The sequence below is a fragment of the Rana temporaria genome, chromosome 3 (assembly GCF_905171775.1).
Source record: "Rana temporaria chromosome 3, aRanTem1.1, whole genome shotgun sequence".
NCBI classification, from domain to species: domain Eukaryota; kingdom Metazoa; phylum Chordata; class Amphibia; order Anura; family Ranidae; genus Rana; species Rana temporaria.
In genome coordinates, this window is record NC_053491.1 from 146,158,606 (window position 1) to 146,302,784 (window position 144,179).

The 144,179-nt window shown below is 44.1% G+C and overlaps 2 protein-coding genes across 4 annotated transcripts; both read left to right on the forward strand.

The window, feature by feature from the left end:
- The first annotated feature begins 12,730 nt into the window (after positions 1–12,730).
- On the forward strand, positions 12,731–60,773 carry GTSE1 (G2 and S-phase expressed 1). Of its 3 annotated transcripts, none has more exons than XM_040343627.1 (12): positions 12,731–12,907; positions 18,280–18,327; positions 19,935–19,992; positions 22,706–23,336; positions 29,729–29,896; positions 31,902–32,040; positions 32,698–33,069; positions 33,186–33,258; positions 36,265–36,501; positions 42,205–42,373; positions 52,018–52,170; positions 59,974–60,773. In XM_040343627.1, the coding sequence occupies exons 2-12, from the start codon at positions 18,315–18,317 to the stop codon at positions 60,055–60,057; spliced, it is 2,097 nt and encodes a 698-aa protein (XP_040199561.1). In that variant the 5' UTR covers positions 12,731–12,907; positions 18,280–18,314; the 3' UTR covers positions 60,058–60,773. The 3 variants fall into 3 exon arrangements, with proteins under 3 accessions (XP_040199561.1, XP_040199563.1, XP_040199564.1); XM_040343629.1 differs by having other exon boundaries at positions 42,205–42,358; XM_040343630.1 differs by lacking the exon at positions 29,729–29,896.
- A 9,585-nt stretch (positions 60,774–70,358) lies between these two features.
- TRMU (tRNA mitochondrial 2-thiouridylase) lies at positions 70,359–124,695 on the forward strand. Its single transcript, XM_040343631.1, has 11 exons — positions 70,359–70,611; positions 76,229–76,394; positions 76,532–76,638; positions 80,895–81,017; positions 86,912–87,084; positions 87,223–87,276; positions 87,368–87,434; positions 94,325–94,425; positions 109,118–109,262; positions 115,250–115,332; positions 124,232–124,695. The coding sequence occupies exons 1-11, from the start codon at positions 70,530–70,532 to the stop codon at positions 124,388–124,390; spliced, it is 1,260 nt and encodes a 419-aa protein (XP_040199565.1). The 5' UTR covers positions 70,359–70,529; the 3' UTR covers positions 124,391–124,695.
- The last annotated feature ends 19,484 nt before the right edge of the window (positions 124,696–144,179 follow it).

The window sequence follows — 144,179 nt, forward strand, 5'->3', positions numbered from 1 at the left end:
TACCTTACAAAGCTATTTAATTTCATTCAAAATAACTTAATCTGTATTACCACACTTTTCATCACTTGACAAAAAAAGCATTTCATAAATGAGTGATAGAAAATCACTGTAAACATTCACTGGTCACTAAGTTGTGACATAATAAATAATCATTTATTCAAGTTTTCCTTCCTCTTCATTTAGATAACCTTCAAATATAACTCTGAAGGCCGATAGGTCCATTATTCTTCTTCGGTATCACCAATGATGCAGCTTTCAGTGCTTCATTATTTCCAGTAGAAAGATCATTTCACACTGTGCCATAGATCTGTTACATATAGAAATCCTTTTTTGCCCATGCCGCCAGTAGTGCAATTACAATAATCATGGTGATCAGCAAGTAAGTGGCCAGTTCATCAATACACCATTGTTCTGAGCAGATGCAGGACTGGGTTTGCCAGCCATCAACATACGTTACTGGAATCCTTTGTCTATGAGCCCGGAGGGATTGTATTCTAGGAAAGGGAAACAAACATCAGTTTATTTGTATATGAAAAAAGGACAAATTTACATGCATGGCCATTTAGTCCATATAGTCCAGAAGGTACATGTAATGATTTTTGTCCGTTGTCTCTATCAAAAAGTATGGAACTAGAAGAGGCTACTCAATAAAGTGATTCTCTGTACTAAGTCTTAGATTGTAAGCTCCAAGGAGCAGGGCCCTCTGATTCCTACTGTATTAAAGTGTATTGTATTTGTACTGTCTACCCTCAAGTTGTAAAGCGTTGCATAAAACTGTTGGCGCTATATAAATCCTGTATAACAATAATAATAAACAATCAATGCTCATCTTCCTGTAAGCAGCACCTTTTGTCACCCAGTTGAATTGCTGGATGATGGAGATCGCAGGGTTGATTTACGAAAGATGAATAGACAATTGAAATTGCATTGAAATTTTTACATTGCAAAGAAATGTTACCTTAGATTAGTGACTGAGGTAAAGCTCTGCTGCCTTCCATCATCCAATCATGTTCAAGCAAAAATATATTTTTTTATTTTCTTTGTACATGATTGGGTATTTTTTGCAACATGAATTTTCACCACATTCACCAAGCTGAGCTGAAGCCTCGTACACACGACCAAGGAACTCGACGGGCGAAACACATTGTTTTCCTCGTCTAGTTCCTTGTTAGGCTGTCGAGGAACTCGACAAGCCAATTTTCTCCATTCCCGTCAAGGAAATAGAGAACATGCTCTCTTTTTGGCTCGTCGAGTTTCTCGACAGTTTCCTCGACGAAAATGTACACAGGACCGGTTTCCTCGGCAAAAAAATATCTCCCAGCAAGTTTCTTGCTAGTTTTTGCAAAGAAACTCGGTCGTGTGTACGAGGCCTTAGGGAAAATTCCCTTGAAAAGTGAAAACACTGAACAGCCTATTTTATTTTAGTAAATCCACCCGCATAACTATCCCTGATCTACTTCAAGACAAGCATGCTTATTTACTAAACAATAAAATTTGCAAAGTGCGTTAACCTATAAAAAAACTGGATCAGATTCCACTTCAGGACAGGATCTGATTTATTTTGCACTGTTTTGCAGTAAAATCTGTGGATATTGTCTTAGATGATAAAACAAATTGTAGATTATTCTTCACTAGTTTATTATTGGTTGCTTTTTTTCCCCCACAATAAAGGTTTATTGTAGAATTGAAAATAAACAATATAAAGGTAATAATAAAGGTGTTGTATGAACAATACAATATATTAGATATACAAAATGTATCCATAGTTTTATTTACATCATGAAACAATGGTATATGGTTGGTAATGATTCATTGTACTTCTTTTTAAGCTAGACAGTTATAATAATTCTAATGGTTAAGATAATTCGTAGGTGTTGGGAAGGGAAAAAGAAAATACTTTTATGTTAGGGTAGGCTGCTAACTACAAACCAGGTATATTGCTAGTAGATTGAAATAAAAAAGAATGGGTTGGAGTATTCACATTAGCAAAGTCACATGCAGACAGCAGACACACACCAAAAAAAAAATTAATATAAAAAGTGTACTCCAAACTCTCTTTTTATAAATTGCCCTGTTAGTACAATTACAGTATCATAAGATGACTCTCAAAATTGGTAAATGACTATTTCAACATGTTGGCATAACAACAAAACTTCACAAAATTGATTAAAATGCCAGTTGTTGCATTCTATCACAACATTAATATTTAGTAAAATTAAAGGGAAATTAAAGTTCCACTTTCTGGAAGTTAAATACATTAGAAAAATATTTCACTTGCTATGTTAAAGATAGCAAAAGAGTCTAAACAGACTATTGCAAATCAATATATATTTTTCTAACAATACCTGAAAATGTATTAGACTGTAAGCTCTTCTGAGCAGGACCCTCTTAATCCTCTTGTATTGTTTGTATTATAACTGTATTGTCTCCCTTTTATATTGTAAAGCACTGCGTAAACTGTTGGCGCTATAAAAATCCTGTATAATAATAATAATAATAATTGATTATCAATTTACATAAATCATTAAAAATGGTTATTAAGACTCTTTACTAATTAACCTTATTTTCAACAGACTAGTCCTCACTTTCATATGCTAACATTTAGGATACAGTACTGTATCCTTTAAATGTTAGCATATGAAAGTGAGGACTAGTCTGTCAAAAATAAGGGTAATTGGTAAAGAGTCTTAATAGCCATTTTTAATGATTTATGTAAATTGACAATCCATTATTATTATAAACTTTTCTGATTATTTTTTCAAGCAAAGTTATCAATAAATACCATTTATTTTGTTTATTTGCTGTTTCCTTGATGTTTTTACTGTGTCCAATCAAGAAGGTTCAAAACATACTTGTCATGTGTTGTCATGTGTTAACTTTCTAAACTTTTAAACTTTCAAAAGAATAAAAAAATCTGTCCATGAAAATTTGTTAGCTGTAGACAGATGTAGACTAATGACGAAAAGCAACTGTTAAATATTTTCAATGAGAGCAATGATATTTAGACCTACTGTAAAATGAACTAGCTAAGGAATACCATTCAGAGCAGATATTAATCACTATCATGCTTTACAATTTGTGGAATAGCATATTGATGTAATGACATTCACTTGCTTGACTTTCATTTCTTTATGACTGTTTTTAAATACAACCATCTCTTGTTAAAAATATAATAATAATTTCATATGCATAAAAATCATAAATGATAAATGATAAAATAGCTCATAAAAAAAGTTTTCCTGCTAAAAAAAACAAATAAAAATTTACAAATGTGACACAGTTATGGCTGCAGGAATAATCACTGCAACCACACAGTGCTTGTCAATCATTTTTAGAATGAACAGCTAATAAAATGAATTTCATAAGTGAAAAGCTCTATCTGCGCACATCTTTTTACTCTGCTGTTTACATCTATAATTAAACAGTATCCAAATCAGACTAAAGGATAACTAAATCTCGTATTCTGTTTCTTACCTTCTTGCAGTATTCATGTTTATTGTATCCAGGGTTTTTATTCACTTCTTTAAGGGCCAGCTTCTGATTATTTCAGCAGTTGCTTAGTGTGTGCTATTGAGTTTAGGTCCATTCCTATGAGCATTTTCATGTGTTGGGAATTCTCAGGATCCAGCTTGACTCTCTCTACTTTCCTTGCTTTCTTCAGTTTTATCTGATCCAGCAGTTAGCAGGGAGGCAGCCCCCTGTTATAGCAGAAACTCCTCCTAGCTGTAATCAGTTCTTAGGAAGACATGACTGATGCTGTCATATGTTACTGTTGCAGCTGCTGCCAAAAAATGTTTCCATGTTGAGCTAAAGTATGATATCATCTCAGGTTCATCAGATCTGCCACTTTCCTTTTATTACTGTTAAGTGTCAATATATTTCCCTTTTTGGAAATCATATCATACATGAGTTCTAAAACATTTGTGTCTAGTTTGGATTTTGCTCACAAGAATGCGTTTTCAAGTATTGTGAAGTATACTATTGTCCTGCAAGTGACCCAGGCTGATAGCAACAGTGGATGCATAACAATATACGGTAACTGAACTTAGCATTAGATATTTTTATTGCTATGTGCATGCATGTTGAGTAATGTGGAAGTGTAACATAGCTCCCAAATGTCCCTAATTTTGAAGGGACTGTCCCTGATTTGGAACAAAATCCCTCTGTCCCTATTTCCTCCTCATGTGTCCCTCATTTTGGTCTGATACCTGTACATAAAATGCACTATTTCTTTTTCAAAAAGTGTTTCTCAGTGCTAAACCTTTTATCCAATTTCTAAATTGCTGCATTTGTAAATTTCAAAAGCCAGTATAAAGTAATAACAATGGTTAAAAAAAAGCCCTTGTGGGTTTAAAGTGTTACTAAAGTCTCAGGGCCAGATCCACAAAGAGCCCCTGTAACGTAAAAATTCCAATTTAAGTTACACTGCCGTAAAATTTCTACCTAAGTGCCCGATCCACAAAGCACTTACCTAGAAATTTTCGGCTGTGTAACTTAAATCCGTTAAATTAAAGTCCCTTACACATGTCGGATCTTCTGCCTATCTTTTGGAAACTGATTCTGTGGATCAGTTCCAAAGATAGAAACAGGGATACGACGGCGTATCAGTAGATACGCCGTCGTATCCCTTTTGTGGATCTGGCCCTCAGTTTTAAAAAAAAAAAACATGTTATACTTACCTGCTCTGTGCAGTGTTTTTGCACAGAGCAGCCCCAATCCTTCTCTTCTCATATCCCTATTTGGTGCTCCTGGTCCCTCCTGTTGAGTGCCCCCACAGCAAGCAGCTTGCTATGGGGGCACTGGACTCGAGACGCAGATCTGTGTGCCATTCAGACACGAAGCTGCAGTTTGGCCCCACCCCCTCCTCCCTCTCCTCATTGGCTTACTGGCTTTGATTGATAGAAGTGGGCGCCAATGTACAGTAATTGAAATACTTTGCGACTAAGGACTTCTGCCATACTGATTTCTGCCATTAGATGGTGGCTACTAAGTTACTTATAAGAAAGGGGTGGACTTGCTTTGTATTTAAAATGTGGAAGAAAGTTTCACTTCCCTGGGAGTGAGGCTTTGCTCCCAGTTGATCAGTGAAGCTGTTATGTGTTTCTATGTGTGTAACCTTGTTCTTTTTCAGGTAACAAAGATTGTATATCAAACTGCTAGAGTGGGGACAGTTAGATAGATAGTGAGGTTCCTTTAACATGTTTGATGTGAATATACTGTTGATTGATGTTTGAAACTGTAAGCTTCTTCTCTTACTGCCTTACCCTTCCCATCTCCCACCCAAGTTTTTTTTGGGGGTTCAGATACATACTCTCAGGCTTGAGAGTTATTTTCTTTCCTTACAGACGCTGAGGACAATGTCTCCTTTAGTGGTGGGAGTGTGTAGCCCCCTGTTCCTAAAATTGGGGCTATAGTGTAAATTTATTTTTGGCTGAGCTGTAAACAGCTCAGATGTGATTGTATAGTTTATATGGTTCTGCTCTAGACTTAACTGAGTTGTGCATTTCTCACTGTTGCCAGTCGGTGTCACTGGTACCACAGGCCAGTATGAGAATTACAACTAGGTTGAGCTACAGTATGTAGTGAATATTCTTTTTCCAGAACAGCCCAGTAGAAAGTTCCTGGCCGCTGTGCATTCTGGGAAAGGGTATTTATTGGGCAGAGCCATGTGCTCTCTATTATGCCCCTGGACAATGTCAGATTAGTGACGAAATGCGCTGGGAGGAGCGACGTGCTGATATCACAGCATTATATGTCTATACATCTATACTGTCTTATCCATTTTTAAATTTAAATAAAATCTGGTTTTACCTATGGCGATTTTTTCTGCTCTTTTTCTTTGAGCTAATATCGCCTCAACACTGGTTGAACTGTGTATGGGTCCACAAGCTGCACCATCTATCTTGTCCCTGACTGGACGGTTTATTACACCTGCTGACCATATCAACATCTGAAGTCTTGGGAGGAAAAGGCTCTCGCCTGGTATATGCCACAAGTGTCTAAACTTGTGGAGCTGGTAAGCGTGCACTTTGGGTGGTGGTGGATTCACTATATCTACATTTAACAAATCTCGAGAATTTCATTGAACTTTTTCCTGTTGATTTGCCCCTCTTTGAAGAGAGCATTGGAATCCCTAAAGCCGTGTACACACGATCGGTTTGTCCGATGAAAACAGACCGATGAACTGTTTTCATTTGACAAACCGATCGTGTGTGGGCCCCATCGGTCTCTTTTCCATCGGTGAAAAAAAATAGAACATGTTTTAAATTTTACCTATGGATACAAAACCAATAGAAAAATCTGATCGTCTGTGTGGAACTCCATCGGAGAAAAATCCATGCATGCTCAGAATCAAGTCGACGCATGCTCGGAAGCATTGAACTTAATTTTTTTCGGCTCGTCATAGTGTTGTCCGTCACCGCGTTTTAGCACAGTCATATTTTTGACTGATGGTGTGTAGGCAAGACTGGAGAAAGTCAGCTTCATCGGATATCCGATGAAAAAATCCATCGGATTAGATTCCATCAGATATCCGATCGTGTGTACAGGGCTTTAGAGTTACTGAAGGATTTTGCTTAAACCGCAGATTTCACAGTTGGGACTTCCTTAAATATTTTTGCATTTTTTTGTACTTTTTAATTATTATTATTTTTTTATTCACTTATGGTTTATGCTCATTTATTTGCTCGCATGTCACTTTAACAGCGCAGCTTATATTTTTTCCATTACTCTCTATTATTACCACGAGGCCCTCCTGGCCTGAGGATGTGTTGCTGCAAGTTCTGCAAGTAGGTCCAGAAGCCTGTCTAGGGCCTACTAATCCTGTGGTGGTCCTTAGGCTGTCTTGCCTGTGTGGAAGAAGCAGAGCCAAGCTGAGGAGATCCAGTGGAGAACCCTTGCTGCTGCCGGTGACTTGTTTGGAGGACGCACCCATATCTAAACTACTCTTACAGTGATGCCAGGTGGCTTAAAGGTTCTGACACTGTGAAGCTGAATCCTACTCTACAATCTAAACCGTGGTAACTAGCTCCTGGCTGCTAAGTCTGTCAGAGAGGCTTATCCAGGAGTTCTACTAACTGCTAAGTCTGAGAGAGAGGCTAGTCCAGAAATTCTACCAGCTGCTAGGTCTGTGTGAGAGGCCTATCCAGGTAGTCAAGATCTGCTAAAAGAGAAAGCTGTTTTACCTTTTGATTCAAGGAGTCTCTAAGTGATCTGCAAATGGTATCTGAAACCTCCCCTAACCATTTCTCCTACTACTTATTTCAAGTTCCTTATTAAAGCATTGCAAATATATAAAGAGACTGGCGTCCAAATTCTGTTCTAACTTCCCATTATAGCCATGGACTCAGACCTGGGGTGAATGTAAGCTTACCCCTATCTCTGGAGGCATCTCCTTGCTCTCAGTAGACCCAGGGGGGTGCTACAAAAGTGTTTGGGGACCCGGGTCCTGCCTCAGGGGACATGTATCAATGTAAAGAAAAGTTTTAAAAAACACAGGGCCAGATTCAGGTACAAATACGTTACGCTGCGGCGGCGTAACGTATCCAATTTGCGTTACACCGCCGCAGGTTTACAGCGTAAGTGCCTGATTCACAAAGCTCTTACCTGTAAACTTGCGGCGGTGTAACGTAAATCCGCTCGGCGCAAGCCCGCCTAATTCAAATGGGGCGGGCACCATTTAAATTAGGCGCGTTCCCACGCCGAATGTACTGCGCATGCTCCGTCCGTCAAATTACCCGACGTGCATTGCGCTAAATTACATTGCAAGGACGTCATTGGTTTCGACGTTAACGTAAATGGCGTCCATCGCCATTCACGGACGACTTACGCAAACGACGTGAATTTTAACATTTTGACGCGGGAACGACAGCCATACTTAACATGGGCTAGGCCACCTAGAGGGCAGCCTTAGTTTTACGTGGCGTATCTAGACGGAAACAACGTAAATTTAGAGCGACGGGTAAAGCGTACGATCGTGAAGCACCGTAAATAGTCATTTGCATATTCTACGCCGACCGCAATGGAATCGCCACCTAGCGGCCGGCCTAGAATTGTATCCTAAGATCGTATCTCTTTTGTGAATCTGGCCCAATGTTTTTTCGAGAGCAGTGATTTTAATAATACTTAAAGCGGTAGTTCACCCACAATCCCATGATGTTACCATCGAGACAGGCATTGTAGCGCGAGCTACAGTATGCCTGTCCCGATTTTTTTAACCCCGTACTCACCTCGTAGTCGTCCATCGTAGATTCCGGCTCCCGCGGGGAATGGGCGTGCCTATGGAGAGGGAGGATGATTGACGGCCGGCCCTGGCACGTCACTCTCCCCGAAGACAGCCGGAGTAGGTCTCGGCTCTTCACGGCGCGTGCGCACAGGCTATGCGCACGCGTCGTGAAGACCAAGCCTATTTCGGCTATTTCCGGAGAAGCGTGACGCGCCAGAGCCGGCCGTCAATCATCCTCCGTCTCCAGAGGCACGCCCATTCCCCGGTATCTTCGATGGACGACTACAAGGTGAGTATGGGGGGAAAAAATTCGGGACAGGCATACTGTAGCTCGCGCTACAGTGCCTGATTTAAAGGTAAAAGAAAAATTTTTTTTTTTTTTTTACTGTCGATAGGGTGAACCCCCGCTTTAAAGTGAAACAATAAAAATGAAATATTGGGCCTTGGGTGGTGATGGTGGTGCCACAACACTGTAACCCCTCACAGATACTCTTGTTGGGAGCAGGAACTGGGCCTGCTGTGAAATATTAGATCAAAAATTGTAATTACATGCCCCTGTTAAACAGGGGCAGAAAAATTGGGCCTTGGGTGGTTGTGGTGCCACAACACTGTAATCCCTCACAGATACACTTGTTGGGCGCAGGAACGGGCCCTGCTGTGAAGTATTAGATTAAAAAAATTAATTGGGTGGTGGTGCCCTAAACCAAAAATATTGTTGGAGGCTAGCATCATCAAGATTGATAAGGATTCGGAATAGGATAGTCAGCATAGTCTTCAAGGGATCCCACATCCATAGCAAATTCAATCACTTACATCAGCATCAGGTTCTTGATAGCTGCTGATCCAAGACTGATTATTTTTTTATGAATGTGAGCCTACCAACAGAGTCTGTGGACGGGCGCATTCTATGATCCGCTACAAACCCTCCATCAGTACCGAATGTGCGTTCAGAAAGCAGGCTTGATTCAGGACAGGCCAGTAGCTCAATTGCATATTGAGCAAGTTCTGGACAGTGGTCCATCCTCAAGACCCAGTAACCCAGTGGATGCTCTGTTAGAAAGGTCTCCAAGTCTGCTCTTGCCCCTAGATATTCCTGCACCATGTAATGCAGATGCTGGCAATGGTTGCTTGAACTGATAAGACCTTGGCACTGAGGATTGAAAAATAGTTTAAAGGCATTGGTCAGCCGGCCACCTTCTCCACCGGTCTTCCTCGGACTGAACGAAGCCTCAGCAACATGTTGTCCAGCACCAGGAAACTGTAACCTCCCAGGGTCTGAAAATGCATTGCACAAACCTTTCTTCAAGGCCTCTTGAAGATGTTTCATCCTCTGCTCCCTCTGTAAAGACAGGATGAGTTCTGCAACCTTACCCTTGTAACATGGATCAAGAAGGGTTGCCAGCCAATTATGATCCCTCTCCTTGATACCACAAATCCTAGAGCCTTTCGCAGGCTTTGCAGAATCAGGGAGGCAATGCAGCGTAAGTTTGCAGAGGAATTTGATTCTGAGTCCTCTGGGTCACCAAGGATCACATGATTCGTAACTACCTCCTCCCAGCCACGTACAACTTGGGTTTCTGGGAACTGAAAACCATCCCTTGAAGACTGCTGCTGAATATTATCCTCTACATCCATGCTGACACATTCCTCCTCCTCCTCTTCTTCTTGTGCGTTTGGCGGGCCCCCAGTAATTCTATCTGGATAAAGGGGGCCTTGAGAGGTAAGGAAGTCCTCCTCTTCCTCCCGCCTCAAGTGCCCTGTGCATGATTCCATAAAGCGTGTGCTCCAACAGGAACACTAGAAGGACAGTGTGACTGATGCATGCATTGTCGCTGCTCACCATCTTTGTGGCCTCCTCAAATGGTGACAGGACAGTGCATGCATTATTGATCAGTAGCCACTGGCATGGCAAAAAGAAGCCAAGCTCCCCTGACCCTGTCCTGGTGCCATACTCGCCCTCTGCTGTGTGTGCAGCCACTGCAGCATTGCCAATGTTGAGTTCCACTTGGTGGGCATGTCACAAATGAGGCGGTTGGTGGGCAGGTTGCATTCCCTTTGAATGTCAGCCAGCTGAGCACTAGACATGTGCACACTGAAATATTTTTTTTCGAAATTTTGTTTTTGTCCGAAAAATAAATTGATTTAGTTACTCCCGAAATTCATTTTTATTTATTTTGTTTTTCATTAAAAAAATGCATTCGTCCAAAAATCCAAATTATTAAGGTCGAATCTGTCATTGAAGGCTTATGGTGTATGTCGAATGTTCTAAGAAGATTCGACGGAATCTTAAAAAAAAAAAAAAAAGGAGAAGATTTGACGGAATCTTAAAAAAAAAAAAAGATTCGACAGAATCTTAAAAAAAAAAAAAGATTTGACGGAGCAACGAAACTGTACGATGCCGCAATCGTACATTTACGGTCGAATGTTCCACCTACAAGCTATAGAAGAATTCTAGTCAACCTAGTTACTAGTGAACCAACATTAGAATTCTTCTATAGCCTATGGGCAGAGCATTTCACCATAAATGTCCGCTTGCTGCGATCGTATGTTTTTAGCTACTTCGTCGAATCTTCATGTCTCTCTATGTCGAATCTTTTCTCTCTATGTCAAATCTTTTCTCTCTATGTCGACTCTTCTTCATGTCTCTATAATGTTGAATCTTTTCTCTCAATGTCGAATCTTTTCTCTCTATGTCGACTCTTCTTCATGTCTCTATAATGTTGAATCTTTTCTCTCAATGTCGAATCTTTTCTCTTTATGTAGAATAATATTGGACTAATAGAACTAAGGTTAGGCACATTCGACCGCAACGAAAATGAAAATAAAGCATTTGTTTATGTTAGATCTTTCGGTTTTCGGTTTCTGTGCTTTCGTTATCGTTTATTAAAATGATAACGAAAATACCTGAAATTCGAACGAAAATGCATTTGCCTCAGGGGATCCTGTACGCCTGGGTTCCTGCTCAAGAACCGCTGCACCACCAAATTCAATACGTGTGCCAAACATGGAACATGGGTCAAGTGTCCCTGTCGGAGGGCTGAGAGAAGGTTGGTGCCATTTTTGCATACAACCATTCATGGCTGAAGCTGGCATGGCATCAACCACCTCTGAGTATACAAAGAAACACCCGCATGAAGCGCTACACCATAAGGACGGTAAACCACAGTGTTGTCAGTGGTTAAAGAAGTTTCACTAAAACACAATCCGTGCAGCTGTCAACCACTAAGGAGACATGGGCAAAAAGCAAAAAAACAAAAACATACAGCGCACAAGGGTTAAGTGAATGTCACTTTATAGTCTGTAATGTGTGGAAAAACATATATGCATGAAAAATTGAAAAGTTTAAAAAATTGAAAAAATTTAAGTAGCCACAAATAGCACACAGGAAAATAGCACATTAAAATTTTTAAATGCTTTTATTGAGGTATTGTTTTACCTCTGCATACAAGTGTATGCACACTACCTGGATTCATTCTTAACACCTCCCCCGAAGTGTATGTGTTTTCACTCTACCATCTCCACGTGAACTGCTGCTTATGTTATGCGGACTATTGTTATTAGTTTTTTTAAAAAAAAATTAAAAATTTTAATGTGCTATTTTCCTGTGTGCTATTTGTGGCTACTTCAATTTTTTCAATTTTTTCAACTTTTCAATTTTTCATGCATATATGTTTTTCAACCACCTCTGAGCCTGCAGAGCTGACAGAATCCCTGCCCCAGTTTGGCAGCAAATTTCCTGCCTGCACGCCATCCCATTCCGCCAGCTCCACTCTCCATTCCACTGTGGGGCTAATTGCCGCCCGACCGCTCATCCCGTTCCGCTCTCCGCTCCACTGTGGGGTTAATTGCATGAATAGAGCCATAACAGGTCCTTTTTATACTCCTATATACATGTATAGAGCCATGATAGGTCCACTTTAGTTATCATGATATAAAATAATGGATGTGGTGGCCGTAATTTTTTTTGGGGGGGGGGGGGCAGCATTTCATTCTTGGTACCAGGCAGCACAATGTCTTGGGCCGGCACTGGCCACTTGCATAAAGTGTACCAAACCCGGGAACCAGAGTCTTAACCACTTTGATACTGGCCACATTTACCCCCCTTTTCCCAGGTCAATTTTCAGCTTTCAGCGCTGTCACTCTTGTACTGCACACACTACTTTATTATTTTCATGTCACACTATAACTCAGCGATGTGACAGCAGAGGTATTGTGGTGGTATGGTGGAACTGTGCTGGAATAGCCACTCAATGCAGTGTGGATGAACCCTTAGATCTGAGGTAAGAATTGTAATAGTGAGAACATTCATATATTCATTCAGGTCTCTTGTACTCAAGCAGTTTATGAAGGGGAACCTGCAAATACGAGGACACGTGACACTGCGGCAGCGCAATAGAGGCTAGGAATACCGGAGCAAGGGAACAGACTACATTTCCCAGAATGCCTTGCTTTACCACGTCGGAACGTTCAGCGCGTAATCACGGGTCTTTAAAGCAACCAATGAGAGGTTTGCATTCTTTGTCACATGTCCTGTTCCGAGGTCAGAGGGAAGTTTGAATCGTAGGCCGTTTGTGTATCTGTGTTGGACGGTGGAGAAATCTAGTGAGTGCAGGAAGAGCCCCTCTCACCGCCTCCTGCTCTACACCCGGCTATCGTGTGCCTGGCCGCCGTCCGCTTACTGAGGTATACAGGAGGGGCTATGGGAGACGCGACCATTGCTGGCATCTAATACCAGGATTATATGACATGACTGGCCCCTCTCTACAACGTGTGTGTTCACCTTGCCTTTGTGTCACTAAATCTCCTGATATGGATAGAGGGGAGTTCTATTGAAGTCTCTTTAGCCTTCGTTCACATTGAAGCAGCTTGCTTGTCATGTGATTTTATAGGTCAAATCATGTAACATGCTATTGTCAGCAATGGTCATGTTTATATCTGCGCTACTTTTGGTGATTTTTAGGTGCGACTTGCATGGACATCTGTGCATGAAGCCGCAGAGATGTCTTCAGTCACGCCTCAAGTCGCACTGACATGTGCCTTCGAAATCGTGCAATTTCAGATAAGGCGACACAATTTCAAAGCTGCGTTCAATGTGACCGAGTGCTTATTTGTCCTCAGTCTCCTCCGTATTCTTTAAAGGGGTTGTTAAGGCTCGTGGGTGTGTGGGGGTTTTTTTTCTCACCTTAAAACACCTGGCAATAAGCCCCCCCCCCCTGTTTTACTTACCTGAGCCTTTTCACCTGCTCTGTGAGTCCAAGGTGTCCTCTTCTCCACGGCGTCTCCGCATTGATTGGATAGACTGATAGCAGCACAGCCATTGGCTCCTGCTGTTAATCAAATCCAATGACTCAGCTGCTGGGGGGCGGGGCTGAGTCATACACTCAGCGGCTATGGACTCCAAGTGTATGACACAGGAGCGCGCCCACAAGATAACCCCCTCGGGAGAGAGCTTCCCAGAGGGGTAAGGATGAGCTCTGGCGTGTTGGCATAGAACACGTGCAAAGCCCGCCAGGAAGTGTGCACGGCGCTGTGCTAATCGCAGCCAGGGAGACATTGTCCCGATGCTCGGCTGCAGGGATCGTGAAATGTCTCTCTGGCTGTTATTAGCGCAACGCTGTGCACAGTTACTGGCGGGCTCTGCACGTGTTCTATGTGATCACACCAGAGCTCATCCTTACAGAGGGGGTTAGCTATTAAGGGCAGGAGCGGAGAGCCGTCGTGGGACCCCAGAAGTCAAGGATCGAGGCCACTCTGTGCAAAACTAACTGCACAGTGGAGGTAAGTATCACTGTGTGTGTGTGTATATGTGTGTGTGTGTGTATATATATATATATATATATATATATATATATATATATATATATATATATATATATATAAATTTATTCATTCATATATATAATTTATTCATTCATATATATAATTTATTCATTCATATATATAATTTATTCATTCATATATATAATTTATTCATTCATTCTTTACAAGCATGTTATACTTGTCTGCTTTTGTGTAGTGGTTTTGCACAGAGCAAATTCGATCTCCCCCTCCCCCAGCTTGCTATGGGGGCACCCAAGCAGGCTCGCTGCTGCTCCGTTTGTCCATTCACACATGGAATGGGGCTTGGCCCCGCCCCTGCGCTCTCCTTATTGACTGGCTGTCTCAGCCAATGAGGAGCGAGAGACCTGGCAGAGCCGAGGTTCTTGTGCACATCTCCGGAATGAGATGGGGTGCTGCTGCACACAGGTGGCATGACTGTAAAAAAACCTTGAGTCTTTACAGCCACTTAAAAGCGTAACTTGACCAAAAAAGTGGAAGTTCCACTTTTCTGCTCCACACCCTCCTCTAAAACTTGACACTTTAAATTTTTTTACATTTTTTGGGGAGCGGCTACCTAGTTTTAACCACTTGCCAACCAGGCCATTCCCGAATGCCTGCTACAGCACGATCGGTTAGTTCTGGGAGGGTGTACTATGACGTTCACCCAAATCGCGCTTCCCGCGCACCCACGGAAGTGTCCATGATCGCAGTAAAGGGCTGATGACAGCGGCCCTTTACCACATGATCCCTTCGTCCAATGACAGAGCGGTCGCTTGTCAACAGACCGTCACATGTCTGATTCAGCTCTTTCCTCTCACATGATCGGTACAGCATGCGAGGAGGGAGCCGGTGCAGCAGCGTGGGTGTGCCACATCAGTGCTTATTCTGATGGTGCACCATACCTGTTGGGCCTCTGTATGTGGCCAGGCTGTGAAAGTCTCAAATGGTATCACCATACTCGGGAGTAGTAGCAGAGTGTGTTTTGGGGTGTAGTTGCAAGTATGCAATTTGAGAGAGAAACAACCAGTTAATGACAATTTTTGTGAGGGGTGGGGGGGGGGCGGCGCGTCGGCAGTAAAGGGCTGCTAGTTCTCATTCTACCGGCACTTTGCAGGCGCTTCGGTGATGCTGCCCATTGATTTCAATGGGCAGGGGTGCTTTAGGAGCAATGCTCCTAAAGCGTCTCAAAGAAGCTGCTTGCAGGACTTTTTTTGATGTCCTGCCAGCGCACAAGCACTCAGGCTTTCACACTGGGATTGCCAATGAGGCGTTTTACAGGTGCTATTCTAAGCGCTAAAGCACCGGGAAAAACTCCTAATGTGAAAGGAGTTTTGGTGTGTCAAGAAATAGGCTGTCACTATATCAGGTGTGATCAATTTTAAATGATTGGCATCATAGTTTGTAGGCTCAAACTTTCGCAGTGACCAAATATACACTGATTTTTGGTTACTTTTATCAAAGATCTGTAGCCGTATACATTTTGGCCAAAAATCACGAAGAAGGGGGTGTAAGTGGTTAATGGGTATCCACACCACTTCTGCTTGGATCTCTTGGGCGGTCCCCTTCCTAGCTCACTGGACTGTGGAGGGGCCAGAGGCTGGTTCAGGCTCTTGGCAGATCGCTGCCTATCTAGGTGGGTCCTGACCATTTGGATGGGATCCTTTAAGAGCCTGGATAAGCTCTGTGATGTCAGCTGAAAACGGATCACGGCAGTGCAGAACGATTTGCGCTCCTGTGATCCATAGAAGTACAGCCAAAAATAGCTTTGTCTGTTTTTTTTTTTTTTTTTATTGTCTTTTAGCCACACTGCCTAACTTAAGGTATGTTCGTTCCACCTGTGCCTTCCAGGAGCCAAGGAGTCCCTCTGGAGTCTCTGCTTCATGCATGCTTCTGTTTAGAACTACAGGCTTGCATGTAGCCAATCCCAGCATCACGGTAATGGGCAGCCCGAGACACCTAGAACCAAAGCCTCTCTGCCAAAGTGTCGATTGACAGCCTCTCTTGAACTTTGGCTCTGTGTACCTCCAAGGTGTTTAACACAAGCTGCTTTTTCAAAGTGGGAGCATGCACAAAGTGGGGACTCCATAAGTCCCTGCCAGGAACACGGGGGGCACCCCCATACCTGCAATCAGGCAGTGCGGCTGGGGAGTAGTACAAAGAAGCAAAATTCAGAAAACGCATGTAAATCCTGTTTAACGCTTCTCTGTCCTCATGTATGTGCACATATGAACGTGCAAGTGATGGTTGCACCTCTATAGGAAAATGATTATGCTAGACATTTATAGGTAGATTCAGTAAGAGTTAGGCCGACTTATTAGTAGATAAGTCAACCTAACTCAGAATCTACGCTGACCTATGTTTAAGCGTATGCTCAAGCAGAGATACGCCTAAACATATCTAAGATAAGACGGCTTGCGCTGTCCTATCTTGGGTTGTAATTTTTCGGATGGCCGCTAGGTGGCGCTTCCACTGCGGTCGGCGTAGATTATGCAAATGAGTTGATTCACAAACGTACACCCGGCCGCCTCAGTCGATTTACGCCGTTTCCGTAAGTCTTTGACAGGCCTAAAGTTATTCCATCTATTAGGTGGAATAACAATGTTAAAGTATGGCCGCCGTTCCCGCCGCAAGATTCAAATTTTTTACGTTGTTTGCGTAAGTCGTCCGCGAATCGGGATTTACGTCGTTTACGTCCACGTCGAAATCAAAAGCCTGTGCGGCGTACTTAGCCGCAAAGCACACTGGGAAATGTAGGCGCCCGGCGCATGCGCAGTAAAAGGAGTCAAACGTGAGGTCAAGCCTCATTGCCATAAAACACGCCCCCCTCCAACACATTTGAATTGGGCGCCCTTACGCCCGCCGCATTTACGCTACGCCGCCCTAAGTAAGGAGGCAAGTACTTTGAGAACACAGTACTTGCCTCTCTCACTTAAGGCGACGTAGCGTAAACACGCTAGGCTACGCCGCTTTACATTTGCGCGGCCGTACCTGAATCTACCCATTAGTATTACCATGCACACCATTGTGGGTGCAATCATTTTAGGGCCTTTATGTGAACTCTAAACTGATGACCTGTAAATGCTTTAAAAGCATCACCTATGGACAATTTTTTATGGGTACTGTAGTTTTTGAAAATTTAAAGTGGGTCCCTCAATTATGTCGCAAGTAGGATGGTGTAGTGGGACTGAGCAGTGTTTGTTGACAGGATGTCAGCGGGACAATACTGGATCTGATGGCTGGTGAGTATCTGAACTATGCCTACAACACCACCCGGTAGGCAGGGGTGTATATATAAAAAAAAATTGGGGGGGGGGGTGGTTGAAGGTCTTTGAGTGTAGGTTGCATCGAACAAATACCTACCAATCTTTCATATTTTACCAAATCAATTGTGTGTGTGTGTCCCTTTTACAGATGCGCGCGCGCGCGCGCGCGCGCACACAAAAAATAAAACATTTGCTGAGAATAAATGGGCAAATATCATGCGACCTATAAAATTGTAACTGCCTCCATTTTATTCCATAGGGCCTTTGCTTTTAGCAGGTATATCATTTGGGGAATTTAGGTAACATTTTTTTTGTTTGAAGATTTTAATCTGTAAAATTACCCCGGTTACAAGTTGTTAAAGCAAACCCTGTCTGGAAGCTGAATCTACAAAAGGCTATCCCTGCAGAAGATTGGTATATCCCTTCTGAGCATACTCCATTGAAAAGAAATTTGTCTCAAGTCTGCTGAGAAACAAACGCTCACTTCCAGAAGTGTGGATCTCCTCACTTTGGAGGGATTTCCTTTTATATCTTCCCCAGAAGAAACAGGGAGTCTCCAAAAAAGGGGATACATCATTCAGAAACTGACCAATGATTTAAACATTGAAACCATTCACTAACTAAAAAAAACAGTGTTTGATTTAGAGACACTTGAAATGTGTTCAGAATGTCTCCTTCTGCTGGCATACAACTACTAATGTGAAAATGTAGAGCAGCCGATTGCTAGGTCAGCCCATTTCTCAATGCAAGAGACGTTTGTGTTACTGAGTTATAATGGCTCTTATTTGGTAAAGATAAATAAAGAGCAAAGATGTGGGTGAGCCATTGGGGTATGTTGGTAAAAGGAAAAGCCTGCTTTGGTTATTCATAAGATGTTGGCTGGCCTTATAAATTTTGATAAGTTGCATAGTTTTCAGTTGGTCTTTAGTGCCATCTAATGTTGTTTTTTAATGTCCCTCTATACTTGTCTAGGTGGCTTAGTTAAAAGCAGCAAGCCCCTTTCCAAAATGGATGCTGGCAGTAAGTATAAACACTTTCAAACCTTTAATTTTAAAGAAGACATTTAGCCCCAAACTGGACATATAATTTTTGTCATTCTAATCCCTTTTTATAATGTCTTATGTGCCCCCTGCACTAAAAATGGGTATAGTAGTCAACCTTACTTTTTTTACTTTTATACAATGGCTTTATTTGTCAGCAAAACAATATTAACTGTATGTTCATTGCTGGGCACAGCTTCTTCTCAACCATGGGGCTTAGAGCGCCACCTACATGAGTAGGACACCAGGCAGAAAAAACACAAACCCGCCTCTGTTACCCTCTACCTTGGCTAGACCGGTAAGTAGTCACCCAACCCCTTTCCCTCATGCACAGTGGTGGGCTTCTAGAGGTGATGGACCCTGCTTGGGGCTCCTCCTCCCCTCCAGACCTGAGTTTGCGGGCCCCATGCACCCCTCCTTCCATGCTGCAAGCAGTAATTTTATGGTGCAGTAAATGCTGGGCGCTCCCACACATAAAAGCTGGGCCATATCCTCTGGGACAGCCATCGAGGGATGCAGTGCAATTATGGGTATGCACAGTGCTATGGAAGTGTTTATCGGGTACTTGTTTAACTTGTCCAGCATTTGTTCCCGAATAGGTATGCAGCCTGTGCTACTGGGGAAGGTCTCTGGATCCTGGGTAGCTCTACACACGTGGACCCTCCTTCCCAGGTCTTTGATGGAGTGTGTGTTTTTTTTTTTTTCTCTCCATCTACCCTAGATCCACACCCTTTGCATCCTAAAGAGGTTGCATTGCACTCCTTGGGTGTGGTCTGGGTGGTTCATACATGTCTGCTACAGCTTACTCCTAGAGGCCTTTTTTTTTTTTTTGTGTGATTGCGGGTGCCCACAAACAGGCCTGGCGGTCTCCATCTACCACTGTTTTCTTGATGAATCTAGCAGGCGGTGGCTCAGGTTTATGCCATTAGGGGATTGTGTTCCTTTTCTGCAACTTTGATGTGTTTGCATCTGATACCTGTTTTGGCTGCAAGGTTGTGCGGGTGACTGTTTTTTGAGATTCTATGTTTCTCTCCTGGGAGGGTTTCTCAGGTGGTTGCATGTTTATCTATTACTCCCATTTCCCACCCTATGTTGAGGCACTACTTTGGGGTGTCCCTGTGGTTGAGAATAAGCTGTGACTGTCCATAAACATAAGAGGGAAAAACTCTTTTTTGTGACTGACCTGTCTGTGGGGGGGGGGGGGGGGGGTTATATACCAGCTAGCACTGCACACTGTTTCTACAGTGTGAAAGCCTTCACACTGGAGCGGTGCGCTAGCAGGACCGTTCCAAAAGTCCTGCTAGCTGCATCTTTGGAGTGGTGAAGGAGCAGTTTGTTTACCGCTTCTTCCCATTGAACGCAATGGGAAACTGCAGCTATACCGCTGGCAGTGCGCCTCTGCACTTTTTTCAACCGCTAGCGGCTGAATACTGCCACAATTCCGACGGTAAATCGCCGCTAAAAATGGCAGCGCTTTACTGGGGCCTAAACTTTTTTTTTTTTTTTTTTTTTTTTCTATAGCTGTTTGCAATGCAAGTTGATTTTTAATCTTCTCTTTTTTTTTTTTTTTTTTTTTTTTTTTTTTAGATTTCACATTTCTGGAGGATGAGAAGTTTGACTTTGATGTTTCCCTATCTCCTTCAAGGTAACCTATTAACAGTTTGACAAAGGGCAGTTGCTGTAAAGTTCAGTAAACGTAAGTGCACTGCCATGCACATTCTGAGAGCTATAGGAAGTTTAAGGGAAAACTGCCCTCTGAGAGCAGAGAGGGTGCTTTTGTAAACCCTGGCACTGCTAATTTATTTTTTTACTCCTTACAAACGCTCCTAAACAAGTGTAATGTACTCGGCATGCATTTCTGTCCCTCATTGTCTGAGGGCAGGGAGCAGAGTGATGGGTTGGCATTCTGCTGCTTCCACTGACTTTGCTAATTTTACTTCAAGGAGACCAGTATAGTGTCCTTATGCTGTAGGCAGAAACAGAAGTATAGTTGACATCTTCTGACACAACCAGCTTGCAGCCTGCCTGTGTGACATGAGGATCTCCATATAGGAAAATGAGAGCATAGTGTGGATTACAGACACATCAAATAAAAAAAAAATGTTCAATCAAAAAATATAGTCCATAAGTGGATGCTATACACCCGTGCTCTGTGCCAAAATCCAACTTCTGGTGATAAATCCTCCACCAATCAATAAAGTAGCTTTTTACTGACTCGCCATGATCCCTTATGACAGGGGATCGTTTACAGCGTATGATTAAGGATGTCACTCCAGCCACGCAGTTCAAACAAATTTGGTCTTTAAAGCAATGGGTCTCGTTCAATGGTAATTGCAGATCACCAGCATAAATGCCCACCATGTAAAACACTGCTGTGGATCCTGTCTGCAAGAGGCTAGGGACTTATCTTTTTCTTTTTTTTTGACTGCGACATTATGGCGGACACATCGGACAATTTTGACAAATTTTTGGTACCATTGTCATTTTCTCAGCAAAAATGCTATGAAAATGCATTCATTACTGTGAAAATTACAATTGCAGTTTGGGAGTTAACCACTAGGGGGCACTGTAGGGGTTATGTGTGACCTCATATGTTTTTCTAACTGTAGGGGGGCGGGGCTGGACGTGTGACATTATTGATCGTGTTTCCCTATATTAGGGAACACACGATAAATGAAGCTGCCACTGTGAAGAACGGGGAAGCTGTGTTTACACACAGCTCTCCCCGTTCTTCAGCTCCGGGGACCGATCGCGGGACTCCGGCGGCGATCGGGTCACGGTGCTTCGTACCGGCTCGCGGGCCCACGGCTGAGCACTTAGAAGACGTAAAGGTACGTGCTTGTGCCATTCTGCCGACGTATATCTGCAGGAGGCGGTCCTTACGTGGTTAAGTGGCAACTGATCCCCTCTTTCTGACATATTAGTGATACCACACTATATGCCACCTTTCACAATTTATTTCACTTATTTTGTTTATTTTTTGGTAAATGTAACTTTCTGTGATTCTTTTAATTAAGTTTTTTACATGGTTAAGGGGTAGCGCGATTTATTTATTTTTTTTATTTCGTTTTTTTGTACTAATTGTTTACATGATAATCGCAGCTCTCAAATTGATCAGACTGTAATTGCATTACAGCTGTTTCCCTTTTCTTTTTTTGCATTTAGCGCAGTTTCTTTCCCTTTTTTTTTTTTTTTTTTTTTTTTTTTTTTTTTTCCCACATTCTAGAGAGGTGCATAGGCAGAGTGTTGCCATCCCCATAAGTGAGGTATAATGTCCAGGTATTATCTTAAAGTGTAACTTTAAAAAAAATAAAACATGTTTAATGTATTGAACCATCTTTAAAGCTGACCGTTACTCACATTTTTTATTTTTTTTTGTCTGTTTTATTGAGAAGTTTTCAATACACGTATACTTGTAGGACCATACACATAAGCAACATCTAGTGGAGTGGTCAGTAACACATTTGACATTCTCTAAAGCTCTATCTGACCAGTTATGTGTCCTCTCACAAGGTAGCGGATAGTTCGTACTGAGTCGGTTAAGTGCAAGGTACGAGATAAACATTTCAGTGCAACATTGTACTAGTGAACAATCTCGACTCATCCGTGGGCTCACGGGTTACTCACATTTTAAAGTTTCTTTTGCTCTTAATTTCCCTCTCCCATAACATTAAGAGCTGCACTAGATTTTGCACTTTCCTATTTTAGTAAATCAACACGTGTGACATGCTTGCCCTTTAAAAAACAAAAGGCACATGATAAGCAAAGACCTTCTAATCGATTGTGTTTTTTTTTTTTTATATCTACAAAAAACATTCTCAGTTTGTTTTTTTGTTTTTTTTTAAATATGCCTTTTTATTAGTAATTATTTCTTTCTAGACAAGAATGACACATCCTGCAGACTCCTGGGATATAAACACCATGGGATTGATTTACTAAAGGTAAATCCTCTTTGCACTACAAGTGCACTTGGAAGTGCAGTCGGCTTAGATCACTGTAGATCTGAGGGGGTAACGCTGCTGATTTTATCATCCAATCATGTACAAGCAAAATGCTATATTCCTGTCCCCCTCAGATCTACAGCGACTGCACTTTCAAGTGCACTTGCAGTGCAAAGTGGATTTGCCTTTAGTAAATATCCCCCATGAATTCTAGGAGTCTTTGAGACTTTTTTTTTGCAAAGGCTTTGATCACCTTACTGCGCTAACATCCTTGGATGTGCAAAGTTTACAAATACAGCATGGGAGAGTATCGGCTTGTGTTGCCCATGTTATGGCAACTTGTAAACTATAGGGTTGATGTGCTGAACATGCAGGCAGATACTTAACTAATCTTTGCTTGCTGCCCTTTTCCATTAGTGCTAAAGACACTGAAGATTGTGAAGATGAAGTGTTCATTGGGCCAGTTAAACACAAAGAAAAATGTGTTAGTGCATCTATACAGTTGCATGAATCGGATAAAGCGCCTCTTCCCGATGATCAAGGTGTCTGGAGTCCTCTAAGTGGTGATAAATTTGTCGAAATCTTCAAAGAAGCTCACTTACTGGCACTACAGCTGGAATGTTCTGCAAGTGATGACAAAAAAGAGCCACTGCAGACTGTCCCAAACCCAGTTGTGGAAAAATTTGTACAGGAATCCAAGTCGAAACTAAAACTTTTTGATACACTTAATGGAGTCAATAAAACACCAATTGCCATTAAAAGAGAGACTTATTGTATACAAGATAGCCCACTCCACCAACTTCCGCCATCGGTCCAACAGCAGATTGTCGGGCCTAATACGGATGCTCAAAGGTCTCAAAGCCTGACAAGCCCCAAAGCAGCAAAAGTAGTGAAATGTTTGTTGGTCTCTCCTCTTGCACAGAAAGCAAAGGCTCCTCAGGTGAAAAGTACGGTTTCATCGCTAGGCATCGGTAAAATGGTTAGCAGACTGCAACCTATAAAGGCAAATTCTGCACAATCAAACAAGAACAGTCTAACTGTGGAAAAGGTATGTATTGGTTTGCTGAATTGCTGTGGCAAGTGAGTAAAGGCTGCAGGTATAAAGTGACTGTCGCCACAGGGCCAAATCTCTCCACCTTAAAGTAGGGGTGTGTGTGTATAGGCCATAGCCTAAGAATTACCATGGTCACCAGAATTGGTGTCCCCTTTGGAAGACTCTCTTCCTGTTCTGTTGGAAACCCAAATTGGGGATTTTCCTTTCGTTTTCTGCAAGAATAGTAAACCTGGACATAAAAGGTGAATCTCCCTATTGGGGACAGATTAGCGATAAAGCAAAAGAACAGCAGAGGGGGCATAAAGTTCAGTCAAACGGTTCACTTTTTTTGATGAACTTTATTGGCAATTCACATTTGAGTAAAGTGCCTGTCATCTGAACTTTATTCACTGGGGACTAACATCCTGACCACAACGGCACATGGCAAAGGTAGTCCAGAAACGGTGCTTCCAATGGCTATGTGAGTCAGACAGCAATCAAAGTCATGTGATATCAGGCTCTGGTCAGCATGGAGGAGGTATGGCTGCATGTTTCAAGGTCACTCTGCCTCTTTCGCCATTCTCGCTGGTAAAGGAATGATCTTTATATACTCAATGGATGGGATTGCCGGGTGGGACCTTAACCACTTGCCGTCGCTGCACCGCCGAAATACGTCCACAAGGTGGCTCTCCTAGGCGAGACCACGTAAATGGACGTCCTGCCTATTAGCCGCCACTAGGGGCGCACGCGCGCCGCCGGAGGCGCGGGCGCGCGCCCCCCGCTCGCCCCCGACTCCCGTGCGTGTGCCCGGCGGGCGCGATCGCCGCCGGGCACACGCGATCGCTCGGTACAGAGCGGGGAACGGGAGCTGTGTGTGTAAACACACAGCTCTCGTTCCTGTCAGCAGGGGAAATGCTGATTTTCTGTTCATACAATGTATGAACAGAAAATCAGTGTTTCCCCTAGTGAGGCCACCCCCCCCCCCCCACAGTAAGAACACACCCAGGCATACTTAACCCCTTCCCCGCCCCCTAGTGTTAACCCCTTCACTGCCAGTGGCATTTTTATAGTAATCTAATGCATTTTTATAGCACTGATCGCTATAAAAATGCCAATGGTCCCAAAAATGTGTCAAAAATGTCCGAAGTGTCCGCCATAATGTCGCAATACCGAAAAAAAAATCGCTGATCGCCGCCATTACTAGTAAAAAAAATATTAATAAAAATGCCATAAAAATACCCCCTATTTTGTAAACGCTATAACTTTTGCGCAAACCAATCAATAAACGCTTATTGCGATTTTTTTTTTTTACGAAAAATATGTAGAAGAATACGTATCGGCCTAAACTGAGGAAAAAAAATGTTTTTCTATATATTTTTGGGGGATATTTATTACAGCAAAAAGTAAAAAATATTAATTTTTTTCAAAATTGTCGTTCTATTTTTGTTTATAGCGCAAAAAATAAACGCAGAGGTGATCAAATACCACCAAAAGAAAGCTCTATTTGTGGGAAAAAAAGGACGCCAATTTTGTTTGGGAGCCACGTCGCACGACCGCGCAATTGTCTGTTAAAGCGACGCAGTCCCGAATCGCAAAAAGTACTCTGGTCTTTGGGCAGCAATATGGTCCGGGGGGTAAGTGGTTAAAGCACAGCAAGAAGTAACTAAAATAAAACTGAAACGATAAACCTGAAATTAAAAGCTAAAATGAGACTGATGCAACAGCATATGCAAATTCAAAATAATACATAAGATAAGGAACTAAAATGCATGTGTACATAAACTACAGAAGCATGATTAAAGCAGTGCAAAAAAAATGTATTATTGCAACTTGTCTTCATATGAATGAGACAAACCGCTTAAAGGGGTTGTAAAGGTTTGTGTTTTTATTTTCTAAATGGGGTTCTTTAACCACTTAACCCCCGGACCATATTGCTGGTCAAAGACCAGAGCACTTTTTGCGATTCGGCACTGTCGCTTTAACTGACCATTGTGCGACGTGGCTCCCAAACAAAATTGGAGTTTTTTTGTTTTTTTTTTCACAAATAGAGCTTTCTTTTGGTGGTATTTGATCACCTTTTTTAGTTTTTGCGCTATAAACAAAAATAGAGTGACAATTTTGAAAAAAAATATTTACTTTTTTGCTATATATATATATATATATATATATATATATATATATATATATATATATATATATATATATATATATATATAATTTTAAAAAATTTCCTCAGTTTAGGCCAATACGTATTCTTATTTTTAAGAAAAAAAAATTGCAATAAACGTTTGGTTTGCGCAAAAGTTATAGCATTTACAAAATGGGGGGATAGTTTTATGGCTTTTTTTTTTCGGTACTGCGACATTATGGCGCACACTTTGACACATTTTTGGGACCATTGGCATTTTTATAGCGATCAGTGCTATAAAATGCATTGGATTACTATAAAAATGCCACTGGCAGGGAAGGGGTTAAGTATGTTCCTTGGGTGTGTTCTACCTGTAGGGGGCGGTGGACTGACATGGGGAAATGACTGATCGCTGTTCAGGCATTTTTCCCCCTGACAGGACTGGGAGCTGTGTGTTCATACACACAGCTCTCGGTCCTCTCTGTAACGAGCGATCGCGGGTGCCCGGCGGTGATCGCACGCGCGTTGGGATCAGGCCCGCGCCCCCTAGTGGCCGCTTCGCGAGGTGACATAATGCTATGTCGGCTCACGCGCAGGGGAGCCAACCTGCCGCCGTATAACTGCGGTGGCTGGTCGGCAAGTAGTTAAGTTGGTGCATTGTTTTACTTTTTTTCCTTCAATTTCCCTTCTAAATGTTTCTTTGAATTTCTCACTTCCTGTTCCTCCTCGGTAAGCTTGCCCCCATCATCCAAGCCGTTCTGGCTGGGGGTTAGTCAAAGTGTTCACCCCTTCCCTTGGTACTACATCCCTGCGGGGAGACGCTCACAGGTACAAAATGCGGAAGAGGGCTCCAAAGGAGAAAACCATGATCCTGCCTGCTAACTAGGATTAACGGAGTGGTTTAGGAGAGAAACATATTGGATTTACAACTTTAAGTGATTCTATTCTAAAGGACATTATTTTTTTAAATTATAACCATGTTATATTTGCCAGCCACTTGCTATGTGGATACTTTTGTAAGCTCTTGAGCCAGTTCTGTGTCCCACACGGCTCAGCCCCACCTCCCTAGTCACTGGCTGTGATTGACAGTTGCTGCCTTTCTGTCCAGTGAGGAAGGAAAGAGCAGCTTGTGTACAGCGCTGGATCATGATTGGACTCGGGTAAGTTTTATAGAAAAGGTGTGAGTTTGCCGGCTGCGTGAGAAAAACAAAGGGTATTTGGGTCATCGGGCATATGTTATACAGTTGAAACTCAAAATTGTAATATTGCGCAAAAGTTCATTTCACTAATGCAACTTAAAAGGTGAAACTAATATGAGACTCATTAGATGCAAAGCAAGATGGTTCAAGCCATGGTTTTTCATAACTGTGTTGATTATGCCTTACAGCTCATGAGAACCTCAAATCCACAATCTCATACAATTAGAATATTGTGAAAAGGTGCAATATTCTTGGCTCAAAGTGTCCCATTCTAATAAGCTAATTAAGCCGTAACACCTGCAAAAGGGTTCCTGAGCCTTTAAATGGTCTCTGTCTGGTTCAGTAGGAATCACAATCATGGGAAAGACTGCTGACAGTTGTGCAGATGCTTGAAGTCCAGTGTGAAGTTTCCACAGTATGTGTTAATTTGGGAGCCATGTCATCTGCTGTCTACCAGGAGACTTTGCAGCACTTCCTTCCGCAGACTAGCTCTATGGGGATGCTGACTTCATTTTCCAGCAGGACTTGGCACCTGCCCACACTGCCAAAATCACCAAAACCTGGTTCAATGACCATGGGATTACTGTGCTTGATTGGCCAGCAAACTTGCCTGACCTGAACCCCATAGAGAATCTATGGGGCAGTGCCAAGAGGAAGATGACATGAGACCAAACAGTGCAGAAGAGCTGAAGGTCACTATTGAAGAATCCTGGTCTTCCATAACACCTCAGCAGTGCCACAGGCTGATGGCTTCCATGCCGCATTGATGCAGTAATTGCTGCAAAAGGGGCCCAAACTGAGTACATATGCATGCTTATACTTTTTAAAGGTCTGATATTGTTCCATGTACAATCCTTGTTTTATTGATTGCATGTAATATTCAAATTTTCTGAGATTGTGGATTTGGGGTTTTCATGAGCTGTAAGCCATAATCATCACAATTATGACAAATCACGGCTTGAACTATATTGCTTTGCAGGCAATGAGTCCATCTCATATTAGTTGCATTAGTGAAATTAACTTTTGCACGATATTCACATTTTTCAAGTTTCACCTGTACTGTCAAGCTATTCTTTGTGTGCATGTATATGGGGTTTGTGTCAAGATTTGGTATCTTTAATCATTTTTGTGTGTGTGTGTGTGTGTGTGTGTGTGTGTTATTTTTATCACTTATTAGGAGTGCTGTGCCTTGGTCCCATCTGGCATTGTCCCATCCATTGAGTATATAAAGATCGATTGCCCCTTTACCAGTGAGATGGGCTTGAGAAAGAGGCGGAGCGGCCTTGAAACAAGTAGCCATACTTTCTCCAGTTGTCTTGCTAGCATGGCTCGCCAAGTATTTTCTTGGCCCGTTGGAAGTGCAAAGTTTCTGGACTGGCCTACCTCTGCTATTCACTGTTGTGGTCTGGATGATGGCCCTAAGGCTGCATTCACACCTAGGCGACAAGTAACGCGCCGCGTACGCGGCGTATTTTGCCGCGATTCGTTTAACTTTTTTTATTTATTTTTTTAACAAATCATTTCCATTGCTGTCTATGGCCGAACGCCAATGCCGCCTGAAAAAAAGGGTCCGGGACTTGTTTGCAGGCGTACAGCATTTCGGCGTGAGATGTGAACCATCTCATAGACAGCAATGGAAATTTGCCCCTCCAGCGTGTTGGGCATTTTGTCGCCTAGGTGTGACTGGAGCCTGAGTGGATAAGGTGTGTGTGTGTGTGTGTGTGTGTGTGTGTGTGTGTTAATGTGAGTTGCCAATTGTGGTTGTTGGGTGGAGGGTTTCTATCGAATAGCAGAACGTCACTCCAGGCGTTTTCCTTATCAGCTGTTGTGACGGCATGAAGACGCATGCGCAGATTGTAGGAGACAGTATTCGACGATCTGCTTAGCGCCCAGTGAGAATGTAATTGTCAGATTCTTCCTTGCTTTTGCAGGGTGTGTTTTAAACCTGCCTTGGACACAGCCGAAACGTGCCCTTTATCACATTGTACCCACCATGCAGCAGACAGAAAACATAGCGTTGGATGTGCCGCATGCGCTGTGACGTCCCTCCAGCTGATCAACCTGTCAGCTTGAGTCATTTTTTACTGCACATGTGCAGACCCATCTGAGACAATTTTCGACAGGGGGCATTTCTCGATAAAACACAGCAGTACTTATTGTGTTTTCTGGCAGGGAAGGCTACCTGCCAGAAGAACATAATGGCAACAGGGCAATCTAGCGATTTGCCGCAAGGTTTTGCTGTAAGTGCCAAAGGATTTAATCCAGAACTGAGACTTGCATGGTTCTGCTACACAAAACGGCTTGTCTGACAGGGGACCTGATTTTTGCATCACATTTGATTGGCTCCTGTGAGTGTGCTTCCTCTCAATCTGAGCTTTTCTGTACAGGGAATGCAAGATGCCAATTCATATTTTGGCCTAGGTTCACATTCTTGGAGCGCATGTAAATCTTACGTGTTCCTGTGCTTTGAGCTAAAACGCACTGCTTTTTAGCAGATGTTTGGGCTGCCATTAAAGTGGTTGTAACCCTAAAAAAAAAAAAAAACTCCTGATCCCTTTGTGGAGATTAAACCGCACAGTGCGGTCTAATCTGCCCAACCCCCTTCTAAGCTTTAAAGAAACTTGGTTGTTCTTGTGGTCTTGCTCCCTGTAGCCGACACTCAAGAAGGGAGGGACCCAAGAAGAGGAGGATCCAGACTGCTCTGTGCAAATCCAACTGCAGGAGTATAACGTGTTCTTAAATTTAAAACTTTTTGCAATCACTTTAATTCTGAAAATGCAACACATTTTTGGGGGTGTGTAACGACATGGTGCCTTGGCACCCTGTGGTTACCTGGTGGTGTCTTTTTTGTAAACATTTTTAGGAATTTTTTTATTTCCTGTAAGTACAGCGGCCCATTCAAATGGATAGGCTGCTGTGCCAAGGCACCTGCACAGAGCCACAATGCAAATCTAGCCTAGGGTGCTTACTTTTAAACTGTACAGTATCTCTGGGCAACGTTTTTGGAACAAAGTTTTAACTTTTGCAAAAGTGTAATGCCGCATTTTCTTTCAAAACTTGCAATTTTCTTTTCTTTTTAGCCAAAAGCTGTTAAAAAACCAAGTCCAGTGGGAAGGAAAAATCTGAGCAGCATGGGTTCTATAGAAGACTTGGTTTCTGGAAATTCTAGCATTGCATCTGATATCAGTGACTCTTCTTTCAACAGCTCTGCAGGGCAGAGCAAAAGGACTCTGACTTATCAGAACAAGGTAATGTGCAGCCCTTGACTCTCTCATTCTATACTTTTTATTTTTATTTTTTTGTATCTAAAACACCACACACCTGATTAATACTGCACATTCTGTGATTCAAGGCACACAATAGTGGCATTCATTTTGCATTGGACCAAGTAGTGAGTTTTTAAAAGGTAAGATTTTTATCTATTGGACTGCATAGCCAAAGCAGAAAAATTAGGGGAAATCTTTGCCCTCACTTGGTTGAGAATTACCAAGATTACTATTTTACTATTGGACAACCCTTCATCAGTAGGGTAAAACTAACCTGTCTCACGACGGTCTAATCCCAGCTCATGTTCCCTATTAGTGGGTGAAATGTAGGATAATCATCCCAAGGGGTTACAGATGGCAAAACTTAAAGTGGCTGTAAACCCAATTAATGAAATTTTGAGCTGGGCACATATTTCTGCAGTATTTTGTTCTCTTCAAAGAGCCAAGTCCCGTAGCTCTGTCCTGAACAGTTCCTCTGTTATCAGCCTGATAACTCCTAACAAATTCTCGGACACATCAGATCAAAGCAGCTTGAAATTTCTGTCCAGGGAGGTTGCTAAAATAGATTAGCAGGGAGGTGGCCCTGTTACAAAACACCTCCTGAGAGTCTCAGCCAATGTGGAGAGGGGGTTGTGTGCCTTTCCTCCAATCACCTGTTTTAGCTATCTTGGCTGTAGGCCCAGACATCACTGTAAACGGGAAGAGAAAATTTAAACTTGCTAAACAGTATATAAATGTGAAGACGGCAGACATGGATGTGAAACTTATGCATCATCTGAGGCTGTTCACTTCACTGGGTGTGGGGAGGGTTTACATCCACTTTAAACTAGTACTAAGGTGGTGGTAGAGCTGCACCATTATGGCTAAAATTAGATTTTTTTTCTTTAGAATAACCACTTGCCCACTGGGCACTTAAACCCCCCTTCCTAAACGGATACATTTTCAGCTTTCAGTGCCCTAACATTTTGAATGACAACTACTCAGTCATGCAACAGTCATGACGACTGCTGTAGCCGTCATTCGGCTATGGCGCGGTCGTTAAGTGGATAAAGATCATGATTTATGTGGCGTAACATCTTTCACATTATAAAAAGTGTCAAAGTTTAGTCTTTAAGTGGCTAAAGGGGGTTGTAAAGGTAAAAAAAAAAACAATTCTCCCCACCATCCCCCTAAATGGCTTCCTTTACCTTAGTGCAGTCCTTCACTTAACCTCATCTTTCGAATTTTTTTTTTTTTTTTTATGTTTCTTCTGAGAAATCTTCACTTCCTGTTCTTCTGTCTGTAACTCCACACAGTAATGCAAGGCTTTCTCCCTGGTGTGGAGTGTTGTGCTCGCCCCCTCCCTTGGACTACAGGAGAGTCCAGACGCTCTCTACGTTGCAGATAAAGGAGCTGTGTTAGTGGGTGTCCTGACTCTCCTGTACCCCAAGGGAGGGGTGAGCACGACACTCCACACCAGGGAGAAAGCCTTGCATTAATGTGTGGAGTTACAGACAGAGAACAGGCAGTGAGGATTTCTCCGAAGAAATAAGGACATATAAAAGCAAATTGGAAGGATGAGTTAAGTGAAGGAGGACTGCACTAAGGTAAAGGAAGCTATTTAGGAAAAAAAATTGTACCTTTCACAACCCCTTTTTAAGCTTCATCTTTTTCATTTATATGCTCGTATGAGAGCACGGCTTGCACATATGCTGCAAGAGCACTACATAGTTTTTTTTTTTTAAAGTTCACTTGTGGGTAAAAAAATATATGCTTGCATTCCTCTGGGTTTGAACATCATCCCAAGGGACAGTCATCGGACTTTCAGTCTGTCCAAGAAGCTGTTCGGACACTGAAGTTTGTTTGGATCCTGAGCCTTGGGAGGAGTTGCCGTTGGACCTTGCGCGTCCCACCCCCCCTCCCCCCCCCCCCCCCAGTGGGCAGTTTCTAGATGTCATTGTTGATGCCAGTCAGTCTTTTCTATTAATATATTTTTTTCTTTTCTTAGCTTCCTTTAGGCAAAACACAGTTTAAAACCCCATCAGCTGCTCCAAGTCTCAGGAAGAATACCTCATCTTCATCATCTTCCCATTCCAGTGTAAACACTAGCTTGAATTCCAGTTCGTCCTCTCCACCTGCTGCCAGTGGTAAGCTACAAATCCCTGCTTGTTGTGTGCACACCTGTTGGCTTACCCACAATTTGTACTGCTATTTTCTCAGATGCTGCATGATAGATATAGATGTATAAATAAAATATACTGTTTCCTGGCGTATAAGACCTTTTACACTTAAAAAAAAACTGGCCAAAAAGCAGGGGTCGTCTTATACGCCAGGTCAGCTGCTCGGATGCCTGCTGGGTGTGCGGTAATACTGTATGTAGCTTCGGCTACATACAGTATATACTGCTTGGCCAATCCTGGTAAATCATTTATTCAAATGAATACAGAGCCTGCTTGGATTGGAGTAACAACCTCTACCAATCCGAACAGGCTACATACAGCAGCCTGCTCGGATTGGCTTTGAGAGTCCGAGAGGCGTGGGCTGATGTTACATCCTCTGCCAATCCAAGCAGGCATTGTTTTCATTAATAGAATACATCGCTCGCTGTGATTGGCTCCAGCAAGAATGAAGAACATGGCTCCAGAAGGAAGAAGCTTTGGAAGGGTGTCTTATACAGTGAGTACAGGCAAAAAAAAATTTAAAACTGTAAAATTAGGGGGTCGTCTTATACGCCCGATCGCCTTATACACCGGCAAATACGGTATATTAACATCCAACCTTTTTTTAAATTTTTGTCCTTTCAGCTAAACGAAATGCATCTCTTAACACATCCCTGAGCACCTCAATAAACGGCTCAAGACTGAAGCCAAATATGAACAAACTTGTACGTCCTCTTGGTGGGATAGGATCTACATTAAAGATGGCCAGTTCAGATGTAAACAACCGTCTTAAACCAAATGCAGTGGCAAAAACAAATGGTAACAAACCCGCATCAGTGTCTATGGCCCAGCCACACACTCCAGCTGGCAAATTTCAAAGGCAGACTTCTGCACCTAATCTACTTAGACTGCTTCCTCCTGCTAAACCTGAAAGTGGTGTAAAAATGTCCACAAAGCCGCAGGCAAGAATAATGCCTACCCCAACAAGCAGACTAAAGCCACCACAAAAGTCAGAGGGTAAGAGTCAATTTAATGACTGCAATACAAACGCACACTTTGAATTTTGAATTTTTTTTGAGCCTTCTATTGTCTGCTACTAATTGCTAATCCAGTTTTTTTTTTTGGTGATACAGGGCTGTCGCCTGAAGGCACAACAAGACGATCTCTAAAGCCAACACGATTACTTTCATGTGGGGAAATTGGAAGGTAACATGGCTATGTTGTGTTGAAGACTTTTCTATTCTCTTTCATCAACAAAATTGAAAGAATCCGGGAAAGCATCATGCAAAACAATACCCCCCTCAACCCCACCGTCAATCAACCACAAAACACCCACAGAAACGCTCTACAATCAACAAAGTTCACTCTGGAACCGATCTCCATCGATACCACAAAAAATATCATTGGTGCTTTGCGGAACAGCACATCGCCCAATGATATCATCCCCACCAAACTGCTGAAGGAATGTGCCGACATCCTGGCACCACCCATCACACAGCTTATAAACCAGTCATTTAAGGAAGGCACAGTGCCATCCCTGTTGAAAGAGGGCACAATCCAGCCCATCTTGAAAAAACCTAACCTGGATCCCAAGGACCCAACTCACCGCCGTCCCATAACAGGCCTAAATGTTCTCTCCAAGATAATGGAGAAAGTAGTGGTACAACAGCTGCAACAGCATCTAGATATCCACAATCTACTGGATCCATTACAATCAGGCTTCCGTCCCGGACACGGGACAGAAACGGCCTTACTCAAAATATGGGACGATGCCCTCGAGGCCGCAGACGAAGGAGAATCTTGTCTCCTGATTCTGCTGGACCTAAGCGCAGCCTTTGACACGGTAGACCACAAACTGTTACTGATGCGACTAGCCAAGGTAGCAGAAGTCGCAGAAGGTGATTTACCATGGTTTTCTTCCTTTCTTGAAAACCGATCACAAACAGTTAAATTGGGTTGTTTCACATCGGAAAAGCGCACGGTGTCATGTGGAGTCCCCCAAGGATCCCCCCTGTCACCGGTGCTTTTCAACATCTATCTTCGCCCTCTCTTTGATATTATCAGTAGCCAAGAACTACTCTATCACTCTTATGCAGACGATACGCAACTGTATTTTCGCATCTGCAACAAAAAGGATCATCATCTCAGTTTAGAGAAATGTCTCTCTTTGATAGAAAACTGGATGACTAAGAGTTATCTTAAACTCAACAGTTCAAAAACAGAACTCCTTATGTTTCACGCCAGCCGAAAGAGTCAACTGGCAACAACCTGGACACCCCCGCCCATTCTGGGCCAAATCATCACCCCTAGCTCCAAAGTCAAAAGTCTCGGGGTCATCTTCGACACCTTCATGACAATGGACGCACAAATAGGGTCAGTAGTCAGCGGAGCGCACCATCTGTTGCGCCTACTACGCAGACTTATTCCATTTATCCCCAAAGAAGACGTAGCAGTCGTGGTGGGAACAATCGTGAATTCCAGACTGGACTATGCAAATGCCCTTTACCTCGGACTCCCAAAGTACCAAATCTCTCGTCTGCAAGTCGTACAGAATACGGCCGCCAGACTTGTGACTGGGAAAAAAAAATGGGAATCAATCTCACCTTCGTTGAGAACCCTTCACTGGCTGCCAGTAAAAGACAGAATTGCATTTAAAGCACTCTGCCTGACACATAAGTGCATCCATGGGAAGGCTCCGCAATATCTTTGCGACAAGATAGAACCTCACAATTTCGAATCGCGTTCTGCGATCCACCGACCAAAATCTGGTCAGGGTACCAAAAACCAAATACAAGTCCAAAGGAGAAAGAAGGTTTGCTTTTCAGGGTCCTAGACTATGGAACGCTTTACCAACCAGCATTCGGTTGGAGGAAAACCACCTGACTTTCAGAAGACAGATCAAAACTCTGCTCTTTTGATGTCATGAGACACGAACAACTAGCGCCCAGAAGCGATTCAGTTCGCATGCGCCGCGCTTTATAAATTTTTTTTTTTTTTTTTCATTTCTCCTCCTCCCCCCCTGAGCAGAGGGACTTCCAGTGAGGGGGCTGTTGTTCCTCTCCCTCTGACTTTGATAACTGGTTTCAGTTTTATCTCCTCAGCATCAGGAGGGAAGCAGAAGTTGCAGGGGATTAGTATTAGTTCCACACACACTACAGCAATGAGAGGGGGAGATGCACTCACCCTAATACACAACAGGTTGTCGGAGGGAGGTAAACTAACCACGCTATTAACAATCGGCATTCAACGATTAGTGTGGTTAGTTTAGATGGAACAGGCAGGATCAGCTAGGTATTTTAAAACCTTAAAAGGATATCATGCCTTGAAATGATGTGTGGTGTGTGTATGCCACTCAATGACATGCCTACAACCCCCTCTGCTATATTTAATATCGTTTGTTTTATATTATATATGCTGCGGCATACCTCACTTTATAGTGCCGCCCACTGATGCCAGCCAAGAGGAGACCGGCGTTCATGTGAACAGTGCTTTGAAATAAGTTACACAGCGGCATTTAAAAAAAAAAACGCACTGTGGACATTATTTAATATAGCAGAGGGGTTTGTAGGAATGTCGTGAAGTTGTGAGTGATTTGCAAGAGGGGAGCAGATCGGCTCTGACACAGCTGATGAACAGCAAGGGAGGGAGAGGACAGAAGATCTGCGGATGATGGCGAGCAGGGTCTGCAGATGGAGAGCAGGATCAGCCAGGTATTCTAGGTCAGGGTTTCTCAACTTCAGTCCTCAAGGCGCCCCAACAGGTCATGTTTTCAGGATTTCCATTATTTTGCACAGATGATTTGATCCGTTTCACTGCCTTAGTAATTACCACAGCTGTTTAATCTGAGGGAAATCCTGAAAACATGACCTGTTGGGGTGCCTTGAGGACTGGAGTTGAGAAACACTGTTCTAGGTGATGGGGCCAAAATTACACAGCACAAGCACTGTGCTGTATAACATGTTTAAAGGAACCAGATCCCTTTGTAAAAAAATAACTATATTCTGAAAATTCACTGATTTATGCATGTCTCCATGCTATATTGAGAAATCACTCCAGATTTAATCCAGGTTTCTCTGAACAAATCAACTGACATAGAGCAGGTAAGTAGAACATGTAAAGCCTTTTGTAGGGGGGGGGGGAAAAAACGCTTTAATACTTGAGTTTTTCATATGCAGGTCCCATAAGTAAGCACTGGTTTGTTTTTATTTTTAGTGCCATTGTACAAAGCACTCCTATGGGAGCTGCTAAAGGAATGAACTCCAGTTTCATAGGAAGATGTATTTCAGCAACTCCCAGTTCAAAACGTACATCTGCTTTGCCTACACCAGTTAGTCGCAGAACATCAGGAATTTTAACAACTCCAAGGACTGTCCCAAGAGCTATTCCATCTTTCCGACCTACACCAGCTTTTCAGACTTCTAGCAAGTCATCCAAGAAGTTAATTGTTGGGTAAGAAAATTTCATTTGTGTTGCATTAAATACGCCCAAAAACTTGTAGTGCTTTTTATGCAATCTTTGTGAGGTTTAAAAATTGTTTAGGATTACTAGTGCTGTACGTCTTAATTGGTACTTGTTTATATGTCTGAAGCCAGTTAAAGCCCCTTCTCCTGCTGTACATAGGCAGGTTAAAAAATGGGATTTTTGTACTCGCCGTAAAATCCTTTTCTCTGCGTTCATGGACGGACACAGCATCTTATTCTTGACATTGGGGTATTGGCCTTCTATTGGAGGACTAGGCAGAAAAGCGTGTTAAACATACATCTAAACTGTACAGTACTGCCCTGGGCGCGGTCCCTCTAGGTACAACCTCTCTCCCTGCATCCTGCAGCTTCAGTTTGTCAAAAAGCAGTACAAACATATAAAAGGAGGGGTGGGTGCTGTCTGTCCATGAACTCAGAGAAAAGGATTTTACAGTGAGTAAAAAAATGCAATTTTCTCTTCCGTTCATGAACGGACACAGCATCTTCTTGACATTAAGGACGCCCCCAAGCAGTGTCAGAAAACAAGGGGTGGGAACGGCAATTAAAACATCACCCCAAACGGCTCAACCGAGGAGTTGCAACCTTAAACAGCCACCTGCAAACCTTTGCGGCCGAAGCAGGCAGACGCATGCTGGTCAACCTAGTAAAACTAAGTGAAATTGTGAATGGACGACCAGGACGCCACCGTACACACGAGAGACCGACGCGTGATGTCGGAAAACTCAGGAGGCACCTACTGCCCTGGGTGAATGCGCCCGCCCTAAGGGCATAGCCTGATTACAATCTGTCTGATCCACCGAGGCACGGTGGCTGACACCGCCAGGTCTTTCTATGGACCAGTCACCGACAAATGGTGAGTCCGACCTCCGAAATTCGGTGTCGTATCAGACATACACTCGCAGAGCTTGTACCAAGTCCAAGGAAAGCAAGCAACCTCTTGGAATGCAACGGCCGAGGACACAAGGATGAAGCACAATGTCCACATTTTGATAGAAAGACCGAAACAAACATCAGGTGGAGACCAAGGCTGCAAATGCAGCACTGCCTTATCCTTTAGGAAGAGTAAGTAGGGAGACTTGCAAGACAAGGCTGCCACTCAAAGACCCCCCTGGTAGAGGTAACATCCACCCGAAAGCTACTTATCAAGAGTGCCACCAGGGGAATCTCTCAATGTACCTTAAAGGTGGTTACTGAAAACACCCAGGGTACCAGATTCCATCCACAAAGGCAGCAGTGATTGAACCGGAGGGGCTACATGTTGAACCCCATGTACCCACCAGTGAATGAGTCGCCAAAGGTCGTGGAAGAACCCAGCCAAGGCTGACATCTGCCCCTTAATGGAGCGAAAAGCAAGTCTTTCAACCACTCCACGCTGTAAAAACCATCAGGATCCTGGAAGCCGAATGTACGTGAACGCCACTCCATCTCCACACCTAAAGATGTAGTCCGAAAGATGACTTCCGTGCCCTCAGCACGGTGAAAGCACCTAAACGACGGGCAATGGTCACTTAGGACTGTTGACAGTCGGATACTGTCGTGAAGGCCAACTGCAAGCAGGATGAAATGTATGACCTTGCGATAAAAGGTCCTATCGCATTGGCCGCTGCCAAGGAACATCCGCCACCAATCGCGGCATACCAGGGAATGCCGGAATCAAACTGGGGCAAGTAGAGTACTCTGATCCCCCTCGGCCACTACTCTGAGCAGACAAGAGTATTTTCAGGAGGTAGACATGCATAGCCGAGACTGTCCCCACAGGACCACAAAATGCGTCTGACGTGTCCTCCCAGGAACCTTTTGATCCTGGCCACAACCTCAAAACCTTCTGATTGGGTCGAAGCCAGGCAATCCCCCCCCCCCCCCCCCTCTCCGGTAGAGGAGTCGAAACGCCTCTGGGTGTAGACCATGGCCCAGCAACTGCCTGCTAGAGTTCTACGCCCAGACTGTATGCGGGACGTGAGCCGCAGCAGCCGAGCGACTTGTTCCTCCCCCCCCGATGGGTGACATATGCCACCACCGTGGCGTTGTCCAACTGGATCCTGACTGGACGTTCCTGCAGCCTCCGTGACCAAGTGGAGGAAAACTGCCTGATCGGCAGGTGGGGTTCTTCCTGCGTCCAGACTAGCCGGCTTACCCAGCTTTGACAATCCAGGGACAATGGAGCCGAGTTCCATTTCGACAGGATCTCCGTTCTGCAAGACTTGCGTGGAATTAAACACATAGGACCACCTCGAAGGTGGCTACTGGGAAAAAAACAGGACACGCATGTAAAAGCGCAGTGACCACCGCCAGCGTGATGCCCCCTGCTGTACCGCAGCCTGATGAGACTGCAACTTGCGAAGGGCAAGAGGGGGGGAAAAAACAAAACTCTCACCTTTGAGGAGTCCCGATCGAACCCAGGTATTCCATACATGAAGTTGGCACTGACTTCTGGGGGTTCAGTACCCAAGCAAAAACTCCCAAAGAGTCAGACTGGCAAACGCCACATCCACCCCGAATTCCGAGACGGAATTTACACTGACGGAGATCGACCAAAAAGCCCATGATTGTGATCCCTCAGCAAGGCCAGGATTGGGGCAAGCACCATGAAGAAACTCCCGGTGCCAACAGCAGGTCAAAAGGGGGGCGCTACCATTTAGCAGTGCTCATCCCAGACTGCAAACCGCAGAAAACTCTGATGCCTTGACGCAATTGGGGGCTGCAATAAAAAGCGTCCTTTATGTCCAAGGAAGGCAGCAAAAAAATACCCCGGATGTAGTGCTGTGACAACTGCCATCCTGGATGTAGTGCTGTGACAACTGCCATCCTGAACATTTGTGCCATCACAAAGCTGTTGGTCTTGAGATCCAGGACCGGACCGACCTCTCCCCTCTCTGGAACTACAAACAGATAGTAGATTCTTCTGAAAAAAAAACCTGTCCGGCACTATCCCCTGCACATGAGCAGGTCCTGCATTGCCCCAAACAAGGCAGCCCAGCAAGCCAGAAGGGGATGAAGGTTGGAAGGATTTTTTATTTATTTTTTTATATAGAGAAGAAAAAACTCCATCTTGTACCCAGAAGAAACCACTTCACAGTTGTGAGCGGAAAAAGGAGGGCCCTGGCCTACAACGTGGCTCCTTATGTTTTTCTGAGTCTGTGAGAGCACCGTCCTCTCACCCCAAACAAAATGTTTTAATGTTATCCAGCAAGGCTCCAAAAACCTCTAACCCCTGCAGAGCGACTCCACCAGAGCCAACTTTGTCTGGTCCGAAGACCAGCATCCCATTTAAACCACACGGCGTAGCCCCACCGTAGATACTGATGGTACTTGACAGCCAGGAAGCTTTATCTAAGACCGCATTGCAGACATATGTAATGCCATGCACCACCTGGTCCACTATCAAGCAGACCGGGGAAGCCACTTGCAATCCAAATCACGGTGCAGCAAATCTTGTCCATTAAGGACGTATCAGTGACCCCAGGGTCGTGGCCGCCATGCTGACCCCATACCCTGAACAAGGGCTGGGCCTTGGATACCAGGGGGCCACAAAGGGACAACGGACAGCCATGCAGTCGTTCCCATTTTGAGCATGTAAACTTATCTAATAAGCATGTAGGGAAAACCTCCCAGCGGTGTGGGCCAGCTTGTAGGACTAAGAAGGGACTGACACTATAATGGATGCATTCGCCGTAACCCCCATTTTATTGGGGAGCCCGCACGCGGTAATAAGGGCTCCACCGAGTGCCTTCTAGCGCTGACATGGAAGCAAGCACGCAGTTCCGCACTGTCCCAAGGTCCTGGGTTGCATCCTCTGACAGGTCAGAGCAGGGGACATCTGTCACAGCAAGGCCCAAGTCTGAATCAGAACTTTTACCCCAAAGATGGTGGGGGCGTTTTTACCCCCTTGCATCCGCACACCGCTTCTACACTGGTAATAAGGGGACTCCAGGACCACCGACAAGGCGTCCATACGCACCCCAGGTACAGGGCACCGGTTGCCACCACAGGGATGTCAGGGAAAGAATACTCCAGCTTCTGACGTGCAACCGGCGCTTGCCTGACACCCATAGGGACCAGGCAAGACGGCAAAAACAAAATCCACCCCCTAGCTGCTCAGAGTGAGGGACCCCAGGGGACTCACCGCTCTGATCCAGGTGCTGCCAGCGCCGATGTGTGCTCTCCCCATATGCCTCCTAACAGGCATGACCGCAGTGTATTCTAGTGCCTAAGGTGTTCTGCGTTGTTCGCCACTCCGAAAGGACATTTTCACTGCTTAAGGCAAAAGCCAAGCCGGGACTACAAGAAAATGGCCGCCAGCCGCCTCTATACAAAGAATGCGGTACTACAAGAAAATGGCGCCGGATGCTGCCAAAATGGCCACCCGAACACCCCCCACAGAGCGGACCTTGGGCACCCTGCACAGCCCCCAGCCAGGACACGGAGTCCAGCTCCACAGAGCAGGGGGGGGGGGGGGACACAGAGAAAAAAGGGTGGGAACCCCATAATTGACCTGCCCCCCCCCCCCCCCCCCCCCCCGGAATGCCCAGCTGCACCACCCTGCCAGAGCAGGGGATCTGCTACTTACCCATCCTGTGACGACCGGCTGATGTATCCCAGACAGAACCAACGTCCGCAGTTACGGCATGGCTCTCGGCCCGGCACACTGTGACACGGACATAGAGCCCGGTCATGTGTGTCCTGGAGCATATAGCTCACCGGCCACCCCTGGAGCAACAGGGCATGTCGTGACGGCCCAGCGCGTAGCTTAAAGGCCGGCACATGCTCGATGGCCGAACTGGGTGGACTACGAGGATCCAGCCTGTCATCCAGTTGGCAGTCGATAGTAGATCACAGGATCCGAAGTGCAATAAAAATGTAATCTTTAAAAATCCCCAGGCCACATGGGCCCAAAGGGAGCCATGTCATTCTACTATGCTAGGCAGAAAAAAACCTGAGGCTGCATGATGCAAGGAGAGGGGTTGTACCTAGAGGAACCGCCCTCAGGGCGATACTGTACAGTTTAGATGTATGTTTAACACTTAACATGCTTTTCTGCCTAGTCCTCTCCTAATAGAAGGCTAATACCCCAATGTCAAGATGCTGTGTCCGTCCATGAACGGAAGGGAAATTATTACAGCGCTGAAGCCCAAAATTGGCCTGGGGGGTAACATTGACATTCTCAAGTGTGTGTGTGTGTGTGTGTGTGTGTGTAATGGAAGCAACATCCTAGGTGGTTTCTAATGGAACATCTCAGTACCTGAAAGATTAAGGTAAAACTACAGAATTTTTGTTCCATTATACAATACTGTAATACAGTGGATTATACAACCACTTTAACTTGGTTCAGTTGCAGGGATGGAGAGGGGGAGAGAAGACAGGGCACAGGAACGGGATACACATTACATGATAAAACCTACCCTGAAAATAAGCCCTACTGTGTCTTCTGTTGCCAAAATTAAAGACCTGGTCTTTTATTTAGAGGGGCACATGCACGGAGACGGTACCTATAATCCCAAGAACTTTTGAATACTGTACACAGCCAAACCATGTTTGATGTACTCAAGTCTAAGCAAAAGCTATTCCTAATGCAGCTTTTTTTTTTTTTTTCCCCCCATCTTGTAATGTCATTACTTGAAGACGTGTTCATGTAAAACATTTTCCTTTTTATGTTTTGCATAACATCTTGTAGATCGGAGTGTGAGCAAACCAAGCCCAAGCTCTCTTGCAGTCCAATTTCTCCTACTGAAGACCATATTGCTGCAGAAATTTGTTGTTCCTTAAACTTCTCTCCTGAAAATAAATCTGAGAAGCAACAAGCTGTGACAATCCCACAGCGCACCGAGGTAATGCATTTTCAGGTACTTCTATGGTTTACAATGTACCCACCTTTCAGTAGTCAGAATAAACTGATTTTGTATGCAGGTTTATATACACTGTAAAAATATCTATGGCTGCTTGGACTTGTTCGTTCTTTTATTGTGGTCCAAATATTTACTAAAAAATATTGTCATGATATTTGCACAGCCATATTGTCATATTTACACAGCCAGGTTATCGCAGGAATTCCAACATTTACTGGTCTATAGATGACCTTTTTTAGGACTATTTATTTTGTCCGTTGAAGGACACAGGATTTCTTGCACTCACGTTGCGCTGCCATCTGTGGGATGTTGACACACTAGCAAACTGTAGATGTTGTAAACCTAAGACATGAAATATGAACAAAGCATATCCCTCTATAGTGTGTACTTGGAGCATGAGGTGTAACTTGCCTGCTGCTTTGTTTCTCTGCCATCAGCATGAATCACGTCTGACACGTTTTCCTAACAACGCCAAGAGAAATAAGGTGATGGGAGGGAGATCTAACTGACGGCTTCGCTCTGTTCTGTGTGCGAAGTGAAAGGGGTGTGTCCGTTTCTACAATCTACTCTCAGAACTCTCTTTACTGAGCTCTGTAGACTTCTGGCGAGGTCTATAGGCGAGTAGTTCTGGTGGTCCGTCAGATTAGATGACTGGTCAAATTTTGTAGTGGAAGTGATGTACCGTCACGGCCATCTTAATACACTCTGCAGTTACCCACAAAGGATACAGTGAGAAGCCGACAAGTGGACATCTCTTTAGGCTGGATTCACACCTATGCATTTAGTGCATTTTGCAGATTTGCACTAAAGCCCATTTAACATGGTTTCCTATGGAACATATTCTCTAGTACAAATCTGCAAAAAGCGCAAAAAATACATAGGTGTGAAGCCAGCCTTGCACCCACTGGAGTCTGCCATTTCACTTGCAATCTCTCTCATAAGCGAGTACACCCTTCACATTTTTGTAAATATTTTGTTTTCATGTGACAACACTGAAGAAATGACACTTTGCTACAATGTAAAGTAGTGAGTGTAAAGCTTGTATAACAGTGTAGATGTGCCGTCCCCTCAATGACTCAACAGCCATTAATGTTTAAACCGCTGGCAACAAAAGTACACCCCTAAGTGAAAATGTCCAAATTTGGCCCAAAGTGTGTTTTTTTTTTTTTTTTTTTTGGCCATCATTTTCCAGCACTGCTTTAACCTTTTGGGCATGGAGTTTGCCAGAGCTTCACAGGTTGCCACTGGAGTCCTCTTCCACACCTCCATGACAACATCACGGAGCTGTTGGATGTTGGCGACCTTGCACTTCTCCACCTTCCATTTAAGGATGCCCCACAGATGCTCAATAGGGTTTACGTCTGGGGACATGTTTGGTCAGTCCATTACCTTTACCCTTAGCTTCTTTAGCAAGGCAGTGGTCATCTTGGAGGTGTGTTTGGGGTGGTTATGTTGGAATACTGCCCTGCAGGCCCAGTCTCTGAAGGGAGGGGGGATCATGCTCTGCTTCAGTATGTCACAGTACATGTTGGCATTTGTTGAAGAAACCATGAACTGTAGCTCCCCATTTACGGCAGCACTCATGCAGCCCCAGACCATGACACTCCCACACCATGTTTGACTGTAGACAAGACACACTTGTCTTTGTACTCCTCACTTGGTTACCGCCACATGCTTGACACCATCTGAACCAAATAAAATGTTATCTTGGTCTCATCAGACTTCCTCCTGGAGTGACATCCATTCAGACCAATTGCTGGCAGCACTCGTACGTCTATTTCCCAAAGACAACCTCTGCATATGACGCTGTGGTCTGGCATGGCCTGTTCTGAGCGGATCCTGTCCTATTTAAACTGCTGTGTGATCTTGGCCACAAGGTGCCATGTTGAACTTCCAGTGACCAGTAAGGGGGTGAGAGCGATAACACCAAATACACCTGCTCCCCATTCACACCTGAGACCTTGTAACACTAACGAGTCGCATGACATGGGGAGGGAAAATGGCTGATTGGGCCCAATTTGAACATTTTCACTTGGGAGTGTACTGGCTTTTGTTGCCAGTGGTTTAGCCATTAATGGCTGTTATTTTGAGTGGACAGCAAATGTACACTGCTGTACAAGATGCACACACTACTTCACATTGTAGCAGTGTCATATTGCACTGAAGAAATAATAAAATATTTACAAAAATGTGAGCGGTGTCCCCACTTTTGTGAGATACTGTATTTTACCAGTAAACTGAGCTTGTATAGTGAAACGCAGTATTTTGAAATCCGTCTAACTTTTGATGCATATTAAAAGCAGCGGTGTTCTGTCAGATCAGCATACATGTGAGATAATCGGGCTTGCCGCTACTTTTAAAATTCAACATCAAAACGGTGACTGATTTCAAAATACTGTAGTTCACCAAATAAGCTGTTTACTGGTAAAAATAGGGAAATGCTAGACTTGGTGGGTGTACAAAGTAGAGGTCGACCGATATGGGTTTTTCTCTGGCCGATGCCGATATTTAGAAATCGGGGCAGCCGATGGCCGATATATGAGGCCGATTTTTGCGGCCGATATTTTGGGCCGATTTTTGGATTGGGATGCATTGTAGAGGATGGATGGTGCTGGGCGTGGGTGGGAGATGCGTTGTGGAGGGGGAAAGATGGTGCTGGCTGTGCCTGGGGGATACGTTGTGGAGGGGGATGGATGGTGCTGGGCGTGGGTGGGCGATGCGTTGTGGAGGGGGGAAAGATGATGCTGGCCGTGGGTGGGGGATGTATTGTGAAGGGGGATGGATGCAGCTGGCCGTGGGTGGGGGATGTATTGTGAAGCTGGATGGATGGAGCTGGCCGTGGGTGGGGGATGCATTGAGAAGGGGGATGGATGGAGCTGGCCGTGGGTGGGGGATGCATTGTGAAGGGATGGATGGAGCTGGCCGTGGGTGGGGGATGCATTGTGAAGGGGGATGGATGGATGCAGCTGGCCATGGGTGGGGATGGATATATATATAAAATGAGTGTGTATACAGGAGAGGGGTGTGCTCTAACATGTACACACTGTTCCCTCCAGCACTGCCCATTGGATGACATCTGTGAGCTCCCACGTGAGTTGGAGTACTATGTACAATCACTAGAGAGCCGAGGCACCTATCAGAGATGATAGGAATACTGTACATTGCCCCAGTCTCCAGCAGCACGAGAAATGAATCCTTCAGCCACGCTGCTAGTAGCCTGCGCGCCAAGCCCCCCCCCCCCCACCTCGGCGGGCTGTAGCAGAAGGCAAACTTGTCACAAGCCCGAGCAGCTGCAGTAGTTGTCTGCGCGAAGAGATCACAAAAGCTTCCTGCATGCTGGGACGGTGGCGGGATTACTGAACATGGGCTCTAGGCTACGGCTGGAGCCTAGAGCCCATGTTCAGTAATCTCGCCACCGTCCCAGCATGCAGGAAGCTTTAGTGATCTCTTTGCGCAGACAACTTGTACTGCAGCTGCTCGGGCTTGTGACAAGTTTGCTTTCTGCTACAGCCCGCCGAGGTGGGGGGGAGGGGCGGGGCCGGCGCTCAGGCTACCAGCAGCGTGGCTGAAGGATTCATTTCTCGTGCTGCTGTAGGTGGAGCGGGGTTTAGCGCGGCAGCCGAAAATCGGCTTTTTTTTTTTTTTTTTACATCGGCCGATGCCGATTTTCTTAAACGGCCAAATATCGGCCGATATATGTCGGTCGACCTCTAGTACAAAGATGTCTGCTGCCATCTCACTGTAGCCTTACTGTGGGCGACTGACTGAATTTGATGGGTTGCCTAATCTGACGGAACATCAGTTTCTTCAGGGAGAAGGTGACCCTCCTGGAAGAACCCACTAAAACTCCTGGCCCAAGGCATTCTGCAGGTCTTGCATTGCGGGACTTGTGAAGGAAGAGTCCACCCAAGAGTGCAAGGAACTCTCCTCAGTAAGGAAGGAACTTGTGGAAACTTTAGGCACAGTGCGCTCCCTTTTTGAAGACGGTCAGGGGTCCGGCCAGCGCTCCCATTCCAATTCTCTGCCCTCTACTTCAAAACCGGTGGAATGTGAGTCAGAGTATTCCCCCCCCCCCCCCCATTGGATTTGGAGGAGGATGGAGATGAGGGCCTCCCATTCCAAACTTTGGAGGAGGTGGGTGACCTGTTGAAGGCAGTTTATACCAACCTGGACACACAAAGGGAGACCGCACTTATTGTTGCATGATAAGATGGACTAGGAGACCACACATATGGTGTTCCTGGTCCATAAAGTACTGACTGAGATGGTAAAGGAGTGGAAAGACCCAGAAAAGGGCTTTTTTTTTTTTTTTTTTTTTTTTTTTTTTTTTCCAGATCCCAAAGGAAGTTTTATTTTTGAGGAAAAGGGGTGTGTGTTTTGTTCCAAACAAGAGACCAAAAATTGATGCCGCCTTTAAGTCTCAAGGCGTATTGATTTTGGCATTTGAAGACTGAATCTGAAATTGGCAATAGCGCCTACTGTATCGAGGAACCTCACGTGCTGGGTAGAGCTAAAAGGACATGTGGAAGCAGGAACCTCCTATACAAGATTTGCTAGAATCCTTTCCTACACTCTTGAAGGTGGTTAAGTGCATGGCTGATTCCTCAGCAGAGTCCTTTTAGGATGTTGGTGAGACCCTCTGCCCTTATCAACTTGGCTAGATGGACCATATGGCTCAACCTGGTCAGGGGACTTGGCTTCAAATGTGAAACTTTGCGGGATCCCATTTACACAGTACTTGCGGTATGGGCTGGAACCAGAGACTGTGTTGGACAGAATGGCGGACGAAAATAAGGCCTTTCCACCTAAGAAACGAGTACCACCAAGGGAAATTTTACCACCTCTTCATTCAAACCATCAGAAAATTCCACCTGATCTTACATTTTTGAGAATTCTGAACGGGTCCATAAGATGCAAGAGATTCTGGATGGACACTTTTCGGTAAGTCTGCTCACCCCCAATTGTTTTATGTCATCAATCGAGTTAAGGGACGTGTACCTGCACATTCCAATTGCAAATTTGTCTCAGAGGTTTCTGCGTCTGACAGTCAACCTGGGAGGGGAGATGTGTAATCTCCAGTTCAGAGCTCTGCCCTTCGGCCTTTCCTCCTCACCCAGAGTGTTTACAAAAGTTTTTGCAGCAGCCTTGGAGCCCCTGAGGCTTGAGGGGGTCGCTGTAGTGCTCTCCATTGACAACTTGCTACTTTTTGTGGAGTCCAGGGAACAAGTAGCAGCCAACCTGAAAGTAACCCAAAAGCACCTGATCAGTTTGAGCTGGCTGCTGAATCAACAAGTCAACTCTTATCCCGGCTCAGCGAGTGAGATTCCTAGGGTACGAGAAATTCTACAGAGAATTTCTCCCAGGAGAAAAGGGATAGTTTTAGTTAACCGCAAAGTGGAAGTAAACTCGTCTTTAATGAAATAGAGCTGGGCACATGTATATCTGTCCTGTAGCTGTCTGTTCTTCGGTTATCAGCCTGACTCCGACAACATGTTCTGTCGCATATGATAAAAGCGGCCAGAGTTTTGTGTTGGGGGAGGTTGCTATAAATTGGCACAGAGCTTTAACAATTTGACAAATGGAGCTGAAAGTCTCTACCTAATGAGCTAGTGTCTTTCCTCCAATCGGCTCTCTTGGCTGTATGCCCAGGCTTCACTGTAGTGCTAACCAGGAAGAACATCTCCTAACGCGATGTGCACTTTTTAAACTGTATATAAAGATGAAGACAGCAGATATGCATGTAAAGCTTATGTAGAAAGATTTCCAGTATGTGAGGGTTTACATCCACTTTAAAATTGGTTCAGCCCAACCTGGGAGTATCCATAGGGAAGGCCATGTTGGTACTGGGGCTATTCACAGCAGAAATTCCAGCAGGACAGTGGGCCCGGATACAAGCTCGTCTCTTTTGGTGGGACATGCTCCAGAGGTGGTCACATCAGGAGTCCCTAGAAAAAGGTATCTTAGGTGAGGGCGAAAAGGTTCCTATGGTGGTGGAAGGATCAAAGTAACCTCTCGGTGGGCCTCCCTTGAGTCTTTTTTTCACTAACCAAGTGTTAACAGCCCCGTGCGCATTGACCTCAGAACAAACCGCACAAGGCCAATGGTCCAAGGTGGCGGCCAGGAGATCCTCCAACTGGAGGGAACTAAAAGCGATTTCACCCGAGTCTGCTGGTCTTCCAGCAGTCCTTGGGAAATCGGCATGTGCAAGTTGTCCTGCCGTCCTGTCTCTCAAAACTGGGAGGAATGAGGAGCAGAGCGCTAATGGAGCTGGTGCCATCAGATCCTATCTTGGGCTGAATCAAATCTAGCTTCACTTTCAGAAATTCACCTGAAGGGTACGCAAAATGTTCTAGCAGACTTCCTCACCAGAAAGTAAGGGAGTACGAATGGTCAACGAATCAGGATATTGTTTTGATTAGAGTTGGACTGCCCCAGGTGGATTTATTTGCAAACCAGGAGAACGCAAAGACTTGTCTGAAAAGCTCATCCACACCCTTCTGTCAAGTCGAAAAAAGGCGACCAGGTCAATCTCTTTCGAAGAGTTATAACTAAAATTTACATTTCAGTAGTAACTTCCATTCTAGAGTTTCTCAATTATGGCATGGAGAAAGACCTAGCGGCAAGCACCTTCAAGGCGTAGGTGGCAGCGCTGTCAATGTTTATAGAGAGCCGTTAATTGGGTTGCCTGGGATTAGGCCTGTGCCTGTTAAGTTATTCCCGTGTGTGTGTGTGTGTGTGTGTGTGTGTGTGTGCCTTCCAGACACAATTAAGACAGATCCAGGTTTTCTTCCATGTTCCCCCACACAAGATTATGCTACCTACATTCTGTCCAGCGCCCTGGGAGAGGAGGCCTTGGATGTCAGAAGGTGTCTGAGGTAACCGGAATGTAACAAAAGACCTCTGGAAATATTCCCTGTTCCTCCTGCCAGCAGGAGCACACACAGGAGGGAAAGCGTCCAAGAGTACCTTGGGAAGATGGTTGAAGTGGGCTATAAAAGAAGCCTACTTTGCATTAAGGTAACCTCCCGGTGGGGGTAGAGCCCCATTCCACACATGCAGTGGCAACTTCCTGGGCAGAGAGGGCTGGTGCATCGCTGGAAAACATCTCTAAGGCAGCCACGTGATCCTGCTTCTCCACAATTATAAGACACAACAGGTTGGACCTGCTGTCAGCCTCGGACCGGTCCTTTGTCAGGAAGGTCTTACAAGCTGTGGTCGCACCCTGAAGTAAGTTCTCGGTTATCTCCAAGGTGCTGAATGAGTGAGAAACTTTTATATAGCGCAACACATGCGAACTGAATCCCCTCTGGGCGCTTGGTATCCATTCCCTGGGCCCTCAGAGATGGGTCTTGATCTTTCTCCTGAAGGCCAGGTGGTTTACCTCCAGTCAGATGGTGGTTGGTAGAGCGTTCCATTGTCTGGGTCCTTGGACCGCAAATCTTCATTCTCCTTTGGACTTGTATCTGGAGTAGATTTTGGTTGGTGGATCGCAGAATGCGATTGGTGTTGTGAGCTTTTAGTTTCTCGCATAGATATTGGGGGGCATTTCCCAGAATACACTTATGCGTTAGACAGAGTGCTCTGAAAGTGATTCTGTCTTTTACGGGCAACCAATGAAGGGATCTCAACGAAGGTGAGTGATTCCCATGTTTTTTTTTTCCCCCAGTCACGAGTCGAGCGGCCGTATTTTAACGACTTGCAGACGAGTGATTTGGTATTTTGGGAGTCCAAGATAGAGGGCATTTGCATAGTCAAGTCTGGAGTTGATAAGTGTCCCCACCACGACTGCTGTGGTTTTTTTTTTTTTTTTTTTTTTTTTTTTTGGGATAAAGGGAGTGAGTCTGCGTAAAAAGCGCAGCAGATGGTGCGATCCGCTGACTACTGACCCTATTTGTGCATCCATTGTCATGTAGGTGTCGAAGATGACTCTGAGACTTTTGCCTTTGGTGCTGGGGGTGATGGATTGACCCAGAATGGGCGGGGGCATCCATGTTGCGGGATGAATCTTCTGGTTGGCCTGAAACAGGAGAAGTTCTGTTTTTGAGCCATTGAGTTTAAGGTAACTTTGTCCACTTTTCTATCAAAGAAAGGCATTTCTCTAGTCCGATAATGATCCTTTTTGTTGCAAATGCGAAAATATAGTTGTCATCTGCATAAGAGTGGGAGAGTAACTTCTGGTTGCTGATGATTTCAAAAAGAGGGCGGAGATAGATATTGAAAAGAACAGGCGACAGAGGGGATCCCTGGGGACTCCGCATAACACCGTGCATTTTTCAGAAGTGAAAGGGCCCAATTTCACTATTTTTGTGATCTGTTTTCCAAGAAGAACCACGATAAATCACATTCCGTCACTAGGGCTACTTCGACTAGCCGTGTCAGCAATAATTTGTGGTCTACTGTATCAAAAGCTGCGCTTAGGTCCAGCAGTACTAGAAGACAAGATTCTCCCCCGTCTGCGGTCTCTAGAGCGTCATCCCATATTTTGAGCAGCGCCGTTTCTGTCCCGTGACCCGGATGGAAACCGGACTGGAATGGGTCAAGTAATTTATGGGTGTCTAAGTGATGTTGTAGCTGTTGTACAACTTCTTTCTCCATTACCTTGGAGAAGACATTCAGTTATGGGGCGACGGTGGTTAGGGTCTTTGGGGTCGGGTGTGTGTTTTTTTTTTTTTTTTTTTTTTTTTTTTAGAATTGGTTTGATTATACCTTGTTTTTCAGCAGGGGTGGCACCACGCCCTCCCCTTGAATGACTGGTTTATGAGCTGCATGATAGCTGGAGCCAAAATATCAGCACATTCTTTCAGCAGTTTGGTGGGGATGATATCATTGGGCGCTGTGCTATTTGGCAGAGTCCTGATATTTTTAGTGGCATCGCTGGAAATGGGTTTTGGAGTGAAGTTAGGTGATTGTGGCGGAATTATGTGGGTATTAGGTTTGTGATTTAGGGGGGGGGGGTAGATGGAGGTTGTATTTTGCTAAATACTTTCACGGATTCTTTCAATTTTGTTGATGAAATAATCCAATAATTTGTTGCAAAATTCTTGTGAATCAGAATTAGGGGCTTCTAGACAGACGGGGTTCATGTCCTGAAAGGCGAAGAAGCCTTTCAGGACGGCATCTACTTTTCTAATTGGTGTATTTTTATATATTATGTTGCTTATTCCAGCATATCGGAGGCATGCTCAATGCTTGTCTACGACTGACGGCATGGTGGAAGCAGCTGCATTTAAAAGGGCATGGTCACGGCAAGGGGTGGAGCTCTCCAGAAAGACTTGTGGAAATAATGAGTGTCGTTCGATGGTTGGTGATCCCTCACTTTGCTGAATTATAACCATCGCTCCTTCAGGAAGCGGTTTACAATTTGCAGTAATTGCCTGCTTGGTGTTTTAGACCAGATCCTTGGTACCCTCCCTTTGGTCATTGCCGTTCCCATGTTGGTTTATTCCTTTTTCGATGCCCTTTGTAGTATCTTCACATTCAAACCATTCCCAAATTCCTGTGTCCCTCGATGTATCCTAAACAAAACTAAGATTATATTAAAGTTACAAAATTAAAATTAACAAATTTCTTGACATTCATTGCGAAATTTAGTACAAAATTATTTAACGCTGGTACATGTTTAATTTTTCTTTTTTTAATAGGTTTTATTAATTGATATTGAGGTGGAAAAAGCTAATACTAAAATACGGAAGCAAGTGTCGATTGAAAATGACAGTCAACCTCTAATTGATCTTTCAAATACCCCTGACCAGAACAAGCAACCTATCCTACTGAAACCAACACATGTTACCCAGGTACGTTGTTTTTGTTAGAAATACTCTGATGTACAATGAGAAAAGGTTTGTATATTTTTTTTCTGGTGACCAATGCATTGTCAGGGGGATATTACAAACTGCCATCAGATTTGAAAGGAAATGTGACATGCTTACAGGGGTCAGAACAAATGTCCCCTAGGCGTTTTTAATCTCCCTGCATAGCTTTTACACCAGGCCAGCTTAGTTCTCAACTGCCTTTTTTATTTGTAACTTAGCACCTATTAATTTGTATGTCTAAGTCCAAGTATTGTCAATCATGCTGTAATATATGTACAGCAATTAGTTTCCAAAGGCAAAAAACGAATGCAGCCATAATATATCTAAGGAATGGTAAACTCGAAAGTATTTTTTTGTTTTTGTTTTTTTTGGTTTCCTTCTTCTGAGAGCTTCTTCAAGCTCAGTTAGAGGTGGATGTGTATCACCTGCCAGACCCCCTGGGAATTCGGTTGGCTGCTAAATTTTCAGAAGTCGGTGTTGGTACCGTCTCAATGCCTGGAATACATGGGGTGGTCCTGGATTCCTCAGAGGCAAGAGTTTTTTTCTTCCCATGGAAAAACTACAGACACTGCGGGCTGCGGTGCAGCGGTTGGCAACCCAAAAGTGGTCATCTTTTGCTTTAGAGTTTTGGGCCTCCTTTAAGGCGGTCCCGTATGCTCAATTTCACATTTGAGTGTTACAGATGGAAATTCTGTTGCTTTGGGACAAGCACCCTTCGTCTCTGGATTCCCAAATCCAGGTGAGCCGCCTGGTCAGATCCTCCCTGTTGTGGTGGCTGACGTCTCCGTTTCTTTCGGCTGGGAAGTCGTTTCTCCCGTGTCATTGGACGGTGGTCACAATGGACACCAGTCTCTCCGGCTGGGCTATTCAGTCGGCCCAGGGGCGCTTGACTCAGGAAGAATCCAGACTGCTGATCAATGTCCTGGTACTACAGGCGATCAGGCTGTGCCTCTCCAAGTGGTCTCTAAGACTACGGGGGCACCCGGTCAGGATTCAGTCAGACAACACCACGGCTGTGGCTTCTGTCAATCATCAGGGGGGCACCGAAGCTCGGCTGCAGCGGTGGAAGTCGCTCACATCCTCCGGTTGGCCGAACAGAACGTTCTGGCTGTCGGCCGTGTACATTCCGGGTGTACAGAACTGGCAGTCGGACTACCTAAGTCGCCAAGAGCTAGACCAAGGAGAATGGTCGTTACACCCGCACATGTTTCAGAGTCTGTGTCTAAAATTGGGCATGCCAGACGTGGGTCTCCTGGCATTGCGACTCAATCGAAAGGTGTTGAGGTTCGTGGCCAGGTCAAAAGACCCGTGGGCAGACGCGTTGGTGGTGCCACTATCGCCTAATCTATGCCTTTCCTCCTCTGAAGCTTCTTCCTTGTCTGCTCCACAGAGTGGAAGCCGAGGAGATACAGACAATTCTAATTGCTCCAGATTGGCCTCGCCTTCCCTGGTACGCAGATCTGGTGCGTCTGGTGGCAGATGTTCCTTGGCGCCTGCCACTGCAAGAGGATCTTCGGTCACAGGGTCCTATCTTTTATCTTGCTTTAGTCGTTGGCTTTGACAGCATGGCTATTGAAAGCCAGGTGCTGAGGGACCGAGGTCTGTCGGACTTGGTGATCTCTACCATGCTGCGGGCGCGGTAGTCTACTTCCCAGAAGATTTACCATTGTACGTGGAAGGCCTACATCTCTGTGGAGATAAATTGCCACCCACGTGCATATGTGATGTTCTGGATTATGCTGTTATTACAGCGTGGAGTGGACCAGGCACTCGCCTTGAGTACGATTTAAGAGGCAGATTTCAGCCTTGGCTGTTTTTTCTTTCAGCGACCCTTGGCGACGCACTCTGGTGCGCACGTTTGTGCAGGGGGTTCGGCATGTGGCCCCTCGGGTGCATCCTCCACTGCCTCTGTGGCACTTGAATTTAGTCCTCTTGGTTCTTCAGAAGTCCCGGTTTGAGAACATTAGGGAGATTCTCTTGTTGACGCTTTCCCAGAATGTTTTTTTTTTTTTTTTTTTTTTCTGGTGGCAATTACATCGGTCAGGTGGGTTTCTGAATTGGCGGCCTTGTCTTGCAAGGCTCCCTATTTGGGCATCCACAAGGATAAGGTTGTGCTGTGTCCGCAGCCATCATTCCTGCCTAAGGTTGTTTCGGCCTTTCACCTTAATGAGGACATTGTACTTCCTTCCTTGTGTCCTTGGCCGGCGAATCCAAAAGAGGCTGCGTTGCTTTCCCTGGACGTAGTTCGAGCCCTGCGGGTGTACCAGTCTGCTACGGCTCCATTTTCGGAGGTCGGATTCACTGTTCGTGTCGGTGACTGGTCCTAAGAAGGGTCTGGCGGTCTTGTCGGCCACCATTTCTAGGTGGATCAGGCAGGTTGTGCTTCAGGCCTATGCTCTTAAGGGGCGGGCGCCTCCCTTCCCGGTTACGGCGCATTCTACCAGGGCAATTGGTGCCTCCTGGGCTTTCTGCCATCAAGCGTCTGTTTCGCAGGTGTGTAATGCGGCGACCTGGTCGTCAGTCCACACCTTCTTAAAGTTTTACAAGGTTGATGCGAGTGCATCTTCGGATGCTTCTTTCAGCCGCAAGGTTTTGCAGGCGGCTGTTTAAGGTTGTAGTTCTTCCGTTGAGGAGCTCTGGTCTGTTTGGGGTGTAGTTTTTTTTTGTTTTTTTTTTTTTTTTTTTTCCACCCCTCGTTCTTTTGACACTGCTTGGGGACGTCCCTAAGGTCAAGATGCTGCTGTCTGTCCATGAACGGAAGAGAAAATAGGATTTTTGTACTCACCGTAAAATCCTTTTCTCTGAGTTCATGGACAGACACAGCACCCACCCCTCCTTTGTACCGCTTGTTGACGAACTGAGGCTGCAGATGCAGAGAAGGGATGTACCCAGGGAACCGCCCCTGGGAGGTACTGTACTGTGTGATAACACTTAACATGCTGGTTTTTCTGCCTAGTCACCTAGAAGGATAATACCCTAAGGTCAAGATGTTGCTGTGTCCATCCATTAACTCAGAAATTGATTTTACGGTGAGTACAAAAATCCTATTTTCTCTTCCGTTCATGGACGGACACAGCAGCCTTTGACTGTAGGGTTATATCCGCTTCCTTCCAGGAGAGTTAGGCAAAAATACAGCACTTAAAGTGTTAACAACTTTTCTTCAGTGCAGCTCCTCCCAGGGGGTGTGGTTCCCCGGGTATAACCCACACCCTGCTCTAGCAGCCTGTTTTTTTCTCTGCCCAACGTCAGAGGACAGGCACTCTGGAGTCCTGTACTCTGGAGATTTTTTTTTTTTATTGGTTTTTGTTCCTGCATTTTTGGATCCTGAGATTCTTCTATCAACTGCCGACTGGGTGACAGGCTGGGTCTTGACTCTTGTCCCCCCCATGTCCAGCCATCGAGTGTGTGCCAGCCCTCAGCTCTGGGTCGTCCACGACAGGCCCCTTTGCTCCAGGGGCGGCCGGGGAACATCTTGTTCTAGGGCACACATATGACCGGTCTTTATGGCTTTGTCACAGTGTGTCTGGCCGACGGCCATGCCGTTTAGCGGACGTTGGTTCTGTCTGGGATACCTCCCAGCTGGTGGTCGCAGGACGGGTTAAGTAGTGGCCCCTTGCTCAGGTAAGGTGGTATGGCTGGAATTTTCCCCTGGGAGGTCGACTGATGGTTTGCTCTCTTTAATTCCTCTCCCTCCTTTCCCATTTGGGTAGCGGCTGTGAGGGGGGGGCTTTCCGGGGTCTCTTTATTACACCGGGGCCTGTGTGTATAGCGGGGGCTGTGTGTGTTCACTTGCTGGTCTTTTGTGTGCTGCGCTGGGTGCTGTGTCACTTTGGGTGTTTTAAAATGCGCAACGGTCGCCATTTTGCCGTGGTCGCGATTTATATGGCTCGGGGGCCATTTTCCTGTGGTGCTTTTTTCACATACGGCGGCCATCTTGGATTTCGTTTGGCCTTGTGCGACCGTTTTAGCGCTGCAAAAAGACGGCGAATCTCTGAGGTGACAGACGTAGCGCAGCCGGCTACAGTGCACACCTTAGACTTGTCTCAGCTTGCGCTGCACCGGGTGGGGTGGTGAGTTCCCTGGGGGCCTCTACCTCTGTTGTAACAGCCAGGAGGTGACCGGTGGGTGTTTCTGCCTTGCAGTTTAGGGTGACACAGCGGTGGGGCATTATGGAGCCTGAACCAAGTACTACTTCCCCAGCAATGCCTGAGTTAACCCTTGATGCCCCTCCCCCTGCCACATCTGTTGAGGCAATGTCAGCTGTCCTGGAGGCTTTTCTTGCCAGGTTTGAAGCAGCTAGTGCCCAGAAGGGGGGTAAAAAGCGCCTGCTTCTGGGGATGTCTCTGACACAGAATCGGGCCCTGCTATTGTTTCTGCCTCTGGTTCTGGCGTGTCAGAGGATGCAGGCTTAACCCACGCGGACAGTGAGGATGACTCTGCTTCAGGGTCAGTTGCTGATAAGGAATTTGTTGGAGCTCTTATTTCTGCGGTGCGTGATACTCAAACTTGAGGTTTTGGCGGAGGCACCAGCTGTGCCAGTCCCTTTTGGGTTCTGCAAACCGCCGTGCACCACAAAGGTGTTTCTTTGTGTTCCTTATTTGGGCAACTTATTGTACAAGGAATGGGATACACCGCAGAAAGTTTTTGCTGTACCAAAGTACTTTGCAACCAGTTATCCCTTTTGAGGGGTCTCTCCTCTGTCTGTGGACCCTCCCGTGTCCAGATTGAGCAAAGCCACCACGTTGCCCGTGGAAGGGGCTTCTGCCTTTAAGGACCCTGCTGATAGAGTGCGGCCCGCTCCCTCTTCACTGTAGTGGGTTCGGCTGTGAGGCCGGTTTTGGCTGGTGTCAGACTCTGACCGAAAGGGCAAAGCTCCTGCTGCAAGAGCTGGAGGAACGGGATGCTTCCGAGACCTGTAAGGACCTGGCTGAACCATTGGTTCAGGGTCTGATGTTCGTCTGTGAGTCGGTCCTGGATACGCTCCCCTTGCTTTCCAGGGCTTCCGCCTATGCGGTGGTATTGCGCCACCTTGTGTGGCTGAAATGCTGGTCTGCCGACCAGTCCTCAAAAAAGGCCTTGGTTGATTTGCCCTTTAAGGGTGAGCGGCTTTTTGGGGCACCTGGATGACATCATTAAGGATGCCACTGGTGGTAAGAGCACATTGCTCCCACAGTCTGGAAAGGGCAAGGAGCCTCACGGTAAGCTTTACTGCTCCCAAGCATTTTTTTCGTGCGCCCAGCGCGGCGGGATAAGGTCCAAGGTGCTAAGGCCCCTGCTGCGGGGGAGAAGCGCACCTGGTACAGCAAGCCCAACAAGCCTGCGGACAAGCCTGCTTCCGCATGAAGGTCTGCCCCCGCCCGGGTCTCCTGGCGGGGGCAGACCTTCCCCTGGCGTCTACCCCTGAGAGTAGATCTTCTGTTGCAGGGACCGTTCTTCCACCCTGCTTTACAGTCGCTGGCTTTAACGGCGTGGCTGTTGAAAGGCCCCGGTCCTTCAACACCTGGCTATCGGGCTTGGTGGTTTCTACCATGCTGCGTGCACGGAAGTCTACTTCTAGGAGAATTTACCATCGTACGTGGAAGGCCTACATCTCTGTGTGAGTAGATGGAAGTGGCACCCCCGTACATACGTGGTGTCCCGGATTCTGCTGTTTCTACAGTGGAACAGGCTCTCGCCTTGAGGTACGGTCAAGAGTCAGATTTCTGCTCTGGCTGTTTACTTTCAGCGTCCCTTGGCAGCGCACTCCTTGATACGCACATTTGTGCAGGGGGTCCGGCATGTGTCCCCTCCGGTGCGCCCTCCACTGCCTCCATGGGACTTTAATTTGGTCCTCTGTGCTTCAACAAGCTCCCTTTTTAAGGACATTCGGAAGATCACCTTGACTGTCACAGAAGGTGGTTTTTCTGGTAGCGATTACCTCGATCAGACGAGTATCTGAACTGGCGGCCTTGTCCTGCAAGGCCCCCTACTTGGTCATCCATAAGGAGAAGGTGGTGCTGCGTCCGCAGCTGCCTTTTCTCCCGAAGGTTGTTTCGGCTTTTCACATTAATGAGGACATTGTTCTTTCAGCCTTATGTCCTCAGCCAAAAAAACAGGAGGCCACTTTACATTCCCTAGATGTGGTTCGGGCCCTCCGAGTGTACTTATCGGCGACGGCTCTGTTCCGGAAGTCGGACTCAATGTTCGTGTCGGTGACTGGTCCTAGAAAGGGCCTGGCAGCCTCATCGGCCACCATTTCTAGGTGGAACCGACAGGTTGTGCTTCAGGCCTATGCCCTAAAGGGGTGGGCGCCTCCTTTTCGGGTCACGGCGCATTCGACCAGGGCGATCGGTGCTTTCCGATATCAAGCCTCTGTTGCAGGTGTGTAAGGCAGCGACCTGGTTGTCGGTCCACACTTTTTCAAAGTTTTACAAGGTGGATGTGAGTGCATCTTCTGATGCCTCCTTCGGCCGCAGGGTGTTACAGGCGGCAATTTAAGGTTGGAGTTCCTCCGTTGAGTAACTCTGGTTTTGTTTGGGGTGAAGCTTGGTTTGCTGTGTTTTTCCCACCCCTCTAATTTTTTGACACTGCTTGGGGACGTCCCTACAGTCAAAGGCATTGTGTCCGTCCATGAACGGAAGACAAAATAGGATTTTTGTACTCGCCAAAAAGTCCATTTCATGGACGGACACAGACACCCACCCACCCCTTCTTTGTTTGTACTGCTTGGTACAAACTGAGGCTGCTAGAGCAGGGTGTGGGTTATACCCGGGGAACCACGCCCCCTGGGAGGAGCTGCACTGAAGAAAAGTTGTTGACACTTTAAGTGCTGTATTTCTGCCTAACTCTCCTGGAAGAAAGCGGATATAACCCTACAGTCAAAGGCTGCTGTGTCCGTCCATGAACTTGGAGAAATTGATTTTTTACACAATGCAGATTACCGTATTTATCGGCCTATACCGTGCACGCCGATACCCGCGCCGAGTTTGAATACTGCGCCGACATATACCAAGCGCAGTACACGTGTATTGTCGGGCAGTCTCGGCTCCTCCCGCGCTGACGTACAGGACGTCGGCGCGAGTGTAGCCGAGCATTGCCGACAATACACGAGTGTGCTGCGCTCTGTATATGTCGGCGCAGTATTCAAACTCGGCGCGGGAAATGAGCGGGGAGGACGCTGCAGAAGGATGCCGCACCCGACGAAGAGAACACCCGAAGCAGCACCCGGCCGCCGATGGACGCCGCGCAAGACACCAAAAATATAAGTACAAAACTTTTTTCCACAGGATTCGGGGCAACTTTAGGGGTGCGCGGTATACGCGGGAGCGCGCTATACCGCGATAAATACGGTAACCTCTTGGTTTCCACAGTGAGTGTAACAAGCATGCTTTACTGCATATACAGACTGATTTTTACTGTTGTGAGTTTAGTAACCCTTTAAAAATATAGCTGTTGATGGGTTAGATCCAGGTAGTGATAATGTTTCAGGATTAAACTCTTGCGTTGAACATGTACTGCTTATACCGTGTCTATTGCACTCTCATAAAGCACAGATAAAATATGAATACCATGGCAAGTAGTTGGAGTCAAGTGAATTTTTTTAAAATGTGCTGTGCTTTCCAGGAAATTATGCTTCTTACAGAAACAATACTTTCAGAGGTGTGTGTGTGTGTGTGTGTGTGTCTCTATCTATCTCAGAAAATATTTGGTGAACCAATAGTATTCAAAAATTTTGTGTCAATTTTGTATGGTGTTTTTTCTCTTCAATAATGCTATTCTTTATTTTTTTTATTCTCGCCTATTCAGTTAATTGACTTCGGCTCTCCTCTTATAAAGCTGAGCCCCGCAGCCAACAAAGAAAACATGGACTCTCCCCTCCTGAAATTTTGAATATTAAAAATATGACTTGAGAATTATGGATCATTACGCACAATAACGAATTTGCTTTGTACAGCTCTGCACTACTTGAAAGTAATCTACAAAAATGTGCACAATATGCACTCCGTTCGTTTTTTCCGTAAACATGGAGTCTGAACCTTTGTGGTACTGACAAACTGATTTTGGAGACCTCTGTGCAACCTCTACGGTTCTGCTCTCTGGATCACCTAGGCCACAGATACTTAATTTTTAACGCTACTGGCAGTGTTGGGAGCTATCCACATGCCGGCTACATGTTTCTACAGGGCGACTATGATGAGTGACTCTTGCATGTAACAGGAGCCCAAAATTTGGGGGCACTATGGAGATTGAGGAAATATAATGGTATTTCTAGAATATGAACATTACTGTTATGGCTTTACTTTAACCTGTGATAACCTAAATGATTGACATTCATTCAGTGCTGGATGTTTTCTCATCTCTCATAAACCACAACTTGTCAATGTGTTGTAATATTGGTCTGTATTAAATAACATGGCCATCTGAAAATGATGCTTAAATGTATTGTCACCTTTTTTAAATAAGGTACTGGATGTGTGTATGTTTAAGTAAATGTGAAAAGAGCTATAAAAATATTGAGTGATCAATATTTGATTTTATGTTGTACATTTTCACTTTGAATTGTGTATAATTGAAAAATTAAAAGATATTTGGTAAGTTTCTCTGTATTTTTGGCTAGGTTTTTATTCTGTTTGTGGCCACCTTCCCTTTTTGTGAACAAGTCGGTACAAATGAAACTGATATTTCTGAGACTTGCACCTGATCGCACACTGTAGCCAGGTGCATGATGTCCCCTTTCTGTAACTGGCTTCCCGAGCAGGATGAACACCTATTTGTAATGGGTTCCCTTTAAAGCAGTGGTTCTCAACCTGGGGGTCGGGACCCCCTTGGGGGTCAAATGACAATTTGCCAGGGGTCACCAAATCCTGGGCTGTTCCTGAAGCCTGCAGCACTCTCAGCCTTTTCCCAGCCATCCAGCAGGGCTGTCCCTGGAGCCTGTGGCCGCCCAGCTGGGCTGCTCCTGGAGCCCTTGCCTGCCCATTCAGTTCACAGCATTGCTGTGGGGCAGAGACTAGAGGTCAGCTGACTGGTGAGAAATGTGAAGTGGGAAGGGCTGGAGGAGACCCTATCTCCTGATTTTGGCATAGGTGTCACTGCTGCAAGACACCACAGAGCTGGCGACACATTGAGTAACACTACCTGTGTATAGGGTTGCCATTTAAAATCCCCCACTACAGTTCTCAGATCAGCAGATGATCTTGATCAAGAGCATCTAAGCTGGCTGATCAGAACTCCCCCCAGCACAGCCAGCACCCCCCCCCCCCTTCTGATCAAGAGAATCTAAACTGGCTGATTAGAACTCCCTGCCAGCACTGCCACACCCCCCCCAAGGAGTAAGAGAAGGAATAAAAGTAGAGACTACATGGAAGGGAGAGGAAAAGAGGGAGAGGAACAAAGAAAAAAGGAAGAGAAAGAATAAGAGAGAGAACAGGAAAGATGACTAGAGAGAGGGATGGGGGGGACAAGAAATTTAGATAGAGAGATAAAAGTGAAAGAAAGGAGAACATAGAGAGAGTGGTACATCCTAAAATGTACCAGAAGGGGTTTTAATACTGTACGAGTGTAAGGGACTTGGGGTTCCCTAAATGTCCGTGGGCTAGGGGTGCAAATTACTTGTCTGGCCTTGGGTGCTGAAAACCCACACTACAAAAATTCTACTGTTAAGGGTCCCCACAATTTGGGAAATTTTATCAAGGGGTCACGGCACTAGTAGGTTGAGAACCACTGCTTTAAAGAGAGCCCACTGCATAAACAACCAAGCTGTATAGGGTGTTATATTTCATGTACTTTGACCGTCATAATCCCCATGCCTGGTGGTATGGCTGTAACAATGGTAACAGATACTTGCCTGCTAGTTGCATGCTCCTTTTTCAGGTATTGTTGCTGGCATTCAGCCTCACTGCCCTAGAACCAGAATTTTGACCAACTATTGTGTACGTTGCCTGTATTTGCATAGAGCAGGCTGGTATTGTAGCCTGTTACAACCATCTGGCACAAACATCCTACCAGGCACGGGGGATTATGGACAAAGTAATGGTTTACTGAAAAAAAAAAAAAAAAATAGTTTTTTTTTTTAACCACTTAAGGACCGCCTAACGCCGATATACGTCGGCAGAATGGCACGGCTGGGCACAGGCACATACAGGTACGTTGCCCTTTAAGTGTCCAGCCGTGGGTCGCACTCACGACCTGGTCCGAAGCTGCGGGACCAGATCGCCGCCGGTGTCCCGCAATCGGTCACAGGAGCTGAACGGGGAGAGGTGTGTGTGTGTGTGTGTGTGTGTGTGTGTGTGTGTGTGTGTGTGTTTATATATAATAAAACAATCACACCTTCCCCGTTCTTTGTGGCAGTGACACCGATCTGCTCCCTGTTATAGGGAATGACAATAGTGACGTTGCACGTCCAGCCATGACCCCTACAGTAAATCACTCCTATAGGGCACACTTAACCCTTAGCGCCCCCTAGTGATTAACCCCTTCACTGCCATTGTCATTTTCACAGTAATCGGTGCATTTTTATAGCACTTTTCGCTATGACAATGGTCCCAAAAATGTGTCAAAAGTGTCCGTTATAATGTCGCAGTCATGAAAAAAATCTATCATCGCTGCCATTACTAGTTAAAAAAAAAATGTATTAATAAAAATGCCATAAATTTATCCTATTTTGTAAACGCTATAACTTTTGCGCAAACCAAACGCTTGACCAAAAATAAGTCGAATAATACGTATCTGCCTAAACTGAGGAATTTTTTATATATATATATATATATATACATTTTTTGGGGGGGGGATATTTATTATAGCAAAAAGTTAAATATTGCTTTTTTTTTTTTCAAAATTGTCGCTCTATTTTTGTTTTATAGTGCAAAAAATAAACCGCAGAGGTGATCAAATACCACCAAAAGAAAGCTCCATTTGTGGGAAAAACGCCAATTTTGTTTATCGGTTAAAGCTAAGCAGTGCAGAATCTCAAAAAGGGGACAGGTTCTTTACCTGCATAATGGTCCGGGTCTTAAGTGGTTAAAGTGGTACTTAACTGTTCTGTCCTTCACAGCCCAGGAAGCTGCCATCTTAATCTGCAGTTGTCATGGTGCTGCACATGTGATCCATTATGAGACCAGCCATTTTATGGATTGAGAGCTCAAGCAACTGTGACAGTTGTCATTAATGACCTGCCTTGGCTCTTAAGACAGGGGTCTAACTGGTGGCGCTCCAGCTGTTGCAAAACTACAAGTCCCATCATGTCTCTGCCTGTGGGAATCACGCTTGTAACTCTCAGCCTTGCAATGCCTCGCGGGACTTGTAGTTTTGCAACAGCTTGAGGGCTGCCAGTTTGAGACCCCTGTCTTAAGGTCTTGTTTACACTAATGTTGCTTTCTGAAGAGTATTACTCTTCAGAGAGCATTTGTAAGCCAGCAAAGGTGTTTCTGATCATCACCACACCGGTCACAGCAACACTGTTCTGATTAGTAGTCCAGTGTCAGCAGAACCAGTCAAGCCACACATTATCTTGATCACTGGTCACATCAGTGTCACCGGAGCCAGTCAAGCCAGCAACAGTGTTTTGAGTGCTGCCAGACCAGTAGTGTCGTCAGAGCTAGCAGGTACAGTAATTTGATAGCCAGCCAGAACCAGTGACCTTGTGGCAGGTGCAATTTGGCCTCTGTTCAGTAGGTGCCACTAATACAATGGAGTGGTATCTTTTAGAGTAAGACTATTCCTTTAAATTGGTTGTAAACCCTTACAATCCACTCTTTACTACAGGTAGGGCTTACCTGTAGCTATCCCGGATATATCCTAAAACTGCATGGTTTAGGACAGTGATGGTGAACCTTGGCACCCCAGATGTTTTGGAACTACATTTCCCATGATGTTCGTGCATTCTGTAGTGTAGTTGAGCATCATGGGAAATGTAGTTTGAAAACACCTGGAGTGCCAAGGTTCACCATCACTGGTTTAGGAGAGAGCCACTGTATTGGCTTCGGCTAGTGTGCTTTTACTGGTGGCACCCGTGTGACATCAGCATGGCTCCAGACAATCACAGCCAACGATACCCGGAAGTAACTTCCGGAGCGATGACACTGGAGGGGGGGGTTTTTTTTTTTTTTCCTTCTCTCTCTCCAATGACTTGTCTGTATTGCGGGACCCGACAATTCATTACAGACGCGAGTAGTTTTAAATTACTTTTTTTTTTTTTTTTTTCTTCTTTTAGAAATGTAATTTTGCTGCAGGGACTGTTCTAAACATTTGAAAAATTTTCCACTTTACAGGCAGACGATAGACACCCACCAGGAATGAAATTTAAAGGAATATTTCACTTTTATTGTTACACTTTAAGCATTAAAACCACTGTTCCCAAAAAAAACTTAGGTTTTTTTTTTTTTTTTTCATTGATGCAGGTCCCCAAACACTTTTTATGACAATGCCATGCATATGAGCCTTTAAAATTGGCACCTTTTGATTTCTCCCATAGTTTTAACCACTTCCATACCGGGCCTATGTTGTCGCTTCTCTCCTACATGCAAAAATCTTTTTTTTTTTTTTTTTTTTTTGCTAGAAAATTTAGAACCCCCAAACACTAAGTGTTTTTTTTTTTTTTTTTTATTAAGCAGACATCCTAAGGATTAAAATGGCAGTCATTGCAACTTTTTATCTCGCACTGTATTTGCGCAATAATTTTTCAAACGCATTTTTTTGGGGGGGAAAAAATAGTTTCATGAATTAAATAACAAAACGGTAAAGTTGGCACAATTTTTTTTTTTTTTTTTTTTTTTGTATAATGTGAAAGATGAAGTTGCGCTGAGTAAATAGATACCTAACCTGTCACGCTTTAAAATTGCGCACACTCATGGAATGGTGCCAAACGTCAGTACTTAAAAATCACCATAGGCGTCACTTTTTTTTTAACAGATTACCAGTTTAGAGTTAGAGGAGGTCTAGTACTAGAATTGTTGCTGGCGCTCTAACGCATGCGGCGATACCTCACGTGTGGTTTGAACGTCGTTTACATATGTGGGCGGGACTTGCGTGTGTGTTTCGCTTCTGAGCGCGAGCTACTGGGGATAGGGGCGTTTTAAAAAAAAAAAAAAAAATGTTATTTTTTTTTTTATTTTACTTCATTTATTTTAATTTTACACTTTTTTTTATCACTTTTATTCCTATTACAAGGAATGGTTCATGACAGGTACTCTTTATAGAGAGATGCGGGGTCAATAAGACACCACATCTCTCCAGGCTGGAAAGCATGCGATCGTAAAAAAAATTCACAGATCTCATGCTTTTAGCCGCGATTGCGGCTTTGTTTACTTTCCAGTACCCGGGCGTAACGTCATAACATTGGGCCTCCGACGATCATAGAGATGACTGGTGACCATCTGGTCACCAGTCATCTCTATGCCTCCCATCCGACGCCGACAGATCGTTTCTCCGGGTCTCCGATGGCACGCGAGAGCCCGGAGAAGCACCGGATGGCAGCGGGGGGACAGCCCCTCCCGTCACCTATAAGAATGATCAAGCGGTGGAACTGCCGCTATGATCATTATGGTGCACAGGATCGCCAGGTGAAGAGATGGATATCTAAATGATGCCTGTAGCTGCATGCATCTTTCAGATATCCCCACTTAAAGTCCAGGATGTCCTTGGGCGGGAAGTGGTTAAAGGGTGTTTCGGGGGTTACGAATTTGCTAACACCCCAAATTGTTTGCTATTTGGCGAACACCCAATGTTTGAGTCGAACTTACGTTTGACTCGAACATTGGGTTCATCCCTTCTGCTGACCAGCAATGTAGGGGACTCTGACACATACTGTTGACCATCAATCAGGTGTGTGCACCCCATTGCATTAGGGTGTGCACCCCAAAGCCCAAACACACATGCCTTTCTCTGCAGCCTGAGCTGCACTGGACAGTGAATAAATGGGAAGTGTGCTGTGCTGAATGGCTTCCAGTTTATTTACCATCTGAAGCATAATAAACAGTTTACTATGCTTCAATTATGAATTAGACACAGTGAGTCTGTTTACTGTGTTCATTTAGAAATGGAAGGGGCTGGTAAACAACATATTAACTGCCCCCCCCCCCCCCCCCCCCTCCTGAAACATACCCTGCAGTAGCCGGGGGCAGAGGAGAGGAGGGAAACCAGCAGCACTGTGGGGTGAAGGGCCAACAAGGGGGAGTGAAGCTTGGGCAGTAGGGGGAACCTACTATGACCCATAATGAATATCAGCAACATTGGGAACACTATGACGTATACTGATTATCAGCAATATAGGAGACAGTATGACTAAAGGGGTAGCGGTGGACATGGTATACTTAGATTTTGCAACTAACTATATACTGCTGACCAGATCAGTTATGAAACCTTTGACAGTTTGGTTAAAAACGCAAGCAAATGTGACAGCAATCTCTGCATTACCAAAATTATTGGGACGCCTGTCTTTACACGTACATGAACTTTAATGGCATCCCAGTCTTAGTCTGTAGGGTTCAATATTGAGTTGGCCCACCCTTTGCAGCTTCAATTCTTCTGGGAAGGCTGACCACAAGGTTTGAGAGTATGTCTATGGAAATGTTTGACCATCATTCCTGAAGTGCATTTGTGAGGTAAGACATTGATGTGGATGAGAAGGCCTCGCTCGCAGTCTCCGCTCTAATTCATCCCAAAGGTGTTCCATCGGGTAGAGGTCGACCGATATATCGGCCGATATTTGGCCATTTTGGAGACATCTGCATCAGTCGATTATTATCCAAATTAGGCCGATATAACACTAACGCACCTCTGCCAGCAGAGTGTGGAGAATCCTCCTCCCTTCTCCACACTGTTGGCAGAGCAGCGCTGAGGTGTGTGAAACTGTATAGAGAGAGAGAGGAGCTATCAAAATTGAGGCTGAATGTTGGGGTGGGCGGGACCCAGCTATCCTACACCTGCCAATGGGATTGGATCTGGGTGGGCTGATATGTGGCCCTGCCCCTTTCTTAAACAGCCCAAACATTGGCTGAATAACTTCTGGGTCCCGCCCACCTCTGACATCACGCTGAATTTGTCAGTCTCTCTCTCTTTCCCTCAACACTGCGGTGCTGCAGAGAGCATTCAGTTTAACAGTTACACTATTGGCTGTGAAACCTGCCATTGCCATCCAGTGCCACCTGCCAATGTCAACCAGTGCCAATCAGTGCCACCTGCCCAAAAAAATCAGGCTAATATATGGGCCACAAAAATTGGCATCATATATAGGCCATTGACCGCCCCGATTTTTAAATATCGGCATTACCATCGGCCAGAGAAAAACTCATATCGGTCGACTTCTAGTCAGGACTTTATGCAGGCCAGTCAAGTTCCTCCACCCCAAACTCCCTCATCCATGTCTTTATGGACCTTGCTTTGTGCACTGATCCAAATCATTGGGTGGAGGGGGGATTATGGTATGGGGTTGTTTTTCAGGGGTTGGCTTGGCCTCTTAATTCCAGTGAAGGGAACTCTTAAAGCGGAGCTCCACCCTATAGTGGAACATCTGCTCATCGGAACCCTTCCCCCCTCCGGTGTCACATTTGACACCTTTCAAGGGCGAGGGGGGTGCAGATACCTGTCAAAGACAGGTATTTGCACCCACTTCCGGGAGTCCTCTCTGCGGGGACTCTGCGGGTAGTACGTCACTTCCCGCCCCCACCCGTTGTGTTCTGGGAAACATTCGGCTCCCAGAACACAACGGAAACCAGTGAGTATGGCGCTGCACGACTCGCGCATGCGCCGTAGGAAATCGGGCAGTGAAGCCGGCAGATCGACACCACTAAAAATATCATCGGTAGCCTGCGAGACAGTACATCGCCTAATGACATCATTCCCACAAAATTGCTGAAAGAATGTGCCGATATCTTGGCACCCGCGATCACGCACTTTATAAACCAATCATTTAAGGAAGGCATGGTGCCGACCTCCCTAAAACAAGGCATAATAAAACCCATTCTAAAGAAAAACAACCTTGACACTAAAGACCCAAACAACCGTCGACCTATAACCGGCCTCAACGCCTTCTCCAAGGTTATTGAGAAAGCGGTAGTACAACAGCTACAGGACCATTTAGACACCCACAAACTACTCAACCCACTACAATCGGGTTTCCGTCCTGGTCACGGGACAGAAACAGCACTCCTCAAAATATGGGATGATGCTCTAGAAGCAGCAGACGAAGGAGAATCATGTCTTCTGATTCTGCTGGACCTTGGTGCCGCTTTTGACACAGTAGACCACAAATTGTTGCTTACTCGCCTCGCAGAAGTAGCTAGAGTGGCAGACTCGGATCTGCCCTGGTTTTCATAATTTCTGGAAAACCGATCCCAGACAGTGAAACTAGGACCCTTCACTTATGAAGCACGTACCGTGGCATGCGGAGTCCCTCAAGGGTCACCCCTACTATTCAATATTTATCTTCGCGCACTCCTCAACATTATCAGTAACCAGGACCTACTCTACCATTCCTAAGCTGATGACACTCAACTCTACCTTCGTATAGGCAACTAAAAGGACCAATACCTCGGACTAGAAAAATGCCTCACTTTGATAGACAACTTCTGTGCCTGCTGCGAAGACTCGTTCCCTTTATCTCGAAAGAAGACACCACGGTAGTGGTGGGAACAATAATCAACTCCAGGCTCGATTATGCAAACTCCCTTTACCTCGGACTCCCAAAATACCAGATTGCCCATCTACAAGTCGTCCAAAACACGGCGGCACGACTGGTAACTGAAAAAAAAAAAACCTGGGAATCAATCACTCCATCCCTGAGGTCCCTCCACTGGCTGGCCGTAAAGGACCGAGTCACATTCAAGGCCCTCTGCCTGACGCACAAATGTGCACAAGGCATAGCCCCCCAATATTTATGTGAGAAAATAAAAAAAACACAATCCCAATCGCGTTCTCCGATCAACTAACCAAAATCTACTACAAATCCCCAAGGCCTGCTACAAGACAAAAGGAGAACGAAGATTTGCAGTCCAAGGACCCCGACTGTGGAACGCACTACCAACTAATATACGAACGGAAGTGAATCACCAGGCCTTTAGGAAAAAACTCAAGACCCACCTATTCTGAAGGCCAAATTAGAAGGAAACGGATACCAAGCGCCTTGAGGCGATTCAGTTCACATTTGTAGCGCTATAAAAGTTATTCACTCACTTACCGAGGATGGCGGTGGGGGCAGCAGAGTGACGAGCGATCGCTTGTCCTCTGCTACCGACGTCGCTGGACTCCAGGACAGGGAAGTGCGGCACTTCCCTGTCCTGGGGTCCAGCGACGTCGGTAGCAGAGGACAAGCGATCGCTCGTCCCTCTGCTGCCCCCACCGCCATCCTCGGTGAGTGAGTGAATAACTTTTATAGCGCTACAAATGCTTCAAGTGCCCTAATATTAAAAGTCAGCAGCTGCAGTATTTGTAGCTGCTGGCTTTTAATATTTTTTTTCCAGCGGAGATACGCTTTAAGGCATCAGCATACCAAGACATTTTGGACAATTTAATGCTCCCAACTTTGTGGGAACAGTTTGGGGATGTCCCCTTCCTGTTCCAACATGACTGCGCACCAGTGCACAAATCAAGGTCCATAAAGACATGGATGAGCGAATTTGGGGTGGAGGAGCTTGACTGGTCTGCACAGAGTCCTAACCTCTGGAAGAATGGTCAAACATTCCCATTAAGGATGAGCTCAGGCATGTTCGCAACACCACGTGCCTGTGCGCGCCAGGAAGCTGACACTCTGCAGTGATATTCACAGGCAGTTAGACATTTCCCATACTGCGGCTGCACAGGTAGGGAAAATGTCTCACTACAGAGTGTTTCCTGGTGGGTGTGGGCATGTGGAGTTGCAAACACGCCTGAGCTCATCCTTTATTCCCATAGACACACTCCCAAACCTTGTGGACAGCCTTCCCAGAGGAGTTGGAGCTGTTATAGCTGCAAAGGGTGGGCCAACTCAATTTTGAATCCTACAGACCAAGACTGGGATGCCATTAAAGTTCATGTGCGGGTAAAAGCAGGCGTCACAATACATGCAATAAACAGGCTTTGCTGTGACAGTTTGGTGGTTTGTAGTATATTACTTCCTGTGCATGAGAGTCCCACCCACCACATCTAAGCTCCTCCCCCAATGCTGACTGACACTGACGGATCATTATATCACCCAGAGACCACGCGGGTCACCTCCGTATTTTCCAGGACAGCTCTGACACCTAGCGGCCGTTCATGACATTACTATAAAGGACGTGGGAACGCGCGTTCGCGGTGGAAGTTTCTAGCCGGTGATTTGTGTGTCTTGCACGCACCGCCTATGAATTGTGCCGGTTGTCCTTGAAGGGGTGGCAGTGTGTGTGAGGAGCATGCAGGCGTTACGGCGGGTGGTGTGTGCCATGTCCGGAGGGGTGGACAGTGCTGTGGCGGCTCTGCTGCTGAAGAGTAGAGGTGAGGAGGACAGGCAGCACACGGCGCCATTCATTCCTATTAGGAGGTGTACACAGGGGTCAGGGCTTCTCCTCTTCCCACACCGTACAGCTAGGGGGAGCTCCTCACCTAGGCTGTGTATGGAGGGCGGTGTGCAGGAACCATAGGAGTCCTCCCACATGGGCAGTGTATGGGGACCCCCCATATGAGGACTGGGGGGGCATCCATTAAACAGTGTAAGCCATCATCAGATCTGTAATCACTGCACCCCATAGCGCACCTCTCCTACACATCACATATCTTACATTATCACATCTCATCCCTTCTAATGGGGCTCTCCCTGATCTGAAACGGCTAAAGCACATTTGTCACACAAGGCAAAAGCCACAAATATAGCCCCTGTCACCTAGTTTTGTAGCAAAACTTTTCTGCCACCTCCAGCTATCACCCTCCCCCGCTGTCAAGCCTTCTGTCTTTACAACAGACAACTTTGGTTTCATTGGCTTCTGGATGTCGCACATCCCACAGAATGGGGATAGCTCTCCTGAATTTGAAAGTGAGAACAATCTTCCCGGCAGGCACCAATACCTACACAGGGAGGTATAACCGAGCCAAATACATGGGTAGTAGGGAGAGGTCACAGTGATAAGAGATGCAACAAAGATTTGGGAGGTGGCACATTGTGCCTAGCGCAGCCCCCGACCCCCTGCGGTCTGTATGGGGCGCAGCCCCACCCCCTGCGGTCTGTACGTGGCGCAGCCCCCCCTGTGGTCTGTACGGGGCGCAGCCCCCCCTGCGGTCTGTAGGGGGCGCAGCCCCCCCCTCCACCCCCTGTGGCCTGTATGGGGCGCAGCCCCCCCCTCCACCCCCTGCGGTCTGTACGGGGCGCAGCCCCCCCCTCCACCCCCTGCAGTCTGTACGGGGCGCAGCCCCCCCCTCCACCCCCTGCGGTCTGTACGGGGCGCAGCCCCCCCCCCACCCCCTGCGGTCTGTATGGGACGCAGCCCCCCCCCCCACCCCCTGCGGTCTGTACGGGGCGCAGCCCCCCCACCCCCTGCGGTCTGTATGGGGCGCAGCTTACCCGGCTCTGCTTGCCCGGTGTCTTGTCGAGATGGTTCCTACATCGACGGCGCAGTAGGAGGCCACGGAAATCTCTGAGGTTCAACAGCTGATTGTCAGCTTAGACGCGCTCGCTCCCGATGCCTGCTTATACACGCCGCTCTATAGTACACGCCGCTCTACACATCAAGGGGCGGATGTGATATTGAGCAGTGCTTTTTTGATTGGTTATCTGCGGCGTGGATAACCAATCAAAAAAACACTGGTCAATATCACATCCGCCCCTTGCTGTGTAGAGCGTCGTGTACTATAGAGTGTATAATCGGGAGCGAGCGCGTCTACAGCTGACGAACAGCTGTTCCCGCTCTGAGTTTTCCGTTGGCTCGGAACCATATCGATGGTAGGAACCAGCTCGTTAGAACACCGGGACAGTCATGACAGGTGCAAGCGAGTAGAGGGATAGGAGAAGAGTGGATACACATCTGCTCTTCTTGCATTGACCCGGAAAGCGATGTCTCTGATGTCACTTCCGGGTCACATTCTCGGTGTCACCGGCTCGCTTTGCCAGTGTAGGATGTTTGCAATGCGATCTGCATTGCAAAACATTCAGTGTAGTACAGGGGAGACAATGCAAGGCCGTTAGACCCTGCATATATCAATAAAGAGAAGGAAAAAAAACTGTCACTGCCCCTTCCTATGACTGGTAGTGGTATATCGTTAAAGAGAGCCTGTCACCAAAAAATCATCACATGGGGACTCTTTGTCCCCTATGTGATGGGGGGGGGGGGGAGTTAAGTAATAAAATAAAGTTACACCCAAGCACATAAAATCCCCCCCCCAGATTTTTTTTGAGGGTCCCCCACATATACACGTAAACGCATACGTCGGGGTGCCTACACGTGAAAACGTAGATTGCGATACACATACGCCCGAATGAGAGCAATAATTCTAGCACCGGAACTCCTCTAACACTAAACTGATGCATATAGGAGGAGGCCCTTTGAAGCGTCGCCTATAGAAAATATAGGGTACTGAAGTTTGACGTAATTTCTTCAGTGCAAAAAATATTCAAGGTTTGGCGTGTTGGGTATCGGGGATGATCAATGTATAGAGACCCTGTGGTTGTACAGAAGTCTCTCCATCTACAGTGACACCTCGGTTCACAAACTTTAATTCGTGAAACGACTTTGGTCGCAAACCAAATTGGTCATGAACCGAGTCAGAGGCAAATTTTCCCATAGGGTTAATCTGTTCTGAACTGTTGTGTTTTTTTTGTTTTTTTTTAACCACAAAAATACGAAACAAAGTACAGTATGAAGAGAAGGAGAACACTAATCTTGCTTGAGAAGACTTCTGGCGTGGAGGAAGGCAGGTGGGAGGCGGTTATTTTTCGGAGGGAAGGTCCCCTCCATAAGGACATTGGGGAGATCTCCTTCAGGGGTTTCCTCTTCTTTTTTTATTTTTTTTATTTATTTATTTTTTTCTCTCTCAGTTGCAGTCTCTGTTTTGGTGAAAAATCTGTCCAATGTTGCTTGTCTTTTACTGGGCTGCATAACCCTCCGGAAATGAGACCACGTTATCGTTCATCAGATTTTACACCTGGTTCGTTGGTTATGTTGGGGGTGGTGCTTCTCAAAAAAAATCGTGGCACTGCTTCCATTTGTCAATAATTGATTTTATGGCATCACTGCTAATCTCCTCCCTGTTTTCCTCTTCCTCAGTGGAATGCTCCTCAATAAGCGCCTTCTGCTGCTCACTGTGGAGTGCAGAAAGTTCTTCCATGGTCGGCTCCTCCTTATGTTCCTCAACAAGCGTCTCTATGTCTGCACCATCGACGTCCAGACCCATACTGTTGCCCATGGACACAATCTCCTCCACTACCTCTGCATCAGAACTTCCAAGTCATGTTCAGTGACACATTCTGGCCACAGTTCCTTCCAGGCTGAGTTTTAGGTTTGGTGAGCGACATCTTCCCAGGCTTTCTCAATGAAGTTAATGCAGTGGAGTACATTGAAAGAATTCTGGAATAAACCTTTCAGATTTAAAGCGGGGGTTCACCCTTAGAGGGCACTTTTCCCCCTTAGATTCCTGCTCGTTATTACTAGGGGAATCGGCTATTTATTTAAAAATAGGTGCAGTACTTACCCGTTTACGAGACGCATCCTCTCCGTCGCTTCCGGGTATGGGCTTCGGGAATGGGCGTTCCTTCTTGATTGACAGGTTTCCGAGAGGCTTCCGACGGTCGCATCCATCGCGTCACGATTTTCCGAAAGAAGCCGAACGTCGGTGCGCAGGCGCAGTATAGAGCCGCACCGACGTTCGGCTTCTTTCGGCTACGAGTGACGCGATGGATGCGACCGTCGGAAGCCTCTCGGAAGACTGTCAATCAAGAAGGAACGCCCGCTCCCGAAGACCATACCCGGAAGCGACGGAAGAAGATGCAGCTCGAAAACGGGTAAGTACTGCACCTATTTTAATACAAATAGCCGATTCCCCTAGACCGAACGAGCAGGAATCTAGGGGAAGAAAAATTTTTTTTTTAGAAATGGGTGAACTCCCGCTTTAAGGACATCTCTTCAGTGACATTAAAACACCTAGTGAAGAGGGCGTTTGTGTACAGCTTTTTAAAGGTGCACATCACTTGCTGGTCCATGGACTGCAAAGAGGTGTCGTGTTGGGGGGACTTGATCTTTTATGAAGTCCTACTCGGCGTCCATATCCTCCACCGAGGCTGGAGGGTGTGCCAAGGCATTGTCCATCAGAAGAAGGCACCTTTCAGACAGTTGGTTGTCGGAAAGATATTTTCTTACGGTGAGTGTGAACACCTCATGCAACCATTCCATGAACAATTGCCTAGTGACCCAAGCTTTTGCATTGGCCATCGATATGACAGGCAGTCTGGCTTTGTTCACATTCTGTTCCCTGAATGCATGAGAGGTCTGGGAATGGCACACCAGTAGTGGATTTACTCTTCAGATCGATGCTTGCATTTGCACACAGCAAAAGAGTAATTCGGTCCTTCGTGGGCTTGTGCCCCGGCAGTGCCTTTTCCTCAGTAATATAGGTTCTATTCGGCATAATTTTCCAGAAGAGCCCTGTTTCCTCACAGTTGAATACTTGTTGAGCGATGTATCCTTCTGTCTTCGTGAATTCCGCAAATTCTTCCTTGTAGGCTTCTGCACCGGCCTTGTCAGAACTGGAAGCCTCACCATGTCTTGTCACACTGTGGATGCCACTTCTCTTGTGGAATTTTTCAAACCACCCTCTACTGGCTTTACATTCCTTACTTGCTGAACTTGTAGCGGGTTGTTTTTGCAGTAAATCACTGTGCAATTTCTTGGCTTTTTCACAGATCATAGCTTCACTGACACTATTACCTGCCAGCTGTTTCTCATTCCTCCACACGAACAAAAGTTTTTCCCACCTCTTCCAGCACTTGTGTCCTCTGCTTGGTTAACATTGTTACTCTTTTTGCCACATCAGCTCCTTTTTTAATGGCAGCTTTCTTCTTCAAAATAGTCAAGATTGTCAACTTCGCCATCTGGTCGCCTGCATTTCCGCTCTGCACATTCTGGTCACCTGCATTTCCGCTCGGCACATTCTTGTCACCTGCATTTCCGCTCGGCACATTCTTGTCACCTGCATTTCTGCTCTGCACATTCTTCTTACTACCATACTTGCTCTGAAGAGTCTTGTCGCCTTCATTACTGCTCCACAGTAATGGAGCCATACTGATTGTCCAGTACAGTATGTCATAAAAAGCTTTACAGCAAGTGTGCACAGGAATGTACAGTATGTGTGCTAAAAAGCATGCAAAATATCTTCTCAACAATGTGAGTGTCTTCACCGTACGCTTTCAGTGTCTCTCTGTGACCGCAATCTCAACTACAGGAAGTCACGACCACGTGTCGAGCATAAAGATGGCCGCGGCTCGTGTTTGTGAACCGAAGCGGAGTTCACGTACTGAAGCGAATTTTTGTGAACTCTTCTGTTCGCGAACCGAGTGATGCACGAACAGAAGCGTTCGTGAACCGAGATATCACCGTACTTCTGTACAACAGTCCTGCTGGAAAATCTGCAGCCCATATCTGAAGTCCCCCTGCTGACAGAATACAAAGTCTCAGTAAGGAGAATTCCCACTCCACCTCGAATGCATGGATAGGGTAATCGAGGTCTGTGTTTGTGTTTGGTTATTTTTTTTTTATTCAAACCAATGGTCAGCTTAAAGCCCTGCCTGCCACTTTGCAGTGGAGTTGTTGCTACATTTTTGTCAGTTGGCACAGATTCACAGAAACCATTCGAACAATTAAATGTATCTGTGCGTTCTGTCATTGATCCCACTACCACCAGACCTTTCTAAAGAGTTTCTACAATGCTCTTTATGAATTCCAGGGATTGTGTTCTAGTGTATTGGAGAATTCTGCATTTTAAATGAATACATCTGCAGTTCGCTAGTGAAGTGGTGAGCTTGTAACAGTGCATTGATGCCTCAGTAGATGAGGTAGCACATTGGACATGAGAGCATTTCTTGGTTACGTAATGTGTGTGTGTTTTTTTTTTTTTTTTTTTAATCTTTCAGGTTATCAGGTGACGGGTGTATTTATGAACAACTGGGACATTGTAGATGAGCATGGAGTCTGCACTGCGGAAAGTGACTGTGATGATGCCTACAAAGTCTGTAAGAAACTGGATATACCTTTCCACCGCATCTCATATGTGAAGGAATATTGGCATGATGTGTTCAGGTAACTTGTGCTATGCACACCTATGTAAAGAAATCTAGCTTTCGTGAACATTTACAGCCAGAACATTGCTGATGGTGATAGTTTGGTGGCTTGCTCATGCACTGTGATTTTATTAATTTTTTATTTTTTTTATTTAGCTCTTTCCTGAATGAGTATGAGAAAGGAAGAACCCCAAACCCAGATATACTGTGCAACAAGCATATTAAGTTTAATTATTTTCTCACTTATGCAATTGAAAACTTGGGTACGTCCTTTTTATATATGTCGATGGTTAAATTCACTGTTTGTCTAATAACCTATATTATCCTCCAACATCCAGTCTGATATTCAAAATATGCAGCAGTCAAGCAATAATAACAAAATACTTTCCTGAAAAAATGGTGTAACTAAAAAGTGTACTTCTTAAAAATCTGATGCAGCCTTTGTCATGGTATAAAGTTGGTGTCAAGAAGGTATGTAAAAAAAAAAAAAATGGGACAACCAGACTGACTACCACGTTGAATCATAATAATGGTAATAGCCGTGTAGTTGATGTGAAACCTACACTTGGCATGTGTCACTATTGGATACTCTGTAGTCAGTAAAAGTCTGCTTTGTATGTTAAAATCAAACTATCATCAAAAACTTTATTTTTTTCATTTTGGATAGAGTAAGGGCGGGTTATATCCCCTGTCAGATTTTTTTTTGTGGCCACCTGTGTCCCATTGTGGAGATTTCCCTTCAATTCCTGTCCCATAGCCAAAACAGGAAGTGAGAGGAAGTCCCTACAAATTAAAGTGGTTGTAAACACAACCACGCAACTTGAACCTACATGTAAGCCTATATTAAAGCTTACCTGTAGGTGCAAGAAATATCTCCTTAACCTACACGGTTAGGGAGATGTTTTCACAAAAACGTCACTGGGCGTGCCGTTTTTGTGAATGGAACATTCGGGGGTGCCGTTTTTGTGAATGGAACATTCGGGGTTAATGGTGAATTTTCGCGCATGCGCGGGGATCGTGATGTCATCGCCGCTCTGGCCAATCACAGCGCCGGAGCAGCGATAACAGGAAGAAGATCGTCGGAGACATGGTGGCGGAGGAGAACTTTGAGGGCTTCGATCTCAGGTAACTTGATCATAATGAGCCAGTATGCTATGCATACTAGCTCAATTATGACTTTCTCTTGCAGGGTTTTAAAAAAAAAAAAAAAATAATAATTTATAAGGGTTTACTTCCTCTTTAAAGGAACTGGTTGGGCACCTTCAGGTCATCAGTACTACTGTTCCCATTGGAAAATTTCGCTCTATTATTTTTCTGGGGACAACCCAAAATGTACGATTTTCATTTACTTTAATTTTCGATGATGATGGTAAACAGGACAAATGGAGAGGTGCATATCCTGGGGCAGGGACAGCAATACAATCCTACTAGATGTTCTAATCCCTGTCCACTATCCAAAATTAAAAAATACAGTAATACCTTGGTTTGTGAGCATAATTTGTTCCCAGAAGCATGTTTGTAATCCAGAGCACTCTTTTATATCAAAGCAAATTTTCCCATAAGAAATAATGGAAACTAAGATGATTCATTCCACAAGCATTTATTTCTATAAAAATGATCAAAATATGAGCAAAAGCTCATATCAATACTGTATCTCTGTGTTGGGGGAGGGATCACTGTTTCAATGTAAAAAATAAAATAAAAATTACTCACAATGTAAAGGAGTCTGGAGCTCATCCATGTAAAGCCGCTGTGTATATGTACAGTAAAGGAGTGTAAACTCTGCGCTTGGTGTAAATAAGGAAGAATAGCAGCCACTTGGCAAACCGTTATACCTGTTAATAAATTATAAAGGGGAGAAAAATCCGCTCTCCCAATAGTTCAACAATTTATAACATTCAGTTGTACATAAGAAGTAAAAAGGTGTCCATATGCAAAATAGAACTCCATCTTAAAGAGGAAGTAAACCCTGATGAGTTTTACTTCTTCTTTATTTCCCTGCAAAGGTAAAGCATAATGGGCTACTATGCATTGCATATTAGCCCATTATGTGTCACCTGAAACCAAAGCCTGCAATGTCACCGCTGTCCCCTGTACAGGAAGCATCCATTCTTCACCCCATTCCTTCTGGGGGCGTGGACTCCGGCTCTGTGACTTGCCAGAGTCGCGTGACGTCACTCTCGTGCATGCGCTCAAGAGCCAACAGCATGACGGCATTACCCCTCTAGAAACTGCACAGCGTGCCCTTTTTAAAATGCGCAGAAGACATCTTCGAACGGGGACATTGTAAATATCTCTTAAACGGTGTAAGTTTAGGAGATATTTCCAGCAATTTCAGGTAAGCTTTAATCTAGGCTTACCCGTAGGTGAAAGAGGGTGTACAACCACTTTAATAATACAACACAAAAATAAAAAAAATTGTGCATATGTACAAAACAATCCAATGAAGGAATGATCTGTGCAGAGTGAAAGTAAATAGATCCGTTCCCAGCAGCACCCTCGTACTCAGGCTTCTTACCAGATATCCAGAACCATAAATTATAATGGTCAAACAGGCAGCAGCAAGTTTATCCAGGAGGGTAACCGTCATATGGATCACAGATCATATAGGGGAGACTCGCAAGGATAAAAAAAGGAATACTACCATAGTGAAGCCCATCATGATATAAAAACTAGGGCTGCGGAAATTAACGATTAAAGGGGTTGTAAAGGTAAACATTTTTTTTTCCCCCTAAATAGCATCCTTTACCTTAGTGCAGTCCTCCTTCACTTACCTCATTCTTCGATTTTTCTTTTAAATGTCCTTATTTCTTCTGAGAAATCCTCACTTCCTGTTCTTCTGTCTGTAACTACACACAGTAATGCAAGCCTTTCTCCCTGGTGTGGAGAAAGCCTCTTGAGGGGGCGGGCAGGATGGTCAGGATGCTCTCTACTTTGCAGATGGAGAAAGGAGCTGTGTGTTAGTGGGTGTCCTGACCCTCCTGCTCGCCCTCTCCCCCCCCCCCCCTTTGAGGCTTTCTCCACACCAGGGAGAAAGCCTTGCATTACTGTGTGGAGTTACAGACAGAATAACAGGAAGTCAGGATTTCTCAGAAGAAATAAGGACATTTAAAAGCAAAATCAAAGGATGAGGTAAGTGAAGGAGGACTGCACTAAGGTAAAGGAAGCTATTTAGGGAAAAAAATTGCCTTTACAACCCCTTTAATTCCTCGATTAATCGTTAATTTCTTTGATCGATCAAAATAATTTTGATTGAGTACAAGATCCGCGGATTGAGCTACGCTGTCTCGCCCATAGGAAAGGCCGCGGCTTCGGCCTAGCTCCGGAGCCGTGGCCATCTTGGTACACCCGGCGGCGGCCTATTAGCGGCGTGCTGACGTCATTGTCTGTTGCCTGTGAGTGTGCTTTCTATTCTGGGAGATGTGGCGATTACTGGGGGAGATGTGCGGACATTACGGTTATAATTAATCGAAATTAGTCGATTTAAAAAACAATCGAACACGAATATTTTAATCAGTAACAGCCGTAATAAAAACTATTTATTTTAAGATGACTACAATTACCTTTTTTATATAAAACATTAAATGCATTTGTTTTGTATAATAGAAGAGCAGCAGGCTGTCCGCTTCAAACACTACCACTGGTAAGCGATCGGGCATGCGTGATGTCACTGATAGGCCATTTCCAGATGCATTTCGTCATTAACAAGACGTCTTCAGAGGATTGGCCGAGTGACGAACATCATGCATTGAGGAATATATATAGTGCCTATGCCTTCTCTGAAACAATCATAATAATGGACATAGGCCTTGGATTGTTTTAAACTTATGGATTGTTTTTGTGTTGTATTAAGATTGAGTTCTATTTTGCACATGGACACCTTTTCACTTCTTATGTACAACTGAATGTTGTTTATTGTTGAACTATTTGGAGCGCTGCTTCTACTTTTATATGTACAGTAAAGCTCCTGGTGTACAGCATACAGCGCTGTATGTGGCCAAAGGTTCAGGGGCAATGGTTGCTCCCAGCGTTTCCTGGAGACACTCTGGAACTGTTGACCTCACTTCCAGGTGCTCCGAATGCACGTTGGCCCGCCCCACCCAGCTGAGAGTGTCTGAGCTTCTCCAGGAAGCCACCTTCGCCCCGAATCTCTGGCCATATACAATGCTATACTGTACACCAGCAGCTTTACTGTACATATACACAGCGCCTTTTCATGGATGAGCACCAGACTCAACGTGAGTCTAATTCTTTTGTTTTTATTAATACTACTGCTCATAATATCAAGATGACGCTCGCATATCCAGTCAAATTTGAAAAAAAATGTTGCTAGTCTTTCAAAAAGCTTGTGCACTGCGTAAGTTACACTTCAACATTCTTGACGGCTCGCAATACTTAATGTTTTAGTGTTGCAATAAAACTATGCAGGTGTTTTTGTCAAGATTTGCTGACCATTTTATGGCCATCAACATTTTAGAGATCTGTCCTTGTGTTAAAGCAATCTATTTATTTGTGCTAGGAGCTGATGCTATAGCCACTGGGCATTACGCCAGGATATCCCATGAGGATGAAGAAATATTTAAACATCCATTTATTAAAAGCCCTCAAAGTCTTTTCAGGAATCGATTTGAAGTAAGAAATGGTAAGAGTTCTTTCCACATCTTTCTCACAAGGATATACCTCATCAGTCATTGGACAGATTCCATTTTGTGATGTCAATTTGATTTGTTACTGATTAGATAGGGCACCATTTATGTATTTGGCTTCATGATTTCTCCTGATATTGCACATTTGGAATACAAAATGTATTGCTTGATAAAGGGTAGTTAGGCTAACTACGTTTAGGCTTCGTTCACATATATGCAAATTGGATGCACTTTGAACTGCATCCTATTCACATGTCCTGTGAATCAAATCGGCTTTTGCATGGAGCTAGTTTCACATATATGTGGTGCAGCAGCAGTGCAAATTTGCTTCAAATTTAAAGCGAGTCCTGTGCGTTTTCTGAGCACTGCAGGGGGTGTCCCATGCATATTCCAGACTCTTTCTTTTCTATGGGAACACATCTGAATCGCACATCTGATCAGTTTTGAGCATGAATGCGATCCAAAAAATAAAATGAATAGAAAATGGCGTGGAGCATGTAACATGTTCCCAATCCGAAATGAAATGAGAGAGTGGGTAACCACTCAAAGAGAACCAGGTAATCTGATTCCTGTGGTCCGAGCCAAGGGTGCAGGCAGTGCAATCAAAATGCAGGTTAGGATGAAGGAAAAAAGCTGGGACAGCCGCACTCCAAAAAAACTCCTCCTTTAATTAAAAATCACAAAATACATGCCACAGCAAAAAACAGCACAACAAAAGAAAAGCTGACGTTTCGCACTATGCCTTAGTGCTTCTTCATAGCTAAGCTATGAAGAAGCACTAAGGCATAGTGCGAAACGTCAGCTTTTCTTTTGTTGTGCTGTTTTTTGCTGTGGCATGTATTTTGTGATTTTTAATTAAAGGAGGAGTTTTTTTGGAGTGCGGCTGTCCCAGCTTTTTTCCTTCATCCTAACCAACATGTTCCCAATGCTGCAGCCCTCGCCTGTTGCGTCTTGGGGTCTTTTATAGAGTTGGGTCTTTTTATATTTGTTTTTGATAGAGGGGAGAATGGTTAACTTCTATGAGGTTTTTCAGAAATTCTCTTCCAAATTATAATTATAATTCTTTTATGTGTACATTAAATAAATGATGAACTACATTTTTAGTAAAGAAAATGTACAGTTAATGTATAATTGGATATTTTTAATAAAATGTCTACTTAATTGCTTCTGGCATACTTTTGCAATTTGTGATGTTTAATGGCCAACTCCACCCAGAATCCGATATGTCTGCATTTGTTCACTCATAGATTAATCAACTTGTGGCTTTTTATAACTCTCAAACTCAGTGGTGAAATCTTGTAGCTTTGATCACAAGACCAAGGACCACAATTAAGCCCTGTAGACACCCTCCCTACTCTGGTATCGTTCTTTCTTCTCCTTTCTCTTCTCTACTCCCTCTCCTTTCTTTGTTAATGCTGGGAGGACGGGGTGGAGTTGAACAGACCCTGTCCACCTATGCTGCCTATAACGGGGGAAACATAGTGATAGGTATAGGACCGGTATATATAGGTCAGGGCTCAAAATTTGTGCTCGCCTCCTCGCCATTGGCGAGGAGATTTATGTGCAGTGCGAGTGCCGCTCAGACACACACATTGCGGCCAGTAATTAAACTAAGCTGCCGCGCCGTCCCTTCCGAGGCTAGCACAGTCCAATCAGAGGCGTACTAAGTGGGGGGCGCCACACGCTGGGTGTCAGGCCGGCGCCTCCCCCCCCCCCCCCCACTGAAGCGGAGATCGCGGGCAGCGGCAGGCACCCCCCTTTCCTCCGCGACTGAAGCGGAGACAGTGAGCAGGTGAGTTAAACTTTAAGAGGCATCGGGCGGGTTTAGACTGAGGCAGGCACCCCCCCTCCCCGACTGAAGCAGAGACAGCGGGGCTGAGCGGGCGGGTTAAACAGAAGAGACAGCGGGCGGGTTTTTGGCGGGAGCGCGTGAGGCTGAACACACGGCGTGTCACACGCAGAGAACCTGAGGTGGTGGCTTGGCTTTGTGGGGGAGGGATGCGAGCCGCACCGAAGTGTGTGCAACACCTGACCCATCAGATCCCCTTCTCTTCGTGGTCGCTTTCCCCTCCTCCTTTATGTCGACACAGGGGGAGGGGAGCACCAGTCCAGTCCACACCACAAGTGCTATGATCATCTGAGGACTGAGGTACATAGTGGGACAGTGGGGGGGTGGGTCTGTATTGGTAGGGGGTGGGTCTGTACTGTATGGGGGGGGTCTGTACTGTATGGGGTGTTTGTGTAACATGCAGCCGTCCAGAGCTGTGGGGTCCCAGAGGTGCAGGGTTCTGTGTAATGTAAAGGGGTTCAGAGGTACAAGGGCTGTATAATGTAAAGGGGGTTCAAAGGTTTGGGGTACTGTGTAATGTAAAGGGATCCAGAGGTGCTGTGTAATGTAAAGGGGTCCAGAGGTGCGGGGTACTGTGTAATGTAAAGAGGTGCAGGGTTCGGGTAATGTCATTAGCCAAACGGGATGGAGGAATAGCGGCCCCAGACATCTATAGATATTACCAGGCGGCGTTATTATGTCGACTTGTTGATTGGAGCAGACACGCAGGGGACAAGCTATGGCCAGGGTTGGAGCAAGATCAGTGCGACTGTATACTGCAGAGGGCAGCATGGTGTTATCAGGGGCTCCCAAATGATGTTAAGAAACATCCGTTGATAGGTCCCACCCTTCGGGTGGCTCATAAGCTATTTGCCAGAGGGATACTATCAACGGATGATTCACCACTTTTCCCAATCATGGGAAACCCACAGTTTAAACCAGGCTGGATGAAAGGACCATTTAGTAAATTAATAGAGCAGGGGTGGTTCCAGGCTTCGCACTTCCTGAAGGAGGGGGCCTGGACTACACGACAGGAGATGATATCGGGTGAGCTACCCTATCAACTCGATTTTTGGCGGTCTTTACAATTACAACATTATTTAAACACCTTGAAATCCCCAGCTAGTTACGGGCGAACTTTGACAAGGTTTGAGAGGTACTGCAGCGGGGGAGGGACCCTACGGCACCCTTTATCGAGAATTAGAGAGTTGCTGAACGCCCCAGCAGAGGAGTTTCAGATGCCCTTCTTCCATAAATGGGAGCGTGAACTGGGGAGACCTTTTACAGATGAACAAAATAATTCGGAATATTTTTGAAACATCTATGTGTGTAAAGACACAAGAGATGAATTACAAAGTCCTGTCACAGTGGTACCGGACACCGGAGGTATTGAACAAGTGCTATCCAGACATGGTAGATAGATGCTGGAGGTGTGGGAAGAGGGGAGGAACCCTAATGCATATTTTCTGGGCCTGCCCTAAGATTTTAAACTATTGGGGTAGGGTCCGGGAAATAACACAGAGATTTAGCAGGACGCAGCTACCAGACGAATGGTCTTTTTATCTGTTGCAAGATAGAGATGTCAGCGAGACGATATAAGAGAACAATGACCTGCCACCTTTTAAATGCTGCCCGAGCATGTATACCAGGGACGTGGAAGCAGACATCCCCTCCAACTATAAGGATGTGGCTTAATAGAGTTGAAAATCTGAATAGAATGGAGGATTTGGTTTGGACCTCAAGGCAAAAACGGAAGGTATATTTAGAAACATGGGCAGAGTGGAACACATTCAGATATTCGGAGGAGGGAAAGGCCTTGATGGACGCGGATTGAGGGAGGGGTGGACGTGGGGACCTGATGGGGGGGGGGGGGGAGGAACTATGAGCTTTCTTTTTTTTTTTTTTTTTTTTTTTTTTTTTTTGGTGCTTGTTTTGTTTAGTTTGGGGGGGGGGGGGGTTATAGGGGAGGTAAGGCAGGAGGAACAGATTAGTTGCCCCAAGCCCGACGGGATATGGATCTTCCGTCGGGAAGGAGGGCAAAATGGTATTAGGGGAGCGGATCAACAAAGTAGACTTGGGGTAGCATGGAAGGAATAAGTATAGGAAGAGAGATAATGTAACATATTATGAGCCTCTTTTCTTCCCCCAAAAGAGATCCACTTCCCCTTTACTTTTTGTTTTTACTTTTACTATATGAATTGTTATGAAGATAATATTGTTACTTATGTATTGACTGATTTAAACCAGAGGAATGCCTCCTAGGTTTCTGTATACTCTTGCTTTGCTAAAAACCAATAAAAGAAGATTGAAAGAAAGAGGTGCTGTGTAATGTAAAGGGGTGCAGGGTATTGTGTAATGTAAAGGGGTCCAGGGGTGCTGTGTAATGTAAAGGGGTCCAGGGGTATTGTGTAATGTAAAGGGGTCCAGGGGTACTGTGTAATGTAACAGGGTCCAGAGGTACGGGGTGCTGTGTAATGTAAAGGGGTCCAGGGGTGCTGTGTAATGTAACAGGGTCCAGAGGTATGGGGTGCTGTGTAATGTAAAGGGGTCCAGAGGTGCAGTTGTGGAGAGGGGGTACACAGTAGTAACAAATATATTGAAGGATACAGAGGTATGCAGGGGGCACAGTGGGGGGTGCCAGATATAGGATCCGCCCTGGGTGCCAAATACTCTAGGTACGCCCCTGAGTCCAATAGTACAGTCCAAATGTACCTAGAACTGCCCCTCTCCGCCTCCCACACTAGTGTCACAGTCACAGCACGCCACTACTATACCAGACACCGCCCGGGGCCGCCCCTTTCCGCCTCAGACCGCCCCTCTCCACCTCCCAGGCGCTCACACATCCAAGGAGTGCACCATGCCTGCAGTAAAACGGTATGTTTATTAAGATAGATGTGTGATGTGTGTTCCGGAGGCACTGGGAGGGGGATTGAAGGAACACGTGCTGGATTGGGGGGGGGGGCGGGGGGGGTTAATTGCAGATTTCGACTTTAAATCTTCCCCTCAATCCATTATACCTATGCCCCCAATTCTGCCCCCTCCCCCCAATCTATCATGCTTTTGCCTCCAATTCCATCCCCCTCCCCACATTCTATCATACCTATTCCTCCAATTCTGCCCCCCCCCATCTATCATACCATATGATAGATGGGGGGAGGAATTGGAGGCATAGGTATGATAGAATGTGGGAAGGGGGGCGGAATTGGAGGAATAGGAATGATAGAATGGGGGCAGGGGGACGGAATTGGAGGCATTATGTATTTTTGTAACTTAATACTGAATAAAACATTTAAGTGTTATTTCATGAGATCATTTACAAGGGCGTGTTTAAGGGGCGGGGCAAGGTAGGGTTTGGGTGGGGCAACAGGTGGCGAGTAACTCTTAAGGCCTGGCTAGTAGCTCAGGACTTGAAATTTTGAGGCCTGATATAGGTAACGGGCCACAACGGTTTTTGAGTTATACAATGTAAAAGGATCCAGAGGCCTTTGATTAGGAATATCCCGATATCTCTCGTCTTTGATACCTTAAGCTACTTCCACCTTGGGAGATATGCGATAGTTGAACGTTTTTTAGGGGGTTTTTGACAATGCTGTGTGACTGACCATATATGTTTTGCCGGTTCCTACATCTCAAGCATATCGATATGTTGTGGCGCCCCTGGAGATCGCTTGTCATTTATAATGTTGATGCTATATTGTCTGTAACACTGTTCTCTTTTTATTCTCAATAAAATCTTTGTGGAACAAAAAAAAAAGCCCTGTAGACACGTGTCGGACATCAGCTGGTTTAATAAAAAAAATGCCGTCTGATTGTCGGTACAGCGACTCCAACAGGAGCTGATCGCTTTTTCGCTCCAACTGCTGGGTTGAACGGGAAAAAAAGAATAGTGTGTACAAGGCTTAATGGTGTTTTTTAGAAAGGAATAATTTTTGAGAAAAATTTTGAGAGATCATTATAATAAAACCACATGAGATATAACTAGCTAGCCATCGCTCTGTAGTCAGGTTCTAATTTTTGGTGGATTTTGGACTTTCAGTTATATTTGCTTCTGTTCTGTAACAGACGTGAAACTTCTCCAGGCTAGTGACCAATTCAAAGACCAGACTTTCTTCCTTAGTCAAATACCACAGTATGCATTGAGAAAAACCTTATTTCCACTGGGAGGATTGACAAAAGTCTTTGTGAAGAAAATTGCTACAGAAGCTGGATTTCATCACGTTTTAAAGAGAAAAGAGGCAAGAACTTTCTTTATTGTATTAGATCTGTTTTTTTAATGTTTTTAATCTATTGAAAGGCTTATGGAATAATGAGTGTTATGTTTTATGTGTAAATTACACTGCCATCAACAGATTATGTACATCTTTTTCATGTAGAGCATGGGAATATGCTTCATTGGTGAGAGAAACTTTGACAAATTCATAATTGAGGTACGTTTTCTTAAATACTGTGGAGTGTAGGTAAATCAATTTGTCTCGAGCAATATTCACTGCTTATTTTTTTTTTATTTTATCTTTGAAGTATTTAGAGCCACAGCCTGGGAACTTTGTTTCTATTGAAGATGGGGAAATTATGGGAACGCACAATGGTAAGCAGAACATTTTCATTCTGTTGTCCTTATGTGACTTCTGACATTTGCCCTAAAAAAAAAAAATGGTGATTTATAGTAGAGCTGCAAATGATTATTTTCATAATCAATTAGTTGGCCAGTCGATTTAATTGGACTAAAACCTCAGTGTGGTGTAATTTTAGTTAATATGTAATGTTTAAAAATAGACAAGAGGGAGGGAGAATAAACGGAAGTCACTGGGGAAGGGGAAAAACATGGAGCTGCTGTGCCGTCCCTGGACCAGGGGCCGTCCCTTTTTAGGTGACGGGGCCTGGGAAATGGGGGGTCATAGTAGACATCCTGAGGAAAAGCTCACTTGGCAAGGGGCCTGGAGGGGCACAGACCAAGTGAGTTTTAGCATTGAGGTACAATGCGTTGGGGGTGGGTTGGGAGAGGGTGGGGGGTATATGTTGTGTATGTGGTCTCAAGATATTTTGATTAAGACTCTTCTTTTGAAGGCTATTAGTGTGATGTTGAGTAAGGAGTATGGCCTAGGTGTCTCATATATTGGGAAAGGGCATGGAGTCTCTCATATCCTGTGGGGGAACAATGGGTGCTTCCTATTTGGAAAAAAGGGTGGAAAAAATAAAAGGGAGAAATATAATAAATGGCGGCATTAAAGATTGTCACGTACAATGTACGAGGGCTCAATAGCCCAAGTAAGCGATATCAGATACTACAGGAGATGAAGAGACTCTCGGCTAATATAGCATTCCTACAAGAAACTCATTTAAAGATAACATCAAAGACCAGGTTAAACTCAAAGGAATTTCCCGTATGGATTCATAGTTATGCTCCTAACAAAAGATCAAAGGGAACTGCAATAGGGTTTGACAGGAACATACGGTTTTCCCTAGAAGCTACAGAAATAGATCCCGAGGGAAGATATCTATTTGTCAAGGGTACTTTATTAAATAGGAAATACACGTTGGCTAATGTATATTGCCCTAATGTAAGGCCGGCTGTTTACCTGAGGAAAATTTTGAATAAATTAGAAGGATTTAGAGAGGGTCTGGTGATTCTAGCGGGAGACCTAAATTTTGTATTCGATCCTCTGTTAGACACTCAGCCTGTCTCTTTGAGGTCAGAAGGGAAATACCTCAGAATGATTAAACGCAAATTATATCAGATGCAATTGGTGGAGGCATGGAGAATTTTGCATCCGAAAGATAAGGACTACACATATTTTTCATCAGTTCACGGGTCATACTCAAGAATTGACCATGTCCTTCTAGATCATCGGCTGCTTGAGGGACTGACAAGGATAGAAATAAAATCGATAACGCTGTCCGATCATGCCCCGGTGGTGATGTCACTGGATTCAGGGGGGATCCCGGCTGGGCAGACATTGTGGAGACTAGATGAGTCCTTAATAAATAATACTAGAACAGCCGATGATCTGGAAAAAGACATGTGTTTTATTCTTTAAAGAAAATGATATCGAAAATATCACCCCATCCACGTTATGGGAAACGCATAAGGTGTTTATGAGAGGGAGAATGATAGCTGAGAAAGCTAAGAGGAGGAAGATTAGACAGGTACGGAAACAAACATTACTAGAAGAAATCCAGACCCTTGAACAGAAACATAAAGAACTACAGGAAGAGCAGGTCCTTAGGTTACTAACTAGAAAGAGAGAAGATCTCCGCGATCTTCTGGAACAGGAAACAAAATGGATATTTAACAACATGAATAATAAATTTTATGCCTTGGGCAATAAACCAGGGAGACTGTTAGCAAGGACTATAAAACCAAGAAACATACAGAACTCTATCCTGAAAATAAAAGATATGAATGGAGATATGAGACACTCAACTAGGGAGATAACCAAATTGTTCTATGAATACTACCAACACGTATATAAAGTCAATGAAGGGCAAGGGGCCATAGAAGCTCAGAATAAAAGGGAAAAAATTAAACAATACCTAGAAAAGGTTAAGACCCCGAACCTCACAGAGGAAGTAATATGTAGTCTAGAGAAAGAAATAACAATAGAGGAAATAAAGCAAACGATTAGGAGTATTAAAATGGGTAAGAGTCCTGGCCCTGATGGGTATACGTCATTATATTATAAAAGATTTGGGGAGACTTTAGGACCGTTCTTCCAGAAATATATGAACTCTATAGGGGGGGGCATGGCAATGCGTAAAGAGGCCTTGAATGCCCACATAACTCTGATAGGGAAGGAAGATAAGGATCCCTCCCTATGTGCCAGCTATAGGCCCATATCTTTGATAAATGTGGATATTAAAATTTATTCAAAAATTCTTGCTGAGAGAATAAGACCACTTCTGGTAGACCTGATAGAAAATGACCAGGCAGGGTTCATACCTGGGAGAGAAACAAGAGAAAATTTCCTGAGAGTAATGTTTTTGATACAGAAAGCCAAAAAGAATAATGAACCAGTAGTTTTCCTATCTTTAGATGCCGAAAAGGCGTTTGATAGGTTGGACTGGGATTTTATGTTGGCAAACCTATCACATATAGGATTCGGTCCAAGCATGCTAAGGTGGATAGGGGCCCTGTATTCTAACCCCTCGGCCCAGGTGAGGGTAAATGGTACCCTGTCAGACAGCTTTCCACTTTTTAATGGGACCCGGCAAGGGTGTCCGCTATCGCCCCTCCTAGTCGTCCTATCATTGGAGCCACTATTGGAAACAATACGGACGAATCAGGAAATAGAAGGGATAAAGATAGGGAGAAGGGAGCATAAGATATCTGCATTTGCGGATGACATGATGCTCTATATATCTAATCCTAGGGTGACATTGCCTAAGATAATGGCGGAATATGAACAATACGGGGAGATCTCGAATCTTAAAATCAATAAAGAGAAAACGGAGATACTAAGTATATCATTAAGCCCACAAGATCGTAGGGAACTTGAGGTCCTCTATCCATTTAAATGGAAGCAGAGGAGGATGAAATATCTTGGTATTTTTCTGTCGAGTACAGAAAGATACTTATATGAAGATAACTACATGCTACTATTGAATAAAGTAAAATCAGAACTAAAAGGATATAGTGTAGATAGAGTATCATGGTGGGGAAGGATTAATACTATTAAGATGATGATTCTGCCTAAAGTTCTGTATATCTTCCAAACACTTCCGATAAAAATCCCAGAAATGTACTTTAGAGTCCTGGAAAAGATAAGGGGTTTCATATGGAGGGGGAAAAAGCCCCGTATAGCAGCAGAGACCCTGATTAGATCTAAAGAGGAAGGAGGGGTACAGTTGCCGGACTTTAAAGGGTACTATGAGGCGGCGGTATTAAGGAGGATCATAGATTGGGCTCAGGGTAATGATGGAAGTAAAAAAGTGGGTGGAAGTGGAAGAAAGTCTAAGTAAGAAAGAGCTGGGTAATGCAATATGGGTGCCAAGGAAATATAGAGGATTGCCTCGGGATACTCCTGTAATAACAAAAGAAACCTTTAGAATATGGGATAAGGTTTGTAGGATTAAAAAATGGCTGTATAATAGTCCGTTGCTGCCACTCACGGGGACAGACTTTTTCCCTCCGGGGAAGGGAGGGGGGATGTTCCTGGGGTGGGCAGCCTCGGACACTCTGAAATTGAAGGATGTAATGAAGGGTAGTGAATTGTGTACGGTGATAGAACTCCAGGAAAAATATGGGATGCATCCAGGGGACAGGTGGAGGCACAGGCAAGTTCAACATTTTGTGGGCACTTTGTCAAAACCCCTGCGAGCCGTGAATGAATTAAATCAATGGGAAAAGTTTATGACCCAAGGAGTGGCAAGACAGGGAATATCAAGTATCTACAAAATGTTGACAACTAAGATGGAATCAGGGAGAGTGAAAATAATAGAAAGTTGGGAAGCAGAACTTAATCAAACTATACCTAATGAAAAGAAGAGACAGGTATTAGATTACGTTCAGGCCACATCGATGGATTCAAAAGTAAAAGAAGCCAATTATAAGCTACTTACTAAGTGGTATTATGTCCCAATGAAATTGCATAGAATGAATAGCGAGGCCTCCCCCCTATGCTGGAGAGAGTGTGGGATGGAAGGTACTCATGCCCACATATGGTGGCAGTGCCCCCCTATACAGGTATACTGGAGGAAGATACTGGTCTTGGTAAATAAAATAAGTGGATATGAGATAAAATACGACCCATGGGAATGTTTGTTCCATACTACGAGTATGTCTAGGAAAAAGTACAGAGGTTCCGTGGTCCCGTTCTTATTGAACGGAGCCAAGGCACTAATACCTAGGAATTGGAGGAAAAAAGAGGCACCCTCGATGGGGGAATGGCTCCAAGAAATTGACAAAATGAAAAGGATGGAAGAACTGTGGTCTTTTCATGTGGACTCCGGGCCAAGATTTGAAATGATCTGGAGGGGATGGAGGGAGTTTAGGGCTGGGAGGGGTGATGGGGGGGGGACGAGGGGGGAGTGAATGGAGGGGAATAGGGGAGATGGGGAGTTCTTGTGGCCTCCCCCCCTTATATAATATAATTTATTTTATTTATTTTTATTATATATATTTTTTTTTTTTTCTCTTTTTCTTAGCCTACACTTGAGTAAATACATAATATGGGGAAGTAATTCCCCTCTGAATAAATTCATTCGTTTTCTTATATCTCACGATTTTACTTATTTTTTTTTTCTACACTTAATGTATATACACAACAAGGGGTAGTAAGACCCCTCTAGATTAATTTTATCCACTATCCTGCTGTGGTTTTTTTTTTTTTTTTTTTCCTTTTTTCCTCTTCTCTTTTTTCCTACACTTAAGTATATACACAACAAGGGGTAGTAATACCCCTTCAGATTAAAATGTATCCACTATCCTGCTGTGTGTTTTTTTTTTTTTTTTTTTTTTTTATTTTTTTTTTTTTTTTTCTACACTTAATGTATATACACAACAAGGGGTAGTAAGACTCCTCTAGATTAATTTTATCCACTATCATGCTGTGTTTTTTTTCCTCTCTCTTTTTTCCTACACTTAAGTATATACACAACAAGGGGTAGTCAGACCCCTCTAGATTAACTTTATCCACTATTTTGGAGTGGGTTTTTTTTTTTTTTCTTTCCATATTTAAGTTAATTCACAATTTTTTTTTTTTCTCATCTCCTGTCCTGTCCACTGCATCCCCCCTCTTTGCCCTCCCCATTATGGGCACTCGAGCTATGTCCCCAGATGCCCCCCATAGAAAATATAAAGGGAAAATTAGACATGGAGGTATAATGGAAGGTAGAAATTCTAGGAGTCGTAGGGTCAGTAGTCTATTTCTCTTTTTTTTGTTTTTCTGTTGTTCTAGTGAGACCATATATGTTGTTAGTTTGTATGTTGTTGTTATGGTATGTTTATTGTATTGTCTTGGAAAAAAGTAATAAAATAAAATATGGAAAAAAAAAAAAAATAGACAATTTGTTCTCGAATATTTGTATGCGGTGTTAAATCTAAAAACAAGCTATATGGTTAGGGAACACAGCAAGTATACCACAAGAGATATAGATAAACTGTGTGTATGTACACACACATTATTGGGATGCCTTCATTTACACCAAGCACATGAACTTTAATGCCACCCCAGTCTTGGTTCCGTAGGGCTCAATATAGAGTTGACCCACCCTTTGCATCTATACCAACTTCAACTCTGGCGCACAGTCATGTTGGAACAGGAAGGGGCCATCCCCAAACTGTTTCCACAAAGTTGGGAGCATTAAATTGTCCACAATGCCTTTATATGCTGATGCCTTAAGAGTTCCCTTCACTGGAACTAAGGGGCCCAACCCCTGAAAAAAACAACCCCATGCCTTAATCACCCCTCCACCAAATGATTTGTACCAGAGCACAAACTAAGTCAATAAAGGCAAGGATGAGCGAGTTTGGGGTCGAGGAACTTGATTGGCCTGTACAGAGTCCTGACCTCACCCCGGTAGAAGATCTTTGGAATGAATTTGAGCGGAGACTGTGAGCCAGGCCTTCTTGTCCAACATGAGTGCCTAACCTCACAAATGCGCTTCTGGAAGAATGGTCAAACATTCCCATAGACACAATCCTAAAACTTGTGGACAGCTGTTATAGCTGCAAAGAGTGGGCGAACCCTACGGACTAAGACTGGAGTGCCATTAAAGTTCATGTGTGTAAAGACAGGTGTCCCAATACTTTTGACAATATAGTGTATACAGTATCTCACAAAAGTGAGTACATCACTCTCATGTCTGTAAATATTGTATTCTATCTTTTCATGTGACAACACTGAAAAAATGACACTTTGCTACAATGTAAAGTAAAGAGTGTCAGCCTGTCAGTGCTCAGACCGTGCGATCTATCAGACCTGGGATTCCTTCTGGAATTTATAGGCAGTTCCTGATTTGAAATGACAGTAACCATCCACTTACAGGGTCATTTTTGGATCAAACTGCACAGTGTGTAATACATGGGCTTCATGTTCTTCAACAGCTTTTAAAATATTGCAGATATTTGTTTTTCTCTCAAAAAACGACATTCAGAATAGTCTCTTATATTGTTTCTACTGAATGCTTTGTTTTGCCAAGCCCTCCAATCTTTCTAATCGGTTCATAAAATGTGATTAAATAACTGTGGAACATAACTGACATTTTTATATCAGCCCATCTGTAATAATCCTAATAATAATGACCCTAAAAAATGTAATTTGCAATGGCATGCTCTTGTCAATGACATGTTCATTGAATTATTCCCTAGAGCAGAGAACATCAAAAAGTAATTTGAAATATTCTTTTTACAAAAGAACTCCTTTTTATTTTTCATGGTAAGAATGATCATACCCACTCATTGAAAAATTCCCCTTTTTTTAAATATATTTTATTAAATTAGTTTCAACTTTTTTTTTTTTTTTTTTTCCCCGTGTTTAGGATGGTTTCTCTTCACACTGGGCCAAAGAGCAAGAATTGGTGGTCTGCGGGATGCTTGGTTTGTTGTTGATAAAGATGTGACGACAGCAGAAGTTTTCATAGTAAGTGAAGACCTGTGATGTGATACTTATCGTTTTGATTGTAGCCCAGTACATTTTGGTGGCATTATTTTCAATAGTCTTAACTGTTAAACAGTATTGATTTATTGCTTTTGTCACCATTAATGCTTTATTTTTTTTGTATGTTGCACCCTTGCTCAAAACCCTTATGCAATGTTCAAATGAGATCTTGTTTATTATTATTATTATTATTATTATTATTAAAAAAGGGGTTGTAAAGGTTCGTTTTTTATTTTCTAAATAGGTTACTTTAAGCTAGTGCATTGTTTCACTTACCCTTTCCTTCCATTTCCCTTCTAAAATGTTTTTTTCTTTGTCTTAATTTCTCACTTCCTGTTCCTCCTTAGTAAGGTGCTCAGTAAGCTGTTCTAAATGACTTTCCACCGCTCGGATGATGGTGGAAAGCTTACTGAGGAGAAACAGGAAGTGGTAAATTCAAACAAAGAAAAAAAAAAACATTTAGAAGGGAAATCTAAGGAAAAGGTAAGTGAACCAACAATAAAGTAGCTTAAAGAAACCCATTTAGAAAATAAAAGACACACACACACACACACACACACACACACACACACACACACACACACACACACACACACACACACACACACACACACATACACACACATACACGTGTATATACATATAGATTATATATATATATATATATATATATATATATATATATATATATATATATATATATATAATCTATATCTCATACATATATTTTTTTTTTGAAAGATCTGCTTGAGTGCATTTTATAATGATGTGGATTTTTTTTTTTTTTTTTTATTCTATTCTAGAAAAAAAGTATACATTAGCAACAAAATTAAAGAGAAACTCTAGGCTTCTCTCCCCCCCCCCCCCCCCCCCTTCCAAAAAAAAAAAAATCGGCACATAATAATGTAGTATATGGGAACTTACTTTTCGAGGTATGCAGCGATGTCCTTACTCAAGCTGATTCTTCGATTGGCATGGGGTGCAAGCGCTGGCATCTCATGTAAGGAAAACAGGCAGTGAAGCCTCATGGCTTCACAACCGGTCTCCTACTGTGCATGCACAAGTCATGTTGCACCTTGTTAATGGTCCCATAGTCTTCTGGGACCTGTGATGTCTCAGAAGGCTGTGGGGGAAGGGAGAACTTTTGGTTTAGATTACCGCAGAAATCTGACGGAAGTGGAAGCGGGTACCTGTCAAAACCATGTACTTTCTCCCAAAAAAGTGCTCAATGTGTCAGTGGAGGGGGGCGGATGCAAACAAGCGGAACTTCGCTTAACCAGTTCCCGACCCCCGCATGTACATATACGTCCACAATATGGCACGTACAGGCACATGGGCGTACATGTACGTCCCCGCCTTTCCCGGGTTCGGGGGTCCGATCGGGACCCCCTCCGGTACATGCGACGGCCGGGAACGGTGTACGGGAGGTCCGGGAGGAGGGGGCGGCTATTGATTTCCAGCCGTCCCCCTCTCGATCTCCCTCGGCGAATCAGCTTCCACCTGAGCCCTCCCTGCCTGTGTAACTGTAAACACAGGCAGGGAGGAAGTGACGTTTTCTCCCCTCTGGCGGTCTTTTCGTCCGGTTCCAGAGGAGAGAAGACGTCAGTACTGTGAGTTGCACCAACAGCACACTGACACAGCACACATAGGTACATAACCCCCCCCGATCACCCCCAGATCACCCCCTGTCACAGTGTCACTGATTGCAGTGATCATTTATTTTCTGATCACTGCTTTTAGTGTCAGTGTGACAGAAAAAAGTGTCAGGGCAGTTAGGTTTAGGCCCCTTTAGGTCCAGGGTAGCCCCCTACCCCCCCCAATAAAGGTTTAACCCCTCATTGCCCCTAGAGTTAACCCTTTCACCCCTATTGCCAGTGTCACTAAGCGATCGGTTTCTGATCGCTGTATTAGTGTCACTGTTGCCGCTAGGCAGTTAGTTTTTTTTGAGGTTCGCCGCCAGGTTTATATAGCGTTAGGTACCCCCATAAATAAAGGTTTTAACCCCTGATTGCCCCTAGAGTTAACCCTTTCACCACTGATCACTGTATAAGTGTCACTGGTGACGTGGTTAGCCAGTTAGTTATTTAGTTATTTTAGGTTCGCCACCAGGTTTTTAGAAAGCGTCAGGTACCCCCATATATTACTGAATAAAGGTTTTAACCCCCTGATTGCCCCCTAGTTAACCCTTTCACCAGTGATCACCGTATAAGTGTTACGGTTGACGCTGGTTGGTTAGTTTGCTGTTTATAGCATCAGAGCACCCGCCGTATATAACCCAATAGGTTTAACCCCCTGATCACCCGGCGGGTGATATAAATTTAATTTTAGCGCCAGTCAGGGTCTGCGTCGCCCCAGGCAGCGTTAGGTTAGAGCCAGTATCGCTTACACCCACTCGCTAAGCATACACCCCCCTTAGTGGTATAGGATCTGAACGGATCGATACCTGATCTGATCAGATCTATACTAGCGTACCCAGCAGTTTAGGGTACCCAAAAACGCATTGTTAGCGGAATCAGCCCAGATACCCGCTAGCACCTGCGTTTTCCCCCTCTGCCCAGCCCAACCCACCCAAGTGCAGTATCGATCGATCACTGTCACTTACAAAACACAAGACACATAACTGCAGCGTTCGCAGAGACAGGCCTGATCCCTGCGATCGCTTACAGTTTTTTTTTAAGCGTTTTCTACGTTTGCTTTTCTACAGATCAGGTGCTTTTTTTACCTGTGAATCCTTACCATTGTACCACTAAATTTAGAGTCCAAAATGGCAAACCGAAGGTACAATGATAAGCAGGCCTTGGAGTTCATGTGCATGTCAGATAGTGAAGAGGAGGAGGTCACGCATCTGACAGATTCTGGCTCAGAATACGAACCCGTTTACGACAGCGGCTCCATGTCAAGATAGCTCGCACGACGAAGTTGAGGTCCCTGCTAAGGCCAGGCGTACCCGATCCCATTCTGATGTTGTTGAGCAGCAAGAACCGCAGGACCCTCGTATGGAGCAGAGATCCAGTACTAGCGCCGCTATTCCTTCTGGTGGATTGGCAAGCACCAGCGGCCTAGTACACCCTGGTCGTTTATCCAGCACTGCAGTAACACTTGGTGACGTGGCGAGTCCCATAAGTGCAGTTCAAGCTGGCGATGTGGCAAGCACAAGTAGTGTCCCGCTGCCACCAAGAAGAAGACAGAGACAGGCCCGTCGTGCCCATAGTGCCCTTCCTGTAGAATTTGCCTATCCTGATTGGGTCCCCACCACTTCTACAGCACCTGTACTTCCCCCATTCACTGGCCAACCCGGTATTCAGGTGGATACAGCGAACTTTACGTCACTTGATTTTTATTCGCTGTATTTCACGGAAGATCTCTATAGATCTATTGTGGACCAGACTAATTTATATGCTGGTATCTACATCGCCGCTAACCCCCAGTCTCGCCTTGCCAAAGAATGGAAACCTCTCGAGGTTTCCGAATTTAAGAACTTTCTGGGCCTTACCCTCAACATGGGCATACACAAATTTCCGTCATTGCGGATGTATTGGTCCACACATCCCATCGACCATATGCCCGTTTTCTCTGCTCACATGGCCAGGAAACGATACGAGGCGATCCTGCGGTTCCTGCATTTCAGTGACAATGCACTTTGTCGTCCACGTGGAGACCCTGAATTTGACCGGCTCTACAAAATTCGGCCCCTCGTAAACCATTTCAACGAACGTTTTGCAGCCTTGTTTAATCCCCAGCAGGTTGTATGCGTTGATGAGTCCCTGATTAAATTTGCTGGCCGCTTGTCTTTCAAACAGTACCTTCCCAGCAAGCGTGCCAGATACGGGGTCAAGCTCTATAAGCTCTGTGACAGGGCCACAGGCTACACATGGAGCTTTAGGGTTTACGAGGGAAAAGATAGTCAGGTAGAGCCGGAAGGATGCCCAGATTACATGGGGAGCGCTGGCAAGATTGTTTGGGACTTGGTGTCACCCTTATTCGGAAAGGGGTACCATTTGTATGTGGACAATTTTTACAGCAGCGTGCCACTTTTTAGCCACTTATTTGATCAACAGATTGGAGCATGTGGCACCGTGCGACCTAATCGCCGGGGCTTCCCCCAGCGGCTTGTAGATGCCCGTATTAGGCCGGGGGCGAGAGCCTGCTGCAGATGTAAAAATTTGCTCGCTGTGAAGTGGCGGGACAATAGGAATGTTTTCGTTCTTACCACCCTTCACGCAGACACGACAGTCCAAATTCATACGGCGACTGGTGTTGTGGAGAAACCCCTCTGTGTCCACGAATATAACCTTAATATGGGAGGGGTGGACCTCAACGACCAGTTAATGGCGCCGTATCATATTGCCCGTAAGACAAGACGCTGGTACAAAAAAGTGTCTCTACATTTATTTCAATTGGCTCTACTGAATGCTCATGTCGTATACAGAGCTTCAGGACGGAATGAATCCTTCCTTCAATTCCAGAGGGATATCATCACAGAACTCCTGTATCCAGGCGGTACTGTACCTCACCATCCCCTACCAAATGCAGTAAGCCGACTGCATGAGAGGCATTTTTCTTATGTCCTCGAGAGTACCCCTACCCAACGAGCCCCCCAAAGAAAATGTGTCTGTACCAAGCGCGGATTTAGGCGTGACACCCGTTATTTTTGTCCCAAATGTCCTGCCAATCCTGGTCTTTGTATTGGTGAATGTTTTGAACGCTTCCACACACACGTTAATTATTAGTGTAGGGTGAAACATTTCACAGGCTAGGCTCACTTACACAGGGTCTCCCAAGATGCCATTGCATTTTGAGAGACCCAAACCTGGAACCGAAAAGTTGAAGTTACAGTTCACAGTTACAAAAAAAAGTGTTAAAAAAAAAAAAAAAAAAAAAAGTAAAAAAAAAACACACAAAAAAATATAAAATAAAAAAACCAAAAATAGTTGTCGTTTTATTGTTCTCTCCCTCTCTATTCTCTCTCTATTGTTCTGCTCTTTTTTACTGTATTCTATTCTGCAAAGTTTTATTGTTATGTTTTTTCATGCTTGCTTTTCAGGTATGTAATTTATTTTACTGTTTTCAGGTACGCCATTCAGCTGTTGCGCGGACTTATTTATCTTGACAGCAACAGCGTTTGCTCCCACGATATATAAAGCCGCGACTCCAGTGCTGTAGGAGGTGATTTCACCACCACAGTTAAAAAAAAAGAGCATATATGCCGAAGCATGGGGGCAGCAGGGGCGGAGGAGCGATTTTGCTCCTAATGCCGCGTACATACGGTTGACATTCCTACGGAGGCTTTCCCGTGGAAAAGTCTGACCATGTGTACACAGCATAGAAAAGTCCGACCGTGTGTACGCGGCATAGAAAAGTCCGACCGTACGCGGCATAACTTTTTTGCGGGAGGATGCCCCCATGCTTTGGCATATATATATTTTAGGCACAGGTTGCGTTAAAAAATGTTTTATTTTTTACTATGTTTTTTTTATAGGTATTTGCTTTGCAGGTATGGTATGATCTTACTGTTATACTGGAATGTTACTTTGTTTTAATGTTAACCATCATTTGCTTAGCAGGTACGCCATTCAGTTGCAGTGCGGATTTATTTAGCGTGACAGCAACAGCGTTTGCTCCCACGATATATAAAGCCGCGACTCCAATGCTGTAGGAGGTGATTTCACCACTACAGTTCAAAAAAGAGCATATATGCCGGAGCATGGGGGCATTAGGGGCGGAGGAGCGATTTTGCTCCTAATGCCGCGTACATACGGTTGACATTCCTACGGAGGCTTTCCTGTGGAAAAGTCTGACCATGTGTACACGGCATAGAAAAGTCCGACCGTGTGTACGCGGCATAGAAAAGTCCGACCGTACGCGGCATAACTTTTTTGCGGGAGGATGCCCCCATGCTTCGGCATATATAAATGGTGCATGTATGCCCATCATTAGAGGTGGATGAAGGGAGGTATTCTAATGGTGGGCATACCCACCGATCAATCTTTTTTTTGTTCAGCCAACAGGCTGCATGAAAAAAAAAAAGATTACAATACATGTCCAACAAGAACCATCAACGTACTGGTATGTTGCTGGACTTTGAATGGTTATACCAGAATGATGCCTGCGGGTTTAGGCATCATCTTGGTATCATTCTTTTCAGCCAGCGGTCGGCTTTCATGTAAAAGCAGTCCTAGCGGCTAATTAGCCTCTAGACTGCTTTTACATTCAGTGGGAGGGAATGTCCCCCCCCCCCCCCCCCAGATATAAACGGCGCCATTGAGAATATGGGAAAGCATTTTATCACACCGATCTTTGTGTGGTCAGATGCTTTGAGGGCAGAGGAAAGATCTAGGGTCTAATAGACCCCATTTAAAAAAAAAAAGAGTACCTGTCACTAACTATTGCTATCATAAGGGATATTTACATTCCCTGAGATAACAATAAAAATGGTAAAAAAATAAATAAATGGAAGGAACAGTTAACAAATAAAATTTAAAAAAGCGAAATAAATATATAAAAAAATAAAAAGCATCCCTGTCCCCCCCCCTGCTCTTGCGCAAAGGCGAACGCAAGCGTCGGTCTGGAGTCATATGTAAACAGCAATTGCACCATGCATGTGAGGTATCACCGCGAAGGGCAGATCGAGGGCAGTCATTTTAGCAGTAGACCTACTCTGTAAATCTAATGTGGTGACCTGTAAAGGCTTTTAAAGGTTTTTAAAAATGTATGTAGTTTGTCGCCACTGCGCGTTTGTGCGCAATTTTAAAGTATGTCGTGTTTGGTATCCATGTACTCGGCCTAAGATCATAATTTTTATTTCATCAATAATTTGGGCAATATAGTGTGTTTTTTAGTGCTTTAAAATAAAAAAAGTGTATTTTTTCCCCAAAAAATGCGTTTGAAAAAACGCTGCGCAAATACTGTGTGAAAAAAAAATTTGCAACACCCACCATTTTAATCTGTAGGGCCTTTGCTTTAAAAAAATATATAATGTTTGGGGGTTCAACTTAACTTTCTTGCAAAAAAATATGTTTTTATGTAAACAAACAGTGTCAGAAAGGGCTTTTTCTTCAAGTGGTTAGAAGAGTGGGTGATGTGTGACATAAGCTTCTAATTGTTGTGCATAAAATGCCAGGACAATTGAAAACCCCCCCAAATGACCCCATTTTGGAAAGTAGACACCCCAAGCTATTTGCTGAGAGGCATCTTAAGTCCATGGAATATTTTAGATTTTGACCCAAGTTGCGGGAAATATATATATATATATATTTGAGGTGCATATACTAGACAGCTGGAAACCTAAATGCACTTCCGGCGCCAATGGGCAGTAAATTACTTGACCCCAAGTGAGGAAAAAGGATGTGAAATCAAGGGTGGTGGGATTATCAAAAGTGATTAAAATTGATAAAAATCCAGAGAAGCAGCTATTATAAAAGTGGGTGAAGAACCCAAATAAAGATATAAAACAAAGTATCAGAATAGTTATGGAACCGTGGTTCAATGATATAAACAGCGCTATGAGATTGATAGTATCTAGCCCAAAATAAGAGCTTTAAATGAGAATGTAGGTGGTGTGCTAGGTGACCAAAAAGAGACCAGGTGTTAGTGCACCCTACACCCTATCTCTAGATTCACCAGGTAATGTGATGGCATCCCCCTCTGGGATGTAACCTTACCACAATATACAAGAGGACTGGCGTGTTAATGTCAGTACTCTCAGGCACACCTTCCTCTATTCTCTGAGTCAGTCACGGTCATTCCATTGCAGGCACATAAAACAAAAAGAAAGTACTATATGGTGAAGTACCGCTTTAAGCAATGACCCACAGATTGTAAAGGAGAGCAAACCCCCTATGCAAATGCCCGTACAGAAATAACAAAGTAAATGAACAAAAAATGCAAGCCTGTGAACTCCTGCTGTCACCGCCGTTCATTAGGCACAAGAGGCCGCCCAAGTGCTGGTAACGCTGGGGAACTGGTGGTCAGCTGTGGAGCGCAGTAAGACTTCCGTGTTGCGCCGATGTAGCCACGCCCTGACGCGTTTCGTCACTTCCGACTTCGACTGAGGGCGTCTCAGTCGAAGTGACGAAACACGTCACTTGGGCGGCCTCTTGTGCCTAATGAACGGCGGTGACAGCAGGAGTTCACAGGCTTGCATTTTTTGTTCATTTACTTTGTTATTTCTGTATGGGCATTTGCATAGGGGGTTTGCTCTCCTTTACAATCTGTGGGTCATTGCTTAAAGCGGTACTTCACCATATAGTACTTTCTTTTTGTTTTATGTGCCTGCAATGGAATGACCGTGACTGACTCAGAGAATAGAGGAAGGTGTGCCTGAGAGTACTGACATTAACACGCCAGTCCTCTTGTATATTGTGGTAAGGTTACATCCCAGAGGGGGATGCCATCACATTACCTGGTGAATCTAGAGATAGGGTGTAGGGTGCACTAACACCTGGTCTCTTTTTGGTCACCTAGCACACCACCTACATTCTCATTTAAAGCTCTTATTTTGGGCTAGATACTATCAATCTCATAGCGCTGTTTATATCATTGAACCACGGTTCCATAACTATTCTGATACTTTGTTTTATATATATATATATATATATAATATATATATAAAAATTTTTTGCGCAAAGTTGTCACTAAATGATATATTGCTCAAACATGCCATGGGCATATGTGGAATTACACCCCAAAATGCATTCTGCTGCTTCTCCTGAGTACGGGGATACCACATGTTTGGGACTTTTTGGGAGCCTAGCCGCGTACGGGACCCCGAAAACCAAGCACCGCCTTCAGCATTTCTAAGGGCGCAAATTTTTTATTTCACTCCTCACTACCTATCACAGTTTCGAAGGCCATAAAATGCCAAAATAGCACAAAAAACCCCCAAATGACCCCATTTTGGAAAGTAGACACCCCAAGCTATTTGCTGAGAGGCATGTTGAGTCCATGGAATATTTAATTTTTTTGCCCCAAGTGATTGAATCATGACCAAAAAAATTAAAATAAAAAAATGTACAAAACATTGTCACTAAATGATATATTTCTCACACATGCCATGGTTATATGTGGAATTGCACCCCAAAATACATTCTGCTGCTTCTCCTGAGTACGGGGATACCACATGTGTGGGACTTTTTGGGAGCCTAGCCGCGTATGAGACTCCGAAAACCAAGCACCGCCTTCAAGATTTCTAAGGACATAAATTTTTGATTTCACTCACACAAATCTTGAAGGCAGTGCTTGGTTTTCGGGGCCCCGTACGCGGCTAGGCTCCCAAAAAGTCCCACACATGTGGTATCCCCGTACTCAGGAGAAGCAGCAGAATGTATTTTGGGGTGCAATTCCACCTATAACCGTGGCATGTGTGAGAAATATATCATTTAGTGACAACGTTTTGTAATTTTTTTTTTTTTTGGTCATTATTCAGTGACTTGGGGCAAAAAAATTAAATATTCCATGGACTCAACATCCCTCTCAGCAAATAGCTTGGGGTGTCTACTTTCCAAAATGGGGTCATTTGGGGGGGTTTTGTGCTTTTTTGGCATTTTATTGCCTTCGAAACTGTGATAGGTAGTGAGGAGTGAAATCAAAAATTTATGCCCTTAGAAATCCTGAAGGCGGTGATTGGTTTTCGGGGTCCCGTACGCGGCTAGGCTCACAAAAAGTCCCACATATGTGGTATCCCCGTACTCGGGAGAAGCAGCAGAATGTATTTTGGGGTGCAATTCCACATATAACTATGGCATGTGTGAGCAATATATCATTTAGTGACAACTTTGTGCAAAAAAAAATCAGTTTGTCATATTCCCGCAACTTGTGTCAAAATATAAAATATTCCATGGACTCGACATGCCTCTCAGCAAATAGCTTAGGGTGTCTACTTTCCAAAATGGGGTCATTTGTTTTTTTGTTTTTTTGCTATTTTGGCATTTTATGGCCTTCGAAACCTTGATAGGTAGTGAGGAGTGAAATCAAAAATTTGTGCCCTTAGAAATGCTGAAGGCGGTGCTTGGGTTTTGGGGCCCCGTATGCGGCTAGGCTCCCAAAAAGTCCCACACATGTGGTATCCCCGTACTCAGGAGAAGCAGCAGAATGTATTTTGGGGTGCAATTCCACATATAACCATGGCATGTGTGAGAAATATATCATTTAGTGACAACTTTTTGTAAACATTTTTTTTTTTTTTTTTTTTTTTTTTCGTCATTATTCAATCACTTGGGACAAAAAAATTAAATATTCAATGGACTCAACATGCCTCTCAGCAGTTTCCTTGGTGTCTACTTTCCAAAATGGGGTCATTTGGGGGGGTTTTGTACTGCCCTGCCATTTTAGCACCTCAAGAAATGAGATAGGCAGTCATAAAATAAAAGCTGTGTAAATTCCAGAAAATGTACCCTAGTTTGTAGACGCTATAACTTTTGCGAAAACCAATAAATATACGCTTATTGCGATTTTTTTTTTTTTTACTAAAGACATGTGGCTGAATACATTTTGGCCTAAATGTTTGACTAAAATTTAGTTTATTCGATATTTTTTACTTTTTGTTATAAGAAAAATCATTTTTTTTCAAAATTTACGGTCTTTTTGCGTTTATATCGCAAAAAATAAAAATCGCAGAGGCGATCAAATACCATCAAAATAAAGCTCTATTTGTGGGAAGAAAAGGACGCAAGTTTCGTTTCGGTACAACATTGCATGACCGCGCAATTACCAGTTAAAGCAGCGCATTGCCAAATTGTAAAAACACCTTGGGTCTTTAGACAGCGTATTGGTCCGGGGCTTAAGTGGTTAAAGGTTACATTTTTTTTTAAATCCTTGCAATACACATAGCTCAACCAGAGGAAATTGTGTATTTTTATTATTTTTTTCCCAACAAAATTTGATGTATGTTCTTTAACCTTTTCGCTGCCAAGTCCGTACGGTGTACAGGCCTACGGCAATGCTTCCAACTGGCCAGGTCCCTGTACGCTGTATGGGCCTACATTCCTCTGCTGTAAGCTTATGGTCACTTTGGTGACCATGAACTTATATCAGAAATGTTCAGCAGACTGCTGAACAAAACAAGAGCTCTGATCAGAGCTATTCGCCTAAAATGGGCTGCCTCTCTACCTCCCACCCGCTGCTTTTACCCCTCCTGCATTGCATAAAATGCTTGCGCTGTTGTAAGTTATGCTGTGTTTGTGTGCAAATGGGTAATTTAGTGGGGATAGCTATTTAAAAAAAAAAAAAAAAAATCGGTAGCACCTTTTTATTCGGCAGGTCACGTGCTTTCAGAAAATATATGGTTTGGTGGGTCTTTTTACATATTCAATTCTCACCATTTCTCAAAAAAGAATTAAAAATTTACAAATATTTGTTATTTATTAAATCAATACAGGGTAAGCTTTTATATTTAGCAGGGATTTTATAAAATTTGCTGTGTTTTTTTTTTTTTTTATCTGCTAATAATGATTTTAGTGATTCTGCGCAGAAAATATTGCTTTGATAAACATTTTGCAAGGCCATTAAAATCGGTAGCACCTTCTTTTTATACTACTGGTCACGTGCTAAATATACGGTTTAAGGGGCCTTTTTCCAAATGAAAACTAAAGGAAAAGGAAACATTTCTAAAAAAAAATGCTGAAATAAAGATCTTGTGCAAAAGAGAAAAACAAATAGTTATTTTGTCCCATGCCTTTTTTTATTTTTTGTATAAAATGGTTTTTATTGAACAGTTTCTTAACATTTGCTTGGCTGTCCATTTTGTCGCTGTATTCTCTCCAACCGAAATCCCAGTGCAAACCATAAATAAGTGATTTAACAAAACTTCTCTTGTGCTCTTGTCTGTTCTCTTTATTGCTGCTGAATGGTGACTGCTTTGTTACTGTGAGTCCATACATAGAATAGCAGGGGGGAGGGGTCACTTAAATGATATCCCAGACATGACCCAGTAACAGCGGCCAAGAATGTGGCTGAGCACCACTATAATAGAAAAAGATCTATAAGAAATATACTTCATAGCTGAGTATCAAAGGATACTAGTATTGGGGGTTGGACAAGAAGGAAAACCAACCCATCTCATACGGTATACTACCTATAGTCAAGCAATAAACAGTTTTGGATAGAGCGAGATACATATTAAAAGGGCTGACGGGTTTTTATTGCTGTCTGCAGCCCCATGAGGGAGATTCACCTTCTCTTTTTGTCATGTTTGCCATTCTTGAAAGGGAAAGTAGAAGAAAATCACAAATTTTGTGTTGTCCCCAGAAAAGTAATAGAGGGGAAATCTTCCAATGGGGACACTAGTTCTGAGGAATTCCCTTAATTTGCAGAGATGTCCTCACTTTGTTTGGCTATGGGACAGGAAGTGAAGGTAAATCTCCGCAATGGGACACAGATGGGGAGAAAATGACAGGGGTTATAACTCTCCCTTAATGATATAAAAATAAACAAGGTGTTTATCAGGATACTGTGAGATTAGAGAGCAACTCCAAATCGGCTGTATATTTTACTAAGGGAGCAGTCTGTGAGTTATCAGTAACATAGGGGCCAGGCTGGGGGACAAAGCCAGTTGCCCCATAGTTTTTTTTTTAATTTTAAGATTAAAGTGGCAATAGACCTTTGTGTTTTTTTTTTGTTTTTTTTTTAAACCACTTCAATACCGGGCACTTGCGCACCTTCCTGCCCAAACCAATTTTCAGCTTTCAGCTCTGTTGCAATTTGAATGACAATTGTGCGGTCATGCTACTCTGTACTCAAACACATTTTTTTATCATTGTGTTCCCACAAATAGAGCTTTATTTTGGTGGTATTTGATCACCACTGCGATCTCCTCCTTTTCTCCCTTTTTTTTTTTTTTTTTTCCGCAGCGTATAAAAAAAAAAAAATACGTGTGTGTGTGTGTGTGTGTGTGTGTGTGTGTGTGTGTGTAAATAAATACTTTCTTCTTCAATGACGGGCACTGATGGGTACATATGAGTGGCACTGATTACTATGGTGGTGGTATTGCTGGGCATCACTTTTTATGTACTATTATGGTGCCAGTCAGTGACCATTTGTGGGCACTGATTGGCACATGTTGGGCATGTTTTGAAACATGTGGATGGCCATGGGGGATTTACTTGTTTGCATCGTGATCAGCCGTGATTGGACACGGCTGATCATGTGGTAAAGAGCCTTCGCCGGAGGCTCTTTACCGAGATCGGAGATGCAGGGTGTCAGACTGACACCCCGCATCACCGATCGCCGGCATGTTATCCTGCTGGACGTCAATTGTCTATTGATCAGGGGAGAAAAGTGGTTAAATATGATAACATATCATATCATGCTTGCCTCCACTGTGCAGTTTGTTTTACAGTGTGGCCCCGAACCTCATCTTCTGGGGTCCCCCGGCGGTGGGCTCCCGAGTGCAGCATTTGCGTCTATAGACACAGAATGCCAGACTCAGCCCTGGCGCCTGCGTCATTGGCTTTAATGGACAGCAGCGGGAGCCAATGCGCTGCACTGCTATCAATCTAGCCAATCGAGAGCCAATAACCCCAGGCAGAGAGGAAGACTGCGTCTCCGCCGAGGGAACGAAAGGCTCAGGTGAGAAAAACGAGGGGGGGGGGGGGGGTCTGGTCAGTATCAGAAGTTTTTTCACCTTGACAGGGTTTTTCCTATTTGTATGATCCGTTGAAGATGAGGCAATTCATCATTAAATCGCACAGATGTCTGCATGAAATTGCACTGACTGGCGGCTTTGAAATCTTGCTGAAGTAGTTTTCAAAGCTGCATTCAGTGTAAACCGGAACTAAGGGATAGAAATATTGCTTTTTTTCTGGTGGGTGCACATGTTTGCTTGTGATTTGGGGGTCGACTGATTATCGGCGCAGCCACTATTCACTTGTTCAAGAATCCGTATCAGTAACAAACTTACTAATATTGCTTCAAGTGGTTGTACCGGGGTGATGCGTGCAGCTGCAGGCATCAACTGCGGTACCATTCTTTAGAGCGGACAGTGGGCTTTCATGTGTAATAACAGCCGATGCAGCTAAGCAGCTGCTCGGCCTTTATTACAGGTAGTGGGAGAGGATACCCCCTCGCGCGGCTCAACCCGGGTCTCCTGTCCCACCTGGAGGCCCGAGCAACCAGCCAAGTACGTCCGTCGGTTGGACCGAGACCAGAACAAAGCCGATTTTGCTTTGTTCGGATCTGAAGCAATGTCATTACATCACTTCCAGTTACTCTCATCCTAAAGGCGCTAGTTTAAATTTTTTTTTTTTTTTAAAGTATTCAAAAATCTTGATCTTGACATTTTGGAATACTTTTAAGTGCAGTGGAGAAGTTATGGATCCCTCCATAAAGAGTACCTGTTACTGCCTATTACTGTCACAAGGGATGTTTACATTCCTTGTGACAGCAATAAAAGTGTTAAAAAAAAAAATGTAACCGAGTGTAAAAATAAAAACGTTAAATCTAAACAATATCGTCTCTCTGCCTTAAAGGCAGCTGAAAAATCGGTATAGGTATGGGCCCAGAAGATAAGGAGATCGGTCAACCCCTATTGTGATTGTATGTGATGAAAGTCCCTCTTATCATGGTTCAGTAGAGGTGGCTTTAATTTCCTCCTCTTACAGTAAAGTGTCTGTCTTAATAAAAAGTGGGATTGCCCTAATTATTCCCCCCCCCCCCCCTGTTTTTTTTTCCCCTCTGCAAGGCTCCGTGTACAGACCACCCAGCTTTGTACAGAGAACGTCTTCAAACAGACAGAGTGCACTGGATCTGTGAAGACCCTCCTGCAGAGTTGGTGAGGTACAAAATGATGGATTGTCATTTCAGATTTCAGCACCAGATGGCGCTAGGTGAGTTCTAATACCTACTGTGTGCTTTATAAGAAAGGACCAAATAAAATGGCAAGAAGTACCTTGGTACTTGCATGATTTTTATTTTTTTTATAACAATTTCTATTAGGGTTGTCCCGATTAACACTTTTTTTTTTTTTTAGGACCAAGTACTGATACTTTATATATTTTTTTTTTTTTCATGTGTCCTTGTGTCCCCAAATGCAGCCAACCTGTGTAGGCCGGGTGATCGGTCTATCAAAGTGCACAGACAGAGGGGGAGGGGCTATATATGAAGACACGCGGCCGGGAACACACAGCTATTGAAATGAAAGCTGTTATTTTCCCTGTGCGCTGATCAACTAGACGGCGCAGCAGCTCTCCTCCCTCTTCTCCATTAGTGACATTCACATGTTGACATTCTATTTTACTTAGCGGCGGACTGCTCTGTTCTGCTCTCCACCCACTCTCAAGTACTCACGCAAATGCTCAGTATCAGTACCGATACTGATGCTAGTATCTGTATCGGGACAACCCTAATTTCTATGCCCACAGAATTCAAGTTTATGTATTATGTACATCTAGTTTCCCAAAAATCGGTGTGATATTATATTGGTTCGTACTGGTGTGAATAGTGTGATAAATACTTTGCTGTTTAATACAAGCATTGCCATCATGTAAGGAGGCAAATTCTGTGTCGGAATGCACCAAATTGCAAATTTAATGGTATGTAAATCTCAGATCTGCTATTTTTAGTATGTTTTGTATTGTTACTGTATACAGTTTTCTTAAGGCCCTTTTCACACCAGGGCGGGAGGTGCAGTGGTGGTATAACGGCGCTATTTTTAGCGGCGCTATACCGTAGGAATTGCGGCGGTATCCGGCCGCTAGCGGTTTTAACCCCCGCTAAAATGGTTATAACCACCGGCAATGCGCCTCTGCAGTGGCGCGTTGCCGGCGGTATTACCGTGGTGTCCCATTGTTTTCAATGGGAAGGAGCGGTAAACTCACCGCTCCAAAGATGCAGCAAAAAAAAAAAAAATGCCCAGCGTATGTTAAGCCTTACCAGTAATGTCCTTGCCCACTTGATGGTGCCATTAGCAGCAGTGTTGTCGGCTAGCCATCTCTCTCTCTCTCTCTCTCTCTCTCTCTCTCTCTCTCTCTCTCTCTCTCTCTCTCTCTCTCTCTCTCTCTCTCTCTCTCTCTCTCTCTCTCTCTCTCTCTCTCTCTCTCTCTCTCTCTCTCTCTCTCTCTCTCTCTCTCTCTCTCTCCCTCTCTCCCTCTCTCCCTCTCCCTCCCTCTCTCCCTCTCTCCCTCTCTCCCTCTCTCCCTCTCTCCCTCTCTCCCTCTCTCCCTCTCTCCCTCTCTCCCTCTCCTTTTTTTTTTTTTTGTCACATGCACAAGCTTTTGCTCTGCATACACAATAACAAGTAGAATCTTCTGGATTTTTCACAGCTTTTTTGACATGGGTATGTTTGTATGTGTATTCGTATCATATCTGTAAGTATATTTAAAAAAAAAAACCCACTGAGATAAAGTTAAACAATTTTTTGGCACAATAAGGTACAGTTCATCTAGATACCAGGTTTCTGGTCTGCTCATATAGCTGTGTGCTTACTTTTTATGTACAGTACTGTGCAAAAGTTGTGAAGAAATGCTATAAAGTAGGAATGTTTTCAAAATATATATATATATATATATATATATATATATATATATTTTAATCTTTTATATTTAAAGCGGATGTGCCACTAAAAACATGTATTAAAAGCCAGCAGCTACAAATACTGCAGCTGCTGACTTTTAATATAAGGACACTTACCTGTCCTGGAGTCCAGCGGTGATCGCAGCAGATGACGAGCGATCGCTCGTCACCCTGCTGCTCCCCCCTCCATCCACGGTGAGGGAACCAGGAAGTGAAGCGCTCCGGCTTCACTGCCCGGTTCCCTACGGCGCATGCGCGAGTCGCGCTGCGCCCGCCGATTGGCTCCCGCTGTGTGCTGGGAGCCGAGTGTTCCCAGCATACAACGGGGGACGGACGGAAGGTAAGGAAAAAACCCGTCCTTTGCCCGTATCGTAGGGCCGGAAGTGGGTGCAGATACCTGTCTGTAGACAGGTATCTGCACCCCCCTCCCCCCTGAAAGGTGTCAAATGTGACACCGGAGGGGGGGAGGGTTCCGATCAGCGGGACTCCACTTTAGAGTGGAGATCCGCTTTAACCGCTATAGACAAGACGTCTGCAGCGCGGACCTGAAGTGCCGAGTGGACGTCTTTAGACGTCCTTGTTAACATTCCCCGCGCGCGCCGTGGGTAAACACTGTCCCAGCGCATCGCTGGGAAGCCGATGCGTGTACCTGGTGGCCGCGATGTTTGCCGGGTACACGCGATCGGCGGGTACACAGCAGGGACGTGGAGCTCTGTGTGTAAACACAGAGCTCCACGTGCTGTCAGAGGAGAGGAGACCGATCTGTGTCCCTTGTACATAGGGACACAGCATCGGTCACCCCCCTCCCCCCACACAGTTAGAACACACCCAGGGAATACATTTAACCCCTTCCTTACCCCCTAGTGTTAACCCCTTCACTGTTATTCACATTTATTCAGTAATTAGTGCATTTTTATAGCACTGATCGCTGTATAAATGTGAATGGTCCCAAAATTGTGTCAAAAGTGTCTGATATGTCCGCAATATCGCAGGCCTGACAAAAAAAATCGCAGATCGCCGACATTACTAGTAAAAAATAAATCATAAATCTATCCCCTATTTTGTAAGCGCTATAACTTTTGCGCAAACCAATCAAACGCTTATTGCGTTTTTTTGTTTTTTTTTTAAATGGGATATTATTATAACAAAAAGTAAAAAATATTGTGTTTTTCAAAATTTTATAGCGCAAAAAATAAAAATCGCAGAGATGATCAAATACCACCAAAAGAAAGCTCTATGTGTGGGGAAAAAATAAAAAATATAATAATAATAATATAAAAATATAATTTGGGTACAGTGTTGTATGACCGCGCAATTGTCATTCAAAATGCGTCAGCGCTGAAAATTGGTCTGGACACGAAGGGGGTTTAAGTGCCCAGTAATGAAGTGGTTAATCAAGTTACAAAATGCAAAGTGAGCCAACAGAAAAACAATCTAAATAGATATTCTGTGTTATCCTTCAAACGGCATCAATTTTTTAAGTACACTTGCACACCGTTTTTTAAAGGAGCTCAGCAGTTGGTTGTTTTCAACATTTTGAAGAACTAACCACAGATCTTCTGTGGATGTAGGCTGCCTCAGATCCTTCTGTCTCGTCATTTAATCCCAGACAGACTCTGTTGAGATCGGGGCTCTGTGAGGAGGAAAAACACCATATCCAGGACTCCTTGTTGGTTGATTTATTACAGGTACTTGTATAGCACCGTGAATTTACACATCTATTGTACATTCACATCAGTCCCTGCCCTCAAGGAGCTTGCAATCTAAGGCCCCGTACTCACATTCATACATATACACGGGCCAATTTAGACAGGTGCCAGTTAACCTACCATGTCTTTGAAGTTTGGGTAGAGGCCTGGGGACCCAGAGGAAACCCACGCAGGCTCAGGGAGAACATGCAAACTCCAAGCATGTAGTGCCATGGTTGGGATTTGAACCAACAACCCTAGTGCTGCTAGGCATAAGTGCTAACCACTTGGCCACTGTGCTGCCCATAGTTCTTAATGACATTGGCAGTATGTTTGGGGTCTTTTTCCTGCTGTAGAATAAATTTGGGGTGTTTTTAAAAAAAAATAATAATAATTCAGTTACCAAAATGAGGAATAAAGGCAAACTTATTAACACTTCTATTTCTGAAGGCTTACAGCATTTTTCACACTTGCCTAAAACTTTTGCACAGTACTGTATGTACCCAAAATAAAAATCTATTTTCCTTTTTTGTTAAACCATCGTTCTCTGTTCCTACACATACGTTGGTGATCAGGCCAATTAATACAAACCTATACATGAAAGACTTGTAAAGTACACTTGCTCCATCCTGGAACTTAACTGAGAATATGAACACTAGACAATCGGCCAAAAATCGCCATTATCCATCTTACCTGAAGAAGGTTCCCTGTGCATACATTCTTTTTTGTATTCGTTCTTTGTAAAGTAATTTTGTTTCTGTGCTTGTTGAAATCAGTCCAATGTGCATGTGTTAATAGGCATACCTTTTACTATCCACCATTTGTTCCTGTCGCAGGGATCCTGTGTAAATTTTGCTTGACATGTCTGTGTTATTTTAGGAGCTATTAGAAAGTGTGTACAGCATTCTGTGGGACTTTTTTATTCCATATAATGTACCAAGAGCGCTCTGTAATCCCCAAGAAATGCATTACTTGTCACATCTTGTTGGAATTGTCTCAGACTATTTTCTTGTCAATGGTTACATTGTTCAGAGGTTAAGGAGAAGTATAATTGCTATGTGCATGATAATGAATATAGAGCAAAATTTACACCCTGCATAGAGGTGGAAACTGCTTGCCATTTGCTTTGGCGTTAAACGTGACGCGCACGTCAGATCAAAATGTTCAAATATGCTCCAAACAGTGCTCCATTTTGGAATGTGAAAAGAAATATGGAACTTATTATTCAGATGCCCTTGTGATTTTTGTGCTGAAAAAGCCCCCTTTGGCTTATACTTGCGTCTCACTGTGTCCATCTGCAGCATCAAGCACCTGATCTTACGGCGCTGTGACATGCAGTCTAGTTGGCGGCTGTCCAGTGTAACAAAGCCCCACTTACAGTAGCTGCTGCTTTTTTCACCCTAGGCTTATACTCGAGTCAATACGTTTTCCCATTTTTTTTTGTGGCAAAATTGGGTGCCTCTGCTTATATTCGGGTCGGCTTATACTCGAGTATATACAGTACATTGATAGAAATTGCAGTAGACACAAGCCGTGTCATTTGTATTGTCTGTACAGGCATTGTCCCAAAAACCGGCTACAAATGCATCCTACAGGTAAATTCACATCTTTGACAAATTTTGCTATCCCCCTGGTTTACTGCAGGAGGTTGTAGCTGAGACCCCTGGACATATATGGGTTGCTTTGTGGATGATCTGGCTCAAAGTTGGTGATTCAGAAAGTATTGACACCATGCAACTTGCATTTTTAGGAGTACATATTTATTTCTTGCACGACAAGTTTTCTTTAAGTTTAGCTGTAAAATACTTGCTTTTCCTGAAGAAAGTGGTATTTTTCACACTAAAATAGCTGGTCACACGTTCTTTGCATTGGCAGGTATTTCTGTTAAAGTGCAGTCACCTATAGTAGCCAATGAATATGTACTCTGCTGAAGTAGAACCAATGTGTGATGGATTCTACTAGGTTGCCATTGATCACTGCACATAACTGATCTCTATTAAATGAGGCAGAAAGAAAGGATTACTGTTAAAATGAACTAAAGGCCAAACCATACAGGCAGGCTATTAATTGCAAAAGAGACTTGCAATAAAATACTTACCTGCCTGTTCGCAGTCCTCTGCAGAATGTACAATGCGTTGTGCATGTGCAGCTCAGTTTAAATTTCGGACACAGTGGCAGGACGAATGATGCAGATGCATGATGTCATTTTATACCAGCTGATCATGACTGCCAAAGACCGGGACCTGGAAGAGGCCGAGGAGAAGATTCTGGTAAGGGACCTCGTGGGCATCTGACCATTGTCTGCCTACTTGGCAACATGTTACACCCTAAATACTTTGTGTGTAACATGGTCTTGAAGGTTCAAAATGGAAAGTTTATAATGATAAAGTGAAACGATTAGGACCGATGGACTGCAAAAATAGTTATCCAACCTTGAGGGAGATTTCTTCCTCAACTTCCCTCATTTAAAATAAAAAAATTACAATTTCTAGTTTTGGTTGATAACATTTTGTGCAGCTAAAGCAGTAGACCATTTGTTAAATATTTCACATCATTCCACCAAGCTGTAAAAAAAAAAAATTCTTATTCTTTAACACACATTTTTCATGTTTCAGTACCTTGTTTATTAACCCTAAACCAGGATGGCTCAGTTTGGGTAACCTTGAAAAAGCCAATAAGAGCCTTGACACCAGGACAGGTGAGTACAGAAATAGTCCAGAAGTCTGCCATAGGATGCATGTAAAATTCTTTGCAATAGGAGTGTGTGTTTTTTTTTATATAGCACCAACAGTTTATACAGTGCTTTTATATTGTAAATACATACTATACTTGTCCTTTTACTCATGGATATATCATTTTTTTTTATTTTTTTTTATCATTTATCAAGGGGCATAAGATCGGTAGAATCAGGAATATTGGGTTATATTGCTGGACACTGACAAACCAAAAGGCCTTTGTACAGCCAAGTATAACGCCACCCTTTTCCATAATGCTCCAGGTTTATTTTATTTTTTCCCTTTTTTTTTTTTTTTTTTTTTTTTTTTTAAAGATTCTTGATTATGTTGCTGAGCTGGGATTTGCTATGCAGTATCTGGATTGGCTAATCTTTGGCACCATCTTGGAGGCCATACCCAGTATTGCGGGGCTAGCATGTAATGTAATCTCTGCCTCCACTTGACTTCTATCAAATCTGCCTACCTCCTAAGGAAAGACCAACGGATCTCTATGCTCCCCTGGAAGAGCTACTGGGTCAAGAAGTCTTTTGGTCTTTCTAAGAGGTTTCTACTTAAAGCAGGAGTTCACTCGAAAATAAATTTTTAACATTAGATTCATGCTCATTTTGTCAAGGGGAATTGGGTAGTTTTTTTAAAAATGAAGCAGTACTTACCGTTTTAGAGAACGATCTTCTCCGCTGCTTCCGGGTATGGTCTTCGGGACTGGGCGTTCCTATTTGACAGGCTTCCGACGGTCGCATACATCGCGTCACGAGTAGCCGAAAGAAGCCGAACGTCGGTGCGGCTCTATACGGCGCCTGCGCACCGACGTTCGGCTATTTTCGGAAAATCGTGACGTGATAGATGCGACCGTCGGAAGCCTGTCAATCAAATAGGAACGCCCAGTCCCGCAGCCCATACCTGGAAGCGGCGGAGAAGATCGCTCTTTAAAACGGTAAGTGCTGCTTAGATTTAAAAAAAAAACTACCCGATTCCCCTTGACAAAATGAGCCTCAATCTAAGGTTAAAAATTAACATTTCCGGGTGAACCTCCACTTTAAACCCGTTTGTCATTTTCAAAGCCAAAGGGCCATCGGCCCCATCCTTAATCTCAAGATACTCGACTGGGTTGATTTACTAAAACTGGAGAGTGCAATAATCTGGTGCAGCTGTGCAGGGTAGCCAATCAGATTCTAACTTTAGCTTGTTCAATTAAACTGTGATCAAAAAGAAATCTGGAAGCTGATATTTGCAGAGCTGCACCAAATTTTGCGCTCTAGTTATAGTAAATCCCATTTCTTGGATTCCATGCAAAAAAAATCAACAGATTGGTCATTGCCTACCTCCATACAGGAGACTGTGTGGTCATTGGTGATGCATAATTGCATGTCCCCCCATCTTTCCAGCACCTCCAAAGATTTTAGTTTTTTTTTTTGTTTTTGTTTTGCTGTGGGGACACAACATTACTAGTTTTGTTGCCTTTTTCTTTTGGTCTCCAGACTTGACTATGCAAATGCCCTCTATCTCGGACTCCCTAAATACCAAATCGCTCGTCTGCAAGTCGTTCAAAATACGGCCGCTCTACTTGTGACTGGGAAAAAACCATGGGAATCAATCTCACCTTCGCTGAGATGCCTTCATTTGTTGCCCGTAAAAGACAGAATCACCTTCAAGGCACTCTGTCTAACGCATAAGTGTGTTCAAGGAAACGCCCTCCAATATCTATGCGATAAACTAAAAGCACACAACCCCAATCGCATTCTGCGATCCACCACCAAAATCTACTCCAGATACCCAAAGCCAGATACAAGTCCAAAGGAGAACGAAGATTTGCAGTCCAAGGACCTAGACTATGGAACGCTCTACCAACCAGCATCCGTCTGGAGGTGAACTACTTGGCCTTCAGAAGAAAAATCAAAACCCATCTCTTCTGAGGGCAAAAAAATATATAAGTTATAAGTTATAAAAATATAAGTTTCTCACTCGGTCTGCCTGTGATACATTTTTTTTTATTTCTTTTTTTAATTATTATTTGCACCAACCTAAACATAAAATACTTTTTGTTCTGCACACGTGTGGGACCTTTCTCACAACTGGACCATGCTATGGAAGACTTCAATATCTTGGTTCTTAAAGGGAATTTCAAAACTATTCAGGAAAGAAAAACTTCAAACCAAGAATGATATTTCTAAATGGTTGCAACTCAGTTTTGGCTGCCTGGGACAAGGTACAATCTCCGTATCTACCAATGAGTCTGACTACCAGGATCAGGATGTTTTTGGCCTGTTGGCTCACCATCCCAGCCCTAGTATCGGGCAAATATTTTCTTCCATTATTCTGAAAAGTCCTTATGACAGATGCCGGTGATCTGCCAAGCTTGTTCCTCTTAACAGCTGATGATCAGCTGTTACGTTCGGCTACTTCCGTAGCCTGCTACTGCGCATGCCCGGAGTCTGCGCAGTCGGTTGTGGAACTTCTCGGGTGCTCGCTGACTGGTGCCCTGGATTGGCCGCTCTATTGTCAGTCAGTGAGCTCCTCCTGCTCCGTCAGCCCCATAGAGCCGCACACAGCCCCCCCCCCCTCTTCGATGCCCAGGGATCCCGCGGACACAAAAAGCGTCGGCTTAGTGGGGTGATGTCACCCTTCCTGCAATATGTCAGACGGGGAAAGCATGTAGAAGGGGATGGTAGGTGTTGTGTAGGACGGCGGTGTGCTCAGTCCATACAGAGGGGGATCCTCTCTCCTCCCCCATCGCACAACAGACGCCCCTTTGCTCTGCATCCTGATCTGCCAAGCTGTGTTCCTCCTAACAGCTGACGATCAGCTGTTTCGTTCGGCTATTTCCGTAGCCTGCCCATAGCCTATTACTGCGCATGCCCAGAGTCTGCGCAGTTGGGTGTGGAACTTCCCATATGGTGGAACAAGGATGTTAAGTCACCGGCCTGACAGATTGGAGAGGCGTTTTGGACACTCTGATAGTGCAGAGAAGGTGGCCACCAGCAGAAGCGCTGCTCGCTTTAAAATCCTGGAGCTCTGTATGATTCTTCTATCCCTCTAAAGCTGAACTCCTTGACTGCAGTCATCAGATTCAGTAAGACAGCGTAACAGCAGTGGTATACACCAGTCATCAGGGAGGAAGCAGGAGTGTTATTGTGGAAAGTAAAGTGGAGTGGCTTCTGTCTTCATGTTCCAACCTTATTTGCTGTCCACATTTCTAATGTGGACACATGGCAAGCGGTTTACCTTGATTATCACCCTCTGAACTTGAGAGAATGGTCGCTTCACTTAGAGATGTTCTCAGGACTTGTGTCTCAGTTGGGGGGTGCCAGATGTTTACCTCCTAGCCTTCATGTTCAACAACGAACTGGACAGGTTTGTCTCCAGGTACAGGAATCCACTGGCCGAATCTGTGGATCGCTGGTTGCACCTTGGGATCAGTACTGCTTGATCTTTGCCTTTGCTCCTCTGAGGCTCTTATCGGCTCTGCAGGATCATGATGTAGGGCATTCTGGTGATTTTCACTGTGTCAAACTAACCCAGAAGAGCATGGTACTCTCACCTCATCAGATTCCTGGCAGACACCTCATGGGCCCTTCCTGATCTGTATCCTGTCTCAAGGGCCAAGCTACCACCCTGCTTCACGGTCATTATTTTGATGGCATGAATGTATAAACCCAGGTTCCAAGAGATGGAGATCTGTCATTCATACGCTCCTGCGGGCGAGAATTCTAGTGGGCAGCCTTGTCTTGCAAAGAACCTTTCCTTATTGTCTTGAGACCCAGAACTTTCTTTCTAAATGGGTCTTTACTTTCCACCTTAACCTGAACATTGAATCCAGACAGTAGATCGAATTGTGGAACTTTTAGAGGTGCTAACACTTTTCAGAAAAAGATGCGCACACAAGATATAGATTTAAAAAACAAAAATCTATTTATTATACATTGTTTAAAAAGATGCACATCATAGTATTTATTGTTTTAACAATGCATAGTAAATTTGATCTTTTCCTGAAAATGTTGGCACCACTAAAGTCCCAAACTTCAATCTCCTGGCTGGATTTATGTTTTTGGGGATGTGTTGCATTATTTACCCACCAACCCCATTGCTTATATAAGACTTGGGGCCCTTTCACACGTACGGACCGTATGTCCGCATTTTCATCCGTCCGTTGCGGATGAAAACGGGACATACATGGGTCCCTATGTGATTACGGGTGTCAACGGATGACCATCCGCTGACGCCCGTAATTTGTCCGCCTCCGCAAAGATCCGCATTTTCGGACGGAAGAAAACCCTATTTTTCTTCCGTCGATCGGATGAACATGGACATACGGTCCGTGTTCATCCGGTTCCCCATAGGGGAGAGCGGAGGAAAGACAGGGCGGTCCCTGCACAGTGTGTGGGGACCGCCCTGTCAGCTCAGCTGGGATTTTACGGAGGATACCTGCTGAGCTGTACGGACACACGGAAGGGGGATCATTACTGATCCGCCCCGTGTGACAGGGCCCTTAACCCAAACATTGTTCGACCATCTCCTCTGTCCTGGTTCATATAAAGGAGATATCACTCCATTGCTTGGGTGTGGTTAGAGCTGTTTGTGTTTTACAGTCTACTTCGCGTTCTATTTCTCAGTGGCTCAAGGAGAACATTTTTCAGGTCTACCACCTCAAGGATAAGGTTCCACATTTTCTATTAGAGGCACACTCCACACTGATCTGGGCTTTTTAGCATCCAGCTTCTGTTTCCAGATAGGCCTCTACCTAGTCTTCTTCTATTTACCCATCCTCAAGCTTTTTTACCAAGTGCATTTTCAGGCATCTGCAGATGCAAGCTGTGGACATAAGATCCTACAGGCAGAGCTTTTAAAGTAAATTAAACATCTGCATGTGATTCACTATCCAAAAGGTGCATACAATCTATAAATCAAATATTCAATTGATGTAAATCCAAGAAGTGAGTGTAGTGCAAGAAAAAGTTATAAAAGTCCACGTGAATAACCAGAAATTTCTTCTCCGAAAACTAATAGATTTGCATTCATCACCAAGAACATGTATTATCATCCTTGTGCAAAGCCTCCAACCCAGATGGTAAGAATGCATGCTTACTCCATAGAAGTGACTTTCTATCACTAGAAAGATTAAGATCAGAGCCTTTTCGACCTATCAAACACAGGTCTCTTAGGAGCGACTTCCAGGCGCTCTCTGTAGGAGGCAATGAATCGTGGTCCTCCGCCAAAACATCCTCCTCATGGACTGTGGCTAAGAGTATAGAAACAGAATGTGCCAATAGTGTAAATTCTTCTCAAATGTGTAAAATTTTAAATTATACTTGCATCATAAAAATCATCATAGCGTCAAACAATGTGCAAATTCTTTACCGACAATAAATTAAACACCCGAACTTCCGGGATCAGTAGGGCGCAATGACGTTGGCACGCAGCTCCGCCCTATGCATTTTGTCACATGCGTTGTCGTCCAGGAAACATGCCCATCATGGGAGTTGGAGGTTTTTTTTTTTTTTTTTTTTTTTGGCTGACCAAAGGCCTCTTTAAGTTTGTCAGTGTGCAATTCCCCCTAAAGGTGGCAGCATAACTCGGTGTTCCTGATTCAACTGATTCTTTGTCCCTTTAATGGGCCCCAAGAAAACGTATTTTATGGCAAGTACAAACACTCCTGTTCTTTTCAAGGGAAATTATACAATTGTTTAGGTCGGTTTTATTATATTATATTTTTAACCTTTTGTGAAACCTAATATATGAAAGAGACATTAGCATTCATCTGACGGTTGGGTAGAAAACTGCCGATCCTGCCCTTGTATGTGCAACATACCTTCTAAAAAAGATTGCATATACTGTACTTGCCTCGCTAATGGCCTGTTTTTTGAAATGCCACTGCTTTCCTGGCTTCTGCAAATATTCACGCTTTCTTGTCTGTACATACCTGCTCCGCATGTCCCTCACTGTGTTTTCTTCCACTGGTTCATACATCGTCACAGGATATACAGACTGATGGGATGGACTGAAGTGAGTGATGAGGGAAGCCAGTTGAATACTTGCAGAGGACAGTGTGCTGTTAACTGAGGACTTTTCAAATAATGGGCTGCTGGAAAGATGCACAGTCTTTTTAGTAGGTATGTTGTACATACAAGTAACCCTGTGCTGAGAGGCTCCCTTTTTAAAGAGACCCTGTTAACCTGCCCATGCAAAGCAAAGTGGCAGTGTCTCTGCAAAGTGCATCCCCTGACCCCAATAACTGCACCTTATTTGTGTTCCGTATCTGCTGTGTCTGTAACCTCGCTCCCCAGTATTGTGTCCGTACTCGGGTGCAGTGATTGGCTGCAAGGCCCAGGTACCATTTTAGGGGAACAGGTCATATGCTTTCTCCTATACCTGGAAGTGGCAAGTGGGCTGTGGAGTAGCAAGAAGCCATGAAGGATCATGGAAAAGGTGTGCATGTGTAGGAAGGTCAGGCATGCCCTTTGCAGAGACACTTACTTTACCTTGAATGAGTATTTTTGCATATATTGCCATGATTGGAATTAACAAATTGAGGCACCTGTGGCATAATTTCCTATGTTAAAAGATAAGAGCAAGTAAATATATGGCTTGTGTGTGTTGTTTTTTTTTTCCTCCTTTTTATGGCTTTAGCTTGGGGCAGTGGTGGTCAACCTTTCTTGACACAGGGGGCAGCAAGTGCAGCCCCTCATATCAGCAAAGTGCTGCACATAACATGCAGTGAATATAATGATATAGAAAGCTCTCGAACATGCAACAGGAGACATGATGAAAGACTATGGGTGTGCTAGAAGTGATGGTCAAAACCTGCAAACATACTTGACAAGTTGTTGGAGAATGGGGAGTCATAGATTAGAGACAGCAATTACACAAAAAAATCCTCCTGCGCTCTGGTGTTTCGCCAAACCGGGTACAGCAGTATAGTCTAACGGCAAAGTCTGAAGTCTTGCAGCCCTCCACAGAAAAAAGGGTGTTCATATGGCTAAAAGAAAAAGGAGGGCGCACCGACCTTGTGCATTACCACTTAAATGTTTTAATTAAAAACAGAATAAAAAGCAATGGTCCTACTCTCAAAATAATTATAAGCAAGTGCTTTTCAGACAGCTGGACTGGACCTCACGGCACCTGCCAGTAGAACTTCAGACATCTAAACGGCTGACGCGTTTCTGGGGCGTACCCCCTTCTTCAAAGCCTACAGGGTCAGTGAGACCTCTCTCCTGCTGCATGTCCTCCTTAATATAGGTATGTGTGTATGTATGCACATGTGCAAGGGCGGCCCCCAACGCTAATGGCCACTGATTGTCAGGCCCCACCCCTTTCCTCGGAACCTCACCCATCCAGACTGCCACCCCAAAAAGGCGTGCACATGTGTGGTATAGAGAGGCACATTGTGTCAAGATGATCCCTGCACCGCTGTAGACTCGATAGCCTCCTTGTTTTATGTTTGATAACAGGGGTCACCAGGAAAAGAAAGGGGAAAAAAAAAGGGGGGGTGAGCATGATCTAAAAGGAGTCCTTACCTGCTCCCCCTTGTGTTGCAGGACAGGAGCCATGATGGGGTGCACAATCACTGACCAGGAACACTCAGGCTATTGAGATGATGGCAGCAAACGCTCCCATCATGGCTCCCATCCTGCATCTGACCATCTGGGCACTGCCCCGTTTTTTAGATCATGCTCACCCCCCCCTTTTTTTTTTTATTTATTTCTTTTCCTGGTGACCCCTGTTATCAAACATAAAACAAGGAGACTATTGAGTCTACAGCGGTGCAGGGATCACCTTGACACAATGTGCCTCTCTATACCACACTTGTGTATGCCTTTTTGGGGTGGCAGTCTGGATGGGTGGGGTTCTGAGGAAAGGGGTGGGGCCTGCCAATCAGTGGCCATTAGCGTTGGGGGCCGCCCTTGCACATGTGCATACATACACACATACCTATATTAAGGAGGACATGCAGCAGGAGAGAGGTATCGCGGACCATCTAGGCTTTGAAGAAGGGGGGTACGCCCCAGAAATGCGTCGGCTGTTCAGATGTCTGAAGGTCTACTGGCAGGTGCCGTGAGGTCCAGTCCAGCTGTCTGAAAAGCGCTTACTTATAATTTTGCGAGTAGGACCAATGCTTTTTATTCTGTTTTTAATTTAAAATTAAAGTGGTAATGCACAAGGTCGGTGCGCCCTCCTTACTTTTTGAGTCCTAGATTAGAGACACATTATATCACTCGTTGAGATCATTGCTGTTACAAATTGGTGCTTTCACATTTGTGCTCCTATATTATTTGTGCCACATTTTGATATTTCTCTTAGCAAGGTTCTTCATAAAAGATCAGAGGGGAAAAAGCATGCAAGAAGAATGAGTAGAACTGAAAAAAGTAAGCGCATGGGAAGGAAATTAACAAGCCATTTAACTAGAACGTAGTCTGACAGCTATTTTATCTTCACTAACTTGAGCAAGCTGCAAGGGCCACACAATGTGCAAGAGGCCGTATGTTGGGCACCAGGGGCTTAGGGTGAAATGTTTGGGGACTGCTACTGCTAATGATGACCTCCTTCTACTTGGTGAGTCTTTGCTCCAGAAGTATGCAGATCAGGAAAATCTCTTAATTGCCATTCTTGTACTGAAGCTAAAAGCTTGACATGGTGGGTAGTTAACCCATTACTAACTCCATGTTTTTCTATGGAAGGTATCTTTTTGCAGAACATATGCAAGTCACAACAGTTTTAGAGTCAAGAATGTAAGGGTGCCAGATTTGTACAAGACTTTCATGATTCAGAATATCATGAAGTCATCTTTGAGAATTCTAAAAGTGTTCTTTTTGTTTACTTTGCAAGTTTTCAATTTTATAACTCCTGTTTATGTTGCTTGCATGCCAGTTTGCGGTCTTCTACAAAGAAGAAGAATGTCTTGGAAGTGGGAAGATTCTGAGACTGGGGCCTTCATTGTACATCTTACAACAGTGCAAAGAGAGACTAAAATCTGGGGTGGCAAACCTGCCCGAAGACTTTTTTAAAGATCTGGAGCCACTAACCTGACTGCTGCAATTGCCCCAGCTAATTGAAAGTGTTTAGTGAAACGTGAGCCAGAAAATGATGACAGAGTGAAAGCACGCTGTCTCTAGCTTAATTAAGGGACAAGTTCTGACAGACTCTGACTGGCATCCTACCTCTGAGGCCTTTTTATAAACAATAATCGATTGTTTTCTACAGACAATATGCAAGTCTTTTATATTGAAGAGAAGATTACATTTTTACTACTTTTTTTATTTTATTTTAACTTGAACAAACCTGAGAAGGTCCTGGGCATTTGGTGCAATATAAATGTGGTTTTACAATACTGACTATGTTTGTTTTTCTTTATGTGGGTATGTTTTTCAGCATTCAGGCTGCAAGGTTGACTTCTTAAAGCGGATCTCCACCGAAAAAAAAATATTAAAAGCCAGCAGCTACAAATACTGCAGCTGCTGACTTTTAATATTAGGGCACTTACCTGTCCTGGAGTCCAGCGCCGTCGGCAGCAGAGGACGAGCGATCGCTCGTTACACTGCTGCCCCCACTGCCATCCTCGGTGAGGGAACCAGGTAAGTAAAACATTGCGGCTTCACTGCCCGATTCCCTACCGGGGGGGGGGGGATCTGAGGTCCTGCCTGCAGTCTACCTGCAGACTGTGTGGCTGGAAGTGGGTGCAAATACCTGTCTTTAGACAGGTATCTGCATCCCCCCTCCCCCCTGAAAGGTGTCAAATGTGACACCGGAGGGGGGACTGTTCCGATGAGCGGAAGTTCCACTTTTGGGTGGAGCTCCGCTTTAACCACTTGCTTACTGGACACTTAAAGGGTCACTAAAGGAATTTTTTTTAAGCTAAATAGCTTCCTTTACCTTACGGCAGTCCTGGTTTCATGTCCTCCTGTTCGTTTTTGCTCTGATGTTGCTGTAATTCTGCTCTGTTCTGGACACTTCCTGGTTGTCTGTTTCCTTTGGACCACAGTACTGGGAGTTTCTAGTTTCGTTTCCAAACCCTCACTTCTCTATGGCTCTATACAGCACAGAGGCAGCATAACATGCGAAAACGAAACTGAAACTAAAGGTACATTTTATGTTTTTAATCGTTTTTTTAAAAGGAATCCGTTAACTATTATGTCTCTGTACCCTGTAAACAGTCATTTGAGCAAAAAAATGTTTTCCTTTACAACTCCTTTAAACCCTCTTCCTGCCCAGAACAATTTTCAGCACTCACACTTTGACAATTGCACGGTCATGCAACACTGTACCCAAATACATTTTTTTATCATTTTCTTTTCACACAAATGGAGCTTTCTTTTGGTGGTATTTAATCACTGTCTTTCATTATTTTTTTTTATTTTTTTGCAAAAAAAGACCAAATTTTTTAAATTGTTATAAATTTAGAGAAACCGGTAATTTTTCTCCATTGATGTGTGCTGATAGGCTGCACTAATAGGTGACAGCGTACCCAGGATGGTGGGGGCAGGTCCGCACTCCTTCCCTTCTTGCTGACCCAGAAAGACGTGTAAAATGTTACTTCCGTGTCCCTTTCCCCAGCCTGTATGGCAGGTGAGACCTCAGACACCCCTGGCAGGGCTGGTGCAAGGTTTTTTGACACCCTAGGTGAAACCTAATTTTGCTGCTCCACCCCCTTTGCCCCCACCCTCTTATGTTTTGCCCATGTATACCTCACCGTTTTAATGACTGTTACTATTTTGCATGCAACACTTTGCTAGACCTGCAAATGCAGCCTCACCAGTGCCCATCAAATGCAGCCTCACCAGCACCCATAAAGCCTCACTGGGGTGGGGGCTTAGTAGTGTCATTATACTCTAATATCTATACACTTTTTTTTTTTTTTTTTTTTTTTTTTTTTTTTTTTTTACAAATTGCATGCTTCGAAGGCACCTGTGCACAAAAAATGTTGACTGTGATGCATCTGTTAAATATCTCCACACACCAGAGTGAGAGCAAGATTTTGAGCACCAGAGCTCATGGGTACTTCTAAACCAGGGGTCTCAAATTAGTGGACCTCCAGCTATTTGCGAAAACTACAAGTCCCATGAGGCATTGCAAGGATGCCTGTGGGAACCATGCTTGTAACTGTCAGAGGCATGATGGCACTTGTAGTTTTGCAACAGCTGGTGGGCTGCCAGTTTGAGACTGCTGCTGCTCTAAACTGATGACCTGTAGGGGCTTTTAAAGTGTCGTCAAAGGTAGGGAAAATATAAGATACTGAAGTTTTGTTGCCATTTCACGGGTGTACACAATTGTAAGGTTTTAATTTGTGAAACCTCATCTTGTATATTTTGGGTAATTTATTGAGTATGTGTGCCCTAAAATTAACTTTAGTGCAGGACATTTTGTGTTTCCTAGACCTTTTGTGTTTAATATCCTGTAACATCCAAAATTAGAACTACCAATATTGTATTCTCTAGGGTGTCTTCTTCTAGAAAATATATGCTAGCAGTGAAAGGGTTAACTCAAACTATGTGGGAACTGCCATTGCTTGACCTCCTTTTAAGAATACTAGTTGCCTGGCTGCCTCTGACTTTAAATGCTTGAGTCGCTGCTCTGAAACAAGCATGTCAATTTAGAATGTCGGACCACCTGACTTGCATACTAGTTACAGGTTGGTGCCTAGGGTGTAAGTGAATTTACAAGTATAGGAATAGAGAAGCTTTCATTGCTGACCTACAACATGCATGCAGTATGAAATCTCTGAGCCCTTGTCCTTCTTATTGGTTCCCAGGTTTTATATTTCTACATTTTACAGGTTTCCCTTAATCATACCTTGTACTTTTGTAGTACAAGCAGCAAAAGTAATTCCTAATCTATCATACATCAATCATTGTTCACCACCCCATCCACAGTTTTGGCATCTATAAAGAACATAAGACCTGTCTTGCCCTAACCAGTAACATTAGATTTTGCCCACTTCGGACTTAAATAATGAGTGGTACACTAATGTTGCATAATCTAATGGTAACTGTACATTATATAGACATGCAAATTCCTAATCATTGTCTAATTTATAAAGAAGAGCAGATTGCATTTGGAAACCATACACACAGCAAGGATTAAAAAAAAAAAAAAAAAAATTCCATGACCTGTCTAGAAACTTTGAGAGATAAACAGAATAGGGAAAGTGTTGTGTGAGTAAAAAAAAAAAAACTTCCATGTACTTTCCTACTTGAACTACTTAACAACCGATAACTCTGGGAGGGAGTACTATGATCTTTCTCCCGCGTGCCCCCTGGATCACAGTAAAGGGCCAGTGACAGCGGCCCTTTACCATGTGAGTATCAAATGACAGAGCGATCACTTGTAAACATGCCGGTGCATGCCTGGCTTAGCTCTTCCCCTCTCTGTATCGATCTGTACAGTGTAAGGGGGAGAGATCGGTTACAGCAGCGCTGTGGGCTGGATCTTTAGTGCCAACAGCGCTGCTCTGTGACAATTCCTGCATCCATACTCGGCCATCCTGATCCATGCTCAGTCATCCCCATCCATACTCGGCCATCCTGATCCATGCTCAGTTTTCCCTTCCATACTCATTCATTCTCAGCCATTTCCATCCATACTCCTTCATAATCAGTGATCCTGATCCATGCCACATCAGTTCTCATCTATGTCACATCGATGCCACTACTACAGTGCCTTACAAAAGTGTAAGAGTTAGAACTAGATTTGAAATCGATGCCCCTAGAACACCTGATGGTGCTTCCTGCATGTTTGGCCTGTGTATGTGGCCAGGCTGCGGAAAAGTCTCACGCATGTGGTATCCCCATACTTTTGGGGTGTCATTTTTTTCTATGTACAAGCTATGTGTTAAAAATATTGTATAAATGGACAACTTGGGGGGGGGGGGGGGGGGGGAATGCGTTTTCATTTTCTTTCCACACTTTCCAAAAACTTGTGGAAAAAAATGTTCAAAAGACTCAATATGCCTCGTAGATTATAAGTTGGGGTGTTTTTCTTTCTAAAATGGGGTCATTTATTGGGCGTTTCCATTGTCCTAGTGCTCCAGGGCCTTCAAAGTGCAAGAGGTAGTCAAGAAATGATATGTGTATTTTATGTCCCTGGAACTCCTGATGGTGCTCCCTGCATGTTGGGCCTCTGTATGTGGTCTGGCTGTGTAAAAGTCTCAGGCCTCGTACACACGACAGAGTTTCTCGGCAGAATTCGGCGAGAAACTCGGTCAGAGCCGGATTCTGCCGAGAAACTCTGTCTGTTCACTTTTGGCCCGATGGAGCCGCCGAGGAACTCGTCGAGAAAATAGAGAACATGTTCTATTTTCTCGTTGTTCTATGGGAGAAGGCGGCCCGCCGAGCTCTTCGGCGGCTTCATCCCTGAACTCGACGTGTTTGACACGTCGAGTTCCTCGGCCGTGTGTACGAGGCCTCACACATGTTGTATCGTCATACTCGAGAAGGAGTAGAATGTGTTTTGCGGTGTAGTTTGTGGTATGCATATTCTGTGTGTGAGATATAACCTGTTAATATGACAATTGTGTGGGGGAGAAAAAAGAAAAAAAAAATCTTAATTTTGCAAAGAATTGTGGGAAAAAATTACAACTTCAAAAAACTCACCATGCCTCTTACTCAATACCTTGGAATGTCTACTTTCCAAAAAAGGGTCATTTGTGGGGTATTTGTACTGTCTTGGATTGTTGGGGTATCAAGAAATAAAATATGCTGTCAGTACATCAGATGTGATACATTTTCAGTGTTTGGTACCATAGCTAGTGTGTATATGTATGTATGTGTGTATATATGTATATGTATATATATATATATATATATATATATACAATTTTTTTTTTTTGCACTATAAACCAAAGAGCGACAATTTAGAAGAAAAATTATATATTTTTTTTTTTACTATAATAAATATCCCACAAAAATCTAGAAAAAAATTACTTTTTTTTCCCCACAGTTTAGACTGATACGTACATATTTTTGGTAAAAAAAAATCGCAATAAGCGTTTATTGATTTGGTTTGCGCAAAAGTTATAGCGTCTACAAAATAGGGGAATGTTTTTCTTATCATTTTTATATATATATTTTTTTGACTAGTTACTGTATGGTGGCAATGAGCGTGTGTTTTTTTTTTTTTTTTTTTTTTTTATCAGGACTGCAACATTATGGCGGACACTTTTGACACCATTTTGGGACCATTGTAATTTTTACAGCAATCAGTGCTATAAAATGCACTGGCAGTGAAGGGGTTAAGTGTTCCCTAGGAAGTGATTCTTACTGTTGGTGGGGTGTGGCTACACGGGAAACGGCCATCAGTGATGGTGTCACTAGGCAGAATAGGGCAATGCCTTGTTTACAAAGGCATTCCCCTGTCCTGCTCTTGCCGACAGCAATCGCAGGACTCCCGGGAACATCAAGTTCCCAGAACCCACGGCCGCACTAGCGAGGCATGTGGACAAAAGATGGAAAAACTTCTTTCTCCATCTGAATTACTGGGGCTCAGTCTTGTGACAGTGGCTTACTTCCTGCTCTACCAATGGGGAATCTGGTTTGACACAGATGTCATGAAACGGTGTGAAAGTTGGTGTGGAGGCCTGAAATGGATGGGGGGTTGGGGGCACCTTGCTATTATTTTATTTATTTATTTTCATTGCCAGCCGATGAGTCCTCTTTTGCTAAGGACGCGGCTCCCCCTCAGCTATTCTCCACACAGAATTCAAATCGGTTGATCAAAATTAATATAAAAAAAAACAGCATGGGTTCACCCCCAAAAAACAGGGGGGGGGGGGGTGGGACGAGTGTAAAAAGTAAATAAACTCTACACATTTATTTAAAAAAGTCAATCATGCCGCTGCCACCACTGACCTGGAACAAAAATGGTCCAGACAAAGGCTCCCGCTGTTTGACATCTTTTAAATGTCGTGGTTGTGGGGAAGAGGCCCTTGTCCCCATAAAGCAACCCCCCCCCCCCCCCCCCATGTGGAGGGTATGTTGCCTGGTGTGGTTCAGGAAGGTGCTCACAACCACTCCCCCTGTGGCCCTCAAGTCGCATGAAATTTGGACCAAAGTAGTGAAGGAACTACTTTAAAGTTGTGACTTTAAGTGGCACAGATATGAACAGTACTCATTGTGGAACATTGGGAGAGACACTGGGGCTTTATAGTCCATAAGTGAAGGGACTTGGGGGGGAGAGACTATTACTCTGTTGCAATGCTCTGGAAGCTCCAATGAAAACAATTTAATAAATGCATTTCTTAAAAATTAGGGTGCATTTGGATATGCACCATGGCTCAAGCTAAGAGGTCGGCTGCAGACTCTAAAGCCCGCCAAGAGAGCCGGCACGGAATAGAATACACACAGCAAGAAGAGGGGCCCCCAGAGACGATCTGTGCCTGGGCTGCGGGCAAATGGTCCTTACAGGAAAAATGCTTTGTAGAACTTGCCTGCTGGGAGCATCAGCAGAGAAGGAAGCGGAGACGGCTGATATGGCTCGGCTAATCAGACAGACTGTCATAGAGTCCCTACAGCAGGGATATGCAATTAGTGGACCTCCAGTTGTTGCAAAACTACAAGTCCCATCATGCCTCTGCCTCTGGGTGTCATGCTTGTGGCTGTCTGAGTCTTGCTATGCCTCATGGGACTTGTAGTTCTGCAACAGCTGGAGGTCCGCTAATTGCATATCCCTGCCCTACAGGGTTTATCGGCCACAATCGGTCAACCTGACGGAGGCCCAACCTTGGGCCAGGGAACAAGCATAAGAGAACCATCCCTAAGGTCTAGTTTGGGAGAAGACTCCCAGGAGGATGACAACCTAGTTCTAGGATTTAGCTTTTCCCTACTACAGCCTCTGGTGAAGGCTGTGAGGGAGGCACTCGAGTGGGATGAAGAGGTGGTACCTGTCTGTGTGAGGTCTGGGAAATTACTTTTTTTTTTCTCTTCTTTCTTTTAACTTTACATTTCTGCAGTGTATTGAAATGGAGTCTTCAGGTAAGTGCCAATCCTTTTGCAGAAAAATGTTTACAGTATGCATTTTCCCCACAGCGTATTGCTCAGCACCCAGGGATGTAACCACCTATTGCTCCTATAATTCATAAAGTGTGCAACTAGACACTAATTCAACAACTAGCATATACAGTGCTCTTATCTTGGTAATATCAGATACACGAAACAGAGAATAAGTAGCAATCTTTTTGAGCCTGGCTAGAGAGGCTACAACACATTCCTATGCCTTGACAGTCAGGCAGAGGACACCAGTCCCCCCTTTTCCTGATCTTGGCTCCTTACTGTTGATGGAATAATTTGTAAAATCAAGATTAAAAAAAAAAACATGCTGCCTTCATGTTTCTTTGCATAACTGCATGCCAAGAGCACATAACTTTTAGCTATGAACATGCTCTCAGTTATGCTGCACTCTACTAACTTTCTGTTATGCTAATTCCACGATCAAGTTACCATTGCTCCATAACAGTGGCAACATATTCTCCCCCCCCCCCCCCTTGTTTTTCTTCTTTCTAGGATAATCGCAGTTTCTCAAATCGCCTTTCAGGACAACCTTGGAGAGAGCGTCTTTTCCAGAAAACACATGCAGCCTTTTAATCCCTGCTTTTCCACCATGGCTTCAGTTATTGTGTTTCCTCCGCCATCGCGGAAATGCATGCTGGAACCAGGGAGCTGCGCTCTCTTCAAGGTTGGAGGGTACAGGCTTACCTTTTTTTCTTAGTGACCATCCCAGCCCCCCTCCCCCACCTCAAGCGGGTGGTGTTCTGGAGTCCCCAGTCTCTCCAGCTCAAGGGATACAAAGGACCCACAAGAGGTGCGGCGTCTGTGTACCCAGGTTCTGCAGGCATGGCTCTGGTGGCTGTGTGGGTGCTGCTGTTCAGCGGTGTGTTCCGCATGTTGGTTTCGGACCAGTCAGGCCCAGGTAAGAGGGGTACAGTGGTGTCAATATTCTGATCCTTATGGGCTTATGTTTGGCTGTTTTTGTTTGGATCCCTCCTGCAAGGAGCCTATGGCTGCTTGGTCAAAGGTTTACTTCTTTCTGACCCTGCAGTATGGAGGGGGTGGTTGCTATTGGTTACACTGCTATAACATTTTTCTTTTCGTCTGGTGGTGGTTTAAATGCACTAAGGGTGGAATTGTGTCAGGGAACTTAGGTGAGTTTAATGTTTTTCTTATTTCAGGAAAAAATGTTAGGAAAAGCTAAGCATTTAAACCCACCAAGCCAAAGGAAATGTCCCTCCTGCAAGATCTGTTTGAGGGACTCATGGCAGAAGGTAATGTGCAGGTCCTGCATTAAAGAACTGATTGAAGAAGAAACCTTACTGGTTCCGAGTCCAGCAGTACAGGCTGAACCCCAGCAGCCACCATCCAGCCCGAGAGCATCCACCTCTAGACCAGCAGAGGTTATGGATTGAGGAGACAAGGTTAAGTACTCTTCCCTCTCTCAGGTCCTCAGACGAAGAGGAAGATGATAGCGGAGCCTCCAGATACAAACTGTGCTTGGAGGAAGTGGAAGACTTGCTGTAAGTAATTTACGCTACACTTGATATTCAGGAGGAAAAAGTACAATTATCTGTCCATGATAAGATGTACCAGGGTTTGGATGACTCTAAGCATAGAGTGTTCCCAGTCCATAGAGTTATATCAGATCTATTCTGCGGTTAGTCCGATTTAGACAAATCTTTCGATTTCAATTTGATCAACCATGGCAGTGTTGGGACTTCTCACTGCTTCGATCCCAGCTGTGCAGTGGGCCAGATTGCATTCCAGACCCCTCCAGATGAACATCTTGCAAGTTTGGTCGCACCAGGAGTCTCTAGAATAGCATTTCAAGCTAACTTCAAGTAAAACGGGCACTCTGGTGGATGGATCCAACCAATCTGACAAAAGGTCTTTCCTCTAGACCAGGGATCTGTAATTAGTGGACCTCCAGCTGTTGTAAAACTACAGTCCCATCATGCCTCTGCCTCTGGGTGTCATGCTTGTGGCTGTCAGAGTCTTGCTATGACTCATGGGACTTGTAGTTCTGCAACAGCTGGAGGTCCGCTAATTGCTTATCCCTGCTCTAGACCAACGTCTAACAGATGCAAGTTCTTGGGGTTGGGGAGCACACCTGGATGGTCAAACTGCACAAGGGACTTGGTCCAAAGCAGAAGCAAGAAAATCATCAAACTGGCGGGAACTAAAAGCCATCTTTCTGGGTCTCCTTGCTTTTCAACAAGCGATAAAGGGACATGTACAGGTTCTTTTGGACAACACGATCACAGTAGTTTACATGCTTGAGCAAGGGGGAACCAGGAGCAGTGACCTCCTGGAACTAGCCAGTCAACTATTCCTGGGCGGAGTTAAATGTGACCTCTATCAGCAGTCCATCTAAAGGGATCCCAAAATCTGCTAGCAGATGAAGTGTGGTAGAGGCAGAGTAGAGTGGAGTGGAGTCTGAACCAAGAGGTTTTTCTGATGATCTCCAAAACATGGGGGCAACCTCAAGTAGACCTGTTTGCCAGCCAGCAAAATTCAAAGGTTTGGAGCCTCTCTCTCACACCAAGGGGACTAGGCTGTAGGCATAGACGCTCTAGCACACCCATGGCATTACCAGCTGTTACTCCTCCTCCCCCCTTTCCATTGTTACCTTTGGTCCTAAGGAAGTTCAAGAAAGAGAACGCCAAAATGATCCTGGTCACTCCCTTTTGCCCAAAAAGGTCTTGGTTTGCGACACTTCTAAATCTGGCCGCAAAGCCTCCATGGCAACTGCCGTCCAAGAAGGACCTATCAGGCTCTTTGAACCTTCTGGAAGCAGACTGATTACACCTAACTGCTTGGTTTCTGAGGAAGTCCTCCTAAAAGCCAAAGGACTGTCCGATTAAACTAGTAAAGACCCTATTCTCTAGTAGAAAGAAGTTAACTAGGGCCATTTACCTAAAGGTTTGGAGGAAATTTAATTATTGGTGTACGTCCAAAAGCTTAAAAGTCAAGAGTGTAATATCAGTCTTAGAATTTCTCCATAAAGGAATAGAAAAAGGACTGGGAGCCAGCACCCTGAAAAACTTAGGTGGCGACTCTATCGGTTCATTTTAAAAATCTCTGTCCAGAGAAACTTTAATTTCAAGATTTTTTAGGGCACTCACACAGAATAGGCCGTAACCCTCTTAAAGCGGAGCTCCACCCTAAAGTGGAACTTCCACTCATCGGAACCGCCCTCTGGTGTCACATTTGACACCTTTCAGGGGGGTGCAGATACCTGTCTAAGACGGGTTTATTATCCCCTTGACTCCGGGGGTATGTTTGAAAAGGCAAACTTATTAGGGTACCCCGATTTAGAATCAATGGAAGAGCCCCGTCCGAGATTGAGGCAGACCCTGTATCCAACCAGGTCCTTGAGTTTGTGGAGGGCCTTGACTAGTATTATATTGTTGACCATGTCCATAGGGGTGAGAGGAAGGGGCGATTACCATTATTTCTTCCAAAATTACCATAATTGGGATAGACCCCCTGGCAGAGGAACGAACCTGACCCATGTTTGAAAGAGTGCGATTGGACTGTCCCCCCTTCTGGCCTCCCTATCGGTTGGCTCACAACCTGAGGGGTGGTGTCCATGGCAGAATTCACAACAGCTGTTTTTTCAGCCAGGAGTTTTCGGCCATTCCAAAACTGTTTTGGATTGATAATCTCCAATATCTCAGCTATATTTTTTTCTTTTACATTTTTTTACTCTCCCTTTTCTCTTTTTAAGTAGTTTGAGCAATTTCTTGGATCTCTACATACTCTCCACTGGTTATAAAAAGGGAATTATTTTCTCTTTGAAGCCTTTAATCTCATCGTCTAATCTCCCCAATTTACCAAATTTCCTCTCAACCAGAAATTTCAAAAAGCTGACTCTAGCTCCATTAATATACTTGTACCACTCCTGAAGTTCAACCTCTCCTCTCTGGGGGGGGGGGGGGGGGGACACCTCCAATCTTAGCCTGCGAGGTACCATATGGTTTTTGATATAAGTCTCAAGGAAGGCGATGTCCCATTGAGTATGGGTTTCGAAAATAGTGAGGTTTTTAAGCCTCAAACAAACCACCCAGGTCTCCATCGCCTTATAAAATTTAGCACCTGAGCCAGCACCACATTCCTCCTTTTTTCCTCCAAACAGTGATAGCAGGAGTAATCAGTGCCTAACTTGCTGGGGTAATCCCCTGTCTGCTTGGATGCAGTCCCAACTGAGTGCTTCTAAATGGAGCAGGGTTCAGGAACCCCACTGCTGGTATTCGGGGTCTTTGTTGTAAGGCTGGGTAAATCCTGGCTGTGTGGAGGGTTGGCATGGCTTTTCCATCGCAAAAGGAACAAGGATCCTGGCTTCAGAGTTGCTGGAATGCACGCCCTGACAGCTTTACTACAGTCTTCTTCCTGATCTGTATGGATTGCCATTGGACTAGGCTGAGTCACGTGACTACAGATCAACCTAAGACCGAAGCTGCTAAGATGTCAGGTCAGCTGTTTGCTCTCTGCATGGACGTTGTGGTGTTCCGCACTGCCACCTGCTGCCCAAGTTTGGTGCTGTGGCCAGAAGGTATTTTGCTGCATGTAATTGCTTCTGAATGCCTGGAAGGGGTTTTGTCTTAGCATTTAGCATGACGTTAACCTGACTTTTATTACAAAATGCCAAATCAGAAGCCAACCCCTCCAAAAGACCAGCATATGCGAAGAAGGTATGGTGGTTGCTCAATTATCTTCTTGATTACTGTGGATAGAGACTTTTTATTTGCCCTATCTTTGCCCCAATTATTATTACCATATGGTTTTCATTTGATTTATGTATATGGTATATTTAGGATATATCACATGATGATTTTCACAATTTATTATCATCATATATTCTGTCATTAGTATTTAGTTTACGATTGGAGGTGAATTATTTACCATTTCATTATTTTTGACCATGTATTTATGATTACACAATTAGGTGTTCACTTCTCAGGTTCACACTATCAATTTTATTAGTGCAGCTTCCTTTTTTACGTGTTCTGTTGGTGTATATAACTTTGAGTTGCAGCTCATTGTTTAGTTTTTAGTTTAGTTGCAGTTTTTTCTTTTTTTTCCATTTCTGTCACATTATACTTTTTGTTGCTGCTATTTTTAATAACATCACGTGTTTTTCTGTTTAACATATATATTTATTTAATTTCCACCTTCATGGATATCTTTTGACTTTAGAGCTACTAGAGTAGTTAACACTGAAGGTGTCCGAGTCTTTCAAGGAAGGCGATGGAGACCTGGGAGACCCTCAATGGGACATCGCCTTCCTTGACTTATATCAAAAACCATATGGTACCTCGCAGGCTAAGATTGGAGGTGTCCCCCCCCCCCCCCCAGAGAGGAGAGGTTGAACTTCAGGAGTGGTACAAGTATATTAATGGAGCTAGAGTCAGCTTTTTGAAATTTCTGGTTGAGAGGAAATTTGGTAAATTGGGGAGATTAGACGATGAGATTAAAGGCTTCAAAGAGAAAATAATTCCCTTTTTATAACCAGTGGAGAGTATGTAGAGATCCAAGAAATTGCTCAAACTACTTAAAAAGAGAAGGGAGAGTAAAAAAATGTAAAAGAAAAAAATATAGCTGAGATATTGGAGATTATCAATCCAAAACAGTTTTGGAATGGCCAAAAACTCCTGGCTGAAAAAACAGCTGTTGTGAATTCTGCCATGGACACCACCCCTCAGGTTGTGAGCCAACCGATAGGGAGGCCAGAAGGGGGGACAGTCCAATCGCACTCTTTCAAACATGGGTCAGGTTCGTTCCTCTGCCAGGGGGTCTATCCCAATTATGGTAATTTTGGAAGAAATAATGGTAATCGCCCCTTCCTCTCACCCCTATGGACATGGTCAACAATATAATACTAGTCAAGGCCCTCCACAAACTCAAGGACCTGGTTGGATACAGGGTCTGCCTCAATCTCGGACGGGGCTCTTCCATTGATTCTAAATCGGGGTACCCTAATAAGTTTGCCTTTTCAAACATACCCCCGGAGTCAAGGGGATAATAAACCCTATAATGACAATCAAGTAGTGCACTATGACGTCAATTACGAATCCGACTACAACATTTCTACCCAGAATAGTTTTTTCCCATTGAGGGATATGGGAGGTCCCAACAAGGGTTTTCATCAGCCTACAACCAACGTTGGAGACAATAGGGGCTCTCATTTAGGTAACTATCGAGATTCTAGCCACCGTGAGGGGGAGGCGCACTCAGTACAAAAAGAAAAAGGATGCAACAGGAGCGGGCATTTTCAATTTGAGTGTGCAGACCCTGTAAGATCCGGAAATGAGTTTCAGGTAAAGGTCTGAAGTTTGCTCCGCCTCAAAATCTGAGTAAATTTCAGACCCATTGAAGGTATTTAGAGATCTAGCCTTAAAAGATCTAGACAAGATGCAAATTAAACTTGCAAGAAATAAGAAAGACATTGATTTGGGTATTGACTCCCTTTGTGCCAATAAGAACTTTATCTGCCTGTCAGATAAACACAACATGTCATTACCCTCCTGTCAGATAGAAAACTCTGAGAGAGGATGTGGTTGATGACGGCTAATGCACTTCCCTTTATACTGTGATACCCCACCATTTAGGTTTTGATGCTGTAGCACTTTACTTACAGAGAGACTAATCTACCTCAGGGACAGATTGCCTTTATCATGGCGTTATTGGAGTATGCTGCAACCCATAACTTCTTTTGGTTTGATAGGAAAATAAAATTGCCAAGATAGAGGTGTCACCATGAGGGCTAAACATGCCCCCAGTTTGGCAAACCGCTTCATGCCCAAGTGGGAGGAGGATGTCATCTATGCCCAGCCAAGACCCCGTGTGGCATTGTGGGCTTGTTGTATAGATGACATCCTCCTCCTATGGGATGGCACTGAGACTGACCTCTCAGACTTTATACGTTCATTGAACGATAACAACAGAGGGATCCATCTCAACTTTGAGGCTAGTCGTAAGAAAATACATATTTTTTTTTAGATTTCACAATTTCTGGGGACAGTTTTGTCACATCAACTTTTTTTTAAACCCAGTGACAGAAATTCTTTCATTCCAAATGATAGTTGCCATCATGCCTCTTGGCTAATATCTGTGCCTAAAAGTCAGTACATGAGATTAAAGCGCAACTATACCGATCAAGTCTTTTTAGCACAGGCGCACATTCTCACGCAGAGATTTGTGGACAAAGGCTATTTCCTTGAGTCTCTCACAAATACCTTGGATCAGGTTAAGGGTATAGATGGAGTTGACCATTTAAATGAGAGGACACAGAACTTGGAGAATAATAATGCCTTCAGAAATCCTTTTATTACAAATTTCTCGTGTCAACATTCGCACATTAAACACTTAATGAGGAGACATTGGCACATTCTGAAGAATACATACAGCAAGGTACAGCGCTAAAACAAATAAACCGTGACAAACCTAATAAGTGAACATGGGTATAATATACAAGCAGGCTACATAATATAGCCTGCTTGGATTGGCAAAGGTTATTACTCCAATCCGAGCAGGCTTAGCATGCTCTGTCATCAACAGAGTGCATCGGGATTAGCTGAGCGGTGCATATACAGAATACATGCAGCCATACAGAGCACCCGGCGGCTATCGATCGAGCAGCTGCTTCACCCGGCGTATAAGACGACCCCTGGGTTTTTGGCTGTTTAATTCCGGAGTAAAAGGTCGTCTTATACGCCGGAAAATACGGTATGTATTAACCGCTTGCCGACCAGCCGTGCAGTTTTACGGTGGCAGGTCGGCTCTGCTGGGTGAGATCACGTAATATTACGTCATCTCGCTGAGCAGCCAATAGGGGCGCACGCGCCCCTCTCGCCCCCGCGATTGTTTGTTACAGAGCGAGAACCGGGAGCTGTGTGTGTAAACACACAGCTCCCGGTCCTGTCAGGGGGAGAAATGCCTGATTGTCTGTTCATACAATGTATGAACAGCGATCAGTTATTTCCCCAGATCAGTCCACCCCCCCCTTCAGTTAGAACACACCCAGGGACCATACTTAACCCCTTCCTCGCCCCCTAGTGTTAACACCTTCCCTGCCAGTGGCATTTCTATAGTAATCAATGTATTTTTATAGCACTGATCGCTATAAAAATGGCAATGGTCCCAAAAATGTGTCAAGTGACCATAATGTCGCAGTACCGATAAAAATTGCTGATCGCCGCCATTACTAGTAAAAAAATAATGATAAAAAATGCCATGAAACTATCCCCTATTTTGTAAACGCTATAACTTTTGCGCAAACCAATCAATAAACGCTTATTGCGATATTTTTCGTAAAAAAATAATGATAAAAAATGCCATGAAACTATCCCCTATTTTGTAAACGCTATAACTTTTGCGCAAACCAATCAATAAACGCTTATTGCGATATTTTTCGTAAAAAAATAATGATAAAAAATGCCATGAAACTATCCCCTATTTTGTAAACGCTATGACTTTTGCGCAAACCAATCAATAAACGCTTATTGCGATATTTTTCGTAAAAAAATGTAGAAGAATATGTATCGGCCTAAACTGAGGAAAAAAATAGTTTTTTTTATATTTTTGGGGGATATTTATTATAGCAAAAAGTAAAAAATATTCATTTTTTTTTTTTAAATTGTCGTTCTATTTTTGTTTATAGCGCAAAAACTAAAAACTGCAGAGTTGATCAAATAGCACCAAAAGAAAGCTCTATTTGTGGGGAAAAAAGGACGCCAATTTTGTTTGGGAGCCACGTCGCACGACCGCGCAATTGTCAGTTAAAGCGATGCAGTGCTGAATCGCAAAAAGTGGCCTGGTCTTTGACCAGCAATATGGTCCGGGGCTGAAGTGGTTAAGATGCATTCAAAGCAACTGGTTAAAAATTAATAAATAGTCCCACAATGGTGATTGAATCAATAAACCATAAAGAAATCCTTATAGTGTAAATCATAACGGTGCACAAAGTTGAATATTGTGAGAAAGGGATCTTCTACCACCAATAGAACACCCAAATAGTGGTATTGTAGTCTCCTTACCAAAGATAGACAGGGGTTTTAAAGTCTCCCAAAGGACTCACTGTAGATGGTTGGTAGGCTCAGGGTGGTTTCTTAGTGTCTCAAAAGATGGAAAACAAAAAGACTCCATAGCATAGTACTGCTTAACAAAGTTTAATCTGCCAAAAGTATTGCACTTACAGTGAAGCTGTTTAAAATTTGCGGTGGATATGGCATGAAGGGACATGGCGTCTCCTCGAGACTTCTCCTGTCTGCCAAGCTCCGTGTCAGTGTGACTCTGTGTAAAGAGGCGTGATGACGTATCAGCTGGCTACACCTACGCATTTCGTCATCGAAAGGACGTCGTCTGGGATAGGCTGCTAGCGTCCCTTCATGCCATATCCACCGCAAATTTTAAACGGCTTCACTGTAAGTGCAATACTTTTGGCAGATTAAACTTTGTTAAGCAGTACTATGCTATGGAGTCTTTTTGTTTTCCATCTTTTGAGGCATTAAGAAACCACCCTGAGCCTACCAACCATCTACAGTGAGTCCTTTGGGAGACTTTAAAACCCCTGTGCCTAGAGAGACTGCTGTGATAGCGGTCATCTATCTTTGGTAAGGAGACTACAATACCACTATTTGGGTGTTTTATTGGTGGAAGAAGATCCCTTTCTCGCAATATTCAACTTTGTGCACCGTTATGAATTACACTATAAGGATTTCTTTATGGTTTGATGATTCAATCACCATTGTGGGACTATTTATTCATTTTTAAGCATTTTTCTTTTTTCACCAGTTGCTTTGAATGCATCTAAATACATATGTATATTATACCTATGTTCACTTATTAGGTTTGTCACAGTTTATTTGTTTTAGCGTTGTACCTTGCTGTATTTATTGTGTAAAATTTGGTATTCTAATTTTTTGGTACTAGCAGCTGCACATCCCACCATCACTGTGAGGATTTTTCCATTCAATTTTTTTATTTTTACATTTTTCTAGCGCAGTGTTTTTTCCTTGTTTTTTTTTTTTTTTTTTTCTATTGACATTTTGAAGAATGACAGGATTCTAAATACCCTTCTGCCAGATAGACCCCAAATGGTCTGTCTTATGGGGTGCCCCTCAAAGAATAAATTGGCCACCAATGTCCTTAATCCCCCCCTTTGATTAAACCAACATTTTTTTTCTGAACTCACTGGTTATTACCAATGTAGAAAGTGCTAGGTTTGCTCTTGAATGGGTGTAAGACTAGGAGGACTACTTGCTTCAGGTCCAGCTGTACCTCCAAGAATTCTAACCACTTGACAACTGGGCACTTAAACCCCCTTAATAACCAGACCAATTTTCAGCTTTCGGTGCTCTCACATTTTGAATGACAATTACTCAGTCATACAACACTGTACCCAAATAAATTGTGTTTTTTTTTTTTTAATATGGCATGACAGGTCCTCTTTACAGTGAGATATAGGGTCAATAAAACCCCACATCTCACCTCTAGGCTGGGAAGCTTGAAATAATAAAAATAAAACGATCCTGGCTTCAATCGTAGCGGTGAGTCGGTAGAAGCACCGGGGGGGGGGTCCCTTCTCCCCTCCTGTGAGAGCGATTAAGAGGTGGAATAGCCACTATGATCGTTCTTATGGTGTAGAGAATCGCCGTCTGAAAAAGCTGATATCTGAATGATGCCTGTAGCTGCAGGCATCATTCAGATATCCCCGCACAAAGTCAAGGACGTCATATGACGCCCAGTGGGCGGGGAGTGGCTAAAACCCATTTTTATTTTTTTTAACACAAAGATGTCCATTTATACAATTTCTAACACATAGCATGTACATACCAAAAATGACACCCCAAAATAGATTCTCCTACTCCTGAGTATGGCGATACCACATGTGTGAGACTTCCACAGCCTGGCTACATACAGAGGCTGAGTGCACCCGAGTATGACTGGGTATCACCGAGTATTGGCAGAGTATTATACGGGTATGGCTGAGCATGGATGGCTGAATCTGTGACTGCAATTGTCACGGATCCAGCCCCCACAGCGCTGCTGCCATCCGCTCTCTCCCCCTCTCCACTCACACTGTACCAATCGGTACAGAGAGGGGAGGGAGGAACCAGCGTCATCAAATGACGCTGGTTTGTTTACAAGTGATCACTGTCATTTGACGGAGCGATCACGTGGTAAACAGCCGCTATCAGCGGCTATTTACCGCGATCTGTGATGCGCCCTCTGAACCTGGTGGTCACAGACACTCCTGTGTGCGCATCCCAGGCGGCGCACGGGAGCACGATTCTGGGAGGACATCCATAGACATCCTCCCAGAATTAACAAACCGCCCTGTAGACATCTTTTGTCTATGGGCAGGTCGTTAAGTGGTTATTATTGTACCATTTATCACCTGTTTTACAGTGGGAGTGGTCTATATGCTCCAGTGCCCATGTGGACTTCAGTATGTGGGCAGGCCCAAACGACCCCTACAAGTGCATCTTAACAAGCACATAAACGACATACGTAGGGGTTACACTATCTCACAGTACACAACAGAGGCCCTATGAACACAATTTTTCTGGGGATAGACAAATATAGTCCACAATGGAGGGGGAGTTGTCTTTGTTAGAAGTATCTCCAATTTAAAAATGTTGTGGGTACATAGGATTAAGTGTTATACACCTTTTGGCTTGAACATTGACGTCAATTCATTTATTGACAATTCCTAAATAAGTCCAATAATATACATTCTTTCAAGTGCCCTACGTTAATGTTAAAGTCATGTTAATATATTTTGTTGTTTAAACTTTTGAAAACTGTGAGTTCCGGATGATCACCTATAGGTCAATCCCTCATTGAGGAGTATTTTTTATCATGATTGACCTCCAATTTTTTAGTTAAGTTCATTTTTATAATTTATAGCTGGGTTTACACCAATCCTGTCTTTTTTTTTTTTTTTTTTATATAAAAATTGACTGATCTAGTTTTTGTATGCCATCGCCTTTTTATTATATATTGTTTTTCTCTTGTTAAGACTGCTATGGGTTGAAATTAATTTTACTTCTGTGTGCAGCATGGTTGAGTCACACTTGCCTCTATCCCACAGTCACTTAATTTTTGGTCACTTTTAATATTTATATTTGTAATTTAACCAATTTCTTGCTGCCATTCAACCATCTAGTTTGCCATTAGGTTGTTCATTTTACTAATGGTAATTATAATGTTAGCCGTATGGGTTAATTAGGAGTCTGTAGAGGTCCTCATCATGGACATTATATAGGTCCTGTCTTTACCTCCTTGTTTTGTCTTCAACAAGATGGTGTAATTAGTGACCGTCTGTGATATTATTGGGGTTAATGATGTTTATATACTTTGCCCTTAGTACTGATATACTTTTCATGTTCTAAATCTCTGTTTTCCCATTGTTAAGATGGTGGCATTGTACCAGTGACCTGGGACTCAGACCAAGGCTTAGTTTTGTAGATATACTATTTATAGCAGTGCGTCAGGACGCCGCCCATAACCCGACACAATGTCCTTTGTGTGATGAAATGTGTAGGGTTAGCGACTTACTGACGTAACCATGCCTTTGTCATGGCCCGACTTGCATGGCCGTGTTTTTTTGTTTTAAAATTTTGCCGTCCCGCGCTTGTTTTTTTGCTTTTAGATTGAGTCCTATGCTTGCCTTGACCAATCTTCTTTTTTTTTTTTTTACCATTAAATTATCTGGTTTTACCGATGGCGATGTTTTTTTTGTTTTTTTTTCTGGGTTTCATATATCCATTGAGACCACCTCTCCAGCTACGTCCTTTGTTGGATTTTACAGCAAGCCTCCAACATAGTGTGCT

Excerpts from the sequence above, each read along its gene's own strand:
- GTSE1 (XM_040343627.1), top strand. Across the intron at positions 19,993-22,705 it reads GTTTCCCTATCTCCTTCAAG|TGCTAAAGACACTGAAGATT; the intron begins GTAACCTATTAA and ends CTTTTCCATTAG. Across the intron at positions 23,337-29,728 it reads ACAGTCTAACTGTGGAAAAG|CCAAAAGCTGTTAAAAAACC; the intron begins GTATGTATTGGT and ends TTTTCTTTTTAG.
- TRMU (XM_040343631.1), top strand. The coding sequence starts at position 70,530 with ATGCAGGCGTTACGGCGGGTGGTGTGTGCCATGTCCGGAGGGGTGGAC. Across the intron at positions 70,612-76,228 it reads TCTGCTGCTGAAGAGTAGAG|GTTATCAGGTGACGGGTGTA; the intron begins GTGAGGAGGACA and ends TTAATCTTTCAG. Across the intron at positions 94,426-109,117 it reads CGACAGCAGAAGTTTTCATA|GCTCCGTGTACAGACCACCC; the intron begins GTAAGTGAAGAC and ends CCCCTCTGCAAG.